The 125,974-nt window shown below is 34.6% G+C and overlaps 8 protein-coding genes, 1 long non-coding RNA gene and 3 pseudogenes across 18 annotated transcripts; 6 read left to right on the forward strand and 6 right to left on the reverse strand.

Moving 5' to 3' along the window:
* Window positions 1-452, forward strand: part of LOC140830246 (ADP,ATP carrier protein, mitochondrial-like) — a 571-nt pseudogene extending 119 nt beyond the window's left edge.
* Window positions 453-2,520: 2,068 nt separating this feature from the next.
* On the reverse strand, window positions 2,521-3,560 carry LOC140829834 (uncharacterized; annotated as a pseudogene).
* A 17,687-nt stretch (window positions 3,561-21,247) lies between these two features.
* LOC140831017 (E3 ubiquitin-protein ligase BIG BROTHER-like) lies at window positions 21,248-25,561 on the forward strand. Of its 4 annotated transcripts, none has more exons than XM_073194694.1 (9): window positions 21,256-21,415; window positions 21,877-21,970; window positions 22,187-22,342; window positions 22,860-23,097; window positions 23,978-24,012; window positions 24,125-24,169; window positions 24,247-24,374; window positions 25,186-25,294; window positions 25,372-25,561. In XM_073194694.1, coding segments are annotated over exons 1-9 (858 nt in total). In that variant the 5' UTR covers window positions 21,256-21,413; the 3' UTR covers window positions 25,423-25,561. The 4 variants fall into 4 exon arrangements, with proteins under 4 accessions (XP_073050796.1, XP_073050795.1, XP_073050797.1 ...); XM_073194696.1 differs by lacking the exon at window positions 21,256-21,415 and adding an exon at window positions 21,439-21,704; XM_073194697.1 differs by lacking the exon at window positions 21,256-21,415 and adding an exon at window positions 21,440-21,568.
* Window positions 25,562-34,833: 9,272 nt separating this feature from the next.
* On the reverse strand, window positions 34,834-39,188 carry LOC140831019 (sulfite reductase 1 [ferredoxin], chloroplastic-like). Its single transcript, XM_073194698.1, is given in 9 exon segments — window positions 34,834-35,319; window positions 35,645-35,803; window positions 35,898-36,014; window positions 36,132-36,266; window positions 36,647-36,844; window positions 36,979-37,275; window positions 37,358-37,654; window positions 37,656-38,141; window positions 38,891-39,188. Coding segments are annotated over 9 exon segments (2,064 nt in total). The 5' UTR covers window positions 39,062-39,188; the 3' UTR covers window positions 34,834-35,115.
* A 9,059-nt stretch (window positions 39,189-48,247) lies between these two features.
* LOC140831020 (dicarboxylate transporter 1, chloroplastic-like) lies at window positions 48,248-51,945 on the reverse strand. Its single transcript, XM_073194700.1, has 3 exons — window positions 50,619-51,945; window positions 49,032-49,253; window positions 48,248-48,740 (listed from the first exon to the last, which is right to left on the reverse strand). The coding sequence occupies exons 1-3, from the start codon at window positions 51,732-51,734 to the stop codon at window positions 48,378-48,380; spliced, it is 1,701 nt and encodes a 566-aa protein (XP_073050801.1). The 5' UTR covers window positions 51,735-51,945; the 3' UTR covers window positions 48,248-48,377.
* Window positions 51,946-54,164: 2,219 nt separating this feature from the next.
* On the forward strand, window positions 54,165-54,833 carry LOC140830247 (uncharacterized). Its single transcript, XM_073193528.1, has one exon. The coding sequence runs from the start codon at window positions 54,165-54,167 to the stop codon at window positions 54,831-54,833; it is 669 nt and encodes a 222-aa protein (XP_073049629.1).
* Window positions 54,834-57,043: 2,210 nt separating this feature from the next.
* On the forward strand, window positions 57,044-58,671 carry LOC140831021 (protein ANTAGONIST OF LIKE HETEROCHROMATIN PROTEIN 1-like). Its single transcript, XM_073194701.1, has 3 exons — window positions 57,044-57,709; window positions 57,801-58,026; window positions 58,146-58,671. Exons 1-3 carry the CDS (start codon window positions 57,188-57,190, stop codon window positions 58,487-58,489), a joined length of 1,092 nt encoding a protein of 363 aa, XP_073050802.1. The 5' UTR covers window positions 57,044-57,187; the 3' UTR covers window positions 58,490-58,671.
* Window positions 58,672-80,384: 21,713 nt separating this feature from the next.
* LOC140831023 (uncharacterized) lies at window positions 80,385-82,771 on the forward strand. Its single transcript, XR_012117761.1, has 4 exons — window positions 80,385-80,732; window positions 80,850-80,944; window positions 81,464-81,571; window positions 82,597-82,771. It is a non-coding gene; the product is annotated as an uncharacterized lncRNA (long non-coding RNA).
* On the reverse strand, window positions 82,610-90,154 carry LOC140831022 (ABC transporter G family member 15-like). Of its 3 annotated transcripts, XM_073194703.1 has the most exons (10): window positions 90,002-90,154; window positions 89,634-89,908; window positions 85,442-85,521; window positions 84,871-85,332; window positions 84,652-84,774; window positions 84,294-84,425; window positions 83,834-84,118; window positions 83,462-83,734; window positions 83,118-83,225; window positions 82,610-82,984 (listed from the first exon to the last, which is right to left on the reverse strand). In XM_073194703.1, exons 2-10 carry the CDS (start codon window positions 89,896-89,898, stop codon window positions 82,610-82,612), a joined length of 2,103 nt encoding a protein of 700 aa, XP_073050804.1. In that variant the 5' UTR covers window positions 89,899-89,908; window positions 90,002-90,154. The 3 variants fall into 3 exon arrangements, with proteins under 3 accessions (XP_073050804.1, XP_073050803.1, XP_073050805.1); XM_073194702.1 differs by having other exon boundaries at window positions 89,634-90,083; XM_073194704.1 differs by having other exon boundaries at window positions 82,747-82,992; window positions 89,634-90,084.
* A 1,585-nt stretch (window positions 90,155-91,739) lies between these two features.
* On the reverse strand, window positions 91,740-95,067 carry LOC140831024 (RNA-binding protein Y14A-like). Its single transcript, XM_073194705.1, has 4 exons — window positions 94,759-95,067; window positions 93,468-93,604; window positions 93,066-93,211; window positions 91,740-92,360 (listed from the first exon to the last, which is right to left on the reverse strand). Exons 1-4 carry the CDS (start codon window positions 95,027-95,029, stop codon window positions 92,315-92,317), a joined length of 600 nt encoding a protein of 199 aa, XP_073050806.1. The 5' UTR covers window positions 95,030-95,067; the 3' UTR covers window positions 91,740-92,314.
* A 6,468-nt stretch (window positions 95,068-101,535) lies between these two features.
* LOC140831025 (zinc finger CCCH domain-containing protein 53-like) lies at window positions 101,536-105,800 on the forward strand. Of its 5 annotated transcripts, none has more exons than XR_012117763.1 (10): window positions 101,536-102,768; window positions 103,136-103,318; window positions 103,413-103,592; window positions 103,678-103,769; window positions 103,849-104,112; window positions 104,237-104,387; window positions 104,538-104,600; window positions 104,691-104,741; window positions 104,829-104,890; window positions 105,446-105,800. XR_012117763.1 is itself a non-coding variant. In XM_073194708.1 (10 exons), the coding sequence occupies exons 1-9, from the start codon at window positions 101,807-101,809 to the stop codon at window positions 104,847-104,849; spliced, it is 1,953 nt and encodes a 650-aa protein (XP_073050809.1). In that variant the 5' UTR covers window positions 101,536-101,806; the 3' UTR covers window positions 104,850-104,890; window positions 105,446-105,800. The 5 variants fall into 5 exon arrangements, 3 of the variants coding, with proteins under 3 accessions (XP_073050809.1, XP_073050810.1, XP_073050807.1); XM_073194708.1 differs by having other exon boundaries at window positions 104,843-104,890; XR_012117762.1 differs by having other exon boundaries at window positions 101,537-102,768; window positions 104,538-104,741.
* Window positions 105,801-114,057: 8,257 nt separating this feature from the next.
* On the reverse strand, window positions 114,058-114,906 carry LOC140831026 (uncharacterized; annotated as a pseudogene).
* Window positions 114,907-125,974: the final 11,068 nt, after the last annotated feature.

Consider the following 125,974-nt stretch of genomic DNA (forward strand, 5'->3'; position numbering starts at 1 on the left):
CGTGGATTCAACATCTCATGTGCTGGTATTATTATGTATCGTGGTTTATAGTTCGGAAATTACGAACGAATACTTGATGTGATCAAAATCCGATTTTCTGCAACTTAACACAATAAGGATACATTTTCAACGCATTACATCAAGCACTTATTGGTGTGCCACATGAGACTAAGATTTATATGTTCACGATTAGAGGATAATTTCTTTGCTAACTTTGCCCTTGGTTGGCTCGTCACTAACTGTGCTGGTCTTGCCTCTTACCTGAATGACACCGTCCGTAGAAGAATGACGATGGCGTCTGGCGAAGCTGTGAAGTACTAGATCTCGATGGATGCATTTGGTCATATCCTCAAGAATGAAGGTGTCAAATCTTAGCCAACATCCTTGTTGGTTAGGACAAACTTCAAATGATCGTAGTTTTCGGTATGAAATATGGCTCTGGTGGAGGTTAAGTTCGTCTTCCTTAGAATTTTGGAAAGATAGATGTGTGATGAAAGTCTTTTTGTGAAATTTTAAAAGTGACAACTATTCATAAATCAGCAAATTGGTGTCCATGAACTATTGATAAATTGATTTTCATCTAATTTAAAAATCAAATTTACTATTAACCTAAATTATTTTTAAGTCTAATTATCATTATAAATTTAATTAGGTATATATTTTTATTTTAAAGATTATTTAATTTATTTTATTAATTATTTTTTAAAAAACTATTGTATGTATTTAAAAAAATTTATCATGATCAATATCAACTCAAATATACAACTAATTTTTTTTCATAAATACAAATATAATAAATAAATATTTGTCACAAGAGCCCTGAGTTATTGTCTTCGGATATATTTGGTATTGATTTGTTAGAATTCCGAAAAGTGTTAAACATGAAAGTTATAGATCATGAAAAATCTATTGGAAAAAAATCGTGGCGTGTGGATGGCGGTCGAAACACCAATCAGACGGAAAAATCTCACCCAATTTTTATTTACTTTATGTTGAAACGCTTTCCTGAATTTATGTATCAATACCAGATTTTGAAAACTAAAAATAGTTATTTTTGTTTCGGTCGTCCGAAAACAATATCTCTGGTCTCTAGTGATCGAGGTTTATTTATTATATTTTTATCAATGATGCAAAAAATTTATATATTTGAGTTGATAATTATTTATTTTGATATAACTTTTAAATAAATCAGTCAATAAAATAAATTAAATAATTTTTGAAATAAAAATGTATAGCTAATTGAACGTATTAATGGTAATTGGACTTATAGGTTAAGAATAAAATTGATTTATTAGCTTTTTCATGTACCAAATTGTCAAGTTATAAATATGTCATATACTAATTAAACTATTTACAATAATTCATATACCAATTTCCGATGAGTAGGTCTCTTGTGAGACGGTTTCACGAATCTTTATCTGTGAGACGGGTCAACCCTACCAATATTTACAATAAAATGGAATACTCTTAGCATAAAAAGCAATACTTTTTCATAGACTCAAATAATAGATCCGTCTCACAAAATACGACGCGTAAAACCGTCTCACACAGTTTTTGTCTTTTCCGAATTATCAACTATCCTTGCAACAAACTAAATTTTACTCTTGAAATTCAACTTCTAAAAAATCTGAATTCTGAAGGCACATTTTTTTTATTTCTGTTTTTAATTATGTTTTACAATAATAGCTCAACAAAACTCCACTTTTATTACTGAATGGAAGTTGAGAGTGAATTAGATAATTTTAACTAGAAGCTAACCTCGTTGAAAGGAAATAGTTTATGCTAGTAACAATAGAAAATTAGAGACGTGTAAAAAATTGTTAGTTCGTGTTTTGATAAATAGATTTCACTTGATAAATGGATTTGAAAAATGCACTTGAATATATAGCTCGAATAATAAAAATATCAATTTTAGTTCGTTAGGTATTGGTTTATGACATTTTTAGTCATATATGTTTCATAAAATCAATTATAATCCTGAAACTAGGTTTTTTTATTTATTTATTAATTTTAGTATTTTCACCAAAATCATGTAATATGGTTAATATTATTGTTAAAAATTATAATCACATTGTCAAATACACGTACATGCCTCGAGAATTTTTTTAACCGCGTACTTGCAAAAAATTAACAATAATATTGATAATTTAATCACGTGATTTTGAAAAAATTGACTAATTTATAATATAAAAAATACAAAAACAAAATCATAGTTACATGACTATAATTGATATAACGAAACTGTTGTGTGCAATAATTGTCCTTGTCAATCGAACCGTGGTGCTTGAGCTGCTGTACTGTTTAAAAGATTTGAGTTGCACTATTACCACTAACTATAACTTTTAATAAAGCGGCTAGCGCTCGGTTCTACATAAACGAAAGTTACTAATATGTCACACATCAATACATTAATAACTAAAATTGACATTTTGCAAATTTGAAATATATTGGTTTAGTAAACAAAGAAGTTTCAGAAAAATTACAAAATACAGTCTCTCATAAGAAACCAACGTTTCATCATTCATGTTAAATCAACCATAAACAACCCAATGGCGGAACAATTGGACTCCCGCAATTTGAATCCAGAATCCAAGTTACTCTACGTGCATTAAAAATGAATAAAAGTTCACTGGAATTCTCACCTCTTTCGGAAATAAGCAAAAATTTTGGTTTCGCGATCAATTTCTGGATTTCTTCGTGGATTTTGATGAATTCTTGGATTCTGAGTATTTCCTTTAGAGTTGGGCGTTTGGTTTGGCTTCGTGTTCAAATTACTTTAAGACTTTATCTTTGACATGTGCACCCTGGGAACCTCTTATCTTAGCTGCTCTCTTATCCTTCCTCTTTGGCTTGTGACTAGACCTTTCCCTCTTCGGTAGCCATCTTTCTGGATCCGGTGGAGGACCAGGTTTTGCAGGGTCGAACCCTTTTGGATACTTTGGGTTTCTCTTCCTTTTCTTCTTTGGTTTCTCCTTCTTCGATTCGTATGCTTCAGCAATGCCCAAAGTAGGACCGTTGCTCTCAACATGCTTCGCGCCGGAGGTTTTCTCCAAACTCTCAACATCAATTCCCGTCATATTATATAGCGTTTTCAGTAGCTTCTCACAAGCTTCTGCCTTCTCAATATCGATATGAGCAGTAGTTTGAATAAGCCCTATCAAGGCCTCGATGCTCCCATGTTTTTCACAACTAGTTCCTCGTAGAGACGAGCTGCCTCATCATTCTTTCCATGTCTGAGCTTAAATGAAGCAGCCTCTTGCACAATGATATCAAGTTTATTGTCTTCGGTCCTGGCATCTGACCACCACCGAATTGCAGCATCAAACACAACATCAGCACCATCGATATCTCCAGCTCGTTCTTTAAGAACGACAAGGGTCGCAACAGTTGCAGGTTTATGTTGAATATCAGGTATTTTCAGTTGAGAGTCGGCTGCTATTTGAGGATGGCCTGCAGCTGCAGCAATCTGTGCACGGGCCAGTAGGATGATGTTTGACTTATCTGGAAATGTACTTGGATCTGAGCTAGGTTTATAATACGATTGTGCAGTCGTAAACATATTACCTGATCCACTTTATTAGAGTGAAGTAGCCATCAGTACATCACTGAATTTTAAGAAAGTTTCTGAAGGATGTTGATGGACCTTAATCATTTTATGCAAAACAATGGAAAACAATATGAAAGATCATCCATAGAACACATGGAAAAGAATGGGAAACTCCTATTTCTGCGGGAGCATGAGAATAAAATGCCGAAGATCTAAACACAAGTAAACCCATCAACATGATATATATACCCGTATTATGCTATTACTTCTTTGATAATCAAACAGCCTTGTGCGTCAAATGATAAAATTTATGTATGTATTGCATTTCACTGTCAGTACTGAACTAAACTAAAAAAAGTTTGATGGAATTCATCTCAAGCCAAAGTCTCAAAAATATAATCCCACATTGATACTCAGTTCTACAGACTAATTTGAGAAACAAGCACACGCAAGTTCTTTAGATGATCTAGGTCACATTAATTATGTACAACAACAAGAAGATGGAAACAAGCTCTACCAACAGAACATGATTAAATTCTTTTTTGACATTGTTATATATTGTATGATTGAAAAAATATTTATCGTATATTTATATCATAAATTTTCGTAATTTAATATTTATTTTTTGAACATTTTTTATTTGATTTAGTAAATATACTTTATTTTTCTACAATTAGATTTTCAAATTTAAATCATATATATAAGAAAGATTTTATTATTATGTGTTTAAATTAAAATTTTAGTATTATTTTTTTGAATTTTATTTAAAAATAATTATAAAAAATTTAAAATCAGGTTATACTGGTTAATCAGGTTGATTCGAGTTGAGAGTTTTCGGATTGGCTCGAGATCAGGTTGGGTTCGAGTTGAACAATTTTTGAATAGTACTATTGCCTGACCCGACTTTACCCACCCAAATTGACACCCCTAAATAGGGCCGAATTCATGCCCCCAAAATATAAAATTTGAGTGTGTATATATATATATATATATATATATATATATAAACGTAATATACATGGATGTAACGATGGATTCAACAAAGCAATCATTCATTATGATATGGAGGTAACATCAGTAGTTAAAGAGCACACCAGCTGGAATTGTATTTTTCAGTTTTGATGTCACCATCTAAATTATTATTTTTAAAGAAAAATAAAAATATTAATTAAGATGGGAGGAAATCATTATTATATACTGGAAATTACATTAGATTAATTTTAAAAAGTTTTAGATGATTTATATGTAATAATTAAGTGCGAGTTTGTTGTATTATAGGCTTTTACCTATAAGACAGCAAGATTTTACCTTCGAGCTGATAGCAACAGCTGCTCAGCATCTTTATCTTTGTTTCTTTCTATCAATGAACAAGCAGCAGTATATGCCAGTTCAAAACTGCTGGTCTCTTTAACTTTGAGGGCCTGGACATCAGAAGCCTTCCCAGCAGAAACCAAGCCAGCAACAAAATTTATGTTTTCTTCTTTCCCTTTCAAGCACTCCAAAGCCTCGTTCAATTTATGTTTCCGATACAAACAGTGTGCCTAATAAGAAAACATCAGTGTCCATAAATATATAGACTGCTCTGGTAGAGAAATAACTGAAAGTTTGCAAATACCAACTTATGCTTGCTAGTCAAAAAGAGTGAATTCTTCTACTTGTGACATGATTATATAACAAAATAGAGAAAAAAACAGAACAAAAGAAATTGCAGTAAAGTAACAGTATTACTTTGCGTATAAAAAAGTGACTTATCTCCAACGGCAACACTCCTCAAGAAACTGAATATAGGTTTAAAATGTACTGGTCAAGTTTTAGACTTGTCAATCCACTTCCATAATATCAATACACGCAAGAGGTTATTTATACTTTCGAAGCTCATAAACAAGATAACTTCTGTCGGCGCCTCAACTTTTTTCTATTTGGATGCTTTCCCCCGCTCTTCAGGGATTTTATATTTTTATTCAAAGGTAACACTGGAAATACTTTTAAAGAAAAGTTCACAAAATCCTTCATTTACTAGAAACTTAATCATGACACACTAACAACCCAGTTCAACACTTGAAAATTTCATTACCATTTCACGTTCAAGACCGAGGTTAGTCGATACTGACGTTGTTTTACAACCACACAATTGAAAACAAGCAGTCTCGTAATAAAATATAAATCAATTTATTACTCATAATTAATCAGTAAACAGTTTTTATAACGTAAATTCTTAAAACAATAAAAATAAGTGGAAACGTGAATTGAAGATGTAGTCGACAAACATATGATATACAATCGACATTGTTCATATCAGGTTCAACAGTTTGTCCTATTAACTTTATATGGAATTTCCTCATTAATTAAAAGATAAAATGAGCTGTCTGTGAGGCCCATTTATATCAAATGTTCGAGATTGAACGTACAGGATTTAGCAGCATGTGTTCCCTGCTTTTTCTTGATCTACTCTACATTTCCTACAAAAAGTCTTTTTTATCATTCTTAGTTTTTAGGTCAAAACAATACATTTGCTTCTCTTCAAGAACATATACAATATGTTTACAACTTGTATATGATGTTGGTGTATCGTTTTCTCATGTTTAAGACGCAGTAAAAGTTTTAAATTTTTATTTTAATCATATAAAATAAGTTTGGACATTCGTGGGATTTTAATCATAACAATATGATGTTTATTAAAATTAACCTCAGAAGGTCCTTCAAGGTCTCATCTATCAAGTCCATGAAAAAATGACTTTAATCCTCTTCTAGATTGCACTAAAAAAATAGAAGAATATTTGCGTTGAGATGAAGAACAAAATTGGAGCTCAAAATCTCTAAAAATTAGGACCGAGGATTCAGCCACTTCAGGTTGAGAGAAAGGAGGGGAGATTTCGAAAATTTAAGGTTAAAGTGTGTCTAATAATAAGATCTTTTATCTTATTTATAGATAGGTGACCAACTTCGTGCAGACCACCTACAAGTTTGCTGGACCTAATATTTGTTCCTAAAATTAGGACTTGCACAATATAAGTTAGACTGAGTCTCATGTGAGACCGTCTCACGGATCTTAATCTGTGAGACAGGTCAACCCTACCCATATTCACAATAAAAAGTATTACTCTTAGCATAAAAAATAATATTTTTTCATGGATGACCCAAAAAAGAGATCCGTCTCACAACTACGACCCGTGAGATCGTCTCACACAAGTTTTTGTCTATAAGTTAATCAAACGTATATTAATACCAACTTTTGATTCATTTCATAATTTAATCGACGATCTGATATTACTGATTTGATTACTATAAATGGTTCGTTATTGTGAAATGTGGTTTAATTTCCACCCATTGAACACTTGCAAAGCGACACCCAATGTTGGAATACTTCTACATAAGTTAGATAGTTGTCTATCTAAACTGATTTTAGTAGTTGTACTCCTTATCTTTATATTCCAACAGTAGTATATACCTATAAACTCCTTTTATTGTGTTGATGGAACATGATAGCACATTCATATTGTAAGGATCGTGTATCGTATTATCGTAAATCCTATGTGATTATCGATAATTAATGAAATTGCCATGAGATTATGTACTTGATGTATATCATGACAATAGAATTGAGAAAATGAATATTGAATATGAATTGAGATTGTACAAACTCGAATTGAAAGGTCGGACGCCAATATAGTACAAAAATCAAATGTTTGTACAAAACATGTGGCGCCCGGGCGGTAGAAAATAACCGCCCGAGCGCCAAGGTATGTAAAGTTAGTGTTCGGGCAGAACACTCCGCGCCCGAGCGGTAACTTTTAACCGCCTGAGCGCGGTGTAAACATTTCTCGGGGACAGAATGTCTCGCGCTCGGGCGCGATAAATTCTACCGCCCGAGCGCGAGATCGGTGGGGGATAAGAATGAGAATTTTGTTTCATTCTTTCTTCATTTCCTTACCGAGGGTTCGAGAGGAAAAGAAAGGAATCGATTTCTTTCGTCCGATTCGACTTTGAAACGCTGTCTAAACGCGAAACAAATTATATATTTGTGATCGTCGCGTCGAGGGCTTCTGACTGAGGTAATTTTCTTCTAGTTCCAACAGCTTGAAATATCAAAGTGCTGGAATAGCATGTATTTGAAGTTGAATTTCTGTTATGTAGTAGAGTAACCGACAAGAAACTCATATTCGAAGTCGGAATTGAATTATAACATGATTATGATTTGATATGAATTTTTGAAGTTTCAAATGATATTTGAAACTCAAATTAATGATTTTGGAGTATGTTATTGATTGAAATGAATATGTTATTGATGTAGATAGATTATTATACTGCAATCTAAATACATCAACTGGAAACGAAGAATTGAGGTATGTTGCGACCGGGTAACATACGACAGGTATCTGTATTATATGATATATGATTGGATTTATTGGATTGGATTGGAATACGTGTCTATGTGCCTATTTGATGATTTGATGTGGCATACATGACATTGAGATTTGAGTATCGATGTACCAAATAAATGTTTTGTTAACACACATCATTTTATGCATACATCGATACATGACATGCACGTTGAGCTATGATCCTTGGATACCCTGATATGATTTGATTGGATTCCGGGGTTTGTGAACACAATCGCTATGCCGGTATTATATGACCCGTAAAGCATAGACAATTGTGGCCCCATATGATTGGATATGAGATGTGGGATTGATGGCGCTTCGTCGACGCTATCATATGTGTATTCTCATATCAGCCGGTGTGCCAGCTCGAGCATTGATTTGATTTGATAGCGATTCGATTGATCCTGACATGTGCTCAGTGGATGGGCATTTGGCCTGATACCTCCACAACATACATGCATTGCATACCATATATCATTGTTTAGATATCTGTGATATATATGATTGGTTGTTCCATACAGAGCTTTGCTCACCCCCAAGGGGGGCTGTTGTTGTCTTTGTGTGTGGACAATGGCAGGTACTCCAGGATATCAGGAGACCGGAGAGGGTACTTCTGGTGGGAGCCACAGCTTGGGCTGAGGTTTATGTTTATGTCTTGTTCCCAGTATATATGTATATGTATCTATATACCGGGGCATGTCCCGAGGGTATGAGTTGTTTGTATGTGATTGGTTTTGGTTATGTGTGGGCGCGTTTATGATTTGAATTTAGATACTATTGTTAGTATTTAAATATCAGAAGAGATATTTTGGGCTCATTGTAAAGAAATTTTAAACTCATTTTCCGCTGTGATTAATTAACCCTAATCAGATTGCATTGTAATAACGATTAGGAGCTAAGAGCCCCACACATATAGTCCTCTGAAAAATAATCTGACTTTTAAAAAAATTATTTTGATTCAACCATCTCATTTATAAACAAATAATTTTTTTATCATATCAAACTCTAGCAATCAAATTCAACTCTTAGAATTTGATTATCTCAACGAGAACAAAGAAATCGGTACTTGTTTGACCCTCATTCATTAAGGTATACAACCAATCATGTGTTCGCAACTCATTATGATTTAGGATAACATCATCCTTTATTCATGCTTACCCTAGTTAGTCATGTTCTATGTACCAATTGATTGATCATAAGAATGTCAGAACTCATTTTTTTATCGCACCTATCGAATCGTTGTAAGAACGTCTAATAACATCGCTCCATGATTTCCCAAGTATCATTAATTGTGCCTGCAAGTACCAGTACATTATGGTTGATGTATAGTACAGTCCCTTCATCTCATACATCTTGATCAAATCTGCAATCACTAGTCTATCAAGAGTTTCAAATGAATTTGATAATTATGTGATCTATATTTGAGTGATCATAGTGGTATTGCATATGCAACTAGGGAAGTAATTTACGCTAAAGCACATTGTATACTCTTGCTAGAGATTTCATGAACTACTAACTCATCATATCACAAAGTATATCCACGCACGTATGTGAGCGTTGAATCCCCGACTACAGTGCACGAGCTCCTACTTGTGTTACCACTACACTCAATCTCGTAACCTAATGACTTTCATGGAGGTGGAGTCAAATTGCAGCACTAACATGTAGAGCCTCAATATTGTATCGGATCTTATAGACTAATGATGTACAATCATAACCGCGGACTTATCTACTCGACAAACGATTACCATTTAGAAAGTTTGAGGGAGAGTTGTTCAGTAGACTCATCGTATGAGCATTCATCTGTATGTTTAACTATCTCTATGTCCCTAACAATGAAATGTGATACACAACATCACAAATTCTAGTGTTGAGCTCGAGCGACCTTTATCTTTCTTTTAGATAGATCAATCGGCTAGGAACGTATTTAGAATATACAATCACTACTACATCATATTTATTTTACTATAGTGTATTCAAGATCCTTGTATATGAAGCTTGCATGGCTATACATATAAAGTAAAATTCATATTTAAATAAAATGTTAAATATTATTAAAATAAATCTCATTTGCGACGTAAGTATCAATAAAACTCCAACCAAAAATTAGCTTGCAAGACACCTAATCTAACATTCTCTCACTTGCTCTATATGTAACTAACCATAAATCTCAATTACATTGCTTCGATGCTTCTCAAACAATCGTATTAGTAGAGGCTCGTAAGTGGATCAGTAAAGTTATCTCCAGAGTGACTTTCACAACTCATATGTCTAATCTTCCCACAATAAATGTGCCCAAGATCCTATGAGGGGATGTGGTCCTTACAACTGCCTATTTAATCAACCCCTACTCAGTCGTCCATTAAATTTATGAACACCAATGTCCATCTTAACTTCCTTATGCCCTCATATTCGTGCTTCCAGTAATCTTCCGCTTAAGACATTTGGGTGAATTGAATTTGTGCACATTCATAACCATTTTCAAAGTAAACTTGATTCTAGGGCGGTTAAATAAGTTTTTTGGGACAATCTTTTACTTAGAAAGGGTAACGATGCTATTGTCCTCGTACAAAAAATCATTTTTATCTCGTAATATGATCTTTGAGAATACTCCTGTTGGAATGGTTCGAGGCACCTACAATGTTGCTTCAAACACAATATTCTCAATGAGCTGCAATAGCTCATGTTCTAAAAATGTAAATACGATGAATTAGATCGAGTTTGGTTATAAATCAAGCGAAAAATACTCTAAATAATTCTTCGTTAAGAAAGCTAAAAAGTTTAAAACTTTGAACTTGTGTAAACTGATATAAGGGGGGATCATTTCTTACATATATCAGTTTAGTTATGGTGAGAACTGAACTGATAACAGCTCGAACTGATCAAATCAGTTTGAAAACAAATGTTAAACGGTTAAGTACACAAGATATGTTTATGGATGTTCGGAGACTTCAACTGCTCCTACGTCACCCCTTCTAACACCTCAGGTATGTTCCACTAGAAGACTTTGATTTATATAACACCTTGTACAAACACACTCAACTTAGGACTTACACCATTGCCTAACTGGACTCCTAGTTTATACTGAAGGCAGCACCTTCCAGCCAATACTTGTTTAACGTCTATGTGTCAAAGACTGCATACACAAGTTTAACGTCTTTGTGCAAGACTCACTTAGAGGTTCCTTTTATTGAATCATTATTGATTTGATAAAAAATATAACGACTCTTTTCTCCTCTCTAAAGATAAGTCGAGGGTTCCTCGGATTTCAGAGATATGATTCCTCTGTTGAATCATTATTTATTTGATAAAAAAATATTATGATTTCTATGTATTTCTTTCTGTGTTTCGTTCGTTGTTTGTTTTTATCTGTTTATGTGTGTGCTCCAAATTTTTGCATAGATGTTTATCGTTTGAATCAAACGGTGTGTGATAGATAAAGAATTTTTTTAATAGGTTGTTCAACGTTGGAATACTAAAAAAATAATAGTTCTAAATTCACAGTTGTTTTCATAATTTACCAAATACATTTGTATTGAAGTTTGTTTTCAAAATATGATGTATTGAGTTTGTATAGATGAATACAAGCATTTGTTTTGTATTGAGTTTTCTTTCAAATTTTCTCGAAAAAACATTTATAAATCTGTTTTTATATTGAAGTTTGTTTTTCAAACAGATTTTGATACATTTGTGTTGCAGTTTATTTTCAATTTTCTCGAAAGTTTGTTTGATATATTCTATAAACTCAATACATTTGTATTCATAATTTAAAAATCCAATTCCCCTCGTCTCTATGCCCAAGTCCCAACTCAATAAAATAGAATTTGAAATTTGTTGATTTTTTACTCTATTATTTATTTTATTTGTTTTTTTATGAAAACTGATTGAAATTTTTATTTTTGGATAATTAGTTTGTAAATCTAATAAATTCTTTGTTTAGAAAAATAAAAAGAAACACTCATGGAAAGTTATGTATATGTGAAAAGAATAATCATTGATTTTATTTTGTGTCGGAGACTTATTTGTTATTTGCTTCTTTTGATCAATATCTAATAAAATGTATATGTTTATTAGCTTCTTATCATTGTATCTTTTATATCTTATGCAAGTAATACTATCTATGAGAGATTCACAAGCAAAATACTATCTATTAATTTCTTGATTATATAAATATTGTTTGATAGGTAATTTTTTTTAGTGGATTGTGGATATGCAAATCGATGTCAATTCTTGGCTCTTTTTAGAGGTGTTCGTTATCATCTCCAAGAATTCTGTGGGGACCCGGACGCTAATCATTTCTTAATCATTATTGGGACAATTTAATCAATTATAATAAACATGGTCTAATTTTTTTTTTAAAATACAGTATTAAATGCAGCACGTAAGGGAATACATTTTAATATACATGTCAGTATTAAAGTACAAGTCTTGTACTATATACATTCATTCAAACTAAGGTTTAACAACTACATATCAAGTGTCCAAACCCTATCTCTAATCCAAGTCCGTAGTCTCCACTCTAATCACGATCTCTCTTCATCTTCTCGACCTCGATCCTGTCCCACCTGTTGCCATGCACACATACAAACACAACAACAGCCGGATAACTCCCGTGAGAAATACATCCCAGTATAAATCAACGAAACATGCAATCATATAAACAATGTAAAAGCATGTAACAGATATCAGTAACGTATCAAAATCTGAAAACATAATCAATATAAAATCGTCAATCAGACTCGTGACTCCACGTCTCAGACTAGACTCAGTCCTAGTCTAGGGATCCCGATTTCCAGACGTTGGCATTCCTATATCGAATTCAGTAATAGAAGAAACCCCAATTCTATTCAATCGATATAACCACACATCCGGTGTCTTGACTTATCCGTCACAGACTGTGGCACTATCGCCAAATCACTATCTTGTGAGAATGTGCAATGTGCCAGTGACGATTCCATCACTATCGGCACTTATGTCACAAGATCACTCGTCTAATACTCATATAATACATGCTTCTATAAATCAATGGAACAAACATATCAATTCAAATCAATGTAAATAATAATAATAAGTATGTGATTTAGGGAAACTCAAGTATATCCTACTTGAGTCGTTCTCCCAGTACCACATTGACTTATACCTTTCTTTTATTGTAGTTCTGACGCCGTTCCTGTCTGGAATTCAAAGTCTGTCAACACTGAATCTGGCAATGACAATATCAATAATATCATATCAATATACTTCTCAAATCAATACCAATCTGATCAATCTGGATTCAACTCAAAATCAATGGCATAACGGCATAATCTCGATATTCCCGTCAACACAACCTCAACAGATATTAATTACAATCCATAACCAATATCCAATACAATCTGTAATCAATCAACAATCCAATCTGTTCAATATCAATCGATATACTCTGAAAAATCATAACAATTCCATAATCAATATGTTTCTCAATCGGACTTCGATTCTACGATGTCTAACATGTCAAGAACCGCATATATGAATCATATTCGATTCTGACAATAGCATAATTTCAAATTTTAACAAAACGTAATAACACTTACGTTCAGTGGTAGCCTGCGTCGATAGAAGCACAGTACTGAAGTCGGATTGAAATTCTGACGGATGGATTTCTCGTAAATAACTAATCTCAGCTCAAAGACTTTAAGCTCCCCAGAGAGTTTCGATTTTTTCCTTTTTCTGAATGTTTCAAGCGAAGGTAATTTGTTATATATATATATACATATATATATATATATATATATTTATATATATATATATATATATATATATATATATATAAATATAAATATAATATATATATATATATATATATATATATATATATATATATATATATATATATATATATATATATCCTGCATGTTCAAGGCTAGGTGGCTTCACTTAAGTGCAGCACGTCTCGCGCATATGCGAGACCATTCTTAGCGCGTAACATGCACAGCGCCTCGAGCATATGCGCGCCCTCACTCGGTGCATATGCGCGAGGTCCTTAGTAATTTTTCCCACTCTCGGGTACCCTTGCGCACATGCGTGGATTCATGTCACGCATATGCGCTAGGTTCTCTGGAATTGGACTTGAACCATCGCCCAGCTCGCGCATATGCGCGCACCTCCTTCGCACATATGCACGAGGTTCTCTGCCCACTTCGCGCATATGCGCGCATCAGTGTCGCGCATATGCGCGAGGGGTACTGTTCCTCGCACACATTTCATGTATTTCCTTGTCTTTCCCGGTCCGATCCTTTCCGTCCATAATTACAGAAAATTATAAATCAATAATTGCAATTTATCAAATAAAATCCCGGGCATTACATTTCTTCCCCCCTAAGATACGATTTCGTCCCTGAAATCACAGGCAATCAATCATATCAATAAGAAGTATAACACAGAATACTGAATAGAAAACTTACATCAGTCAAAACAACTCTGGGAATCTCTGTCTCATGTCTGACTCAGTCTCCCAGGTGGCTTCTTCGACTCCGTGATGACTCCATTGAACTTTCACAAGCGAAATTGTCTTCGTTCTGAGTTGCTTTTCTTTCCGATCAAGAATCTGAATCGTCTTCTCGAAGTAGCCCAATGTCTCATCAAGCTCGGCCTCGTCTGGCTGCATAATGTGTGAAGCATCAGACAGATATTTCCTCAACAACGATACATGAAAAACATCATGTATTCCGGATAAAGAAGGCGGCAATGCGAGTTGATAGACACGATCTCCTATCTTCTCGAGAATCTCGTACGGCCCAATAAATCGTGGAGACAACTTCCCTTTCTTGCCAAATCTGACAACTCCTCGGAAAGGTGAAATCTTCCAGAACACTCGGTCTCCTGCCTCAAATACCAATAGTCTATGTCGGACATTGGCATATTTGGCATGTCTGTCTTGAGCTGCCTTCATTCTTTTCTATATCAGCTTCACTTTTTCAGTCATATATCTGATCATATCATGTCCAATCTCAGGAACCTCAGAGATATCATCCCAATAAAGAGGGGATTGATATTTCTTTCCGTACAACGCTTCGAATGGAGCCATTTCAATGCTCGTCTGATAGCTGTTGTTGTACGAGAGTCAATAAAAATCTACCAAATCCACAGAAATCTATCATTTAAAAAAACTCATTGAAAGTCATTAAATCTCTACATTGAATACACCCTATTTAGAGACGATTGCCGCCGACGTAAAGCACTAGTATACGGACAATTCGTCTTGCGGACAGAGGATACATCATTTCCTCGACTTACTGTTATTCGTTGATGCACGTTAATCAGAGTACCAACAATAATTTTCCTGAGTTTATAAGTCAATCTTTATTATTTTTAATGTTCGATATGAGACATTTGTTACATAAATATTTTCTGAGTTTATAAGTACGTAACTCTTTATTACTTTTAATGTTCAATACGAAACATTTTTTACATAAATCCTTTAGGACATGATTGATACGTTTGAATGATATAAGAAATGAATGGAACCAATTTCCGAATGGAATGAGAAATTTCATCTTCTCCTATGATTGATATCAAATGAAATGAGAAAAGAATGGAATAAAAAAAAATTATAATCAAATCATATTTTTATTTAAATATTAAAATACTAATAATTATAATAGTTATTTATTATTATTAGTATAAATTTATTATAATTTTTTATAAATTAAGATAAAAATTTTATAATTAAAAGATTAGAAATAAAAATGATAGAATATATGGATAAATATGTATACTAATAAATATTAAAAGTAAATAATAGGAAAATTTTATTTTTAAAATTAAATTAGAAAGTTTGGAGGATAGTTATTCTTATTCCAAATGAGAACCAAGCATGGAAATTTGAACGAAATTGAGAATGTCTATTTCATTCTCACATCATTCTCATGTATAAATCATACCCTTAGTTTTTTTTTATTAAAATAACCCTAGATCTTGTTTTTTCCATCAAATCATTAAATTTATTTCAATTTAGTTCTTATATATATTTTTAGCGGTTTTGAATGTTTTTAGGCCAACAAAAAGAAGATATTTGGTAAGCATAAAGAATATAACTTTTGGTGACAACTAAGTTCAACGGATTACAACTTCCTTTGGGTCCAACATCTCCTGAATTTTATTATATTCCTTGCTTCCACTAAATACAAGTTCAATGTAAAATATATATATTTAAAAAATTGGTTTAATTTGATTATATTCCATGGGTCCTATTTTCTTTCGTTTACGGTGTATAAAAAGAAGGCAAAAACTTGTGTGAGACGGTCTCATGGGTCGAATTTGTGAGACGGATCTTTGATTTGGGTCATCCATGAAAATGTATAATTTTTTATGCTAAGAGTATTACTTTTTATTGTGAATATGAATAAGGTTGACCCGTCTCACAGATTATTATCCGTGAGACGATCTCATATGAGACTCACTCTAAAAAGAAAGGATTAAGGGTTGCATATAATAATAATCCAAATAAAATAAATTAAAACATCTCACCCGAGACAACTGTAATTGAAGCTCGAGTAGGTCTCTTGTGATACGGTATTACGAATCTTTATCTGTGAGACGGGTCAACCCTACCGATATTCACAATAAAAAGTAATATTCTTAGCATAAAAAAATAATATTTTTTTTCATGGATGACACAAATAAGACATCCGTCTCACAAACTATGACCCGTGAGACAGCCTCACACAAGTTTTTGTCTCGAAACTCAACCTCGAGATGATCTCGAATTCAGCTGTTTGGAACTATCGACTGAAATCAGATCCGGTCGATATTCCAAAATACTATGCTTGAAGTGTCACAATAATATAAATAAGTGTTGCAGTCATAATCTTATTACGAATAATTGAATAATTTAACCTTATTTTCGATATGATGCATAAAATCAATCGACTGATGTTGTAAAAAAAAAATAATTCCTAGTCACAACATAATTGAATTAATTTAAACCACACAAAAATGAAAACTTATATTTCTGAAATATAAAATATTCAGTTTTATTTCTGGCTTATGATTATAATTTTTTTTTCTAGTACATCAATTAATTTAATTATATAAAAGAACTAGCTTTTTTTTAAGACAAAAGAATTAACTATTGGTGAAGACAGAGAAGAAGTAAAGCACAAGAAACCGAGCCACGCCTTTGGCCTTAACTTTTACCCAAAATAATTGTATGGGCCCGCCGGTCGCCCTCAGACCACTTTAACTTTTAACCAACCGATTGCTCCGGTTCCCAGTAAAAGGACCTCGGTGGACCCCACATGATCTACCCCTCTAAAAGCCACGTCAGCTCTTCAGCTGACCAAACATTTATTAGGTTACCAATGTTTTTTATTTTAAGGTTATCTTGATGGAGAATAAATTGGTGCTCTTTTAAAAAAAAAACCGAAAACACTTCCATTTGAAAAACTATTAAATATCTAAAAAAACTCATTTATTAATTTACAAATTAATAAATGAGTTAAAACTGCACAAAAAAAAAAGACTATTCTGATAAACTTACATTGATCACAATTCCAAATGCAAAATGTGTGTGTGTGTGTTTTTTTTTTTACCGAATTTTCCTTTTAAACTAAAAAAATTATATTTAATATTTTCGTGGAAATGAGTATAAGCATGCGGACTTTGGAAATTGATCCACGTATTAAAGAAGTAGAGTAGGTCTCTTGTGAAATGGTCTCACGAATATTTATCTATGGGATGGGTCAACTCTACCGATATTCACAATAAAAAGTAATACTCTTAGCATAAAAAGTAATATTTTTTCATGGATGACCCAATTAAGAGATATGTCTCCCCAATTACGAACTGTGAGACCTTCTAACACAAGTTTTTGCCAAAGAATTACGGAGTTCGCATTTCATGATGGGAATGAGATACTGACCCATTCATTAGATTTATTTTATGTTATATTTGAAGTAAATTTTTTTGTCGATAATGTGGTCTTATGTTAATATTCTTGGATCTTTAATATATATTTCAATTTTCATAAAAATGTGAATCACTCATATGATCTAATCAATTCATATTTCATGGTCTACTTTTGCCTAAGACTTAAATAAACTAACTTGCCCTCTTTCAGGAAATAAATATTAAGAAAAATTTAGCACTGCTGACCCCACGTAATACCTTAAAATATTCTTATAATTTACCTTATTTCAATTATGTGGTTAAAAATGTTATTTTACTTTCGAATAATGATTCAATATTATCTTTAAGACCGAATTTTTTTTAAATTTATTTCCAAAATACCTTTGTTCTATTAAAATAACAATATGGTCCTAAATGGTATCAAATCCAAGACTAAACAGTTCAGACATACAAAGTTCAATGTTTAAGACACGATATTTCTCCAATTTATAGATTGAAATATATGTTCGAGATTTATTATTTTCAAGTTGTATTCTAATATTTTGTAATTTTGAAACAAGAAAATCTAATTAATATTAGATATCAGGATCAAAAAAGAAGTGATTAGATTACTGAGGTTTCTTAACAAGATATAGACAATAGTATTGTCGATGTCATAATGAATTATAGAGGCATTTGAGGGAACACTTTGAAATAGATTATAACAAGTTGATAAGAGCATTGTATCTGATCTAATTATAGGTTGTTTACATGCTTATACTCAATTATGGTCTGTACAAAAAAACCTATCCTCCAGTGTATTGAGAACCACTGGCTTCTCAAAAAACGAGTTTTAGAAAACAAAGCTCTATACTTGGAGCAGTAGATTCAAGTACCCCTATCACGAGCGCCAAATCAAGAACATAAATGAGTCGACCCAAGTAAAAATTGAATATCCAGATCTTTATCTTGAACCTTCAAGTCAACCATCCACCTCGGAGATTGAAGATAAATAAATCAATCGTAAACCTCAAACATATAAGGAAAAATCTAAGGTTGGTAGTAATAAGTTTGTGGCTTTCCATTTCAGGTACATCAGTAGAACTGTGAGAAACTAAAAACGAGAATAAGAATTAACTCAGCTACAGCTCGGGTTGATAAAACAGGAATGTTTCCAAGGATATGGATGAAATCCAATGCTTATATTAAGGAAGTCAATACATGGTATGAGTTTGGAGCTTTGACCTCAGTCTATACCACAAAACACAGTTTTCAAAAAATATTAGCACTACTAAAATAGATTCAGAAAACAGTTCATGAAACATGAGCAAATAACGATTATTTGTCCAGAGAAGACACTCTAGAGCTATAATTTTCCAGTGCAACACCAGAACCAGCTGGAAAAGCTTCACACGAGGCTTTCTCATCAATCTTAGGAGGCCAAATGTGGTTTGTGAATATCCAAAAGTTCATCAAGTAAATGAAACACCCCTTATTGCTTTCACTTGCTGAAGATGACATCTCTACCATAAGAGCATGAAGGATATGAGTCTGTCTCAAATAGATGGAAAAACTCAAGTTTTTGTTTAAATTCTATCAGAATTAAGTTAACGAATTTTTCTTGTTAAATACAATGACATGAAAAACTATAAAATTCGCAAAAGAAATATTTGAAAAAACATAAATCTTCCATGAAATAGAAAGCTGTCGGGGAGCAACAAGACTCGTCAGAAATTTTGTATCATGGCTCACATTGGAAGATCGTCGGAAGAGATATGCACAAAGTACCCAAATAAAAAAAGAGCCAGAATTTGGGAAATGTTTTCGGCCAAGAACTAAACAGAAGTATCTTGAAGAAACATGACCAAATAGTGAGAGACCACACAAAAAACAATTTCCTTAGGAACCTCAAAAAAAATATTCTGTGACAGAAATAAAGAGACATGTGAGATGTAACTCACCATCACAAAAAGACACGTCCACTAATTAATGAAATAATGGACCACTAGCAAGTAGAAGATTAGACCACTCAACCGCCCGCTATAAAACTCACCGACATGCAAGCAATAATTCAAAAAGTTACATACAAGTATGAAGTTCAAATTTGAAATCCGAGGAAAACTTCTACAAATAATAAGGCATGCTCTCCAATTTTTTTATAAAATAAATCATTATAATATTTTCAGTTTATGTGTATTGTATTTCTAGATACAATAAATAGCTAAACAAATTATCTTCTCACCTATAGAAGATTACTATTGTAATAATATTTAGTATGTCTAAATAAAATTTATAAGCATTTTCCCCTTTCATGTAATTTTTTCGAAATAAATCCATTACACAGTTTGAGATAGAAAACGAAACAAGATCGTGCCAAGTGTTCCTGAAAGAATCTATGTCAGGAACCATCAGTTGCAAGTGTGTGACTAGATTGTGAGGAGTAGTCTTTAAAATCCAGGTGAATGTATTTGATCCTTCACATTAATTTTCATAAAATTCATTTTTTTTTAAAATCTAAAAATCCAGTAATTTGACACAAATATAAAAGTTAACGAACTCATAATCATTATAATTATAATAAAATAGAAAGATATAATTTTTGGGAAACAATACTGATATTTCACCCGTGATTATCAGAAAAAATGACGAGATTTATATATTAATCAATTTTAATTTTAAAAAAATATATTCCTCTAATCATTTTTATTTGTACGAGAAAAAATAATTATAAAATAAAGATGTAAATAGGGATGTAAACGAACCAAATCGTTTGTGAGCTATTCGAAGTTCGATTCGATAAAAGTTCATTTGAGCTCGTTTAATGAGGCTCGTTAAGATAAACAAACCAAACTCAAGTTTTACAGTATTCGGCTCGTTAGCTCGTGAACATGTTCGTTGTTAAGTTCATGAGTAATCATTTAGATAAAAAAAAATAATAGTTTTGATATTTGATTTATTGATTTTGCATATTATTTATGAAATATATAGAAAAATCAATTAAATTTATTTATTATAATAAATTTACAATTTTTAATAAGAATAATATATTTTTCTTTAAATATATAATTTATTTTTTAATTAATTTAATTAAAATTTAAATATATAATTCATATTTATTAAGCTTGTTTAAGCTAGATAAATGTTTGAATAAGTTCATGAGCCATGCATATATTCGTTAAATAAAGTTCGAGCTCGGCTTGATTATAAACAAACCAAGCTCAAACATTCAAAAGTACGGCTCGGCTCGGTTCGGCTCGGCTCGACTACATCACTAGGTGCAAACACAAAATTAGCTTTGAGAAATTACTCTAAAATCATTATTATTTTTTATACTCCAAATATATTTTCTCTAAATCCAGATACTTTCCGCATTTGCCAGAAATATACGCCTTCCGCAATTGTACCTAGTGCATTGAATGTTGTACGATATGTTTTCTTTATCCTCTCTCTGTCTATATCATTTGGCCGAATGCATAATGGGAAAGAGACCGGCGTGAACTCATTGCTCTCGTTTTCATGCGCTCTTCACACACTACACGCGTTGGAGAGATAATGAGACCGAAAAAGGGGTCTCTCTCTCGTTGATCATCCGAAGACTTTCATTCGTGAAACGATGAATGTCAGTTTTTTCATCCTTTCCTTTTTCCAAGTTCGATTTGTACATCTATTGCCGCATTGAAATCGGAGTTTTGGTTTGGTTTTTGGAGCCCGTGATTGTTTGGGTTGTTTCTTCTTCTTCTTTTTTTTGACGTGAATTGGACGTGGTATAATGGTATTGGTTTTGATTTGTGGGTTTCGTTGCCATTTTCGAGGGAGTTGAAGAAATCGTGAAATGAGCTTACTTTGATTCGTATTATTTATTTGGCTGCTGTATGTTTTGTATAAAAGCTAAGAAATAATTTATCGGGGTATGATTTAAGTGTTTACTATCATGATCTCGAGTATTACATATTTTTGGTGGATTTCTATTCGTTGAGGAAATATTTGTTCTTGTAATCTCGATTAAAATGATTTACGATTATTTTATTCAGTGCAAAAAAGAAAAAGGATTTATAATAACATTTGATGTTTTCATTGTAGGTATATCGGCAGTATTGTTTTTTCAGAAATCTTGTTATTTTCTTCATTTCAACCGATTTTCGTCCGTGCTAGAACTCTGACTAATCAATCGCAGGTAAAAAATGTGTTTATGCCCGGAGAAACTAAGTTCATTTAGCCGATGGAACGAATTATATACATGTGTTTTAGATAAATTAATTACAAAATTTGGATTTTTTTGGACATGGGCCCACGGGGTTCTTCCAGCTTGTGTTATTAGCTCTCAATGTTACAACCTTAAATGGATTTCTGTAAGGATTGAATGTTTGATCATTTCTTTTTCATTGGTCAGAACTATTTTTCGAAAATGAGCTGGAATACTCAGATGGATGTTTATTACCAAGATCATTCGATGCCCTACAATTCAATTGGAAGCTTTGTGGATTTTTTTGGAGGTCTTACTTATGACCATGTCAATTACATTTTTGCTGATGTTCCTTATGTACAGGTACTGTATCAGAAACATTTGATCCTTTTTTCTCATGGGATTTGCTTATTAAGATTTAAATATAGTTTCTTCATTGCTCATAGTGGTTGCGTATTTGGCGATCTTGTAATTAATAGATCCTAAGCTCAAGTTGTGTAGGAGGTGCTTGAGTGTCTTGATGCTTGTTCAAGATGGCTTGGTAGTGTGAAAGACCAAGTTGATGTAGAACTGTTAGCCGAAGATGATTTATAAACTATCCATTCTACTTAAAAATCAAGCTCCACCAAGTCAGTGAGAGTATTTTAACCAATATCATGTTGCTCATGCGATTAAATAGCGTTAACTTTGATGAGTTTTTATGTTGAGAAATGCATGGCCGAACTTTATTCTTTCTAATTTATATAACCGAGGTGTCTTTTGTCTCTCTTGCTATTGAGTTGGTCTGGGATATCAAACAAGTTCAATTCAAAATTTGAGTGAACCATGAATAACATGGATGTAGTGAAGGAATATATGTGACTGGCTGAATTATGTGCAGGAGAATGCTCACCCAGCAATGAATTCTAATCTATACAAATTTGCTGCATCTGAACCGGGGAATTTGTCATACTATGAATATGGGCACGGCTGTGTGGTTAATAATCACATCTCAGGAACTAACCAACATGAGGGACATTTGGAGAGTCCGTCAGTTCTGGCTGGTAATCAAGCTACTATTTCGCATGTACACCAGGCAGAAATTTCGAATACCGGTTCCCATGCTAGTCCTTTAGAGTGTGAGTTCTGGTCTATTTCCTTTCCCTTCTTGATTACAGGTATAGGGTGTATATTCTTCGGTTTGGGTGGTTTAGGTGTCATAAAATTCAAAACCATCAGTTCGATTTATGAACTTTCCCAAACCAAAATGCAAATACATGTAATCCGAACTGAAATTGCGAATTATTTTCTGTTCTTACCCAATTTTTTATTCTACTTTTTTCTTCACTTAGCTCACCGAAATTTGAAGTAATGAAATAATTTTAAAATTCTTCATTTCGTATAATAACTTGAAAAGATCAAGACATTGTCTGTTCATGTTTATATATGGTTTAACTTAACCCTAAGCATTAGATTAAAACCAAACCACAATATCTACATTGGACTGAAACCAAACGACAATTTCCAGAAACTGTTGGTTTCTATTAATTGTTTGTGTTCGTATTAGTATTGCAGTTTTTGGTGTAATTTTTTTTACATGCCTTATTGGTGTTAGCTTGTGAAAGGAAGTAATCAGTTAGTCCTTGAAAAGCTTGCTTCCTTCCGTTTGCATGACGACTCTTGTTTTACAGAAAGTTCCTTGCATTAGTCAGATGCACCTTTTTGGGTAATTTTATGCTATGTGGGTTTTCTTGTGCAATTTTTTTTTTTTAAAAAAAGAGAAACAATCGGTGCCCTTGTTTGTGATGTGAAAATAGGGTGAGAAAAGAAGATTGATGACTACACAATGAATGTACATTTTGCTAAAAAAATTGCATTTATTCATACAAACTGCTTTAATGGATGTAATATTTACTAATTGGAGTTTTACTTTAATGTTGTGTTCCTTTTGCAATTGAATCTCTCATTTCAATGAATGACAACCATCCTTTAACTAAAACTCTTTCTTTCTAATTATAGGTCCTCGGAATCCTCAGGCTGCTCGTGATTTGGAAGTAGGTGAATTTCCATTTCATAGTCAAAGCTTTTCAATTATCGTCATTCTATCAAAATTTTGAGATAGAAGAATATAAAAATGATTTGTTCTGCTTCTCTGCATGAATGAAGGTCGTTTGGCAAGACAACATTGATCCTGATAATATGACCTATGAGGTTTGAACATGCTGTCCATTACTCTGCTTCGATATGCTCTGGAAACATAAGTTTATGTGTTCGAATCCTTCTTACAGGAGTTACTTGAGCTAGGTGAAACAGTTGGAACTCGAAGTAGGGGTCTCTCCCAGGATCAAATTGCATTGCTTCCAACTTCAAAGTTCAAATGGACCTTTTTCTTTAGAAAGAAATTCTCAGGTGAAAGGTAAGAATGTAGGCTCTTAGTCCCAAGTATCTTCACCAAGTCAGTGTGAAAAAATATGTCAACTGTCTTTCTTAGTTACTTTTCACATAATACTAGATCATACTTCCACGTTCTCTCGATAACATATCCACCTAAACTGGCAAGCAAACCATGAAGGAAGGTGCATGTTTTTTGTTGACTCGGGAAATGTACTGGTTGATTGGGTGTATATTGTTCCTGTGCCATAGTCATTCCAATTTTTCCTGATTCATTCTATTTTTTCTACTTTGATGCTTGATTAGCTTATGCTAAAAGGTTGATAACAATATTTTTCTTCCATTGGTTATATATTTTTGAGTTGATACTGTCCACGATTAATCAAGTTGGATGCATGGGAAACTGCATTAGATTGTGAAAGTTCACAGGTCTAGTCAAAGAGTGTTTCCATCATTTTCTTGCAAAAGTTCAAATGTTTTCAGGCTAGATGATCGAAATCATGTGCTTTAGAGCTAACTATAGAACTGTCGCCATCTAACCCCATATGGTGTAATTGTTTCTGTTTTGAATAAGTAAGATTGAAGGAGGATGAATAAGTGCCACATTTTCTATTGTGTTAGTGATAGAAAGGATTACTTGCCAGTGATGACTATTGAATAAGAAGTCACAATGTTTAGAAAAAATTCTCGACATGTAGAAATAACCTCCCTGTCTTTAGTGCATACCTTTTACATCGGTGAATCAATACATTGACTCCTTTCAACATTAGTGTACAATTTATTTCGTATCTTTAATGTTGTTGAGTTGTATGTAATAGTTTTATTTGGTTACAAAGGTGCGTAATTTGCCAAATGGAGTACAAAAGAGGCGAAAAGCGAATCATCCTTCCTTGCAAACATCTCTACCATACTGTTTGTGGGAGCAGATGGCTTAGAATTAACAAAGTAAGCCTCCGCGCTTCCTTTCCTTTCCCAAATAGTTCCTCCAACCATAGTTTTACTAATAATCTCCGATACAACAGGCTTGTCCCATTTGTTACAAGGATGTGATTGCTGATGTTCCGAAGCACTAACATAGGCTCTTCTCTGCATAGGATGATTGCTTCATTTCATATTCTATTTTTGTGTGTGTGTTAATTGTTCAGGTTATAGCGTCTTACTACCAGTTTATGATTTTGTTTTAATCATTATTCACCTTTATTTGTCTGTCTATTTATGTTGGTTTTCGAATATTAAATTTCTTGGTATATAAGATCGATGATGCTAAGAGTTGATACAATTTGGTGGCAGTCTACTGCAACATGTTCTCCTCTTTTGACAAATCTTCAAGTATTTCTTTGCTGTAACCGTATATGTTATTGGTTCTAAAGGCAATGAAGCTAACTGTACTTTTAAGTTTACGTAAGAAATATGTATTGTTGTAAATAAATGTTTCAACTTCGATAGTTCGGGGTGCGACTTTAACATGATAGTAAAAAACGGATGGAATTAGGATTTTACAAATGACATTTGATATGCCATTTTCCATTTGAAGGATACAATTATCAAATCTCTATCTCTGCCGCTTTAAACCAAATAAAATAGTAACTCAATTGATGCGCACTCGAGAAAAGAAAAGGCCGTGCATGTCACTAGCATTAGAAAAACCCACTTTCAATACTTGAGTTAATAAAAAAAATTGAAATAACAAAATATTAAAGTAGATGTTCTATAGGCAAACTATAACTAGTTAATTTAACCGTCTAAAATAAGAATAAATGTCGTTCGAACTTGAAACTAGTATTTGTTATGTGTACCACGTTTTATTAGTAAGGATACTAAGATGTTCAATATATGTCCCTTAACTACTGAGAGTCGCACACATATTTGTCTATATGTTTTCTTTGAGATATCCAAGTTCAAATAGTTAAATTTGGTGATTGAACTTTGATGAGTATCCAAGTTTGGCTTGTAGAAGAAATAACCTAATTCATATTTAAAAGTTTTGTGGGTTAGCACGACTGCTAAATTTGTGAGAAGAGTACAGCTGTGAATTTTTTAAAGATGTTTCAAAATTGGCAACTGCCATATTTTGAGTCATTGGATAATTGACTATTGACTAGTTAACTTTGACCAAGTTGGCCTTGATTGAGTTGACTTTGATCGGCGATGATATTTGATCATCAATCCAGATTATGATGAAACCACGATAATGAGTTCTATGATTGAATTTTTTTGGAGTATCCTAACCAAACAATAACAAGTAGGAGTCATAGTTAGACAAATGTATTAGTAGAAGTTTTGATTGATAGGATTATATTATCATAATCAAACACAAACTAGTAGGGTACTTGTTAGGAAAATCAACTAACAAGAATCCTAATAGGACTCTAAAGATCCATGTATCTTTTCTAATAAGTCTAAATTTTAGACTACACACAAGTTGCAAGACAGCAAAGCAAACTCTCTCTCTCTCTCTCTCATAATACATTCAGCCACCCTTTTTCTACCTAGGATTCGGCCGAACACTTGGAAGACTACCACGCTGCCGCTGTGTCAACGCCGCCATCTTCTTGCTTAAATTTCAATTACATATAATATTTTTTCTTTCAGGCAGTGCTTTTGGCGCAACCCTTCCCATGAAGGTGCTGCCCAATGTGTTTCGGAAGCATACGACGCATTGGCTAGGGCTGCTCGAAACTCTCGGGCAATCCCTAGCACACGGGCCCAATTTTTTGACCCCAAGACAATTTTATAATTTTAATAACTTTTGAGCTAAATTGAAATTGTATGAAAATGTGACTAGTCTAACATTAAATTAATTTTTGATAAAAATTTTGGATATTTTCTTACAAAATAAATAATTAGAATGCTTTTTTAATTATTTATAGTAGAATGTGTTTTTTAAAAGAAATTTATTATGAACATATTAATTGAAAATTGAATAAAGGTGCTTATTTAATTTTAAATTTATTTTTAATATTGGCGGTTAGTGAAAATTCACAAGATACATGATTTGATGATAATATATAATATTATATGTTACAAAAAATGATCGAGAGTCATGATCAAAGTGCTATGTGTATGTTATAATATTGAAAGATGGTGTGCCCTACTACAATTGCTATATGCATTTACTTAGGCATTTGCATCTGTATTTATGATTCGTTCTCACCTCCATTGCATTTGTATATGTGCATTTACTTCGTATTCGAACTTAGATCCGTGTTTGGCTCGTATGGACCAAATAACTCTCGGTGATCAATGATCCTTAATTTATTATGATATATGATATTTATAGTAAATAAAGAGTATACGTGTTATTTTTATTACAATAAAAATTTGCATGAATCCGGAAAATACACATGACACAATTTTAAAATAAAAAATGATAAGACAAATTTCAAAAATAAAATCCCTCATTTTAATTATGATTCAAAATTTATTGCATCAAAGGAAAATTATATTGGGTTAAAATTTTTCTTATCTTCCATCGACGATGGTTGCAAGATGAAAACTACCAGCAGTCAGTGTCTGACTAATATTATTAGGGAGGTTTGAACGCCAAAAAGTTGTGGCTTCCACTTAAATATGTCATGTGAATTGGGTGGAACTCCCATGAATTCGTCTCCTATTGTTGGGAGAACTCATGGTGACCATCAACTGCTATTCGACATTGATGGACCAACTTGAAATGCGAAGATAAACAAAGTCATATCATTGTGTCCTTATCAAACGTGAGACAAACTACGCGGGGGTTTCATGGATTGCAATTGAGTTCTATCTTTTGGAAATTATGACTGACTGATATTATTCGAGATTATAATTTGTCAATTGACCTCCACATACTCACTAATGAAATATGATTTCCCGTATTCATCAGAGAATGGAGAAATAGTCAAAATAGCGGGAGATAAATTCATAATATTAAAGTCTATATTTTATATTTATAAAATATTTTAAATAACCATTATCGTTTAATTTGTTGCATTTCAATATATTCGCGATGTTGTCACTAATACACTTTTTTTTATACTCGATCAAAATAAAGTAACCGGACCTAACTATCAAGATTGACTAAGAAACTTAAAAATCGTTCTAAATGCGGAGAAGAGAGCAAATACAGTTATTAAAACACTCCAAAAGAGGCAGCTGTGAATGCTAATATTGAGGAACTAGTGAAGACCCGAGAATTTTATTATTATAATCTGAATGATTTATTGATAATTGATGTGATTATAGACGGAAAGGATCAGACCGGGAAAGACGAGAAAAGACGTGAATTATGCGCGAGGACAGTACCCCTCGCGCATATGCGCGACATGATGCACGCATATGTGCGAGATGGGCAGAGGACCTCACGCATATGCGCGAAGGGTTTGTGCGCATATGCGCGAGCGTGTGCAAGGAAAATATGCCAAGTCCAGAGAACCTCGCGCATATGCACGGAGGTGGTACGCGCATATGCTCGAGCTGTCGTGATGTTACGCGCCGAGGAGGGTCGCGCATATGCGCGAGACGTGCTGCCCAAAGAATGAGCCACGTTTCTCTACCATGCATGAGATATATATAATACATTCATTCTTCAGAATCAGCAGCAAGAAAAGGAATGAGAAAAGCTACGGAAAATCTTTACGCCTTTTCATATTTTAGATTTGTGATTGTGCAAGTTCCGCCCGTCAAATTTCGATCTGAATATAATTTTGTGTTCCTCGTGTTAGCGGCTTCACACGGATGTAAGTTTCTTATTTTTTTTGACATGATTTGAAAATATGCTATTGAAGGAATCATATATGATTCATATATGGTGTTCTTGCGATATTAAACATCATATAATCGAAACCGGATTGAAGAACATATACCATATGACATTGTTATGATTTTCAGAATGGATTTGATTGAGAGTTGATATCAGATTTGTATTGTTATCGAGTATGAGTTGTGGGAATTGATATCTGATTGATATTGTATTGCTGGGTATATTGATATTGTACAGTTCTGCCGTTGAAACAGAATTTGATTTAGTTCTGATTATATCCAGTATTGATTTGAGTTGTGTATTGATATTATACTCCTCGATATTATCATTTCCAGATTGAGTATTGACAGGCTTTGGATTCAAGACTTCGACTTCGTCAGATTTACAGAAAAAAAAGGTACAAATCAATGCTAATCGGGATATCGACTCGAGTCGAATTGGACTGGAGTTTCCCAAAAACCACATACCTTATTTTATTGCATTGATGTTTGCAATTCATGAGATTGATATGCTTAGTCTATTGAGTTATAGCATAGCGCGTATTGAATCATGGGCGGAGATGGCTAGTCTTTGGCGGATATGCCAAGACACTGGATGTTTGGTTTATATCAATGTTGCGTAGTAGCATATCGACTTCTATTGCGGAGATTCGATATATTATACTAATGTACAGGAACCGGGATCCCTAGATTAGGTATGAGTCGAGTCTGAGATGACGAGTCACTAGTTGATTTACAGATTTTTATCGATTCATGTCTTTCAGATTTTGATACATGTTATTGATATCTGTTTGATGCTTTTATATCTGTTATATGATTGCATGTATACATTGTTTATACTGGGATTATATTCTCACCGAAGTTATCCGACTGTTGTCGTGTTTGTATGTGTGCATGACAACAGGTGGGACAGGATCGGGATCAAGAAAAGGATGAGAGATTGCAGTTAGCGTGAAGATCCGGATCAGAAGTAGATTATGATTCAACACTTGATACATAGTAGTTGAACCCTAGTTTGATTGTAATATAATTGTACAAGACTTGTACTTTATGTTGATGTTTATATTAGACTGATTCCATTACGTTCCGCATTTGTCTTTAAAAAAAAATAAAAATTTAGACCATGTTATCATAATTGATTCAATTATTCTCAAATAGGATTAAGAAATGAATTAGCGTTCGGGTCTCCACAAGTTTGATAAATGATGGGACCATGTTGTGCAAGCAAAATGATATATGTGATGAATTCAATGTCAAATGAACTACAGAGATGGTTTGAGGAGGTTGTAAGTGTTGCTGACATATGTATGCAGCTAAAAGAGTTGTATTGTGGGGACCCGGACGCTAATCATGTTCTTAATCATCATTGGGACTAATTAAAAACAATTATAATACACAGGGTCTAAATTTTTTTTTTAAAAAATAATGCGGAATGTAGTGACATAAAACATATATACATCTCAGTGTATAAAAGTACTAGTCCGGTACCACATACATTTATTCAACTAAGGTTTAACGTCTAATGTCAAGTGTCCAAACCCTATCTCTAATCCAAGTCCGGAGCCTCCACTCTAATCACGATCTCTCCTCATTTCCTGGACCCTGAACCTGTCCCACCTGTTGTCAAGTACACATACAAACAAGACAACAGCCGGATAATTCCGGTGAGAATATAATCCCAGTATAAATCAACGAAGCATGCAATCATATGATAAACATAAAAGCATGGACATATAACAGCAATATATATCAAAAGCTGAAACATAATCAATATCAAACTGTCGACAATGCTCGTGACTCCACGACTCAGACTAGACTCAGTCCTAGCCTAGGGATCCCGGTTTCCAGACATTGGCATTCCATATCAACCAACAGTAATAGAAAAGACTCCAGTTCTATCCACGTCAATATAGTATCGATCACCAGTAATAGAAGAAGCTCTGTTTCTATCCAGATCGGTATAGTATCGATCACCAGTAATAGAAGAAACTCCGATTCTATCCACATCGATCAACAGTAATAGAAGAAGTTATAATTCTATCCACATCGATACAGTACCGATCACCAGTAATAGAAGGAGCTATAATTCTATCCACATCGATAGCCAATTATCCGGTGACAAACTATGGCACTACCGTCAATACACTATCTCATGACATCGTGCAATGTGCTCGTGGCGATCCCACCACTATTAGGCACTTCTGTCATAAGATTACTCGACTAATACCTGCTGTCTATATATCAAGAGAACAAGTAATCGGATACCTGCTATCTATATATCAAGAAAACAAGTATATCAATCAAATACATGCAAATATCAATGCAATAAAATAAAGTATGTGATTTAGGGAGACTCAAGTCTAAACCGACTCAAGTCGATCTCCCAATACACATTGACTTATACCTTTCGTTTGTAGTGTCGCTCTGGAATTCAAACTCTGTCAATCCCTCAATCTGGCAATGGCAATGTCAATGATAACATATATATCAATATACCGTTCAAATCGATACCAATCTGATCAATAATTCAAAATCAACGGTATAACCGCACAATCCCGATATCTCGGTCAGTATAACATCACCAGATAATAATTCCCTCAACTCATAATCAATACCAATATACTCTGAAATCATATCTCAGTCAATTAGCTTCAGAAAATCATAACAATTCCATAATCAGTCTGTTTCTTAATCTGACTTCGATTCTACGCTGTCTAACATGTCAAGAACAATATATATGACGTGTATTCAAATCCAACAACATCATAATTTCAAAACATGTCAAAACGTAGTAAAACTTACGTCCAGTTGTAGCCTACGTCGATAGGATTACATTACTGAAGTCAGATTTCAAATCGAACGGACGGATTGAAATATAAAGGCGTAAGGATTTTTCACTCTTCCCCCCAGAGCTTCTCTCGATTCTTTCTTTCCTTTCTTCTGAAAATGGACGAGTATATATATATATACACACATAGCATGCAGCAAGGCAAGTGGCTGAATGTGCGTACTGCACGTCTCGCGCATATGCGCGACCCATTGCGGCGCATATGCGCGAGACCTACTGGTCTGCGCAATGTTCTCCTCGGCAACTCGCGCATATGCGCGACTTAACTCGCGCATATGCGCGAGACCTACTGGAATTTTCTTCGCCCCATCGCACAGCTCACGCATATGCGCGCCCTCCTGTCGCGCATATGCGCGAGACCTTCTGTCCAATTCGTGCATGTGCGCGTCTCATGTCGCGTATGTGCGCCGATGGTACTGTTCTCGCACATACAATTTCACACGTTACCTCAAATCATGTCTCGGTTAATCCTTTCCTAATCATATCAAATTATAACTCAATAATTACAGATTATGAGGATTAAATTTACCGGGAATTACATGTATGGTGTGCTGATGCGTCCCTTGAGGCACGCGATAATCAAGGAGCTTATGACTACACGCATCTGAGACGGGTATCGGTCTATGAGCGTGTTGTAAAGATGATTGGGCTTATTGAAAAGCTACTGGGCAAGGATATGGTCATACCGAGCAAGTTGTCTAATGGCATGCTACTTTTGTCGCTCTTATCCTCATTTGACAATTTTGTGGTGAATTTCAAAATGAATAAGCTCGAGGCTAGCCTTGTGGAGTTGGCCAACATTCTTACGACTTATTAGAGCACCATAACGAAAGAAACATATTCTTCTAGTGGGATCCTTGTCTGGGACAAAGAAGGCACCAAAAATAAAGGAAGGAAGCGTTTTGGCCCTTCGAAGAAGAATAAGACTAACAAGAAACCTGCTCGGAAGACTACTCAAGGGCCTATAAAGAACGGTAAGTCAGAACATATTTGTTTCCACTTCAAAATGCTTGGACATTGTAAGTGCAACTGCACGAAATATCTAGCTCATAAGCGTTCTTGCAATGATATGTTCTATATTGAAGTAAATGTCTCAATCAACTCATCTTTTTGGGTATAGGATAACAGACGTGGATATCACCTTTGCAATGATTTGTAGTTGATGACAAGAAGAAAAAGGCTTAGGGAGGGAGATACATTCTTAAAGATGGGAAATGGAGCGAGAGTAACTGTCAAGGTTATTAGAGACATTTATTTAATTTTGAACAATGATTTTAAGTTATTTTTAAGAGATTTTTTTATATGTTCTTGATTTGGTTAAAAATATTATTTCCATTTTATACTTGATATATTTGGATATTACTGCTATTTTGCTAAAAATATTTACAATAATTACAATAATGAGTGTTTAATTAGAACCGACGAATTAAAAACGATCTTTAAAACTTAAAATTAAAAGATATTCCATTTAATAATATCCAAGTCCAAACAATTTCAAAAACATAGAAAAGAAACAATATAGTCTTTAAACAATCACTCACAACACATTAGAGTATGTCATATTTCTCAAATAAGGATGGACAACTAGTGGGACAAAGCATGTTTGACTTATCAAACATAAACTCTATTCCTACTTGTAAGTCATATCTGAAATGAAAGATGAACAAAGTATCTTTCCTAGGGAAAGTTTAATGTACACGTGATCTATTGGATTTTATCTATACAGATGTATGTGATACGCTAAGTTTTAGCACAAAATAAGGGTACTCCTACTTAATTACCTTTATTGATGACTGAATATATGTATTTGATGAAATACAAGTCTGAAAACTTTGAAATGTTCAAAAAATTCAGAGCTGAAGTAGAGAAACAATTTAAAAAAGTATCAAGGCATTTTTATCTGATCGATGTAGAGAATACTCGAGTACTGAATTCTAATACTATCTAAAAGAGAATGAAATTTTCTCACAGTAGACTCGTCCTACCACAAATAATCAAGCATGGTTTGATCTATGATGATATTCACTAAATTTCCACCATCATTTTGGGGATAAATGCTTGAAAATGATACAATGTTGAACAACATCCATACAAATGCTGCGAACAACCACTATATGAAACATGGATGGGAAAGCCTCCCAAATATTCTTATATAGTTTTTCAAGATTATAAACTTCGAAAATTTCAAATATTTAAAGAGGCAATAATCGAAAATTACTGAAATTCTGAATATTTAATCGAACATTCAAGTTCTCTAGCATTTATCACAAAAATCATGTTGCTGCTCTAAATCTCCAAGCAGCTGAATAGTTTTTATTCGATCATTTGAGAATATATTGTGTTGATTTTCATTCTCTATTTTTGTATATGTAAGATAAAAAAAGAGAGTTTAATCTTGTAACCATCAGAAATCAATTTATGAATTATTAATATCTTCCTACAACAAGAAGAGGAGTTTATTGAAACATTTCTTTCAAATTTTCATAAACAAATTTAGTTGATTGAAAATTAAGCTTTAACTGCTAACTCAACTAAATCACTTGAATTTGAAAAATATATAAAATTTTATAAGCTGTTATTCACCCCTCCAAATAAATACATAGCCGATCCAAACACAATATTTATAATTCTATTCATTAAAATATTTTATTCAACCTTCTTATTTTACTAACGTTTTACTCTTATTTCCCAACTTCACTTGTGCTAATGCTACATCTATTTTCTTACTTATTATAAATATTATATATTTTTAATATTTGGGTAATCTACGCCGTCAAAAATATTAGAGACATAATTAACTCTAATCATAATTAACTGTTATATTTAAATCATATATATTTAATTAATCTGTGCCGTCAAAAAATATAAGATATATATATATATATATATATATCCAATTAATGAAGGTTTCACGCACACGATGCATTAAACTTACCCAATTTCGAACACAAATCTTGAAAAAAAGAGCAAAGAAACCCCAAAAAATAATCCAAAAATCATATATTCAAGAAAACTGAGAGCAAAAATAAGGTTCAGATACAGGTTAAGAACTCATTGCTCGATACTGAATGGTGTTCAGTCCCCGGTGTTTGAGCTTGTTACCGACCAGTAACAGGTAAGGTTTTGTGCATCTGCATGAACCCTTGCACGAGTAGATTGAGTAGCATTTTGGATTGATTGTTCAATTAATATGCTTCTTGTGTGTAGATACGTAATGGCGTATGACTTCCATTGCCAACTCATGAGCATTCTTATCTTGCAGTCTTGCTAGAGCATCCATGGCTTCAAATGTCTCCTTGTCTGCAAAGAGTTTTAAGTTATGTCGCGATGTTGATAAGGGTATTCCTTCCCATTTATCCACCAGCTCCAAAAGCTTCTCCGTTCCCTGGTCAATAGTTCATTCAGATGCTTGAAATAGCAATCAATTCATATTTAATCAGACAATATCAACAGCAGAGCCAGAGGCTGGCTAGATAGTGTAGGGCACCACCCCCCAAAACAAAATTTCTCCTTAATACTTCCAAACTACTTGCATATTTTTATGTATTATATATATATATATATATAAAAAATATGATTTCATTCTCTAATTTTTTTCAATTTTTCAACACAATTTTCTTTCTCGGCCACGGTGCAATAAGGGATCAGCAGATTCTTCAAAATGTTTAGAGCTTATGCTGTTTCGTAACCTAGTATTTATCATGACTTACCATGCGAATTGTGAAGTCACCAAATGATTCTTTAGAGAGCCGCTTGCGTTTCCAGTGGTAAAATAGAGGTACAAAAACATCCTCAAGATTATGAAGCTTAACCTTATCCTTGAATGCTTTTGCTAATGAAGTTTGGTTTGGATTCCCACCGAGCCAAATCTGTACCATAGATGGAGCAGCAGCACTTGTTTATATGAACTAATTTCAATCCATTTAAGGAGTCCTAAAACAATGATTTGGTGACTTAGTTTACCTGGTAACTATTTGGACCGTCACCAACCAACCCGAGCTCAGCCATGTACGGTCTAGCACAACCATTGGGGCAACCTGTTATCCTTATTACCACGGATTCATTATACTTGAGACCAACCTGAAACAAGGATGTTTTTTGTTGACAAGCTTCAGATGACAACTACAATTGTAGCATGTTGTATTGGAGTTTCTGTATATTTCCAGTTTGGTATAAGTGGCAAATGTAAGATATTACCTTTTCAAAAACAGCACGAATTCTCTTCAAGATGTCAGGTATTCCTCGTTCAGCTTCTGTAATAGCCAAAGGACAAAGAGGAAAAGCAGGGCATGCCATCGCTGTCAAGTTGAGCGGATCTACAAACCTTGGTTGCTGTTCCAAAAAAAAAAGGTTTATACAGCCAAACTAAAAAAAATCAGATTTCTACAAAAGAATAGCAGCATAAACTTCAAAATAAAACCAATGCAAAAAATTAAAAATTCCAATAGAAAAACTTCCCACTCTCCTTGCTCCAGACCCAGATTTCTTTTAAATGAAATACTGACTTTCGTCGATCCTTGGGAACATACTAATACATTTGTGAAATCCGAATTACAATGTTCAAATCCAGATTGTGTGACTGAAGCTACTTCGCTCGAGCATTATGCAATTCCCAGAAATCGAGACAAGTAGCTGTCTTTTTGCCAAACACAGCAAGAATACTCTCAAAGGTTAAGAAAATTATAAAAGCTGAAATTCTGAATATTTTTTACCAGTAGACCACCCTGAGCAAGAGCTGTAGTGATAGGGCGCTTCCATGCTTGCCGGACATCACACAAGATAATATTTTGGTTAGGTGTGATACGCACGTTCAAATTATACTTCTCAATAATTTCCCTTAAAATCGTCTTCATTGTTCCCTTGATACGGCCATTATCCACATGAAGACCACAAAATAAACCACCATCTCCCTGCAAAACAAGCATTTGAACAATCAATTGCAGAAAAAGTCACATGATACACGGATTAAAAAATTGACATGATGCGGTAAAAAGATTAAAAAGTTTCACGTTAGAGCTTCGTCTCCTACTACTGTCAAGCCAACCTGCTCGTGCCAACCGAGATAGCTTTTAAATTCCCAATCGGGTAACTCATGGCAAGGTTTAAACTTCTTCCCATAGTATTGCTCGACCACACTTCTAAACTTTTCTATCCCCCACGAACTAAGCAAGTATTTCATTCTACTGTACTTTCGATCATCTCTCCTTCCATTTTCTCTTTGAGTGACAGCGATAGCCTTGACTGCATATAATATATCATCTTTCGGCACATAACCCAATGGTTCTGCTAATCGAGGGAAAGTAGATTCCAATCTATGTGTTCTTCCCATCCCACCACCAACCTGCAAATATACAACCACCGAGTCAGAAAATATCAACTACTACTAATTTTTTGGATAAAAAACGAAAAAGAAATATATTTACATATATGTTAAATCCCTGTGGCTCCCCATCAGCATCAGATACAACAACTACTCCAATATCGTTAGTAAAAAGATCCACCGAGTTGTCCGTGGGGACGGTGACTGCAATCTTGAACTTTCTTGGCATGAACTGTGTTCCATATATGGGCTCAGGTGAATTGGGAAAATTTGTACCATGGGAGTTATCATTTCGAGCCTTAACTACTTCAGGGGATTCAGCAGACATGAATTGTTCTCCATCCACCCACATATCATAATAAAACCCTGACTGTGGAGTTAAAAGTGCAGCAATATCTTCTAGCAGTTTTCTGTGCTAAAAGATAATCTTTTCGAAAAAATGGTGCTGCCGGGGCAAGGACATTTCTGTTGAGATCACCACAAGCACCAAGTGTCGAGCCCATGTTCTTAATGATTGTACTCATGACTATCTTGAGATCTTTTTTCAAAACACCATGGAGCTGAAACGTTTGCCGAGTTGTCAAACGAAGTGTTTGAATCCCAAACTGATCAGCTAGATCATCCATAACCAGATAGAGTTTGTTTGAAACTTTTCCACTAGGGTTCTTCGTACGAAGCATAAACGAATAAGACCTTGTGCCACGTTCATCTCGGTTATACTGTTGATAGCTACCATGGAACTTGATTATTTGTGTAGCAGCTTCATTAATATTTGGAGAATCAGTTAATAACTCCTCATTGAGAGGATATCTTATGAAGTTACTGTGCTCTTTGATGATTTCGACCTTACTGCGTTTAATCTCGACTGAAGCATCTGGTTTAAGAGGCTGCAAAGGAAGTAACAAATTATAATAAATGCATGCATATCAGTTTCAGCAGAAGTCAAATTGGTTAGATGGAAAGAAACAATGATCAGAAAAAAGCATAGGTAAGATAAGCGAAGTTGGATACACCACATCGAATAAAACTGAGTCCCAGCACAAATATAATCAATAAAATTTGAATTAAAATCATAATTTATAGAAATGTTAACTCTTGCAATACTGAAGCGAGATCATAACATATAAACTAAAACAGTATCTGGGAATTGGCTTGAAGCAAAAAATATAACCAATAAATTGCTCAATACATGAATCAAGATGATCATTTCATCAAATGCAGAGTAGAGTCTTGCGATAATGAAGAGAGATCATGATATAAGTTAAAACAGCATCTTGAAATTAGCTTGCATCGCAATATAGTCTATAAGTTGTTCAGTGAGTCAATCAAAATCATCATTCTTCAAATTCAAGAGCACATTACAACAATTTAATACATAGAAAACATTATCAAACGACCAATTGACCATACCACCATGACAACAGAAACCATATGATTTTTTTATGTAAAACATCTTCATGTTTATTGCAATACAGGCAATTACCAAATGCTGCACTCCATGCATGACCGAAACATCCACCCTCTCCCCCAACAAAAATATTTATAAAAAAAAAAAACAAAAACTTTATTCGTTAAACTAAAGAGGCATGACTTCCAATCCGTAGTGACAACTGAAAAGCGAAAATCGAATAGGTACCGTGGAAACAGCTTTGACGGCCACAATCGAAGGAGGGGATGATGCGCTAGAAACCTGACGGAATTTGGTAAGCAGAATCAAAGTGGATGCATTCTTCAAGCCACTGAAGTTTCTAGAAATCTGCAGCTTGGGATCCTTGGCTATTGCTGCCCCACCAAATGACGTCGCCATGCTGGGCTAGGGTTTCGATCGATGGCGAGATATTTTAACTTTTGGTCGAAATGAAATGACGACGAAGAACTGGAGGTGATGAGCTTCTCTACGGAATCTGCTTCCGTTGGCACTCCACGCGCTCCATCGACGCCTCTTCGGCACACGCCATCATTTATTTATTATTAATTAATTAACACATTCAATTTACGAATTCAATATTATTTATATAATCATTGATCAAAATATTTTTTTTGGAACAATTTAGAAAATCCCTCTAAATTTGAAAGAACTTCTTGAAAATTTTGAGGCACAAACTTGTGTGAGACGATCTCACGAGTCGTATTTGTAAGACGGATCTCTTATTTGAGTCACCAATGAAAAAATATTATTTTTTATGCTAAGTGTATTACTTTTTATTGTGAATATGGGTAGGATTGACCCGTCTCATAGATTATGGCTCGTGAGACGGTCTTACATGAGACTCACTCAAATTTTGAACTGCAAATTTCTCTTCTTAATTTTAAATTTCTCAAAATTTTCTATAAAAAAATTGAATAACTATGTCAATATCATGTATTATTTTTCTTTTTAATTTGATTTTATATTTCACTAGTTTAGTTTTGGGGAAAAAAATCTCATTAATTAAAAATTAGAAGGAAAAAAAAATTGAAGGTGTTCCAAAAAAATAAATGAGAATATTTGGTTAAGCACGGGAAAATAGTGCGCGTGACGTAGACGGCACAAGTCGTAGAGTCAAAAGAGAGAGTAAAAGGAGATATGGGAGAAAGCATCAAAGGCTTGGTGCAGTGAATCTGGACGTCAAATAGATAATGCTTGCTCAGTCAATTTTTATATCGGGAAATTGCCGTTCCGTCCCCTGCTGTCGAATTTTTTTGTGTTCAGTCCCTAAGTATTTTTTTAGTACCATATTTCCACATGAAGTGTACCATATTTTGTATGACATAGTACCACAATTTTGTGGGTAAGAAATGAATTCAAAGAAATATTTTGATTGGAGATTTTTCACCAACTTCGTCTTTTTATATTCAAAAATTTCCGAACTTGTTTTGTTTTGTTTTTAATATGTATTATTATTATTATTATTATTATTATATATATATATTATTATTTAATTTTATGAATAGTTCGATAATTCAAATTATATATGTCCAAAGTAATATTTATATTAGAATAGATACTTGAACGTGGACAGAACAACTCCAGGTTAGATCATAGAAATATTTCTTTTTGGAATTTTGGGAACCAATTTACAATTTTTTGATGCCAATTCCTAAACTTAGAAACAAAATTTAAACAATTAATTATAAAATGTATTTACATCAAATGTATACAAGATTTAGTTTCAATTTTAAATTTAAATAATTACAAAGTGAATGTTTATACTAAAAATAAGAAAACTGCTTCATTTTTTTTCCTAATTCATCTATAAAATTTAAGTAACAAACTTCCATTTATATTATTAAGTTGTGACTACAAGCTGTTCGATTCCGATTTCATCTTCCTAAATGTGTATCTCATATTGTATTTAGTTTGTTGTAAAAGGTGAGTAGATCGACTCGAGCCCCGTCAAAACTCGAGCCCGAGTATTTATGAGTCTGAGCTACTCCATATATTATTTAAAAAAATTAAAAATAATTTAAAAACAATTTGAAATCGAGTTTTTCGAACTCGATTATTCCATACATTATCAAATTTGTGAGTTTTCTCTTGAAATTTTCTAAGCTTTTCTTTGTACACACAAAAATTAAACTTATCAAAGATTTAATCTTTGTGGCGTGTGTCGATTGTTCTTAGATCGAATTGTCAAAAATGAGTTCATTGAAAATTCGTTTGATATCTGTTGTCTATCTTCATGAATATTTATTGCTAAGTTTTTCGTAGCTTAGAGGTTAATATTACAAATCTTTATTTGTTTCAAAAAGATCGAGACAACCCAACGTTCTTTATTTCATTGAATCGATGACGTAACTCCGTATTTGAGTGTGTTTGCTTTTCATGTTTAAAGAATCACATCATTTAGTATCAAAGCTTTTGGTTCCTTTTGATCCAAATAAATATCTCGTTTTTACTGTTAAATCTGCGTTAATCTTTCGTTGGTACACAATACAAGAGTTTACGACATTTTTACTGTTCATTAAATTTTAATCCCGAGAAATTTGTTCTTATATTTGTTGTGACTAAACTGTATTTAAACTCAGAGTAGGTCTGTTGTGAAACGGTCTCACGAATCTTTATCTATGAGACGGGTCAACCCTACCGATATTCACAATAAAAAGTAATATTCTTAGTATAATAAGTAATATTTTTTCATAGATGACCCAAATAAGATATCTGTCTCACAAAATATGACCCGTGAAACATTCTCACACAGATTTTTGCTTTAAACTCATACGAATGTATATTAAAAAAGTCACGTTAATTTTACGAAGAATCTCTTGACCAAATTTTATTTGGCACGAAAAAAGATTATTTGATAATTAACATTTTATCCACTATTTGAATATTCTTTCAACATTTTATATTCATCTTTAAAAACATTTTTTTTTAAAAAAAAAAAGAAGAAAGGGGGGAATGCAAAAAAATGACATCCTCCCTCACATGTATTTTTGATAATGATTGTCCTAAACTGAAACTGTTACCTTGCAATCCCTGAAAGGTCACAATAGATTAAACATAATCTAAACACATGCTCGAGTAAATTATAGAGATTATCCGATGTATTTAATAAACAAAATAAAAAATTATGAAACAAAATAATTATTTCATCCAATTTAAGTTACAAAGTTCACATCCAGATCATACATTAGGAAGATTTACAACAATCTCAAACTAGACGCCAAGCTCACAAAACATGACGCTTTACAAGTGAGAAAATACAACACAAGTTGTGAGTTTACAAGATGGTTTTGTCTTGATGGACTTGAATTGATCTTCTTTGGTCTATTGAGTACTGGGAACTGATCTTGTTCTCTGGTATGATATCATTTTTGAGATGGTGCACTGATTTCTGATCTTTCTTGTGCACGTTTACTGGTCTTGTTACACCACTTGTGCATGCATACTGCTCACCCAAAAAATTGTTTGGACGCTGTATGATTTAAATCCAACAATAGGGTGTTTATCGGTCGATCACTTTTAACGTCTAAATGCTTGGCTATAACTATTATGGATGTGATAGAATCCTACCAGGATTCTTACTAGTAGTTTTTAGTAAATAAGACACCTACTAATAAGTGTTTGAGTGGAATGTTCCGGCTCAACTGGTCAAAACTTCTAGTATGAGTTTTATCTAACTAGAACATTATATAGATTATGTAATCTTATCTAGATTATATAATCTTATTTAAATCAATTCTAGATAATGTAATCTTATCTAGTTATCATTTGATTAAGATATTCCAGTCTAATGAGTCAAAACTACTAGGCAAAAACTTGTGTGAGACGGTCTCACGGGTCGTATTTGTGAGACGGATCTTTTATTTGGATCACCCATGAAAAAGTATTACTTTTTATGCTAAGAGTATTACTTTTTATTGTGAATATGGGTAGGGTTGACCCGTCTCACGGATTATGATCCGTGAGACGGTCTCACATGAGACTCACTCAAACTACTACTAGTGTTTTGTCTGACTAGGACACCTAGTTACAGTTTTACTAGGATACTCCAAGTCTAATCCATCAAATAATCCATGATTTTGGTTTCATATAATCTCAATAGAGGAAGTTATCATTGATGTGACAAGGATACAAATCTCATTATATTTATGCAAAATCAAACTTTTCGAAAAACCGCTGAGTCAAAGTCAACATCCAAAAGTCAACTTTTCACTGACTTGATTTTGACAGCTATTAATTTTAGAACTCCTTCAAAAATTGCAGGCAGTTGCACTATCATCACAAATTTAGTCTTGATATCTCTCACAACTTCTAAATATAGAATTCACTTATAAACATATTTAGAAGCCATATGTTTAATCTCAATCAAACTTAGTCATCAAATTCAACTTCTTGACTTTGACTATCTTAGCGAGAATATAAAAATTAGGGATGTAAATGAATCAAACCAGTTTGCGAGCTATTTGAAGCTCGGCTCGATAAAAAGCTCGTTTGAGTTTGTTAATCATATCAACCAAGCCCAAGCTCGATTTTTGAGCTCAAAAATTTAATCAAACCAAGCTCAAGCCTAAGGATATTCGGCTCGTGAGCTCGCAAACATGTTCGATAATAGACTCGCGAGCTCGAGCTCGGCTCGTTTAGGTAGCTCGGCTCGTTTAGATGGCTCGCAAACATGATTTTGGAATGTTCAATAATATATTGATTTATGTTTTTTTAGCTCTTATTTGTGTCGTGTTGGTTATTTATGAATGAATTTACAATTTCATGTCTGATTTAAAATTAGTTTATAGATATATTTAAGTTTTAACAAGTTCGATGCAAACTCAAACTCGAGCTCAATTCTATACTTATCGAGCTCGAAAACGAGACGAGCTCAAACCAAGCTTGTCAAATATGCTAAACGAGCTATTAATGAATCAAGCTTGAGTCTGGCTTGATTAACATGCTAAACGAGCTTTTAACGAGCCAAGCTCGAGCTTTTCTCGAGCTCAGTAATTTAATACAAACCGAGCTCGAGCATGATAATAGAAGCTCGAATCGAGCTCGAGCTCGCACTCGAGCCTCAAAAAATTGTAAACAAACCAAGCTTAAGCCTGGTACTGTTTGCTTTGGTTTGGATCATTTACATCCCTAAATTAAAAATCAATACTTGTATGACTCTTAATAGTTCAGGAATATGGATGTAAACGAACCAAACCGTTTGTGAGCTATTCGAAGCTCGATTCGATAAAATCTCATTTAATAAAGCTCGTTAAGATAAACAAACCAAACTCAAGCTTTATAGTATTCGGCTCGTTAGTTCGTGAACATGTTCGTTGGTAAGTTTATGAGTAATCTTTTAGATGAAAAAATAATAATTTTGATATTTTATTTATTGATTTTACATATTATCTATGAAATATATAGAAAAATCTATTAAATTTATTTATTATAATAAATTTACAAATTTCAATAAAAATCATATATTTTTCTTTAAATAAATAATTTACTTTTTAATTAATTTAATGAAAATTTAAATATATAATTCATATTTATTAAGCTTGTTTAGGCTCGATAAATGCTTGAATAAGCTCGTAAGCCATGCATATATTCGTTAAATAAAGCTCGAGCTCGGCTCGATTATAAACGAATCAAGCTCAAACATTCAAGAGTTCGGCTCGGCTCGATTCGATTACATCCCTTTTCAGAAATAAAGCTAGTTGTAGATTCACAAGTGACGAACTGTGTCTTATAAAATACTACTACTTTATTATTTATGGAAAAATTTAATTTTTTTATTAAATAGTTTATTATAAATATAACTCATAAAATAAAATAATGGTCATCAATAATACTAAAATAAAGTTAATATTAAACTTCAACGTTTGAAAACCACAATCACAAAAATCCCAAGTTAAAACATCCACCATAATTTGAAAAATCCCACAACATACTGGTCACCAAAACCAGTTCAATAAAATCAAAGTAAATAGCTTTAAAGTGTGCATAATAAACTCTCGTAAACTACAAGGCCCTCGGGTTTACACTGTAATTGGCCCGAGCCTGTTCACAGGTCACCACCTCCAGTCTCCTCAACAACATCATCTGTATTGATCAAATCTAGTGAGTCTAATGACTCAACATGCATAAACCGTGAATAACAAGTAATACCTAATAAAAATCAATGTAATTTAAACATGACTCGTACATAGTCTAACATAAGCATAAATATGTATAACATGACTTTTCTTCATAAAAGTTTTCATAAAATCATATTTACATGCTCGTCATAATAATTGTAATCGTAAATCATTTTGCGTAGAATTTTGTTCAATGCAAGTGGCTCGTAACATAAATCGTTTGATCAAACTAACCACAGTACTGGGCCGTCAGAGATCACCACAGCCCTTGGACCGGATGTCCACTGTCTAGCATAAGATAATTCCTCCGAAGATGTTGGAGAGGTTCCCGGACACGTTCTCCAGCTTCCAAACTCGTAACATAATTTGGCCACAAGACAAATCACATACCTCAAAAATAATTATTTTTATATGTCATACAAACTTACGAACATCAAAAATCTCGTTGGATCATTCCCGAACATGCTGCCATAACATACTAAAATTTATACTCAAAATAGCCCCTAAGGTGTACTTGGACACATACGATTCCCGAATTGAATAGAACCACTTAGGACGTACCAATAGACTCGGGATTCGACCCATACATAAAACACATCCTAACCTACTGCCCAAGGCCCTAAACTAGTCCCGAACAATGCTCGAAACCCGTACCATGCACAACAAACCATAATAACACAAGTTGCCTGAAGAGTAACGGTACGGCACCTATGTGTCATGTATGATTTCTTATTGATTCCAAAACCAAGCGCGAACCTAGCCCTAGACTCGATCCTTAGACATAACTTAAGACTCTGGTCCAGCCAATTCCAGCCCATTCACACATGCACAGCCCCTAAAACAACCAAAACCATAACTCCCATGCTCGAGCCCTCATGCACGCACACGGCCTTCACGACTCCAGCATCTCTTCCATCCATCCAGTCCTTCACTGACCCATATCAGGCGTACCCCGGGACCATAAGACCCTGCCTAGACCCTAACCATGAGCCATGGTCCAGCCTACAACCAAAGCCGACACCACAAAAGCCGCGACCACCCTTATGCAGGCGATGATGCCTTCTTTGACTCCTACTGCACCAGCGGCCTTTCGGCCCATCTTGAACCATCTAATGACACCTAAACACATCCTTTAACATGACCATATGTAGCAGCAAACCATAAGATCGTACCAGCAAAGACGACGATAAAAAACTCAAGAAAATGAAGGAGTTCATGCATATTATATATCGAAACGAGTTTTAATAACGTTCTAGTATAAATAAAATCAAAGCGATGTGTTTTCATGCATAATTTGTATCAAACTACAATATATAACATGATCGATGAGTAAAAGAAATGTAAAAACGCACGAAATATCAAAAAATGAGCACAGGGTAGGACGGAGGCCGAACAAAGACAGTTTGCTGCATTTTATGGCTTGAAAAGAGACTAAATTTATCAAGGAATGTTGTGTGATGATTGCCCTATCTTGATGCTATGAGAAAATCGAAAAACCCAAGCCCTAGCCTTGAAGGATTTCTCGGCCAAGTGTGTGTAGTGTGTTTTAGTGTGTGTGTGTGTTGTGTGTGTAGCGTGGGTTTTGAATGAAGTTTGGGTGGGACTCTTACCTCTTATTTAAATAAAATAATAGCTAGGTAATTAGGTTAATTAATCAAAGTTTTTAAATTATTAATTAAGTCCTCCGACTTTTAAAAATTTCCAAATTATGAGTTTTACAAACTTTAAATTCTACTCATAATTAAATATTACTTAATTTTATTAATTAAGCCATACAAAATTATTAAAATATTATATTTCGAGTGGAAATATTTAAATATCTTATTTTCAAAACTTATCTCTATTTCACTCGATAAATTAAATTTAGCTCTTAATTACTAAAATTTATAAATCTTTTAAATCCCTCTTTCTTGATTTAAAATAAAAAATATATAACATTCAATTTTAACACCTCAAACCTCTCCGATCTCCTTTCGAATATTCGTTTGAAAATTTAAACTTAAGAAAACATTTTAAATTGCATAAATAAATATAATTACCTTTAAAATAATTTAACACATAGCATGCATTTACTAGATTATTAATTAAATATATATTAACAATTATACACGGGGTTTACGTGTATTGATTTTTGGGCACTACTTCACAACTCGTGTTATTTGAGATAATGTTTGTTCCTTATACATGCTTATCCTTGTTAGCCCCCCTTATATGTATCAACCCCTTGATCTGAAAAAACATCAGAACTCATTTTTTATTGCACTCATTGAATCATGATAAGAGTTCTAGTAGCATCGCCTCATGATTCCCAAGGTACCAGTGATAGTATCTGCAAGAACCAGTAGTTTATGTTTAGTGTACAATACGGTCCATCTGACTCATATATCTCGATCGAATTTGCAATCATTGGTTTATCAATGCTTGCATATGAATTCGATAACAATGTTATGCATATTTAAATAATCATAGTGACATCATATGTGGAACTAGGGAACTATTTTACCTTGAAACATATTCTTACTTTGACAATAGATTCTCGGCACTTTTAACTCACCAGATCATATATGATATGCACACTCGTAGGTGAGCATTGAATCCCAAACTACAATGAATCGGCTCCTACGTATGTCGAAAATACATCTAACATCGCCATCCGATGACCCTCACAGAGTCAGTAAACAAGTCAAAGTGCAATACTAATACGTAGAGTTTCTATGTTATCTCGAGTCGAACTGATGATGTACAACTATAACTACTTACTTATCCACACTCCATAAATGATAACCACTTCAAAAATTCAGTGGAGAATTGTTCAGTTACTCGTCATATGAGCACTCATCATGTATGATGGGACATTTCCATGTCCCTACAAATAAAACATGACATAACATATCAAATTTCAATCTCAAGCTTGAACAACATTTATCTTTATTTTAAGTGATTGAATCGACTAAAAACGAGTTTAAAATATACAGTAACTTTAAATGAGTTTCATGATCGACATAATTGTACGACATCATTGTACCATAGTATATTCAAAGTTTTCATCTATATAATTTGCATGTGTATAAAAATAAAACAAATGTCATAATATATTAAAACGTAAAATATTATTAAATAAAAAATCATTACATAAGAAACAATAAAGTTCAAAACACAAATTAATTTATTGAACACTTCTTCTAATATTTTGATCTTTGGTATTACAAATAGACAAAAACTACCTCTAATCTTACTTTCTAATTCCACGATAAAAAATGTACATTTCTAGTCATATTGACAATATAACAATTTATATAAACTTTTTACGATTAAATCAACTATTTTCTATATATTTCATATAAAATTCAAATCTTTCTCCTAAAATATATTTGTATTTGATTCGTAAAATAACCCATTATAGTTCAATTAGTCGAAATCTCGTATATTCAAATTACACATGATCCCGTCTAAACTTCTGAAATCTTTGCTTCAAAGAAAAAGGTTCAAACGGTGAATGTCACGAGGGAAACCAAAACTGTAACCAATCGAAACAGACAAAAATTATTGTACGAGAGAGTTCATCCAAAGAGCTGATTCTACCATAAGCCAATGAATTTCCACCATGCTCCGCCCACGCCGAGCCATATAACAAGATTCACAACGGAGATCAAGAATCCATAGCCCCACCATTTCGCGAGTGGCACATAGCCAGCTCCATAGAAGACGGGTGCTGATCCAATCCCGTAATGAGTAATGCCACCCATAAGATTTGAGAGGACAGAAAGGACAATGGCACCAAGATATGGCGGAGTACCCAATGCAGTTGCTACTGATAGAAATGCCGTAAACATGGCCCCAATGTGCGCAGCCCCGCTTGCAAAGAAATAGTGAGAATAGAAGTATAGGAGAATGAGAATACCGAACGATAGCTGCCATGAAAGGCCCAGGCCGCCAACAAACTGTAAATGAAGGAAAAAAATAGATAAGATACATCTTAGAAACAAATGAATAATATAAAGTAGAGGGCAAGAAGAAAAATAAATCTTAAACTAGGAGTTACATTAGGCCACTCATAAGAAAAGACAGAAAAAAAATCATAGCTTGTGTTAACAGTAAAATTAAAAATAATTAAACTTTACAAAAGCTCCATGCAAGGTTTTAAAATTGTGCTATACAGGTGGCCAAGTGGAATAGAAGGGCGATTGTTGCTCCCCATCTCTAATGTAAGATGTGGTGAAAAGTGAACAAACCTTAACTACGGTTTGGCTGAACCAGGAAATGAGTCCATATTTGTTTAGATATCCAGCCATTGCTATAAGTGCAGCAAACCACGTAAGGGTGTCCCAAGCAACTGATTCGGCCAGACACTCTTTCCATGTGACGACTCCGGTTATGAGGAGGACGGATAGTCCAAGAATTGCTGCAGTAACGGCATCTACATTCAGCTTGCTTCCAAAGACCCATAGTCCTACCTGATACATGGAAAATACGTAGTCATCAATTTGAATAAAATCAGGTAAATGAACGTCAGCAGTAATGTTGAGAATATTATTTTGGAATTGAAAAATGCCATCAAGATATAATTTTGTCCACATAATACTATCCACCGAAAAATGTGGAGGTATCGTCAAAGTCTGAAATCTGTAATGGGATGTGGCTTCGGAGGGAACCACATCCTGTTTCCTAAATTTTTGAGGCAATGTTGCTAATACAGACTCGGATATAGTTGTGAACAGATTAAGGTGAGGATAAGATAGCCGTGAAATGCAAGTGAATTGATGGATCAAGAAATGAGTAAATCAGACAATGAAATATCTTGATCTTAAGTAGCAGAAACTAAAATGGCTTCTAAAGTTAGAAATGAGTTTTTACTATCCAAATGCCAAATATTATCACGCGATTTTGAACAACAAGTATTGACCTTTTCGTTTCTCCAATTATTTTATCATTCTTCTGTATGCAGATATGGATTTGAGCCATTTAAATGCAATCATATAATTTATTTTAGTAAAAGTCAACCACAAAGGCACCACAACAATGTCTGCTTGAAAATTACGGGTGAAGTTCATTGCATAGAGTAAATATAATTAATTTGTTGAAAAGATCAGGATAAGAGACACGATTAAAGAAATGAAACATCAAATTTAACAGTGCCCCATAGCCATGGATAAAAGACAAACAATTCAAACAAGGGCCACATTTTGGATACTGTAAACAGAAAACAGCTTCGCATAAACAAGATTTACTCAGAAAAACTATAAAAACATTAAATGAATTTTGTGGCAACTAATGTGAGGGATCATAGAGGAAAGGGAAGTTTGAGAAAAAACATGTTATAACACGCTTATCTACTGAATGAAATTAATGATTAATTCAGTAACTTAAGAACATGGTAAGGAGTAAGCACTAGCACTATTCAAAAGATACAAGTCTTTCAGAGCTTTTACACCAAAAATTGAATCTTACCATATTTACTTTCCATCATGCAATAAACTCTAATGTTAAGAACAGACAATTGGTGAAAGCATATAAAGTTTCTCACGTTATCAAATATAATATGAAATTAGCTGAAAATATGCTAATGAAATCTTGGGTATTTTAATTTCCACATATTACTCTAACTCCCATTCAAAGAGCCAAAACCTTTGTAATTCTTGAATGACACTAAATAACACTCCCTAACAATTTACACATCCAATCAACAAAAGAGAGGTAAAACTTTCGCAGCCCAAATTCTAAATAACTAACCATGTAGACATAGTATTAGCAGCATAAATGAAACAAAAAGTAACTAAATGAAAATTTATAATCCAAGTTAGATTCTTAAGTTGCAATACCGTGAGTAGCAATGTTCCAGCCATGATTATCTCATTCTTAGTCATAGGCCCCATCTTCTCCAACCTCTCTTTAGCAAGCTTAGGCGCGTCAGGGCTACTCTTCACTGTAGGTGGATAGATCAAATACAAAACCATTGGCACCACAATCAACGAAACCAGTCCGGGCACTATAGCGGCTTTAGCCCAATCCATCCAACCAATGGACATATTAATAGTACTTGCTGTCAAGTTAGCAGCCAAAGGATTTGCGGCCATTGCTGTCAGAAACATAGATGACGAAATCACAGAAGTTTGGAAACATGTAAGCATTAGCCAAGATCCTAACTTGTTCTCAGTCCCATCACCAACATTACTACCACAAGCAACGCAAAGGGATTTCACCAAAGGCAAAAATATGCCACCGGCTCGAGCAGAGACCGAGGGAATAGCCGGGGCTAAAAGGGCTTCACTAAAAACTAAACTATAACCTAATCCTAAAGAAGAACTCCCAAACAAAGACACGAATTGGTAAGCAATCCTGTTACCCAATCCAGTCTTGATAAACCCGCGTGCAAAAAAGAAAGCCAATGCAATCAGCCAGGGAATGGGATCTCCGAAGGCTGAAAATGCAGCGGCAAAGGTAAGAGTTTTCGTCAGAACAGAAGCGCCGAGGCCCATTAAAGCTACGGCTCCCAAAGGCAGTGGCTGCGTTATGATACCAACTATAGTTGCCAAGAAAATGGAAAGCAATTGCCACGCGATTCTCGAAACCCCAGAAGGCGGCGGAAGGAACCAGATAATAACACCCGTAGCTATGGAAGCTATGAGTGGTTTAATGGCAGCACCCTGCCACGGTTGGGGAGCCGGCACTACCGGCACCGCGGAAGTGGAAGCGGACGGAGTTGAAACAATCGGATCACGTTTGATTAGGAATCTGGGATTTTTCTTAGCGAACTGGACGCGATCTTTCTGTCGAGGAAAACCACTAAGCGGGTTGCTCTTGGAATTGTCAGTGGAATTGGCGACAATTGATTTAAATCTAGTGGAGGGATAGACGGCTTTGGATTTTTGACATTTAGAGGAGGAGAGTGGGCGAAAGCAAAGGCTTAAGGATGTGGTGAGGGCCAAAGACGCCATCCTTTCACGGCGTTTAGCGGCAGCCTGGTGCTGGAGGTTGGAACTTCTTGCCTCCCTGCGTGTTCGTGATCAATTCTATGTTGGGGATAGGGGTGTGGGGTGGGGGTGTAAATGTGCAACAGAAGTGTTTTGAGCGTAAATCTGAACCGTCGGAATTGGATCGAATGGTGGGGAAACGGAATCGAAGTGGCCGGGTGGCAGTTGAACTAGTTTGTGCTCGAGAACTCCGCAAATAATTAGGACTAGGCAATTTGTGGGGAAATTAAGAGAACTAACAAGATTTTCGTGTATTAATTTTGTAGGTAAAAATTTGTGTGAAATGGTCGCACGGTTATATTTTGTGAGACGGATCTCTTATTTGGGTTATCTATGAAAAAGTATTACTTTCTATGCTAATGCCCCGTCTTGTGAATATCGGTAGATTTGCTTCGTCTCACAGATAAAGATTCGTGAGATCGTCTCACAATGAAAAGTAATACTCTTAGCATAAAAAGTAATATTTTTTTTATGAATGACTCAAATAAAAGATCCGTCTCACAAAATACGACTTTTGAGACCGTTTCATACAAGTTTTTGTCCTATTAATTTTCATTGTTATCAAACTAATATATGCTATAAAAACGTACGACTAATTTGTAAAAAAATTATTTTTAAAATTGTTTAATTTTTCGTGACATTATAATCACATCAATCAATAATAAGTCCAAGTGTTGTGAAGCTAATATCTTACAAAGCAAATAGTGTTATGTGGTAGAGAATGGAAGAATAATTTAAATTTCCTATTGATAAAGATTATTATAATATTACAGTACACGAAATACCCAAAACTGGTTAATAATCCTAATCACTTGAAACATGTAAGTCTCCATTTTGGACTTGTTCTCGAATGAAGTGGTGTTGGATAAATGAAGAGAAAAGGAAAGGAAAGGAAGAGTAGGGATGGCAATGGGTTGGGGCTGGGGTGGGGGCGGGTTTGTCATTACCATCCTCATCTCCGAATTCATCCCCACCCCCATCCACGCCCCGATCCCCGCTTTTTCAGGGTTCGGGGAATCCCCAAACCCGAAACTTCGGGGATCAACTTCTCATCTCCGTCCCCATAAGACGATGACGAATTCAGAGATTTTCTCAAACCAAAAGTTATTATTATCTATAATTATTAGAGATAATATTCATATTAATATCAATATCAATATTAATAATAATAAGATTATTAATATTTTAAAAAATAATATTATTATTATATTATTAATGTTAATAATATTATTATTTTATTATTGATATTATTTTCGGGGTGAGTTCGGGGATTTCGGGAATGGGGATAGTAATCTCATACCTCGCCCCTAAATACATCGGAGATTAAAAAAATCCCCATCCCCGAACCCAAACCCGAAAAAAAACGGGGATCCCCATCCCGTTTCGGGTTTTCCCCGCGGGGCCCCAAACCCGTGGGGAAAGTTGCCATCCCTAAGGAAGAGTGAGGAGTTGTAAAGTGAAGTGAGATGTCTTAAATGTGGCTTGTCCCACATTGAGAAAATAACCAAATGAAGTATCCCTAATAAGCTCCAATTTGAGATAAGGGTTTGGGCTCCAAGGGGTACTAAAAGTTTTTAGAAGGGGAAGACGCTAATAGGCTGTGTCTCGGTGAATTACACGCGCACGCTCGGCTCGGTTCGGCCTGGTGTTGTGCGGTCTTTGACCATATTAATCTTTTTGGATCAAATTTATTTGGAGAATAAATTTTTTCAGTCACTCTAGCCACAAGTTGATGCATTGGAAAGAGTTACGCGCGCGGGTGCACCACATCTCGCGCGGATGCGCGCCTATTGCTGAATTTCGGAGCCATCGACCAGAACAGGGCGCGCGGCTCGCGCGGCCGCCCGCGCTCTGCTGTGCGCGAACACAGAATAAGGCGCGCGGCTGCGCGCGCAAATAGAACGTGCGCTGCGCTGTTTCTGAAAACATGTGTGTCCCTTGGCAATCTTAGCATCTATTCTTTACGGCTTTTCCACCAAACAATGTGTTCTTTGACTAGAATTGTGACTCTTCAACGCATCCGATCTGGAAAGACGTGTTTCTTCTACGCATCAGATGATCATTTATAAATACTCCTCTCATCCATCATTCAAGGGTTCGAAATTTTCATGTCATCTAGTTGCATTTTATTCTCTTCCATACTTGAAAGTTCCTGCATAGTTTTGTTTGTTGATTTAGAGAATTTGAAGTGCTGCAAACTCTCGAATTGAAGTCGTTGTATCTTGGGGACGATTGTCTGCAACGTATAACACTTTATACGGGCAATTTCGTCTTGCGGAGAAAGGAAATTCCTTGCCCAGACTTGCTGTTAGTGTTGCTGTGTTTTGTTCCAGTTCAAGACATCCAGGGTAATCACAATCGCAAGACGAAAGTTTCGGTTTTATTATTCTAGATATGTCGACTACATCATTCGCTCCAGTTGCTGCTGCTCCCGCTCACGGCGAAAAGCCACCCAAATTTTTTGGTGCTGACTCCAAACGTTGGCATCAGAAAATGCTCTTCTATCTCACCACACTAAGCCTGTCTCGATTCTTCAAGGAGGACCCCCCTGTCATTTCTGCAGACGACACAGACACACAACGAAGATCTGCACTTGACGCTTGGAATCATAGTGACTTCATCTGCAGAAACTACATACTCAATGGACTTGATGATACAATTTACAGTGTCTATTGTTCCGTCAACACTGCCAAGGAACTTTGGGACTCTTTGGAGAAGAAATACAAAACAGAAGACGCGGGCATTAAGAAGTTTGTGGTTGGAAAATTCATAGACTTCAAAATGGTGGACGCAAAATCTGTAAAAAGCCAGGTACAAGAAATTCAAATTATTATTCATGACTTATTGGCAGAGGGGATGGATATCAATGAACCATTCCAAGTGGCGGCTATGATTGAGAAATTGCCACCTATGTGGAAAGATTTCAAGAACTACCTTAAGCACAAGCGCAAGGAGTTGAAACTTGAAGATCTGGTTGTGAGGCTTCGCATTGAGGAAGATAGCCGAACTTCTGAAGCCAAAACTCACAAAAGAGCGATGGAGGCCGAGGCTAAGTCAATCTAACAGAATCTAGCAACAGTCACAAGAGAAAGCGCCTTCTAAATGAGAAGAAACGAGGGCAGGATAAGAAGTTCAAAGGAACTTGCTACAACTGTGGCAAACCGAATCATATGGCCAATGACTGTCGTCTTCCAAAGAAAGACAACAAACAACAGAAACTAAAGCAAGCCAACATCATCCATGAAAGGCATGTACCAATAGATCTATCAGAACTTATTCTATCCGCATTTGTGTTTGAAACCAATTTGGTGGATAATCCAAGGGAATGGTAGATAGGTATCGGGTCCACTAGCCACATCTGTGCTGAAAAGGAAATGTTCTCATCCTACACTACTGTGAGTGATAGGAAATTGTTTATGGGAAACTCTACGACATCTGAGGTCGTAGGAATTGGCAAAGTGGTATTAAATATGACTTCCAGCAAAGAGATATCATTGAGGAATGTGCTGCATATGCGAGACATTCGAAAGATTTTGGTTTATGGATCCTTATTGAGCAAGGCCGGTTTTAAGCTTGTGTTTGAATCATACAAGTTTGTCCTGACTAAGAATGGTGTATTTATAGGCAAAGTGTACAAAGATAGTGGTCTCTTTAAAATGAATGTAATGAATGTTTCCCGCCATGAGACAAAGAATAAAGTTAAAAATTTTGTTTACTTGTTTGAAAGTTCTAATTTATGGCATGAAAGATTAAGACATGTTAACTTTAACACATTACAAAGACTTGCAAACTTAAATGTGCTACCGCCATTTAAAAGAAATCCACGAGATAAGTGTGAGATTTGTGTTGAAGCAAAGATGGCCAAAACTCCATTCCATTATGTGACAAGAAATACTAAACCACTTGAATTAATTCACATTGACGTATGTGATTCAAAACTTGTGCAAACTCGAGGTGAGAAAAAATATTTCATAACATTCATTGATGATTGCACAAGATATTGTTACGTCTATCTATTGAAAAGTAAAGATGAAGCTATAGAAGCTTTCAAAAATTATAAGAATGAGGTTGAGAATCAATTGAGTACAACAATCAAAATATTTCGAAGTGATAAAGGTGGAGAGTATGAAGCTCCATTTGAAGAATTTTGCACTAACTCTGGCATAATTCATCAAACTACGGCATCATACTCACCTCAATCAAATAGAGTTGCAGAACGTAAAAATAGTACTCTTAAGGAGATGATGAACATGTTGTTGATAAATTCTGGCTTACCTTAAAAACTATGGGGGGAAGCAATATTATCTGCAAACCACATTTTAAACAAAATACCACACAAAGGAAAAGATGAAACTCCATATGAATTATAGAAGGGTCGTAAACCATCTTACAAATGCCTAAAAAGTGTGGGGGTGTTTGGCTAAAGATGAAATACCCAAGTCAAAACAAGTTAAAATTGGATCCAAAACTATTGACTGCATTTTTATTGGATATGCATATAACAGTAGTACATATACGCTACGTTTGGTAGGTTTGATTATCGTAGGATTAGGGAAGGATTAAAATGTAATCAGTTGTTTGACTGGTTTTTTATTCAACCATTGATATCTTGCAGCCCGTGATTTAGTCACTGTAGCGGCGTGAAAAGAAGAGACACTAGTCTCAACTTTTTGGCAGTATAAACAATCCTGAAGTGAACAGGAGCACTTATTTGAGCGGTCCCTACCGAAAGTACCCTTTCCTCTCACCAACAAAAAAAGACCAAAGAATTGTATACACCCTTATCTCAACAACCAACAATACTGAACTCTTCTCCTCTCTCTTCAATGGCGTCCTCGCATTTTTTTTCAGGCTGCGAATCTGTTGAAGGGTGAAGTACATTTCTGTCTTCTGTAGCAGTTTTCTAAGCATCCGTGTGTGGAGGTAAATGTTGTATGGTTTTTTTGGGCGAAATACTTCATTCTCCCGCTTCTTTTTCGTGAAATGATTTTTATTGCTGCTGAATTTGCCTTTAATTTCTTTCGATCCGTGACCGTAAGGAAGCTTTTGCTATGCTACGGAAGTGATGTTGGGTTAGTTGTCAATTTCCCCCATAATTTTTGAAGCTACTTGTAGGGCATTTCGGTAGGAGACTGAAAAAAAGCATGTTGCTTTATTTTCGTAAGATTTCGTAAGTATGCTTTTTTTAATTAGAATTTAATTTTAAAATTTAAATTTTTAAACCAAAACTGTTTTTTGCACTTTTGTTCACTGGAACCAGGATAACGAATTTACGTATTGGGTATTTTGATTTTGGTTAACATCCATGTCCTCTAACCGGGTATCCATTATATCACATTTGTTAGTTTACAATGTTCCAGTCTTTTGTTAGTTAATCAGACTTAAATTTCCAGTTTTCTGTTGACTTTACTGATTACATGGAGCACGGTAGTAAACTTGTAATCCTTCTGCTGGTCTACCATATGTTCTGTCGATCTTTTGTGATGTTATGTCTCCTAATACGAGAGCATACACGAATTGTCTCAAATACCCGTCGTGTCCGTCGAAGAGAAGCTGCTTCGTACAGCATGATCGAAAGGGTCCATGCTCAATTGACCAATTTGCATAGGATTATTGAAGTTGGAGATATCCAATGTCTGACTAACTTAAGGATGCATCGTAGCGCATTCACAAGACTATGTTATTTGTTAACAAACGTAGGCGGGTTATCTGACTCAAGATACGTACGAGTCGAGGAGAAAGTGGCCATGTTCTTGTCTATATTGGCACATCATAAAAAGAATCGTGTAGCTGGGCATGATTACATACGTAGTGGACAGACAGTTAGTGCTCATTTTCATGATGTTCTTAAATCGTTGTTGAAGTTACATCCACTACTCCTTGTGAAGCCGTCTCCTGTCGATGATGATTGTAGCAGTGAAACATGGAGGTGTTTTAAGGTAATAGCTCATTTTCATTGTTACTTATCGACATATTGTTTCCTTAATCTTTCGTTCGATAATATAAAGGTTGTTTACACATTGCTTACAGGGTTGCCTCGGCGCATTGGATGGAACCCATGTCGGTGTACATGTACCTTGCAGAGAAAAAGCAAGATACAGAAATAGAAAAGTTACTATTGTTGTGAATGTGTTGGGTGTATGTGACCGCAATATGAATTTCATCTACGCTCTGACGGGCTGGGAGGGATCCGCGGCAGTTGCTCGAGTTTTAAGATATGCGCTAAGCAGGGATGATTCATTGAGAATGCCACGAGGTTTGATCTGAACTTCTGAACATTTGCTTTCTTCCTTCGTTATGTACCAATAATTGAAACAAATTACTCGCTTACAAAGATTGGTAAAACTCATAATTTTTTATGTTGATAAAACACAGGTTGTTATTATCTATGTGATAATGGATATGCAAATGTCGAGGGTTTCCTGACTCCGTATCGCCGTGTTAGGTATCATCGTGATGCTTGGGGCAATCGTGCTTGCGGGCCAGAAGATTACAAGGAGTTGTTCAATTGGAGACACTCTCAAGCTCGGAACGTAATTGAAAGAGCATTTGGTTTGTTGAAAAAAAGACGGGCCATCCTTCGAAGTCCTTCTATTTACCCCCCTAAAAGTTCAGAACCATATAATTTTGGCTTGCATTCTACTACACAATTTCATACGAGCTCAAATGGACGAAGATCCATTGGAAAATGTAGAAGAGTATGTTGGGAGCCCAGTTAATGACACACAAAATGATTACATCACCAGTTTGGAGTCTTCAGTTGGGTGGGATGCTTGGAGAGACGAGTTAGCAATGTCGATGTGGAACATGAACACTTAACTCGCTTGTATTTCATTTGAATTAGTTGATACTGTACTTTCAATTTCTTTGTATTGATTTCCACAATTTAATTTTCACAAGTTTGTGACATTATTTACAGTTGTGCATGCAATGTTTGCTTTTATACAAGTGTTCACTATCATTTTTGCCACTACAGTTTGCTTCAGTATTGCCATATGTCTCTACTTCATCACATACTATGACACAGTTGAATTACGTTGCTCATGTTTTTGTACACAGGAATATAAACAACTCAATCACCTCTACATGGATAGTGGAGCATCGTCTACGAGCGTTGTGGGTAGAAGCAACAAACAAGAGAAGACACGACGTAGTTGGAATGCTCGAGAAGAAGAAGTTCTAATCCAAGCACTAAAAGATGTCATAACGAAGGGATGGAGAAGTGAGAATGGATTTAAGGCTGGGTATTTAAATTTGTTGGAGAATGCAATGCAGGAAGCTATCCCCGAGAGTAGCTTACGTGGAAATCCACATATCAACTCGAAGATCCACGTGTGGAAGAAAACATATAGTGCTTTAGTTATGTTACTAAGCAAAAGTGGTGTGGGTTGGAATGATTCTAATAACACAGTCGATGTGACGTACGAAACATGGGAGGCACTCGTGAAGGTAATGTTTTGATTGTTTAGTTAATAATGATTACATTGTTGATTTGTCTTCTTTAATTCTTGTATTTGTCGTAGACCGACCCAACGTTACGTTCTATGAGATACAAGCAATGGACACATTACCATGACTGGTGTGAGATATTCGGAAATGATCGTGCTACTGGTGAGCGCGCAACCAATTGTCGGGTATGTGGTATTGTTCAAACGTAATATGTCTCATGTGTGAGAACATTTTGCTGTTGTAAGAAGTCGTATATGTAGTTGTACATTCTCACACATGTTGTGCAGTGCTGAAATTACCTATGTTGGTATGTGAAGAAATTGTGCTAACTTTTTATTATTCTAAACATTAACGCAATCGTGTCAACAATATAGAATGAAGGATATTCAATTGTTTAACGTGGATTGTGCGAGTATGACGTTAAGGAGAGAAAAATTAACAACAAGCTCCCAACAAAATTCAAAGAATTTGTAGGCTAATAACAATACTTCAGATTACTTGGCAACATTAATTTACAAAATGTTGATACGAAGTCTTATATTCCCCACTGTTGGAGCCTGTACTACCAACGTGCCTAATCTACTAACACGGCGTCAAAAGGGTTAGTACTACATAATGGATTCAAAAGAGTGGGGAAGTAATGAAATTTTTTCAGAACTATAACATGCTACCCACTTCAGTCAGTGGTGAGGTCAATTACGAGGATTTCCGTTCCGCCAGGGTCGGCCTTTTTCATCTTGCAATCTGCACTTGTGTTACAACGATGAACTTGGACTTTCTCGGTGTCATCTTCTGCTTCACATGCCTTTCGTCGCTCCATTGTTGGCTCACACAACTTCATTTTCTTCTTCTTCTTGGGCAAATCAGAGCCATGTACAAGCATTTTAACACCCTTGCAAGTAGCTTCACACTTTTCATTGTTATGATTCTTGTTGCTTTCATCGTCGGAACACAGATCAATCAGCGGTATAACGTATGGGCTTGTGACAGTATCTTCAGAACAAAGGTTATAAGAAATAGACATGCTTTCAAGAGTGTTCACGCATACAAACGATTTAGGATGGTATGTACATGCAAGCATCAGTTGCATGATTTATTTAAATAGAGACAATTAATGTACCATACACTTACCCAACTACTTGTAGTAATTACTAGTCTTTCCACATGTTCCCTCAAATGGTATAGAAACGTAGGTGAACTCCAAAGAAGATATGCAAATCACATATTAATAAAGGGTCCCAGGGTGGTAGTTATTAGACATAAATAACCTTGGGAAAAATGTACATTTAATAATAATGGTTACAAACCAACCATATTCGCAGTTGTTTGTCAAAGTCTACATGATGGTACACCTCTTGGCGCACACGAGATTTTATGTCAGATACTTTCACCACTAATCTGCCAAAAAAAAGTAACTTCAGTTATAATGATGAATTCTCTAATGTTCAGAACAATTAAGTACAAAGTTGTAGGATGTATTGCACACATTGAAGAAAATTAAACAAAGTTGTACTACACATACTTATGTATCCATACTAAAGGTAAAGGTCCTAATTTGAAGTCATCTTTTACTCCTCCCTTAGTTCCATTTGCTCCAACAACATAGCTATCTCTTCGGAGTTCTTCTCCATTCTCTTCGCTAGATTGTGATTTTCACGACTTAAATCTGATATAGCCTTCAGTAAATCACCATTCTTACAAGCCTTGCGATCATTGGCACCAGTATCATTCGTGCTTGAATTGGACATATTAGGCTGCGAGGATGAAGATTCAGCAGACGTTTTTCTGAGGAAAAAATTAAATGCTTCCTCGGCCTCTTTCCTACTCTCGTACCCTTTGAAACAAGCCCCCTTAAATCTATTTACTTTGGAGTTTGCTTCGGACCACTTGTCATACACACCAGCTTTTCTTCCAACAAAAACGACATAGTATTTAGGCTGCATTCAAAGATTTTCAGCACTAACCCGGGAACAAATTATCATAAGTAGGGTAAGCGACAAAGAAGAATATGAAAATTAAAAATAAAGGGTCTCATTTGCGAAGACGCAAATGAATATTATATGTAAAAATAATTTGTGGAAAAGAAGTGAATTAGAAGACATCACCATCTCTAAAAGATATATGTTTTACAAGTAGCTGGTATTCTTCACGGACGTCGGTATGAAATCCGGACAACACGGTCACAACCTTGCAAAATCCGACGAACAAACACAAACAATAGGATGCACAAGAAGGACTCTGTTATGGAAAAAAAGACCTCAAATCGTATGAGAACTGTAATTAGTGGAAAAAAAATAAATTTAGGTATGCACATAACATTTCAGCAGTTAGTCTGCAAGAAATTCACCTTTTCAATCGTCCTACGTCCACCAAACTTCTCGAAGCAACGATGATGAAATAAAAAATCGGAACGAGATTACCCCAGCGACAGAGGACGTAAGGGTTTGGATTGGGGGTGAGAAAGAAAGTCTCGTGGGTCTCAATTGCTCCCAACTTTTAAATATTTACATATTACTTTTAAATAAACAATAAATGCGTACACTGAAATTTATTTTTATTATCTAGATTTATGTTTTTTTTTAAACATCAGTGTTGTATATTTAAATATATAATTAGCTATCTAATTATTTTAAAAATACTTATTTAAATAGCAATGGGGGCATTTCGGTCATTACATTATAATTTACAAAAATAATCAATCAGTTTAAAAACACTCCAAACACCATATTATTTATCAAACTACATTATTAATCTATATATCTCATTTTTTAATCACTCTGATTACTAATCATTTATTTATCCAATCACTACTACCAAACATAGCCATAGGTTTTTGGTGCATAAGTCAACAATTCCTGATATTAATGAAGGAACAATTATGGAATCAAGGAATGCAATATTTTTTGAAACCAGCTTTCCTTGTAAGGAAAGAAAAGAAGGTTCTATTAAACGATCTTATTAATTTACTAATGATTATAAAGAAATAAATGAAAACCAAAACGTGGTAAGAGAGCAAGAATTGAAAAGTATTTTGGTCCTGACTTTATAACTTACATGTTAGATGATGAACCAAAAACTATTCAAGAAGCTCTATCCAATCCAGAAGCTCCTTTCTGGAAAGAAGCAATAAATGATGAAATAGATTCTATCACGCATAATCATAACAGGGAGTTGACTGATCTCCCTCCGGGTTGTAAGCCTTTAAAATGCAAGTGGATCCTTAAAAAGAAATACAAAGATGGTGGATCTATAGATAAATACAAAGCTCGAAGTAGCTAAAAGATTAAAACAAAAGGAAGGATATGACTTCTTTGACACATACTCTCGTGTCACTAGGATTACATCCATTTGTATTCTCATAGCCATTGCTGCCTTGCATAACCTTGAGATTCATCAAATGGATGTAAAAACAGCCTTATTGAATGGAGAATTAGGAGAAGAAATATATATGGAACAACCCAAGGGGTTTGTTACACCCGGACAAGAAAAGAAGGTGTGTAAACTTGTCAAGTCACTATACGGACTCAAACAAGTACCTAAGCAATGGCATGAAAAATTTGACACTACAATGAAGCCAAATGGTTTCAAAATCAAAAAATGTGACAAATGTGTCTACATTAAAGGTAATGCAAATGCTTATGTAATTGTTTGTCTTTATGTAGACAACATGTTGATTATGGGAAGTAATCATGAGTTGATTACAAATACCAAGAAAATGTTGAAAAAATATTTTGACATGAAAGACTTGGGGATATATGATATTATAATAGGGATTAAAGTCTCTAGACTACCTGATGGAATTATTTTATCACAAACCCACTATATTGAAAAGGTACTTGAAAGATTTAGTACCTTAAACAGCCGTCCTACTAGAACACCTATAGACTTAGGCGTTCACTTAGCAAAGAATCGAGGAGATCCAATCTCACAACTTGAATATGCAAGGATAATTGGTAGTCTAATGTTTTTGACTAACTGTACTCGTCCAGATCTTGCATATTCAGTTAACAAGTTAAGTAGTACGCAAAGTAATCCAAATAAGGATCATTGGAAAGCCTTAACAAGAGTGCTTGGATATTTGAAATATACATTAAACTATGGTTTGATATATTCAAAATATCCTTCAGTTTTAGAAGGATATTGTGATGCTAATTGGATATCTGACACAAAAGACTCTAAGTCCACTAGTGGATATGTATTCACAATAGGTAGAGGTGTGGTGTCATTGAAATCTTCTAAGCAAACATGTATAGCTCGATCCACTATGAAATATGAGTTTATTGCTTTAGACAAAGCTAGGGAATAAGCCGAATGGCTGAGAAACATCCTAGAAGATATTCCTTGTTGGAATAAGCCAGTGACTTCCATTAACATTCATTGTGATAGTCAATCGGCAATAGAAAGAGCACAAAGCAGTATGTACAATGGTAAGTCTCGAAACATTCGACGGAGACATAATACCATAAGACTATTGATCTCAAATGTGGTTATTTTTGTTGAATATATAAAATCAAACGAAAACCTAGTGGATCTGTTTACTAAAGGAATAAATAGAGATCAAATGTACAAACTGTTGAGAGGAATGTGCTTAAAGCCCACAAAATAAAATATTTATAGCGGTAACTCAGCCTTGTATATTGGAGATCCCATGATCTTGGTTCAATGAGAAAACTAAGTTATAAATATTAGTTTGAATACTTGGAATTAGTAGAGGCTCATTCCTACAAAATCCAAGTAGAAAAGATCTGCAACATGTGGTTAGGTTAAGTTTTCTTTTAATGATTCATATACTTAAGAGTTAGAGTGTAGCAGGATACTCTGGTTAGGAGATCACCTATATAAATGAGAAGCAATGACTGCTTCAATGAAAAACACTTATGAATCTAAGATATGGTCCAGAGCGGAAATGGACACAACATGATAACAAGAATATGTTAGAATTATTATTGTGTAAATACTATTGACTTGGTTTACATAAAACGTTGACTAGTTTAAGACATCATGTAACTACTCAACTAGTAAATCCTATAGTATATTATTAAGGAAGGTTCAAAGTCAAAAACTACCTATCCTAATGCAATAATAATTCACAAGAGCTTTCAAGTAAATATGCATACATGCATTAATTTCATTTATGTGGCGGATTGTTGGATAAATGAAGAGAAAAGAAGAGGAAGAGTGAGGAGTTGCAAAGGAAAGTGAGATATCTCAAATGTGGCTTGTCCCACATTGAGAAAATAACCAAATGAAGTCTCCCTGATAAGCTCCAAGTTGAGATAAAGGTTTGGGCCTCAAGGGGTACCAGAAGTTTTTAGAAGGGAGAAGATGCTAATAGGTTGTCTCTCAGTGAACACGCGCTCGCGCTCGGCCTGGCTCAGCCCGCCAGGCCCGATTCGGTGCAGTACGGTCTTTGACCAATATTAATCTTTTTGGAAAATAAATTTTTTCAGTCACTCGAGCCACAAATTGATGCACTTGGACAGAGCTACGCATGCGGGTGCGCCACATCCCGCGTAGATGCACGCCTGTTGCTGAATTTCGGAGCCATCGCCCAGAACAGGGCGCGTGGCCGTGCATCTTCTCGCGCAAGCGAGCGGTCCCTCCTGTAAACAAAACGTTGAGCGCGGCCGCGCGACAGTTGGCACTCTTAGCATCTGTTATTTGTTGCTTTTGCACCAAACAATGTGTTCCTTGACTAGAATTGTGACTCTTCAACGCATCCGGTCTGTAAAGACACGTCTCTTCTATGTATCCGATGATCATTTACAAATAGTCCTCTCATCCATCATTCAAGGGTTCGAAATTTTCATGCCATCAGTTTGCATTTTATTCTCTTCCATACTTGAAAGTTCCTGCATCGTTTTGTACCTTGATTTAGAGAATTTTAAGTACTGCAAACTCTCGAATTGAAGTCGTTGTATCTTAGGGGCAATTGCCTGCAATGTATAGCACTTTATACGGGCAATTTCGTCTTGCGGAGAAAGGAAATTTCTTTCCTCGGCTTGCTGTTAGTGTTGCTGGATTTTGATCCAGTTCAAGACATCCAGGGTAATCACAAGTGGAAAATCAATAGCGATATGCTTTGTTCAAGTAGTGGAACCCGGGTTGGAACATAGGTGAGTGGTGCCGACATTGTCACGATAGATAATCGGATATTGTGCAATCCAGAGACAAAGTTCTTTTAGAATCGAGCACACCTACTTGAGTTCGGTGACATTGGCAACAATTGATCTATATTCTGTCTCGGCTGATGATCGAGCAATGGTACATTGATTGTTGGAACTCCATGAAATGGGATTGTCAAGCAAATAAACCATATAAGCACTTGTGGATGAGTGATCATCTTTGTTACATGCCCAATCGGCATCAGAGAAATCATATACAGATAATGGAGAGTCATGATGGAGAAGAATTCCATGATCAGAACTTCCACAAAGATAACGTAGAAGACGTTTTACGGCTGCCCTATTATCAGTGGTCGGTCGATACATATACTAAGATTTTGATGGAAATATCGGGTCTAGTTAATGACGAGTATCGGATGCTACCTACAATGGTTTTGTATTCAGTAGGATCACTTAGAACAGAGCTAGAACGTAATATCGTTGAAGTGCTTAAGGCCAAAGGAGTAGTGACCAGTTTAGAGTTGGATCATTTTTGTACAGCCAAGAAGGTCCGAGATATACCGTTGTTGAGATAGTAGGATTCCATATTTATGTTGAACAACTTCCACACGAAGAAAGTAGTGAAGTGGCCAAAGATCCTTGAGAGAAATTCTCTAAGCAAGTAGAGACATGAAATTGCTTACAAGTGTATCATTGTCACCATTTATGATAAGTCATCTACATAAACAAGAAGATAGATAATATGACCATTAGAATTCAAGACAAAGAATGACATGTCTGCATAAGAGATTTCCAAAATCCAAAAGTTATATGAAATTGATGACGTTCTTGGTACCACGCACACAGAGCTTATTTAAGGCTATAGATAGTTTTAAAAAGCTTGCAAACATAAGCCCCAGACCTTGTGTTTTCACTCTAAAGATGGTGTGGTTGTTAAAGAGTTATGGGTGATGTGAGGTATCATGGGGAATGGAGAATCAAATCAGCCCCAGACCTTGTGTTTTCACATCGAGAATTATTAGCAGAGTTATGATGAAATCGATGAAAAGAATTGAATGGAATCACACTTAATAAACTTTACATGACGAGAGATGCAAATTTGAGAAGTGTAAGGGTCAAGGCATGGGTAAGAACTTTGGGGTGAGTGAGTATCTAATGAAGACGCGAGGTTTGGAGTGAGAATCCAGTTTGTGAGTGAAGTATAGTAGAAGTCATGGGTAGCACAAACATCCAAAAAATCCGAAATTTCCAATAATTGGGAACATGTGTAAAGAGATTTTCAAATGGAGAGAAAATATTGAGTGTTGGTATAGGTAAATGATTGATGAAATAAACAGCGGTGGAAAAGGCATAAGGCCAAAATCTCAATGGCACATATGCATGTGATTGAAGGGTAAGATTGGTTTCAACAATATGTTTGTTTCGTTATTCTGATTAGTTTTTATGCTCTGGTGTATAAGGCGGTGTGGTGAGATGAAGAGATACCATTTGCAGCTAGATAGTTGCCCAGATTGATATATTCGACAACGCTATCAAAATAAAATGTGAATTATTTTGTTTTTGAAGCGGTTTTTGACCAAGGCTTTAAATTAATAAAAACATCAACAAGTTCATATTTGCATTTGGAATAGGTCTCTTGTGCGAATCTTTATCTGTGAGACTGGTCAATCCTATCGATATTTACAATAAAAGTAATACTCTTAGCATAAAAAATAGTACTTTTTCATGGATGACCCAAATAAGATATTCGTCCCACAAAATACGACACGTGAGACCGTCTCACACAAATTTTTACCTTGTATTTGAGAGGATATAGCCATATGTTCTTGGTGAAATGATTAAAAAATATAAAATAATATTTAAACTCATAAGAAGATATAATAGGTGAAATCTATATGCAAGCAAAAATGATGTCTACTGGTTTATAAGAGAGAAGAGATGAAGTCGACTATTTTAAAATGTTTTAATAAGCCACAAATAAAGGTTTTAATTTTATGAATTTTTCGTGCTATTTTTACATATTCATCATCATCTAATGAAAACGGAAAATCATATTTCTTTATCGAAGGCGTTGAGCTCAATTAGCAAATTATAATCATTAGTAATATCAATCAATCACAATTCCAAAAGAGAGAGCTCAATTGAATCACATGCAACTCTCATATAATTTGTCTCACGCTTGATAAAGACCCAATAATATTACGTTTATCTTATGTGTCAAGTGGCCCATCAATATCGAATCGTAGTTGACAGTCTCCATGAGTTTCTCCAACAACATAAATCGAAGTCATGGGAGTTCCACCCAATTCATATCATGTAAGTCAATATAAGTCATAGTTTTCTGACATCCAAACTTCCTTAATAATAGGAATCAAACATTGATCGCGGGTAGCATTCATCGTTAAATTACCGTTGGAAGACAGGAAAAATTAAAACCATTTTTATTTTTCCTTTTATTGCTTGATATAATTTGAATCATATTCAAAATGAGGGATTTAATTTTAAAATTTGTCTTATCGTTTGATTTAGAAATTGTAACATGTTCTTTTAGTTTGTTTATTATAATAATAATGCATATACTTATTATTTATTATATATCACATATATCCTAATAATAAATAAAAGATGATCGATCACAGAAAACTACTCGATATATGTAAGCCAACATGGATATAAGTCGAATTCTTAGGTAAATGCAGGTATGAAAATTCAATTCATTACATAAATTTTCAATGTTTTACATGTCTTCATTCTTTAAATTAATGATCATCAAGTCAATCATCTTCTAATCATGATATCTCATTAATTCCTAATGATTTAGATTTGGATATCCATGACACATACTAGATATATCTTATGGGGTGAGAAGAGATCATAAAAGAGCATCACTTTAATAATATAAAATATTTAAAAACTCAAAATTGTACCCAGTCATCCCTATACACGACCTACAATATTTATATCCTTTAAGAATTATAATATACTCTTGACGATAACTGATTTTATTTTGCTCCTTATGTCTGCATATATATGTTTATGTCATGCATATCAAGTTATTTATCCAGATATATTCGTCATATAATTGAGAACGAAAGTGAAAAATATGATGTTGTAATGAAGTTACGGATTAATATTTGATTTTATATTTTGAATGTATTGATGCAACCCGGGTGAAAAGGAGCGATTCGGGTCGGGTACTCTGCCGGATTTGCTATCAAGATGTTGAAGGAAATATGAGTTGGACGTCTGAACTGAACTTCTTTCCTCCCTGAGCGAGTTGAGAGATCTGCGAACAAGAAAAGAATCACGTGAATGGGCGCCAGAGGGGTGTCTGTCGTGACCATCCGATGATTAAGTCAGTGAGGAACTCAAGCAAGAAATCAATGTAACCAAGTGATGGTTGTGAGATTGGTTTGGGAGAAAGATAGTAAATGCACATAAGCATTAATTATAGTAGGGCGGCTGGTTCCGCGGCTGGTTATACCCTATTATTCTGTCATGTCAAATCTCATACTAATCACATCTAGCCCATTTGATTTTGTCAACCATTTATTTTATTGTAAGAGATAAGTCGGCTGCACACTATGTCGGCGCAATAAATGCGGTGCTCATATCGAAGTGGTATGGGTAAAATGCTTCTCGGGATTTCTCACGAGGGCCCGGGCATACATCGTCCCGGGGAGATTATGTCTCGGGTGCTCCTATGGCCCGACCTCTTGACTGACTGGCTCCCCATGAATTTTTTCGAGTCGTACTCTCCTCGTCTCGGGCAATCTTATGATTCGAATGTCGATCCAGACCCGGGCACTATCCATGGATAGGTTCCATGACCCGGGACGTCCCGGGCACCATCCATGACACGGGACATCCCGGGGTATCATGACTCCCTCTTTAAATAGTCGGACTAGAGTCATACTCGTTGTCCCGATCAGTCTTATGTGCCCTGTCACGAGCAACAGGTTGCTATCTGATTTTCCCGAGACGATAAGATGACATCACCCTATCGATGCTGACTTAAGCTCTGGAAAAAGGTTGTCAGAATCTCTCGTATTCCGAGAAGATAAATCATCATGACGCCTCGAGCTCTGCGCCTGTCTTTTCAAATATCCCGTGTAATTTCCTAGGCCTATCTACTCCGTCCAATTCGTTTTAGATCAACGGTGTGGATCACCTCCCTCCCCTATATGTAGTAGTTCATCGATTTTTTCAAAAATCATTCATAAATTCAACTTGTAGCCAAACTCTTGCAAAAATTTTCCTCAAGCTTTCCGCCGTGACGATTCTAACTCCAGCGATCTCCGATCACCAGTTATCATCTTCCCACCTTGTAAGTTCCTTCTCCCTTACTGTTTTTACTTCTCTTTTTAGATCATGACGAATTCTACCTCCTATACTTCCGGTAAAAATATCAGGGGTCGGTCGGAGGATAACTCCCCGACCCCTTCTGAACATTCTGTTCACATCCCCGTAGGCATCCCCATCTCCCAATCCTGACCCCTTGTAAAACCAAAAACCATAGCTTCCTCTTCCCGACCCGCTAGTTCCTGGGGTAAAGAGAAGGACCAGGTAGCAGGGCCTATGTGGTTCTCTACTGTGACTTCTACCCTTCGCCCGGGTAGTCTAGAAGAGTAAGGTCTTTAGGTTCCATCCCCTCCACCTACAAAATCAAAATTCCTGGGCCAAACGACCACCCGGACACCCCTCCTCCTGGCTACCACACTTTTTTTTGTTGAACAACTTAAAAACGGTCTTCGATTCCCCATCCACCATTTCTTTGAAGAAGTTGCCCGGTTCTTTAGGCTCCCCATTAATCATCTTCACCCTAATGCTTTTAGGAGAATGGCAGCCACTTTTGTTTTGTTCCGCATGAAAGTCATTCCTATCAACTCTTCCATCTTCCATTATTTTTATTCTTTCTGGTTCAATGACGGGGTCTTTTCTTTTATGGCCCGAATGCATTACCGGTTCTTGACTGATATCTTTTCTTCTTTGAAGGGGTGGAAAACAATTGTTTTCTTTTTACAACTCCACACTCTCCCGACCTGTTCAACAGGCTTTCTGCCCGCGATGCCCCCTCAACCTAAACTCCCTTCCGACTTCAAACTCCTCCCTACTTTCACCCATGCCCGAGATGCTTTGGAGAAGCAATCCTACCTATCCTCAGTACTGATCGGAGGGGACAACTTAATTTATTATGGGATCGGGTCTCGTCTTGAAGACCCTATGGATCAGATAATAGATGAGTTTGACCAGGCTCGCAGGCTGGTAAAGTATCCTCCTTTGTCTTTTTAGTACATTTTGTATTAATCACCTAACTGTTTATCTCTGGTGCAGCCGAAGAAGATATGATCAAGGCGAGTCTTCTCAAAGACCTCCCTAGGAAGAAGACCGGGAAAAATTCTTGAAGTCCCGAGAGTTCAAGAAAATGGTGGCTGACAAGGCCTTTCCTTATTTTGACTTGGGCTTCAACAAATGCCTGGAGCAATTTCAGGAGGCAGGGCTTGTTCCTTCCGACCAAGAGGACTTCACTGACTTGGTCAAAGCTGCAGCCTCTCTCCCAGATGAAGAAGAGGAGGATAAGCAAATTAAACAAGAAGGGACACAAGATCCCTAGTAGACTAGGACTCTTCCATCCTGTATTTTTTATTTTTATTTATTTTTCATTCCATGGCTTCTGAGCACCTTGTAAATATTTTTCCGGTATTAATGAAGTATGTTCTGTCAACTTTCCTTGCATTTGAAAACTGCCTTAAAATATTTACACGTATTGCGGGTGACTTGAACTCTTTAATAATCTCGTGAATTTTAACCCACCTTCATCAAGTACATTCATAATCGGGGCATAAGCCCTTGGGTACAATAGATAATTGATTTTGATAAATAATCAGGGTGCAGGTCTTTTGGCCAGGGTACGGGTCCCTGGACTTAAGAGATTACCGAGGTGCGGGTCCTCGGACCAGGGTACGGGTCCCTGGACTTAAGAGATAACCAGGGTGCGGGTCCCCGGGCCAGGGTACGGGTCCCTGGACTTAAGAGATAACTTGGGTACGGATCCTCGGGCTAGGGTACGGGTCCCTGGACTTAAGATATAACCGGGGTGCGGGTCACCGAACTAGGGTACGGGTCCCTGGACTTAAGAGATAACCGGGGTACGGGTCCCTGTGCCATGGTACGGGTCCCTGAACTTTGTAGACATTTCCTTGAATAATTTCTTTATCAGATGTAGAAATAGTAGATACAAAAGCTTTAAACATAATATTTCTTCAAATGAAATGTATTCCACGGCCTCTTAAGAATGTGTCCCTGAGAATCTTCGAGATAATAAGCTGCCCCCGAGCTGGCTCTTCGAACTATTTTGAAGGGTCCTTCCCATCGTGCTTATAATTTCCCCACATCACCCATTGCTTTGACCTTTTTCATAACTAGGTCCTCAATCTGAAAATCTCATGATCGAACATGCTTTTTGTAGGATTTAATTACCCGACTGCGATAAGCTTCCATTTGAATGGCTGCCCGATCTCTCCTTTCTTCAAGTAGATCAAGTTCAATGGCTCGGGACTTATCATTGTTGTTCGAATAAGATTCTATCCGAGTAGAGGATTTCCCAATCTCCACAGGTATGACTGCTTCTCAACCATAGACTAGGATGTATGGAGTTTTCCGAGTAGATGTTCGTGGTGTAGTTTGATATGCCCATAATACACTCGGTAATTCCTCCACCCAATCTTTACCTTTCTTAGGAAGTCGGGCCTTTAATGCTTGAACAATGATTCTGTTGGTTACTTTTGTCTGGCCATTGGCTTTGGGGTAGGCCACTGATGTGAAAGATTGAATGATCTTCATTTCATTGACACCAAGACGTGATCTTCTTTCCCTGAAATTGCCTCCCATTATCTGAAATCAATTTTCTTGAGATGTCATATCTGCAAACAATATTATTCCAGAGAAATTTCATGACCTCTTCCTCAGTAATTTTGGCTAATGGCTCGGCCTCTACCTACTTGGACAAATAATCTACAGCCACAAGAAGGAATTTTTTCTGTGCTCAGGGTTATGGGGAAGGGGCCCACAATATCCAACCCCCATTGGTCAAAAGGGCATGATGTTGAGATTGGTTGCATGTTAGCAGTTGGGTGATGATGAAAATTTGAATGGTGTTGGCAACCCTTGCATTTTTGAAACACTCAGGCAGCATCTTAATTCATTTGGGACCACCAAAATCCGGCCAATATAGTTTTCCGAGACAGGGCAGTCCCATCGAGGTGTTCACCACAGCACCCTTTGTGTATTTCTCGGAGGACATACTCTGCCTCATTCTATGATAAGCACTTGAGCAAAGGGCTTTGATATGATCGCTTGTACAAAACATCATTTAAAAAGACGAACCTGGGTGCTTTTTTTTATTCTCGCAGCCCGGGCTCGATCTTCTGGGAGATCGCCATGGACTATATACTTGATAAGAGAGGTCATCCACGAATTCTCTCGAGCAGATGGTACTTCTTCATCAATGGAGAGTAATAACCGGGTAAAACAGAGCACTTCCCGGGTTCTTATATCTAACATGGAAGCAGCTAATTTTGCTAAGATATCAACTTCTTCTTTTTCCTCCCTAGGAATTTGTTCAATGCTCCAATCGGTAAAAGGGGAAGCCCGGGTTGTGATGAGTCTCAAATACTTGAGCATTTTTTCTTTCTTGGCCTCATATGTTCCCTTGATTTGCTGGGTGACCAATTGAGAGTCAGAATAAATAATGACCCAGGAAGCACCGACTTCCCGGGCAGCTTGCAACCCATCATTATTGGTGACCCTGGAGTCGATTCTCAGAGCCAGCTTGATATTTTCTCCTGATGGGGCAATCAGGACCACCCCCACTCCACATCCTGATAAATTCGATGCACCATCAATAAAAATTCTCCATACCTCTTCTTCTCCCGGTTGAATCATTTGTATTAAGAAGTATGTCAATGCTTGGGCCTTAATAGCAACTCGAGGTTTATATTCAATGTCATACTCCCCAAGCTCTATAGTCCATTTAACATTTCTTCCCAAGACTTCAGCGTGTGTCATGATCCTCCCGAGTGGAGAATTGGTGATGATCACAATGGGATGTGAGAGAAAATAAGGCCTCAACTTCCGGGCAGTCATCACCAGGGCCAGTGCTATTTTTCCCACTTCACTATATTTCAATTCCGCCCCTCGAAGGGTATGACTGACATAGTATACTGGCTTCTGGTCAGTTCCTTCTTCCCTGACAAGCACGGAACTAACGGCGAACTCAGTGGCGGATAAATAGATCCATAATTTTTCCCCGAGCTCGGGTTTTGCCAGAATAGACATTTCAGCCAAATGCTTCTTCAAGTCTTGAAAAGCTTGCTCACATTTGTGATCCCAGCCGAATTTTTGGGCTTTTCTTAAAACTTAGAAAAATGGATAACTTCTATGTAGCAGACCAAGAGATGAAGCGTGACAGGGCCGCGATCCTCCCGGTTAATTTTTGCACAACCCGGACAGATTGAGGGGAAGACATGTCCATTATTGCTTTGATTTGTTTTGGGGTTGACTTCGATTCCCCTATCAGTTACCAAGAAACCCAAGAATTTTCCACTCCTAACCCCGAATACACATTTGGCCGGGTTGAGCTTTATCTCATATTGTTTCCAAGTAGTGAAGGTCTCAGCCAGATCATCAATGAAGTAGGAGACTTTCCGGGTCTTGATCAAGATATCATCCACATATACTTCAATGTTTCTACCTATCTGCTTCTGAAAAACATGGTTCATCAAACGTTGGTATGTAGGCCTCAGCATTCTTCAATCCAAAGGGCATAACAACGTAGCAGAAAGTGCCCCCGGAAGTGATAAAACTGGCTTTATCTTGATCTTCAAGAGCCAAGAGGATTTGGTGGTATCCCTGATAAGCATCTAGAAAGCTTAATAACTCGGATCCGGAGGTTGAATCCACCATCTGATCAATCCGAGGGAGTGGATAACAGTCTTTGGGGCAGACTTTATTCAGGTCCCTGAAATCTACACACATTCTCCATAGCATCTCCGAGAGGAAGGTTGGTCTCCTTGACTTCCCCGACCCGTCCTCGTACTAGAAATTTAATTTTTTGGTGATAAGTGGAAGCCACAGCTCTCATCTCATTCATAGCTGGCCTCCCCAAGATGATGTTGTATGAGGACGGGGCATCCACCACTGTAAAGACTGTCATCACAGTTTTCCTCAAGTTCCCGGTTCCCAGGGTTAGTGGCAAGGTGATTTCCCCCTCAGGGTACACGGCATATCCAGCAAAACCAAACAGGGTAGTCTCAACCGCCTCTAACTGATATTCGTGCAAATCCATTTGGACCAATGCCTCTTTAAAGAATGACATTGACAGAGCTGCCATTGTCAACAAATACCCTTAATACATCATAATTAGCCACTCGGACTTGGATGACAAGAGCGTCATTGTGGGGTAGACTAACTCCCCTGGGGTCTTCTGGGCCAAAGCTGATAACTGGCTCGTTTCTCCCACTCCCATCAACCTCCAAGCACTCCCTTCTGGGTTTTTTTTTAAAAATATTATAAATTAATAAATTTATTGTAAAAATGTGGCAAATTGTAAAGTTTTGTAACACTAGTACAATCCGGGACTTACTGTCCCGGATTCATATTTTTTATTTTTTTTAAAAAAAAAAAGAAAGAAAGTGAGGGCACGGATTTTTAAAAAAATTAAAAGGGAGATCGGCGACGATTTGTGCAAAACCGTCGCCAATAAGCCGTCGTCATTGGCGACGGTTTAAACAATAACTGTCGCTATGGGCGACGGTTTAACCACAAACCGTCGCTAAAGCAAATCCGTAAGCCGTGTCTCCTTTAAGTAGAAATGCGGGTATTCTTTCCATCATCGTCGAAATTAATTTTTCCCCATATTCATTCTCGCAACTTATTTCTTTCATTCGATTTATATGTGCAAAATCCATCTTTTCTACTTCGATCATATATTAATATTATTTGTTGATTTTATCGTCCATTTCATTTGAATAGATACGAAGAGTTAATTTTTAATTTCGCTAATAATATTATAATTATATATTAAGAAGTAATTTTTTTGTGTAATTTTTTATAATACTTGTCATTTATTTCAGATATTAGCATCGTCCGTTGATATTATTACAAGTTTCGTATATAAACAATTTAATTTAATATAAGAATGAGTTAATATTAGTGTACTTAATATTAATGAAATTATAAAGTATTTTGTTACATTTTTAAAGTATATTGAGAATAAGTTTTAAATTTCACGTAATTTTAACCTCTGTAATTTATAATACAATTAATATTATAATTATACATATACTATACATAAAATTTCACGTAAATATAAAGTCTGTAATTTATATACATATTCTAATTCCAATAAAATAATTAATATTATATCAATTAAGTATAATTATTGTATTTTATATACATATTCTAATTTTAACCTCCGTAATTTATAATACAATTAAATAAAATTATTGTAATTGTTGTAAATATAATATTATATCAAGTAAATATAATTATTGTAATTAAATTAAGTATAGTTATTAAATATTGTAATTATTGTAGATATAATATTATATCGCGTAAATTAAATATAACTATTGTAATTATTGTAATTAATGTAGATATAATATTATATCGCGTAAATTAAATATAACTATTGTAATTATTGTAATTAATGTAGATATAATATTATATCACGTAAATATAGTTATTATAATTAAATTAATTATATTTATTATTATTCGAACAATTCTAAATTACAATATTATAATTCCAATAATACATTTAATATTATAACTATTGTTAACGGGCTTTTTTTAAAAAAAATTATAAATAAAAAAACTATAACATGTGAAGTTATTAATGTAATTACGAAATTGTGTATTAAAATTTTGTATTTATTAATAATTCTTGTTTATTACAGGTACCATATTTATTATTTTTTTAATATTCAAACTATTTTTTAGTATCACGATTAACATTAAAAATATATTATTTAACTAAATTATACTTAATCATATAATTTTAGTGAACAAAATTATAATTACATTTATAATATAAATAATACAAACAAAACATTAAAAAATTAATTAAATTATCTTCTCAGACGTAATTATACGAAACTTGTAATAATATCAACGGATGATGCTAATATCTGAAATAAATGACATGTATTATAAAAAAAAAATTACTTCTTAATATATAATTATAATATTATCAACGAAATTAAACATTACATCTTCGTATCTCTTCAAATGAAATTGACGATAAAATCAACAAAATAATATTAATATATGATCGAAGTAGAAAAGATGGATTTTGCACATATAAATCGGATGAAAGAAATAAGTTGCGAGAATGAATATGAGGAACATTAAACATTACATCTTCGTATCTCTTCAAATGAAATTGACGATAAAATCAACAAAATAATATTAATATATGATCAAAGTAGAAAAGATGGATTTTGCACATATAAATCGGATGAAAGAAATAAGTTGCGAGAATGAATATGAGGAACAATTATTTTCGACGATGATGGAAAGAATACCTGCATTTGTACTTAAAGGAAGAAAACCAGTGTTCTAAAAAGCGGTACGCGGTAGGCGGCGGTTACCTACCGCCTAGCGCCTAGGCGACTAGGCGGGGCCTAGGCGGTTTTTTTTAAGCTTAAATTCATTATGTGGTTCATGAGTATTATGTTAGTATATGAAATATATATTATTATAAAATCTAAAATTGTAATAATAAATATATATATTAATAAATTTTTATATATGAATCATCCACATCAGTTTACTACTTTACTACAATTGTTGTACAATGAAAATTAAATTTGTTCAACATTTTTTCCAACATAATATATTGATATTAAACCTAAACATCTAACTATTCTAGTTCATTTCCATATTTTTCCAATACTTCTTCTGTATCGGATTCAAACTCAAAATCCATGGCTTCTTCCTCCTCTTCATCCAACATAAATTCTTCTTCGTGAAGTTCCCTTACATCTTCAACATTTGTCTTAATATTTTAATTGTAAAATCGTCTAGGCGGATTTCGCGCCAGGTGGCGCCGATAATGGTGGCGCCTAGAAGTTTCGACTAGCCTAAAATCGGGGCAGTTTTGGACCTCTCAGCGCCTAGGCAGACCTAGGAGGGTATTTTTAGAACACTGAAGAAAACACACACGGCTTCTTAGAATCTGTGACAGGTTTTCACGGATTTGTCCTTAGCGACGGTTTTTGGTTAAAACGTCGCCAATCGCCCTTTTATTTTTTTAAAAAAATCCGTACCCCAACTTTCTTTTCCTTTTTTTAAAAAAATATAAAATAAAAAATATGAATCCGGGACAGTTAGTCCCGGATTGTACTAGTTTTATAAAACCTTACAATTTGTCATATTTTTACAATAAATTTATTGATTTATAATATTTTAAAAAAACCCTCACTTCTACTTCTTGCCTTCCTAGCTCGATTGGAATAGCCCATCTGTGGACCGTCCCGGAAATCATTTTTAATTACTCCTCGGCTCGGGGAAGGGTCCTTCCTCTCTGTTTGTCTACTCCATCTTCCCGGAACTCGCTTCCTCCTTTCTGCTTCCACTCGGAGTCTGTGACTTTGGGACTATGGCGGGCGCGAGAACAACAAGTGGATGTCTGACTATCTCGATAGAGAGTGCTGCAGTAGACGCTAAACTCCTTCCTATGTCTCATGGTATTGTGTGCCTCTTGCCAGGCGGGAAGCTGGTTTTGGCGCCCTTCATGGACTGGGAAGCGGGCTTGTTGACTGCATCTGAATCTCTCGATCCCGGGCAATTCTCAGAGGAACGTGAGAGAAGTGCCCTGGACCACTTTTCTTGTAAACTCTCTCCTCGGGCTTGACAACACGGTCTCCTCTGGTTCTTTTCAAGGCTTCTCTTTTTTGGTTCTCCGCATATTCCATATTGATGTATTTCTCAGCTCGGGACAAGAGATCCTCGAAGTTCCCGGGCAATTTCTTGGTCAGGGATCGGAAAAAATCTCCCTCCCACAATCCTTGCATAAAGGCTGTGACTTTCGTCTCTGGAGCACATGCGGGAACCTCCAGAGCTACTCAATTAAATCGCTTGATGTAAGCTCTCAGAGTTTCATCTCGACCCTGCCTTACTTCAAATAGACTGAAGGCAGTTTTCTTGTATTTCTTGCTGCTGCTGAATTGATGCAAGAATACCTTTTGAAAGTCTTCAAAACAATGAATGCTCTGCGGTGCCAGCCCTTCGAACAATCTTTGTGCAGAGTCGACCAGGGTAGTTAAAAACACTTTACACTTGATCTGGTCCCCATAGCAATGCAACATGGTCATATTTTCAAAGCGAACAAGATGCTCTTCAGGGTCAGAACTCCCGTCATACTCCTTGATTTTGGCTGATTTGAAGTGCCCGGGAAGTGGTTCCCGGACAATGACATCGGAGAATGGACAGCCCTTTACAACTTGAGCACTAATTTTAGAACCAACCTGCCCTTCTAGCACCTTCACCTTCTTCCTCAATTCTTCTAACTCCTCGGCCACAGTAAGAGATTTAAAACCCGCACTTGACTCCCTCTCCTCTTCCCTTCTCTCTTCCTCCTGCGGATGCTCGGGTTGCTGCTCGGGGTGACTGGAATGATGAGTAGTGGTCTTCTTTGTCATGGCTGTCCTTAACAGCATCAGCTACAATTTTGGTCAACTCCTCGGGAGTTAAATGGATGGTGGGCTGGGGACCATTAGGTGGGAGGCTACCTACACCAGAAAGACGAGTGTTGTTCTCTTCCTGGATCTGGGAAGCTTCTTAATTTGTTCTTTTGGTAGGAGCCATATCAACGCCTTAAAACTCAAATTTCCCACAGACGGCGACAATGATGCAACCAGGGTGAAAAGGAGCGAGTCGGGTCGGGTACTCTGCTGGATTTGCTATCAAGATGTTGAAGGAAATATGAGTTGGATGTCTGAACTGAACTTCTTTCCTCCCTGAGTGAGTTGAGAGATCTGCGAACAAGAAAATAATCACGTGAATGGGCGTCAGAGGGGTGTCCGGCGTGATCACTCTGATGCTTAAGTCAGTGAGGAACTCAAGCAAGAAACCAATGTAATCAAGTGATAGTTGTGAGATTGGTGTGGGAGAAGGATAGTAAATACACAATAAATGAGAGCATTCATTGTGTGAATAGAGAGTAAATGTAAAGAATAAACCTGGTATTTATAGTAGGAGATGCAATGATGACCTCGTTCTTTGTGTTGAGCATTAATTATAGTAGGGCGGCTGATTATACCCTATTGTTTTGTCATGTCAAATCTCATACTAGTCACATCTAGCCCATCTGATTTTGTCAACCATTTATTTTACTGTCAGAGATAGGTCGGCTGCACACACCTTACTATGTCGGCGCAATTAAATGCGGTGCTCATATCAAAGTGGTCTGGGTAAAATGCTTTTCGGGATTTCTCACGAGGGCTCGGGCATACATCGTCCCGGGGAGATTATGTCTCGGGTGCTCTTATGACCCGACCTCTTGACTGACTGGCTCTCCATGAATTTCTTTGAGTCGTACTCTCCTCGTCTCTGGCAATCTTATGATTCGGATGTCGACCCAGACCCGGGCACTATCCATGGATAGGCTCCATGGCGCGGGACATCCCGGGCACCATCCATGACCCGAGACATCCCGGGGTATCACGTATGTTGAGATGTAATAGATAAGAGACATCGGTCATGGTCTCTAGAATAATAACTTGCGTATTAGTAACAAATTTAATTAAAAAGCTGATATATAAGGCTACAACTTTTATTTTTTGAGTTTTGTCAAAATCTTTTTAAAATAAAGACACAAATGCTCTCAAATTATGTCGTATGTATTGTCGTTACTACATTGACATAGTTTAGTAGAATATGCATAACTTTCTTGTAAGATATTCGAATTGAGTGAGATCAAAACCAAATGAAAGCCCAGATACGGATTTAAAAATTTTATGTTGACCACTTTTATGAATTCAGGAAAAAAAAAAAAAAAAAGTCTCGGACAGAACAAAAGAGTGGACTGACGCTGAAGAGCAAGTGCACCAGTGCTCCAAGGCTTTCTTAATATACTGCGACAGAACATTGAGCAACCCCGCGCTAGAAAATAGGTGCACCCGCGCCCGACACCTTTGTATCACATTTTAACAAATTAAAATATGATGGTTTCAAATTTACTCCTCATTTCCTTCATTCCATGAACCAAAAACTGAGAGGAGAAATGAGGGTTCTTCATCCTTGAAGCTAAAAATCACCCCCATAAACAACTAGTTCTTCATCAAATTGAATGCATATCCTGGTTCTACACGGAAATTCCATAATAGGTATGTAAATAGTTGATAGAATTCTTCTCTCCTATGGTGTAGTTGAGAAGGTAGGATGAGTTTTGAAATTCATTTTCACAAATTAGGATATTGATCTAATTATTTTGGTTTTCACAGCCTAGAAGCAAGCAAATCAATTCCCATATCGTTCTTCAGCTGGGATTGTAAGATAAATCCTTCCCTTGCTGCTCACATGAGGCATATGATATATGGTGAGTTCTTTTCGAATCATAGTTCCTTTTAAATGCTTTAATAAAAAGAAATTTCATGTTTATTTATATATGTGTTCAATAATGTTGGAAATTAAATTTAAATATGATATATGTCATTTGAAAGGAATTATGAATATTTATCAAAATGATATCAAGAAATTTGAAAGGAACTTTGAAGGTTTTGCACATCATGTGTTTGAAAGAAAGTTTGAAACTTTTGAAGTTTTGGCATGATGGATTAGATGGAAAACCAGCTATATGATATGTTGGCAGACTAAAATGAATAATGAAATGAAAGAACATTGAACTATTGATGCCCTAAACCTAAATGAAGAGAATGTAAGGATGAGTAAGCTTGTGACGCATAATCATATTGTGATTTGTCAATGATCGCTTTTAAAACATACATTTTCATTTTAAAACATAAACCCACCTGCATGATCTTTGATTGAAAATGTGCAAAAATATTGGCTCAAAAATGGTTACAACTTCGCTCAAATTCGGACAACGTTTGGACAGAACTTCGACTCGATATTCTGGCAGCACTTTAGCTAGAAAATGATGCAAAACTTCGTCCCTCCCTTGGCAGCTGGTGCTCGAAAATATGAAGTTTTTGGAGCGATTGTGGTATGCTTTCCTCTTGTCTTTGAGCCACTCTTTGTAGGCAAAGAATAGGATTGAAGTGCTGTGTGTTCAAACTCTTTTAAATGTCATAATATCATCTTAATGTTGTTTCGGTTCATTCCTATTTAGCTGATTGTGTCCCTTGGGATTTTCGAATTTTTGTGTTTAATTGTGCCATAATTTTTCAAGACTTCACAAATAACATACTTGAAATAGATCATTGTAGGTATTTTATATTTATGGGGAAAAAAATTACAACAAAAAAGTGAATCATTTAAAGTTTGAAATTAAACAGTATTTCAATTTACTTGTATTATTAATCTAGCATCAATTTCAATTTTTATAGCAAAATAAGAAGGCTTGTTTTTCACATTTAAGAGTTGGGATTTTAACGATGATCTCCTCCCCTTTACATAACATACTTAACACACATTTATAATTTTTTAATTTTTAGTATTTTCAAATACTTTGCTGTTTAATGTTTATGAAATTTAAATTTGGGAATTTGAAAATCCCTCATGTTTTCAAATATCTTCATTTCATAACATCAAAAAAAAAAAATCCTTTAGATTCCTGATGCATGGGGTTGGGCCCCTCATATCTAAGGATATAGAGACACGAGTAGATAGGCGTAAATTTGTCCCTCTGGTATAAGGCGAAAGTATCACTTTCCGAGCTCGGGCCCACGTGATTGTATTATAGCAACTACTTTGTATTCGTCGTCTTATTACGAGCAGTCCATTATATTCTATTATAAACTCATTTTAAATTTTAAATATTTAGTGTCGTTTCAGTATAAGTCAAAAAAGTAAAAATAAAAATACAGAGCTATACTGCCCACAAATTCAAGAAAACGTCAGTCTGAAACAAAGTGTAACATAATTTTTCATCACAAATATGGCACAATTTTTACTATGACACCCTCTATTTCAAACCGTGTGTATGTCCGAGTATAATTGATGGCATTATTCTTTTAACCAAGAAAGAATCTCATAAAATGTACTGAGTTTCATTGATATATGTAACAGCAACTTACGCGGCTTATATGCATCGCTGATCCTGCGGTATAGGAGAGTTGAGATCCTCTTGAGACGACAGTGAACGAACGTTTTGATGCCGATTGGAAAGAACCCGTGGCTTCTTCTGAAACGAGAGCTGCCTACTCAAGTGATACCTGGTTCTCATGGTATAGAGCGAATGCAAAAGGGGGCCGACTCTTTCCTTGAACTTGAGAATGAGGAAGAACACGAACCTGTAAGCTACGATAAGGCCATATAGCGCAAATAAGTCCCACCATTTCGAATGGTCCAGCGATATTCCAAACATGTTTTGCAAGACATATTCGCCGGTTAGTTTTGGGTCACCGGGAAACAATGGGTCAAACACGAGTCCAAGCATGCCATTCTTCATTCCCCCCTGCATTTCTCACCGTGTTAGCGATTTTTTTTTTTCATTTATGAAGTATGAATTGCAACAGCTAGAGAATGTCCAAATTTTACGATCAAACGAACTCCTAGAGGAACTAGATTTTCAAAAATGTGGAAAATACCTGCAGGGACCATGCACCAAAGCCGATGAATGAAATTGGATAGCGCCAAATGACCTTGGGAAGATCTGGTAGCAAACGGAAGAATCCAGCGGTCATCATCATAATCCCCTGTACGAATACATGATAACGATAAAGTGAGGCAATACACTAAGAAGAGTTATATAGACTTTGGAAGCTTTTATATCAGGGACTGATCCGAGAAATCGGAAGAAAGGGATGAGATTAGGATGGAACTAGAGAAAGAGATGGGGTGACCCCATGAATTTTGAGGGTATAAAACTCGACGATCTCGAAATTACATGCAACCTATGGATCAGCCCCTGCTTTTACATGGGATTACTTACAAGAACTCCGGCTCCGGCTATGATCCCCATCAAGAAGTTGGGAACCAGAGAAGCTACGATCATCATTACGCTTTCTACCATGGCAATGCATCCAAAAATATTCATACAAAGGTAGGCATAAGAAGGAAATCCTGGCTTAAATTTCACCATATAGTTCGTGATCGTCCCAGTAATGGCAGAGACAGCAACCAAGAACGGAAATGAAGACAAGAAGTTCGACAATATAAACACAGCCACGCCATAATATCCGTTAAGCCTTTCTTTATAAAAGACCTGTTTGGTCAAGAAAAACAATAAAACTTGATGAATCTCTATATGTCCTTTCTTGAACTAGGTTATTTTTATGAAATCTTACACATGTTGTTATTAAACCTTCATTTCTTCAATGAATGATGGAAATCCTCCTATCGACATAAAGGTCATGAAACCTATGACGAATCCGCCACAAGCTCCCCTAGCCAAGATCGCGGTATAACTGGTTCCAACATCATAGAATAGGGTGCCGACACAAAGAGCAACAATGGTATATATGACGATTCGAGCCCAGTAATATCCGATGTCTCTATTCATGTTCAAGAATGATCTTTGTGTCAATGTTGAAAGCTGCTTCCACCATCTCGCTTGACTCCCTTTAACTGTTTTAATCTCAAGTCCCTCCTGTGATTTGTTACAATATTCTTCTAGCATTATCAATTTATATTGTATACTAAACTAGACAAAACAGAAGAAAACAAGCCATTCTTAGCTACATATCTGAGTGTCTTAAATTCTTCTGCCACGAAAAACAAATAAAATCCCCATCAAATCAGAGACTTCATTTCGAAAAACTTACAATTGCAGAGATTTCTTGAGTCCTCGATCTCGCCTTTCTTGAATACTCGGAGAACCTGTATTTCTCAACAAGCATTGATTTGATATCAGCAGTTTCCAAATTCATCAGAGGATCTGATGTTGTGTGTGTTTCCTGTCATGCAAGAGGTATAAGACAAATATTCCGAAGTATGGTCAGTATCATAACATTGCTCTTTAAATCCTTGTAACTTCATAAAATATGTTCCACAAGAATTTTTGAGATAGACTATAGCTTAAATTTTGTCCCACGTGATTGCATGTCCAACAGAAACTGGTAAAAAATCAACTAGCCAACTCAACCTAAGTAAACAACAAGACAGGTGGTACTGGATCCATACACGAAGTCTTTGTGAACCTTTCAGAGTAGCTGTCACGATATCAAAATCTGTGTTAATACATCGCAGGAAATGATCTGAAGGATTTCTCCTACTTGGACAGGGGAACCCTGATTCAGCAAAAAACTGAAAAGTAAAATAACATAACGAATATTATGATCAGATTAATTGAAAATAGTAAATGAATCATGGTATCTCAATACATTCATTCTATGATAATACCTTTACAGCCATTCTTGCTTCTCCAAAGAACACTATTTCTCCCCCTGACAACAAACATAGATCGTCAAACAAAGCGAACACTTCACTACTCGGTTGATGAACAGATGAGATCACCGTTCTCCCATCACGAGCAAGATTTTTAATGGCTTGGATTACAAAAAAAGCTGCTGCACTATCAAGTCCACTGGTAGGTTCATCAAGAAAGAGTAGACGGGGTCGAGTTAGAATTTCAAGGGCGATGCTCAATCTTTTCTTTTCTCCACCACTTATCCCTCGTAACTGCCAATTCCCAACCTGCCGATCCGCGCAATCTTGAAGCCCCATTTCCGTAATTGTTGCTTCAACTATCCCTTCAATGTCTTCATTAGTCATCGCGGCCGGGAGCCTTAGATGAGCTGAATATGTTAAAGTTTCTCTTGGTGTAAGAGTCCCTAACAAAACATCCTCTTGCGTGACATAAGCCTGGAAATAGTGTAAATTCATTGATCACTGATCATTGTAATGCAGAGATATCAGGAACAAAAGTTGCTAAAACTCATAATTTTATCCCATAGGGTATGAGGATACTTACAACACCACCATAATCCAGTCTTTGCTTCTTTCCGTTGAGAAGAATATTTCCTGTCATGACGATATTTCTTGACAATCTGCCTGTCATAAGCTCTGATCATATTAGTGAATGAAGAAATTATATCGAAACAAAAACAAAATTCTTCCCTACAAATGAATATGGGCTCGTTTCGCTATCGACGATGTTATTCTTGTATAGGCACACATTGGCAATTTTATCATTCTTGATGATGTTCTACAACATTTGATAAAGTTACAAAAAATGAAAAGTAATTTCCTCGCTATCAACATTACACAAACTATTGCGGAAGAGAAGAAAATGTATATTTCCTATCTGAAGAATATGTGTTTGAGTTCTTGTTACATAGTGTTTTTCATCTCGACCATAAACTAACTGTAAGCCCACTCTCCTAACTACTTTATATTGTAATATATTGTATTATGTAATACACCCCCCCCCCCCCCCCCCCCTTCAAGATGTACTGTATATATTCTTGACAGACATCTTGGAGAGTAAAGTGGAAAGAGTGGTAGACGGTAGAGGTTTGGTGAACATGTCCGCAAGTTGAAGATTTGATCTAATAGGGAGTAATTTGATCGCACCATCTGCTATTCTGTTCCGGACGAAATGACAGTCGATCTCGATATGCTTAGTGCGCTCATGGAAGATCGGATTGTGAGCAATGTGGATGGCCGACTGATTGTCACAAAATATAGTGGCTGGTGTAGGTGTGGCAACGTGGAAGTCACGGAGTAATTGATTGAGCCAAAGCACTTCACTTGTGGTGCTTGCTAAAGCACGATATTCGGCCTCTGTCGAGGACCTTGAAATAGTACTTTGCTTTTTAGCTTTCCATGAGATCAATGCATCACCGAGGAAGACACAATATCCAGTGGTGGATCATCATGTGTCCACATAGGAAGCCCAGTCAGCATCGGAAAAGGCCCTGAGCTGAAGTGAAGAAGATGCTGGAAAATAAATGCCTTGACCAGGAGCAGCCTTGAGATAACGCATCAAGTGATGGACAGCTTGCATATGCGGTGTGCGAGGCTTCGAAACAAATTTACTGAGTTTGTGGACGGCAAAAACAATGTCAGGTCGAGATAAGGTGAGATACAAAAGCTTTCCAATCAAACGACGATACTATGATATGTCTTCAAGGGGGTCACCATCATTGGAGTTCAGATGTAAACGAGGTTCCATCGATGTAATAACTGGTTCTGAATATGGTGTAATAATGCCGATGTGACAAAAAAATTCCTTGCTTGGAACATGCGATTTCCAGACCAAGGAAAAATTTTAGTGATCCTAAATCCTTAAGCTTGAATTGACTCTGAATAAAGGTCTTTAAGGATTGGATTATGTGAGCGGATGGCCCAGCGATGATAATATCATCGACATAGACAAGTAAGGCAACAAAGGAGGAACCTAGCCCTTTTGTGAATAAGGTATTGTCAGACTGAGATTGAGAGAATCCAAATTGAAGTAATGCTTGAGGAAATTTTGAGTACCATTGGCGAGAGGCTTGACGAAGTCCATAAATTGACTTATGAAGTTTACAAACAAGTTTAGGCAACTTAGGATGTTGAGAAACGCGTTTAGTATATCCAAGAGGCATATACATGTAAACTTCTTCCAAAATATCACCGTTGAGGAATGCGTTATTGACATCCAGTTGCGTAAAAAACCAATGCCTGCTGGCAGCAAGTGCGAGGAGAACTTTGATGGTGGTTAACTTGACAACTGGTGAGAATATCTCAAAGAAATCAATACCCTCTTGTTGAGTGTATCATTTAGCCACAAGACGTGCTTTGTGTCAATCGACAGAACCATTTGATGTATACTTGATCTTGTAGACCCAACGACAGCCTATGGAATGCTTCCCGGGGGGGTAAAGGGATCAATCTCCAAGTGTTGTTAGCCTCCATGGCATCAAGTTCAATTTTCATTGCATCCCGCCATTATGGAAAGTGGACAACTTGATGATAAAATTGGGGCTCGAATTGGGAAGAGACATTAAGCACCAGATTTCGATAGGGCTAAGATAGAGCATCATAAGAGACGTAAGCACTTAGTGGATAGGGACACTTGGAGATCAGTGGTGCTGAAGAATGCAGCAAGTTGCAATGATAATCACGGAGATATGATGGAGGATTTGTGACTCTGGATGAAGTTCGAGTCGTGGTAGTGGATTGGTCATTGCTGCTGGCCCTTTGTATTGGTTCAAAATCAATATCCTCTGTGCATGGAATCTCAGGACATGGTGAATCTAAATCCTTTGGCATTACCACAGTTGGGAAAGGATCAATGTTTGGGTGTGATTTGCCCAAATGGCATGGAAATGTAGACTCGTGAAAGATAACATCCCTGGAAATAAATACTTCTTGAGTGTCTATGCTAAGTAATTTGTATCCTTTTATGCCTGAGGGATATCCCAGAAAGATACATGGGCATGCTCGAGGAAATATCTTATCACGGTGAGCAGCCAACGTAGAAGCAAATGCAAGACACCTGAAGTTACGTAGAGTAGAGTAATCAAAGGGTATGTGATATAGAAGCTCATATGGAGCTTTATTTTTGGTTCTCGGTGATGGTACCCTATTGATCAAGAAGGTTGCAGTCAGAACACATTCACCCCAGAACTTCTTGGGTACCCGAGATTGGAAAAGAAGTGACCGAGCCACGTTGAGAAGGTGTTGATGTTTCCTTTCAACCACCGAGTTTTTTGAGGGGTTTGTACACATGAGTACTGACGTAAAATGCCTTTGGCTTGGCACAGCTCAGTGAATGTAAGTTCTTTGGTATTATCAGTGCGAAAGACTTTGATCCGTTTCTGAAATTGATTTTCAACCATGCTATAGAACCGGGTAACCACATGGACAGCATCTGACTTGTGACAGCTTTGATACCATGTTAAGATTGGAACTTGGACCTAACTCAACCCCAAAAGCTAGCTCAATGGGGGAGGATTGTCCAAGCCAATATATGCAACTCCCAGGTTATTTATCCTACCGATGTGGGACAATTAACACACCCCTCTCACGCTTAGGAATGAACATCTGGAGCGTGGAATTTACGAATGACCCAATTATGGGCAGAACGGGTGGCCTAATTATAGACAGTCCAACAACACATAACGGTGGAACCCGAGCTCTGATACCATATTGCGGAAGAGAAGAAAATGTATATTTCCTAACTGAAGAATATGCGTTTGAGTTCTTGTTACATAGTGTTTTTCATCTCAACCGTAAACTAACTGTAAACCTACTCTCCTAACTACTTTATATTGTAATATATTGTATTATCTAACACAACCCACTGTTTTTCAAAGTTCCAAATACCGCAAGCCCCTTTTTGTAGATCCATTGACAACAAAATTAAATATTAATCCGAAATGGAGAACGTTAAAGTAAAACAAACAATAATGAGCAATTCTGTGTAGATTGTATTAAAATTAGAACTCAGACCTAACTCAACCCCAAAAACTAGCTAGCTCAAGGAAGAGGATTATCCAAGACCATATATTTAATTCTTATGTATTTTATCCAACCGATGTGGCTCATCAAGCCCAAGAATAAAAGCGTGAATTTTATAAATGATCTACGGTGGAACCTACGCTCTGATACTATGTTAAAATTGAGACTTAGCTCTAACTCAATTCCAAAACTAGCTCAAGTAAAGATGATTATCCAAGTCTATATATACGACTCTCAAAAAATTTATCAAAGCGATGTGAGACTACTAACATATTGTCCCATTGAAGTCAGTAGATTTAGCGCTGAATTGTGGCCTACTTGAATTTGAGATGGCGAACATTATTGCACAATAACTCATTCATATCGTTGAGCCTGCTGTCCCCTCCAAACGAGTAAAAACCAACGTGTCATTTGCTTGTTATAAGGAGAGTCGTACTAGTAGCCTTTTTATCTTAAGCAAACATTAGGGCTGGGCAAATACCATGATCAACCCACACAAATTACTTAACCAAAAATTTTATAAGACATAAAATTTCTGGTTTCTTGAAAAAACAAAGACCAAATACAATACATCGAAGTTTGGTGTAGTTCTTTAGTTGGATATTGCTGAACATATATATATATATATATATATATATATATATATATATATATATATATATATATATAGACACACATTCTAATTCCTTTATTACGAATTCATTGAAAACAAATACCGGCTAAAGCATCAAGAAGGGTAGATTTGCCAGAACCCGAAGGACCCATAATGGCCATGATCCGACCAGGTTCTGCGAACCCGTTTAGCCCATGAAGCAGCTTCCTCGTCGGCCCCTGCCCAAAGTTGGGTAGCACCACCGTGAGCTCCTGCCACACCAAATAAGCTTCGCCGCCACTGCGCAGAAATCCCATCTCGACATCGCCGCCGGAAGCACCACCCAACACAGCATCCGCACCACCACCCGCCGCTTCTATCTCCATCATCAAGCCCAATCTACTCCAGTGCGTGAAAAAACAACTGTATTCACCAAAAAAGTAAAACTTTTGTCCCCTCACTTCATTTTCTTGGCTGAAATACAAAACCCACCTCCGTATTTATATAAGAGATGAATGGTTGTTCGGGGTATTGACAATTTGTGCGTGAAATTTCCTGCATTCATTTGAATGCATGGCTTACTTAATTTCGATATTATAAAAGAGAGAAATTATATGACGAAATTGAGGGAAGGGGTCAAGAAATTCAATGCATGGGGTCCCAATTATATGGTTCGCAGTTGGATTGAACCATAATCAAGATTGAAACCCCAAAAAAATTGAAATCTTTGTACAAACCTACAAAGACAGCAGCATGTCTACGTCCATTTTCTGTTTTCACGTCCACGCTTTCGTTTCTCACTCAATATCATAGTAACTTCTTTATTGTACTCATTTTAGTATAATTGTTTTGTTGGGGGCTAAATCAATAAATATATATATATATATATATATATATATATATATATATGTGTGTGTGTGTGTGTGTGTGTGTGTGAATAATTGAGAATTTTAATACTGATAAATATTTCTTTTTATAGCATATTATTTTTTCGGGAACTTTTTAAATATGACGAAAACTTTGTTATTAGACAATCAATCGAGTGTTTTTTAGAAGCTGATTATTTCTGATTTTTGGGTTTTCAGTTTTATTTATATATAAAAATAAAAATAAATACAATTTTTTACATTAATCAAAACGTCAAAACTGATTCAACATGTTTTAATTAAAACACTCAAAAAAGCTTAAATTATTTAATATCTTAAGTTACAATTTTTGTATCAAACTCACCTTAAGTAAAAAGATCATAAAACAAAAATATTTATCTGTTAAGTAAATATTCTCAAAAATAATTTTTAGTAATACATTATGAAAATGACAATTAACAAAATGACACATAAATGGTGTGATTTGGATTGAAAACCGAACGGGAACTTTAATTTTTTTTTTATAAAGACATCAATTTTAAAGCAATTTGAGCTGTCGCATTCAATGGTGCAACTCCCTAAGATTACTGACACTATTAGGAGTTGATAACTAGTTGGGCAACAGGTGTTCATACGAAACACAATTACAATTAAATTATTAGTTGTATAATTAATTGTTGATGCAAAACAAATTAATTTTCTTTAAGAGGGAAGACAACTTTCTTTGACACCTCATAAATTCGAATAGATATATTATGAGATGATCTCACGAAATTTTAGTTGTAAAACATGTCAATCATGCTCATATTTAGACAATAAAATGTAATATATTTAGCGTTAAAAAAAAATTTGATTAACGATCCAAATAAAACATCCATATCATAAAGTTGACTTGTGAGACGATCTCACGTGAATTTTTATGCATAAATCCCAACCTTGGCTCTGCCTAAATATATCGGCAGTTGGGATCCTAAATTATGAGTTACTTTAAATCATGTCAATATTCGAATTTTGCTTTTATGATTCAAAATATAAATATATATATGTGAAAATTAAGATTGCATTCGAATGAAAATATTGAAAAAAAATATATAACTCGTTATAGAAATGGCAGCACCAATTTACGATTTCTCCGACAAGAATGATATCGTTCCGCATCATTTAAATTTCAAATTATATCAATAATTTGATGTATTTAAAACATGTTATAATTAAAACTACATTTATAGGAAATAAATTTGAAATTATTTTATTAAAATTATCTAAATAAGTACAGATATATTATTTCAAGGACTATATCCAAGCACATGCTAACAATATTATTCAAATGATTTTTCAAATATAACACAGTAAAGAACCAGAAATGAACAAGAAACAAAAAACAACATAATCTAAACACTTCTACGGACCAAAATTCAATATTTATATGTATATATTGAGATTGAAAAAATAAAAATTAAAACTGATTTCTACAAGACTTTTTAGGACACTTATACCGAATGCAAGAACATTTAGCCGGCTGGATATTCTCCGTGTCAGTGGTAGCCTGGTAGGTACCATAAGATTTTGCACGACCCTTATACCAAGGGCGGCAAAAGCGATTTAACCCAATTGGAATAAAACATCACATCCCTGCATCACCGTCGTCGAACAGGGGAAAGGATGATGAAGCCAAGTCGCATTATCGTAATGGTAGAACTATATGGAGATGAGGTCTGCATAAAACTTTACTAGAGAATGTTTTAGTTACACATTAAGAGAAACTTGTGGATGAAGATCATGGCTCTCCGGTATTCGTCAAGGGGAAATAAAAGAAAGTATTATTGTAGGAATAACAATCATATATAATAGTCATCTATTAGCATCAAACCCATAACATCAGTCGTCTCTTGACTCGAACCGAAAAAACAAAAGCACGCTATGCCAAGTCATGTGAACATCAAAACCTTCTCCTAGGACTTCTGGAGCGGTGAGCTCGAGGTGATCTGAAAAAGATACGGTTAATATGGTGACTTCAAATATGTAGGAGTGAATGTTTCAACAAGAAAATAGCGATCAAAGTTGGTGCAATTTTTTGTTCTGAAGCTTCTAAATCAGAGGGTGCTCTTTCTACAGTGAACTTTCAACTATTGTTGCTACAAAGCAAGCCAGAAGACTAAACCAGAATGCAAATAATGGCATATCTATACTTTCACAAGGTGCACACGAAGTAGGTTAGATGGCCCAAGGAAAATCTCGCGCAGGATCATTTCCATGCAAATAGTGTTGATAGCATACATCAAGAGTTGTTAATTTACAAGTAGAACTTTCAAAGCATTGATCCGGCAAACTTATGGAAAAGAATAAGACAATTTTCAGGTAAGTGATCGGAATAGTTAATACTAGGGTTAACACTTAGCAGTTTAAGGTCCTTGATTTTTCTAATCCTTTCCAGTCTTCTTTCATTATTTTCCAACATTGATAGGTCTTTTGTCCTACAGAATGGGTCCCCATCCAGGCTGTATTCCATAAGGAACATCAAAAAACAATATTTCCCTCATTAAATAGCTCAAAAACTGTCTAACAGTGACTGAACACTCCAGTCAGATTACCTACAACAATGTGCATTATTTTGACATGAATTAGAGTTTGAACATTGACAACGCCAACATCGACCATTACAAATTCACAGTAACTTTTTGAAATTTTACCTCCTTCGCAAATTCCTCCTCCTGAATGGGCCTTTGCTGAAAGCCCAATCAACATTTATGGGCTGTGTCAGAAGTTCAGTTCCATCCATATCTGTAATAGCTCTCTGAGCCTCATCAAACTTCTCGTATTCAATAAGTGCATAACCCTGCAAAATAATGAGCATATTTGGTTAGCTAACAGAAAGCACCTAAAAGAAAGATTCATCATGCAGAGAAACAAAATGGACCATATTATTTGGTACGGACAAGCTCAAGAAAACATCTTGATAGTATTAAAAGTTCCAGATACTATAAGAATCCATTTCATCAAAGTATACAGATCAGTTACTAGAAATAATTCAGCTGTATGAGTGTATGACAATACACTAACTAAGCTTTCAACAAAATTACAACTCATCATACCTTGACAAACCCAGTGCGTCGATCAAGATTCAAGTGTAAATTCTTAATCTCGCCAAAATCACCAAAAGCATTTTGTAAATCATCCTCTTGCGCCTCTTCATGAACTCCAGTAACAAGAACAATCCATCCTTCAATTGCTGGACAAGTACAACAACATTAGAACATAAGCCAAGTCTTTGATATAGTACACCAATAATAGTTTTAAAATTAGTAATACAATACAATAGTGAAAGTATACTGTTGAGGTGACAGTAGTAGGAAACATTTACATCAGGAAGGGAGGCAATAAATTAACCCACTTTCAATATTTAATGCTATTAATTTTCAATTTAAGAATTTCATCTCTCAAAAGCCAACCATATTCTTCAGTACTTGCAAATATCACCTATTCTTAGCAAATCGCTCCTGAAAACTGATTGAAAAATAAGTCCACTCTCTCAGCGTCCATATCTCAGATTAATTCAGTTGAAGAAACAATTCTTTAACCAATATAAAAAGGGTAAAAAAGAGCTAATAGGTATAGGCAAAAAGTTTGATACAACTTCACCAAAACAACAAAAGCTTAAGAAACAATGATTTGGACCTGTTTTCTTAATTCTATTAACCCTCCATTAAGTACCCACCTATAAATGAAAAACCTGAAACTCTTCCTATTTATGCACTTTACAATTCACTGGTTTGGATAAAAGAGAAAATATAGAATACAGATTACATAAAAGAATCAACATATACATTACGGCTGCGTTTGGATTGATGCATTTATAATCGATAAATTTCAAATATATATTTGTTGATTAGTGAAAGAAGACCATAATCTTCAAATTCTCTCGTAACATATTTTTATAGCATTTTATATTAATTAGAATGTATTTCAAGTTCACCAAATAATATTATCATTTGAATCCATTATACTTTATCTTACTAGTATACAAATAAATTTAATATTTCATCGTAAACAATAAAACAAAAAAATTATAATCATGAACTTTAAATCCATCTCCACAAACACAACCTACAGGAAAATCATAAAATAGCACCCAAAAACGAAAATAAATAAATATGCTGCTCAGATATTTACTGGGCTCACTCATATCAAAGTTCCTACGGAGTTTAAGACAGCTAAACCTAGAGAGAATATGCCCCTCAAAACCCCACGAATATAAACTAAATCAATTCGACCATACAAAAACAAGGTGGCTCGTCAGCAGGATAAATTAAACAAAGGAAAAAACAAGATGGAGGGAAAAAAAGGAAATGATATCTAAAAACGAGTAGAATCAGATATTCTGACATCGTTCGGGGCCAGGACCGCCGTCGGAGTCGATGGAGTCGAAGCGGGCAGACATTCGGGCATTTCGGTCAGCCTCAGCAGCAGCCTCGTCGCGGAAGCCGCGACCCTTAGTCTTCTTGGGAGCTGAAGATGAGCCTCCGCCGGTGATGGCGGACTTCAGCCGCGGGATTGAGGCTGCTCCACGGGTCGGAGAACCTTCCCCCATATCTTCATCCATGAGATCGTCATCCTCTGGCTCGAAATCCACCGCCTCCGCTTCGATGTTCGCCATCGAAATGTGCACTATTAGGGATTTGAATTTGATTTAGGTTTACTGTATATGAATTTTTATTTTTTTCTCGTGCACCGACGGACGTGTAAGTATTTGTATAGTATTTTTTATAATTTATTTAATTTATATTTAAATAAAAATCGAAATATAATTATAAAAATGTGCATTGTGTAATCAAAATATAATTATAAAAATGTGCATTGTATAATCAAAATATAATTATAAAATGAGTAAATCTTTAAGGAGATGGTTTCGCGAATTTTTATCTGTGAGATAGGTTAACCCTATTGATATATACAATAAAAAGTAATATTTTTAATATAAAAAGTAATATTTTTTCATAGATGACCCAAATAAGACATCTATCTCACAAAATACGACCCATGAAACCGTCTCACACAAGTTTTTGTCTCATAAAAAATAGTGACACTACAATTTTAATATATAAATAAAAAAAAGAATAAAAAATAGAGTAAGATTTAAACATATAACTTAGCGACTAATAAAACAATGTCTTGTCAACTGAATTTTATGTAACTTGCCTTAAATTTTTAATATTGTATTAATATATATAATTATTAAAACAAACCATGACATCAAAAATTAGTTATTTTAAATGTCTCAAACTTAATAACATAATATAGATAGTATTCATCTATAATTGTTGCCTCTATAAAGTTGGGCCGGGCCATCCAGAATTTTGAATGAGTTTATTGGGCCATATTAAACTGATTATCTCTTCAAATTTGGGCTTTTCGAAAACGTATATGGGCTTTAGATATAAGCGAAACTTTTTTATTTTTTTAAAAAAATTTTATCATGGAACATATAAGACCCACTGCACAAAATTTTGGATGAATTTGAAGGAGAATTTATTGGATGGAGACATGACTGCACTGTCCATAAAAAATACATTTTATGTTTATTTTTTTTACATTATTTGATTTAGAAAATAGGACTTGTCTATTTTTGTATGAGGTAGAAACTGACATCCGCTACTCTTCGATGAACATTAGGTAAACTCTCGTTGTTCTTTCCTTTTTCATTTGGTCTCTAGTTTGCATGTAAAAAAATATTCAACTTACATCGTTACATTATAAGTTAGACATTCCAAAATATGTCAAACGAGTGATGCTATTTGCATTCTTATTTTATGGCTTGTGTTTGTATATATTTCACTTTATGTTTTAATTGCTCTACGAGTAGAGACAATTATTACGTCAAAAAAATCTCTCTCTCAATAATAGCACTCATATTGCAATCAATGAAAATATAACTCGTGATATCGGCTCTGATACAAATTGTAGGATCGAGCGCGCGCCGTTTTACCAAAAGTTACAGTTGATGGTAACGTAACTAACATAATCTTTTAAACTATATAACAGCTCAGTCACCATATTTCAATTGTTCTGTCAAATGTAATCAATTATATTGCATATCAACCATTGAGAAACGTTTTTCTTATTGGAATTGCATCATAAAGAAAAATTTAGAATATGATTATCATTTAGTTTGTACAGATTTAAATCTAGCCATGGTTTTAAATAGACTACGTGGACGGCATGTGGACCCCAAATATATATAGGGGCATAGGCATATTAATCTCAAGTGGGTCAAAGTTTGACTCGTACGTCAAATCGATTGGACAGTATCTTTTGGCCCAATTATCACTCGATATTCGGCCCAATGTAACACTTATTTTGTGAAAATTATGGCTAAAAAGATTTAATCAAACTATTATGTCTGTGAAAATTGATTTAATTTAAATAACATCAAATTTGGGACTTTTTAAATTCAATAAAATCTTAAAAAATCTAAAATAAATACACCCTTCTAAGATAAAGTAGTTAATTTTGGTCCTTCGTTTTTAATGTTTGACAGATACTCAAATTACAACTAAAACAACTCATGACCAATGTAATCGAATTTTTTATTATCTGCATATATTTGATCCAAAACATAATATCAAACATTTACAATTGAGTTACACGCTACCACACATCACATATATTTAGGTATAGTTTGGTACACTGGATAAAAGATGGATTGATAAATAATCTTCATTATCTCAAGTTTGGTATCTTTTTAGAAAGCTCGTGATAATATCATAAGTCCATGATAAATAATTTTATACATCGATAAAATATCTCTTTTATGATATGTGATAATTTTAATTTAATGATAAAAAATACCACAAATGAATTAATTCTCTTCAATATATAAAAAATCTGAACTCTATCAAATATTTTTATTTATTTTTATATATTATCAAAATAATGGTGTTTTGAACTCGAGATAATTATATAAATGATTTTTATATATATTTAAAGTTTTCTATTATAAAAAGCCATTGTGTTTAGACCTTAATATAAAATTAAAATAAAAAACAATATTTTTATTTATTTTTATATATTATATAAATGAACTCGAGATAATTATATAAATTGTTTTTATAAATCTCAATAAAATAAATTATTAGTATCACTCGATTAACCTTAAAAATTGACGTTTGACTTGACTTACAAAATCAATTGCTCCATTATCATATTTATATAATATATAAAATTAAGTAAAAATAAATAAATCATGCAAGTACTGTCGGCACATGAACGGATAATAAATATGAACTCAATCAATAATTTTGAAATTATAAAATTTATTATGATAAGTTTATCATTACAATCTAATATATAAAATTAATCACTCTTATTAAAATCATATCAAACTTATTTATTCTTAACTTATCCTTATATTATATATCACATGTTTATCTTATCGTGTGTACCAAACTATGCCTTGGAGTATACTTTATAGATACTAGTAAAAAATTCACATTCGTTGCATGTACAATTATTATTTTTTAATTTGATCAAATAATACTAAACAATTAACACGAAATTATTTTCAATTTAGAAGAGTGGTTCGATTTAAAAAAGAAGTTTTGTTCAGATTTTTTTATATGTAAAATATGGAGTGACTTGATGATATTTTTAGTGAGGTAAAGAGGGTAATTATGAAATTAAATATTTTGATGTCATCTAAGGTAATTAATATGATGACCACATTTTAATATAATAATATAAATAATAAATATTTTCATAAAAAAAATGAATATTTTTGTTATTTACCATTTTTATTATAACATAATAACACACAATAGTTATCATTTGTCCAATTTGTAAAATTTCGAATTAATGTAATAGCTTGTAAAATATGTTAGTTAGGTAAATCATACTAAACAAATCATATGTGACAAACTCGCCCGAGAAGCTGTTGGTAGAGAGATTCGAACTTCTGATCATTAATCAAACGTCATTTACTTCATTGACTCAGACACCCTTTGGGTAGACTTGTCAAACGGGTCGGCCGGTCAAAAACCGGACACCTGATGGTTTGGCAGCGGGTCGGCCCGACTCCTGGAAGGTCGATAACCCATCTCAACCCAAGATGGGCACTGGGTTACTGGGTTAGGCGTGCCAACCAGCGTGTCACCTAATTTTTCATAAAAAAATAAAAATTTATTAATTTTTTTTAATAATTTTAATAAAAAAATAATATAATTGATTTCATATTTATACATATATTAGCAAAAATAATTAAGTAGCGGACTTATTATTTTATAATATTGCAATATATTTTCTTTCATTAAATTTTCGATGTGACATAATGCATGTTACTTTTCAATGCTTGAGATTGTAAGGTAATATGCATTCTCACATCGAAATTTTAGTTAAAAAAATAGCAATTCAAATGCTATAAAATAAGAAGTATATCCCTAAAATTATCAATATATATATATATATATATATATATATATATATATATATATATATATATCAACACACGCCCTAGTCTTGTGACCAATGCGGGCTGGCCCGCGGAGGCCCGAATTTTAATTGGTTGGGAAATCCTAACTCAACCCATTAAATTTGGCTGGGGTGATGAGCCCAACCCACATTTATGGCCACCTTGGTAATTTCTTGTTACATACTATGATTGGACGGTTGTGAAACATCGTCCCTCATAAAATGTAAGAGTAGGTCTCTTGTCACAAATCTTTATCTGTGAGATGGATTAACTTTACCGATATTCACAATAAAAAGTAATATTGTTAGCATAAAAAGTAATATTTTTCATTGATAACTCAATTAAGAGATCTGTCTCACAAAATACGACTCGTGAGACCGTCTTACACAAGTTTTGTCAAAATGTAAAAGTTAAAGTTCATTTTTTTATCAGTCTCAAATATATAGTTAAGTTTTCATATTTATGAGTATTTTCTATGTTTTTTTTTTATCAATACACCTTTATAATTAAACATATAAACTAATTCCAACAATTTTTTTAATAAATATTAAGATATTCATTGAATAATACTAAACTGAAAAATTTTATTCTAAAATTTATTTTTTCAATACCTTTTTAAATACCAGTAAAAACACATTATCTTAAACAAATGGGATGGATGAAGTAATTTTTATTATTATTTAATTAAAATTATTTTTATGAGTGGCCCATTGACTCTTTGTAGTTTGACTAGGATAATTTTACCAAAAATACCTATAAATTGTCTAGATATCATGCTTACTAAATAATCCAACAAGACCAATTGATTAATGCCACAACTAGGATGGCTAAAACATTTGGTGGATTAAAATTGCTATTTAAAGAAGATTTGACCCCACAATTAATTAATTTGTCCAAATATATTAAGACAAAACCCCATCCACATTTTCAAAGATAGAAAGAAACATAGACACACATGTAGACGGAAAACGAGACGTTTTCGTATCCTACAGAATACAGATACATATAAAAGTGAACATTTATTAATATATACGAGATCTTTTGATTTTTCCGTTGACTTGACATATATTAAATATACATCTTTAGATACATAGTTGAGGTAGTGTACGCCCTAAAGTTAGCTTGCTATTGGATGAGGAAACACCTCTTAGGTCAATTTGTTTGTCTGGATAATCTCGTAGAAATATGTAAAAATTTAACTTTTAATGAAACGAAATGTGAGCCTTGGTTTTAGGTCAATTCTATCTTTGGTTAGGCTTCAAAAACTAATAAATTAATTTGTAAATATGATAAAAATTGGATGAAAATAAACAAATGACAATAGAATTAACTTTGTTTGAAAATGTATATAATTTTACAATTACGATTTTGGGTTGAAAATCACTAATAATCTTTTGTTGATAATAAAACTTATTATTGTGTTGCTAATATATTTCATTAAGTGTGTAGCCGGTAAATAACAATTTAGAAGATTTGAGAAACTGAAACTTGAATTCATCTCGATTGAATATATGACACAACTGATTTTTTTGAGCATGTCGTATCATTCGGTGATCTAAATGACTAGCTTTCAAAACAGTTGAACAACCAACTCAAAATACTATAAATCATACTTAGCGCGGATTCAAATGTTATTGAGGAGAGTTATTGGTCATAAGATCAAACTAGATTGAATTGAAGTTACCACCACTTTGACAAAGCAAGTTCTGATTTTTTGGTTATGACTCCAAGTCCGGTTATCAAAATGAAGTGATTTAGTATGCTTCTCAAAAACAAAACAAAGATCTACAAATAATCTTCCAAATTCGAAAAGATGATTGAATTATCAATTAATTAAATTAAAGAAGATGAAAAGACGAAGGATGATCAGACAAAGACCCCTAAAAAATACATCAACATGTACTTAATGGTCAAAAATAAATATTTGAGCTCGAATTTAACTCAAAGCTCAAAAATATAATTTTTTTCTCGAATTCTATTTCATCTTGAAGTATTCAAACATATTCGCGAATTAATAAAAAATTAAAGCTCAAAATATATTCATTTAATATATACTTATATTATATTTATTCATAAAATATTAAATTTCGCGAACAACAACACACACAACTTTGTCTAATTAATTGTGGTCGGCTATATGTATCATCCTATGTCATTGCGTTTTATCTTATATTATATCTAATCTATATTTATTGTCTTAATCGTTATTATTAAAGTTTATTTTTTGTTCACTATTCGTCTATTAATATAAGTACTAGTCGCGGTCTCGCATCTCCTAATTAAAGCCTCTATTGATTCACTTTTGTGCATGCCCATATAATCTCAGACGTATCGTACTCAATTTTTCTTCAATAGATGCAACCCTAATTTTTCCTCTAATATACTTTTTCTCAACTATTACATTATTGTACGTCCGTTCATCTATCTCGTCTCCACGACTCTAATATTTTGTTTAATTTCTTGTTTTACTTTTTATTTAACATTCGGATTTATATAACATAACAGACTCTATATTTTTATATCCAAGTTTTTTTTTAAACAAATGTCCAAAATATTTATCATCCTTAAGATAAAAAAATAAAAATATATGTAAAATGTCAAAAAATAATTATCGAATGTAATTAATATGTACAATGATTAGCCAAATATAAGCACCAATTCATCGTGGCTTACCTTTTACAGCATAGGACTCATATTTGCCACCCTCATTCCTAATAATTTCCCAAATTTAACACACACGCCCCTCCCTCTCGCTCCACTCTCACTCTCGGTTTCCTCGGTCCCTGAAAAGCTTCTTTAATTCTGCGCAAACTGCTTAAAACCCTACTCTTCGCTTCCATTTCTTACTTCTGAGGAGAGAGGGGGCACTGCAAAAGGTCCAAGAAAAGCTCTTTCTTCGGTGGAGTTCCCGCTGGATTCTACAACTGTGACAGTGGAAAGACACAGTTATAGTAGAGAAAACAAGCCGCCATGGATGCATCTGAGGCCACAAAGATAGTGATGTCGAGGATTCAGACTTTGGATCCGGAAAACGCTTCAAGAATCATGGGGGTTATACTGATACAAGACCAAGGTGAGAAGGAGATGATAAGATTAGCGTTTGGTTCTGAAGCGGTTTTGTCAACTTACGTTAACAAAGCGAAAGCTGTTCTGGGGATTCCTTCGAGTAGCCCGAGTGTGAACCCTTCAGCCCCTCTGTCAATTTCTGTTGGGTCGAACTGCCCATTTCCCCAAACTTCACCTAGAATCTTGGTGCCAAACAATGGATTTCATTTGAGCAGTCCTTCTTCTCCCGCTGGGACTTTCCCAAGAAGCAGCCCGAGGCCTATTTCTTATGCTGCTGTTGTGAATGGCTCGAATGCTGGCGCTACTAGTGCTAATAATGGTTCGCGTTCGCCAAGTTTGCATTTTTATGGAGGAAAGGACTTTAATGATGAGACTCTGAGTGGTGGAACTGGTGGGGTGCACAACCAACTTCAAGATCAGCTTTTGTTTGTTGATGAACCTCTGGTGGATCCGATAATGAGTCCTAGCGGAAGGAGTGATTCACTGATTTACCCATATGGTGAGGATGTCAGCAGCGTTCCTTCGCCTCACTCTAACCCATTCCACAGGAGGAGTTGCTCTGTGAATGATGCTTCATTTCTTGCAAATCTCGAGGAAGGAGGTGGTGGAAGTGGATTTGGGTGGAGACCTTGCATGTACTTCGCGAGGGGGTTTTGCAAGAACGGTACTACTTGCAAGTTCTTGCACAGTGATATTGGTAGTGGTGAAACAATTGAAGTAGGGTCTCCAGGCCAGAGCGTTTCAGGTTTCGACGAGTTATTGAGAATTAAGGCTCTTCAGCAGCAGAAATTTGCTCTAATGGCTTCTGGAGGTCACTACCCTTTTGCTTACAACAAGGGCGTGAACTTTCTGAATGAGAACCAGAGGTAAAATTCTTGGATTTCTCTTTTCTCTACTTTTTATGAACCTTGACTAGTTTCTTATTTATTATATGTGCTCGTGAATCTTGAGAAGCTGCTATGTTCTGATGCACATTATACACATCCTGGTTTCCAAATTGTATGTTGTTATGGTAATACTTTATTTCTACTGCTTATTTTAATTTGTATCTTACCTTGAGATCTTGTTACGAGATACATCTGTGTGAAACTTCTGTTGTCTCGTAGATTTGGAATTGTATTCTCAAATAGCTTATGTTGGTAGTTGAAATGTGCCTGTTGGGACGATGCCTTGAGGTTTTTGGTTTGAACTAGTTTAACATAATTTCTCATATTCAACATTCATACTCGATAGATCGGCTGCTACTGCATTGATGATGGGAGATGAATTCCAGAAATTTAATAGGTTTCGGCTTGAGAGGAACGATTTTGCACCAATGGGTCTGGGCGCTGGTTCAAGTTCGAACTCTCGACAGATTTACTTGACATTTCCAGCTGATAGCACGTTTAAGGAGGAGGATGTTTCGAACTACTTTAGGTGGGTGATTTCTTTTGCTTTTGTTTAATACTTTGATTCGTAAGTATCCTTCTAGGGTCTGTTGTATTGATGCTTTGATCTTCTTGATTTGAAGTATGTTGGGACCAGTGCAAGATGTTAGGATTCCGTATCAGCAGAAGCGAATGTTTGGATTTGTTACATTTGTCTACCCAGAGACTGTGAAGCTCATTTTGGCAAAAGGGAATCCTCATTTCGTTTGTGATTCTCGTGTGCTTGTCAAACCGTACAAAGAAAAGGGAAAAATTTCGGACAAGTACTCTTTTCTCTCAATCTTCTCGTTGTGATGATTCCCAATGCTGACCCAGTATTGAAGTTCCATTGTTTACTGACAATTGTAGGAACAAACATCAACACATGGAGATAGGGGAATATGCATCTTGTTTGAGCCCAACTGAGCTTGACTCTAGAGAACACTTCGACGTCCCATTTGGTATGCGCAATAGTTTCTTGTTATCCTGAAAAAGCGAGTAATGTTTTTACATGATTTTTCTTTTGTTTTTTTCCTGCAGGACCTAGGATGTTACTAAATTCCCAAGAGACCATGCTCAGGAGAAAATTGGAGCAGGAGACAGAATTACAGCATGCTGTGGAACTCCAAGGAAGAAGGATGATGAATTTACAACTAATGGACCTAAAAAATCAGCAGCATGGACACCGTTTTGTGCCAAGCCTTCCTTCCGGTCTCCCGATTTCCTCTCCCAGACAGTCTCAGATGCTGATAAATCATAATCTTAGTGTTTCTTCTAATGCCTGTAATCAGGATGTTTCAAGAGGTTAGCTATGTAAATCCATACTTTACATTATGTGTTTATTTGCGCATGTTAAGAAATGGATGACTTAAGCTTCACTTTTTATTGTTTTGCCAAATAATAGATGGTCATTTTGTATTTCTTGCAGAGTTTGTTAGTGGCCAAGGAGCTGCTAAATTTCATACTGTAACAGATGATTTCAATTTGGTGGAAGAGACTGAATCTTTATCTAACAACACTGCTGATAGTGTCAATAAGAAAGAACATACAAAATCCGATCATTCTGATCCCTCTGAAAGGTATGACTAGTTTATTTCAATGAAACGTGGGATTATCCTGCTGAAATACTCAAACTGTCTTTTTTATAAATCAAAACCATTAAAATTTCTGCCTGTAATCTTTATTTTTTTACACTAGCTAGTTCTAAGTTTTGTTTATTGCGAAAACAGCTTGGGCTACTCTCTTCCCGATAACCTTTTTGCTTCTCCTACAAAATTCGCTGCTGAAAATCAGTCCGCTTTCTTCCCTGCTTTCAATGAGGCTGATGATAACATACATGTTACAAATACATCTTCTAACATTCCCCCGTTGCTCCCCAATAGTTCTCCCCTCACCATGGCTCCTCTCAAGCCATGTTACTTTCAAATGCCTAGGTACTTTTCGCCTTTAACTCATTTTCTTTGGCTCCGTAGCTTCACCATTTAATGAATTTAACTTCAAAAGACTGACTGAACCCTCAGCCATTAAAATGTAGGTGTTAGAGCTGATCAGGGCATTCACAAGCAGGATTTACCTTAGCTTGGTAAGACCACTTATCTTAAGAACATTTATTTTCTGCTCTTAACCGGTGCTACTTCTAATACAGGGGATAAATGTACCACATATCTTATAGCAAGATATGGGACGGATAACCAATCAATATATCTAACAATGTAGAGTACATTCACATAAAGCTGCAAAGAGATGTTGCACAAAATGTAACAAAAAGTTTGATTAGCGCATGATATATGACTGTATCAATGCTTCAGATGCATATTGCCCTTTAGTAGGACGTATACCACCGGAAACGCCGGAGGCGGTCACTCCTCATACATGAATTAAATTTGAAATTTTATATGTAGTAGTTTAAAAGTTCTAATCTCAATCCCTTGTTGCATCAAATCGCCCCTTCTCAGCCCGAATTACCCTGCTCTCCCGTTTTCCCTGGTTTGCCCCTACTGTTTATCTATCATACATCTCGCTTGTGACCTTCACGCTGTACAATATAACACCATTTTTCCAATCAACTTGACTGAAGATTACTAGTTGTACAGTTTCTTGTTTCTTGATATTTGCCTTTTCGTATTTATTGATGCAGAAAGTTTGAGTAACTTATACGAGGAAGTTAAAAATGTCCTCTACATGTATAGCCAAAATCCATAGCCTCAACAGAAGAAAAAAAAGATTCGTGAAAAGATTTCCTCAAGATTATTGTCATCATCAAATTATGCAATACCATATACTACTTGACATCAATATATAATGCAGGAGTAAAAGACAGATGAACTGATTTATGAGAGTGGGGTATGTCTTTGTTAATTTATCTGTACCCACCCTTCTCTGTAGTAGTGTGGATGTGGACCACATACAGCTCTTGGCATATAACAATCAAAAGCAAGTAGTGAGTACAACTCTTACTTACCATCGTAGAATGGAAATTTTACCTCCATCTACCTGTTTTTACCTTCTCTATTATGTATATTTATCTTTGGCTCATTTTGCTTGCAACTGAGTTATTACCTACTGGAGTGTCGCATGGTTTTAACCACCAACCAACATTTGGTTTACACACTTTAATTCAATTTATAATACGAATATGGAAACACGTCCTCCAGTTTGATTAACGGCGGAGTCGCTGCGCTGTGTCGTTCAAGATGGAAACTCCATTCTAAAATGCTACACTGGAGAATTGCAAAGCTTATCAGCGTGCACAAATTGTTTATGGAGTCGATGTGGGGGGTGATATTATATCACAACTACACCTAACACTAATATCCTTAGAAGCACTTGAATCACATGTGTTTAATTGTCAATTAGAAATCATTGCCTGAACTATTAAGTAACTTTTCATAACCAAGAAAGCAATGCTTTTGGATGAAAAAGAAGAAAGATGAGTTATGATATGCATGATTAAGGAAATCAGTGTGTGTGAATCCCAGTTGGGTTAAAAGAGTTAAAACCCAAGGGTAACAACTCAGGCTGATCCACCACTCCAAAAGGGGCATATATTTTGATACAGCAAGTGGAGCCTGCCTAAAAGCAAGATTTCCTGTCACTCTTTTTTAGTTCCTCATTGCCCCTCATGCTCCTCCATGTAGCTTTTCATTATATCATCTCTTTGAATCATCATTTATAGCTTCTCCCCAAGCTTGGCTTAATCACGATTCTAAAACCAACAGTTTCGATAAGTCCTCGGTTTTTATTATGTTTTGAAATTAACCCGTGAAACGATTTCGGTTTTGGAGAGAATGTAATAGTCTTGGTTTAAGGTCCTATCGTCATTCATCATTTTATTTATAGAAAAGATGAATGGTGTGCTTTAAAATACATTACATTAAGCCATATATGTTTGTTTCAATTCTTTTTGATATATTATTGAATCATAGGTAGAAAGTAGAGAAAAGTCATTAACTCAAATAGAAAAAGAAAAAAAGGCAAAAAATAAAATAAAAAAATAAAAAATAGACAAGGGTATTGTTTGATGGTATCATTAAAGGTTAACTTTAAGGGACTCTTTTGTCTCATTTTGCGGTTTCTTTAAAGAAGGAAGGGCCACACTCACATGGGGTGCTGACACCCATTTCTATTGGTCTTTAGGGTCACTTCTTTCACTTTCAGATTAGGGTTTTCTGATATTTTCCCCCTCCAGTATCCGAATTGGGGACAATTTAGTTCAGATTAATCCAGTACGGATTTGGATCTAGGTTTAAATGTTAAATCAATCAATTTTAATGAGATGGAATCACCGGCAAGCCAAAGACTTGGTGGGGAGACGACGGGGTAGGGGACAGGTCGAATTGCGGTGAAATTCTAATATTTGAAAAATTATATACTTTGGTATGATGAAATGTAGTAAGGTAGAAATGAAATGAACGGATGAAATGAAGATGTAAATGAAATGATAGATCCATTCGATTATTATGATTGGAATCTGAAAAAATGTAAAGGAGTGAACAATAGGGGTGCAAACGAACCGAATCGGACCGAATAATGCTAAAAATTTCAGGCTCGAGTTCGGCTCGAATCTAGTGTGTTCGAGTTCGAGCTCGATTCGAAGTTCGAAATTTTCAGATATTTGGGCTCGAGCTCGGCTCGAAATGAAGTTCGAGTTCGAGTTCGGCTCGAAATATTCGAATATATTCGTGAACTATTCGAATTATTGCTCGAATATTAAGGTTTGAAAGCTCGAAAATACTCGAAATGTATATATATTTATTATATAATTATATTATATTAATAAAATATTAAGGCTCGCGAACTATTCGCGAACTATCGAACAAAATAATATGGGCTCGAGTTCGGCTCGAAAAAAAGTTCGAACATGTTCGAGTTCGGCTCGAGTTCGATAAGTTCGAATACGAATCGAATATTTATCGAGCAAGCTCGAAAAGCTCGCGAACATATTCGATTCGTTTGCACCCCTAGTGAACAACACCAAAAATTATATATATATATATATATATATATATATATATATATATATATATATATATATATATATATACTCGATTAAGTTAGAATAAATCGGGTCGACGCAAAACCTTAGACCGGATACAGTAGCAGGCCATAAGGTATGACCGGCCGGTGGTGCATAAGGATGTTATGCTTGTTGGGATTTTGAATCAAATTTAGAGTTTGAATAAAAATTATGTCTTCTGAATGTGAAAATATCTTTTGGCTCTCCACATTCTTAAGTTAGTTGTGGCTCATTATTGTGGAAGTGTCTTTTGACTTTCCACATTCTTGAGATAATTGAAGAGTTTTGGCTCTTCTTATTCTTGAACTAATGGAAAGATTAATTGAGTTAATTAATCTTGCATGACTCTTAGTGTGCATTTTGAGGCTTATAAATAGTGAGTTTATTTCCTCATTTCAAACATATGAAAATCTTATCTCTATCAAGAATTCTCTTGCATTTCATATTGTTAGCTTTTCATTTGGCCTCCGTTAAATTTTTGTGATAAAGCGAAGACACGTTTTTAGTTCGCCGTAGTTGTGCCTCGTGCTAAGTCACTGCTGGTTGTTCCGTTGTATCCTGAGAATTAGACGTCCAAGACGATCCTCGAAGCATATACAGGAGAGGACGAATCTGTTTTAAGGACACTGTACTTTGTACAAGCCTCGATTTGGTTTACTTTAAGCTTTGCTTTACTGTATTTTTATTCATCATTTAATTCACTGGTTTTTTCAAAAGTTTACTGTACTTTATCGTTCGACATATTGTGCAACAATACTTAACTTGGGATCCAACATGCTCTTTTATCAAATAAAAAAAATTCCATTTTCCCTCATCTTTCTTTGGCAGAGCTACGGGCATTTCCACTGCACGATGTTCGTTTTTCTAATTATGAAGCATGACTAATTGAAGAGTTAGCCTAGAAAAGAGAGGTAATTTTTTAAAACTTAAATCGGCCTAAAAAATGGATTAAGAGAAAATCCAAGTGGACATGAATAATTTTATTTTAAAAACATTTCACATAATCAAAATTTAATGTATGTAACATGAATAATTGGATAATTGGTATATTTCAAAATAAAAAAAATGGGTCCTAGTTCATGGTTTAATCTTATTCCTTGTCTCAATTAACACATTTATTTTTCTACACATTTTGTAAGGCATAAATAAAAACGTCAATTTTTTTTTTTTTTAGAATAGATATTTTACTAACCTTTAGTTAATCTTTAAAAGAAAAAATTATGTACTAGTTGTGGAAGAATAGATTAACATGGAATAATAAAGTCAATCAAGTTCTGGATGATTAACAACCACTTAATCGAACTTAACTTTACTAAAGAAATTGATAGGTGCGAACAAAGATCAAAGAGCTTAATATCGAAAAAATGATTGTCGAAATCAACTGATCAAGAACCTTTACTCAAGGCAACATCTGACCTCGCTCAACTGAATTAGACAGGCTCGTCAGAAGACATTCTCTGAAAACTATCATTTTACTCTATCAAGTATCATGACCAAGTTGATTTATCAGATAAAGTTTTTCGTGCAGTATCTGATTACCTGTAAATGTCATAATTATGCAAGCACTACACAGATTGTACGATTTTCAGAAATGACACACTTAAAATATTTTATTAAATCAACGAAAATCATTTGTGCGTTGTGTTTTCATTATGAAATTCTGGTAATTTGACAGTAAGAAGTCTTGTCTATCATTTTGTGTTAAGTTTGTGAAATACAAAAAAATTTCATTTAGACAATGGTAAATCTTGTTGAAGTGAGCAGTTGTAATTATCAAAGTCTTTTAGTGAAATCATTCTATGAGGAAGAATGAGTGACACATGATTTATACAAGTCTCCAAACATCCAGAGACAAACCTGTGCAATTTACGTTTCAGTCACTCTGATGTTAGCTTTCATTTCTTAGCCTAACTGTTTCATACCCAATCCATTTATCGCGTTCAAACCGTGTCAGTGAGTTTTATTCGATGCAATACACAACTACTAGCTTATTGATATCCAATTGATGATAATTTCATTATAAGGGAATAATATATGTTTTAGGTTATGATGTCTAGGATAAGAGAGTAGACAATCCTTATACCCCATACCACTGTAGAGGTACGTAATTGCTTACCTAGATATTCAGCTGAATATGTATGCTTATATTTTGCATTTTACTTGTCATATGATTTACAATGCCTGTTTTTGTCATGATATTATGAGCCATTTTTATATCATTTCGATCATGTATAATTGAGATGTCCAGTTTAGTAGCCCTCTCTTGTGAACAAATCGGGCACTAATTGGCTGAGCATGAGTTTCCAGTTTGATCCATGATCACCAATCATGGTACATACATGAACATATATGTTTGTATATTCATACATCACATATTCGACGATTTTTTGTTCACACCATCGTTTTCATCTTGGACAACCTATTCCATATGGCAAGTATCAGGTTGGAGACAGGCCAAGAGGAGCTGATGGGAGCTTTTAGATCTCGGTGCCTACGGGGAGTTATTTCAAGAGTTTGGTTATTGTTGTTATTTGGGTTTTCAGGACAGAAACAGATTCAATATCATTGTATACGCTTATTCGGGTTATCTCCGCAAGTGTTGCGGAGGATATTACAATCATACTTTATATGAATTTTACTTCTTTGCGCATCTGACGATTTATCTCTGATTATGATTATTATTTTATTATTGCATCCTATAATTGTTTAATGTAGGAGTTTCGGATAAGGGCCCTACATCCTGTTTGGGACGAGTATAAGCATGAAAAATGAGTCTAGGACCCAACTCGTACTCAACGTCTCAACCCGTTACGATTTTATTACTAATATATATATATATATATATATATGTGTGTGTGTGTGTGTGTGTGTGTGTGTGTGTGTGTGTGTGTGTGAATATCAATGATGTATCCATGTGTTCTTATATGTATATGATACTCACGGAAATTTAGGATCCGATTCCAGCAAGTGTCACTAGTTTAGACGTATGTTTCGATATTGTCCTGAGCTTGAAATCACGTATAAGACCGTTAGAAGGGCCAGGAGGGTGTCCCGGCGTAGTCCCTCCGACACTCAAGTCAGAGACTGATGATACAAGGGGAGCAGCTAAGGATGTTGCTGAAAAATAATATATTGAATGAATGAATTGGACACTCAAACCTGATATTTATAGGAGAATATATGTGTCTGTCATGGGCCTTCTACCTTGGCTAGGGATGGGCCGAGGCCCATGATCTGGTGTGGGCTCAATTTGAATGGGCTCATCCGTGAGGTATCAGTATATATGTATGATTATCAATGATGTATATGGTGTTCTTATATTTGTAAAGTACAAACAATGAAAATGATATGTATATTTTTAATTGTGATTTTATAATAATATGATAAACCATATAATTTAATAAAATTTATCTCATCTTTATGTTTGGTTTTAGATAAATATTAAGCGTAAATATATATCAGCATGTTCTATTATATTTGATGATTAAAAAGAAGCTCAAGAAAATGTTTTTAATTAATTAATTTTATTGAGTTATTTTTCAATGAGAGCCTTGATTTGAAATATATATTTTTTTTATTGTGATTGTGTTAATTAAAATTAGATATGTCAAAATATCTTATAAATATAAATTTTTTTTATGGGTATGATTGGTTTCACAGATCAAACCCATTAAACTTCGGATATGAGTCGGGTCGGAGTCCTGGGATGTGTATTCATTCTATATTTTTAAAGACTTTTTTAAATGATGGATTTTTATTGACTTTTATAGAATCTCATGGAATTGTAAAACAAATTTTATAGATTCTTATAGATTTTTTTCCAAGATTTTTGTAAATTTTTTTATATAATTATGTGAATTTTGTAATTTATAATTGGCTATGGTATCTCTCCAATTAGCATTTTCTCTTCGTTGTTCTTGAGTATTAAATAATTGATCAAAGTTGTCACCTTCATAAACTTGTGTCGATGAAGGCAATTGAGCTTCGTTATATGGTTCGATTTGAAATTCAACAAATCGACACGTCTTTCGAAAAAAATTTTGCAAACCTGCACAAGCCAATACAAGTTCTATTTGGGCCGTATATGGATATGAATGAGTAATCTTGAATATTTTGAACATTGATTTAAATATACAAATGTCCACTCAATATAATTCCTCAAAAAAACACGACGAAGATTCAACTCTTTAGCATCTTTAAAAGAACGACCTTGACATGTGAATTTTGAAGATGATAACGTACACTTCGAAAATGATCCAATAATTGACATCGATTTGGATATCAACCATCCACTAAAAAATATTTCCCTATCAAATCATATTTGCAGAGTTAATTAACTAATGAATAATATACATAATCTTTGAAAACTACAAAAATATAATTAGTCATGTAATATATAAACAATATATCAAATAAAAAAAATAAACAAAACAATTATTTGTACTTAAAAATAAATAATAAGTATGTTAAAATATATGTAATTAGGGTAACTTTATAAAATTTTAATATATTTAATATATGATAGTTATTCTTATATATGTGTTTTGATAAACTTTAGAAAATTATATATGAATCACACACACATATATATATATATATATATATATATATATATATATATATATATATATATATAAATATATATTCTCATTCAAGTTCGTGAAAATTATCATATGTAAGAATTTTGAGTTATAATCAAAATTAAGATATAGACTATGTAAAATTATAGAAAATAATTAAACATAAAATGCTATATAATAATTAATAAAAAAGTAAATTTTAATTATTAAAAATTATTATTATTTTTAATTTATAGGGCAATAAAATATTATAGTTTTTTATTATGTTGTGAAATACTTTTTAAATAAATATAATTTTAAAATTTTAGATCAAAAATAAAATGAACGATATTAATAAATTTGATATTAAACTATTGTTAGAAATAAAAAAAACGTTTTTAAAAATACAAATAAAAAGAAAAATAAATAGATTAGAAAAGAATGAAAACTTTAGTGTTTGTATTAGGGGTGTCAAAATGCGATGCGATCCGTCAACTCGACACGACCCAACACGAAAAAAATCAGGTTCGGGTTGGGATTGGATTCGGGTTGGGTGGATTCGGGTTAGTGCCATGTTAGGCGGGTTTCGGGTTGGGTCGAGTTGGGTCACGGGTTGACGCGAACTTTTTTTTTGAAAATATTACCTATATTTTTATATATTGTATGTTTGAACAAAATTTATTGTATATTTATATCATAAATTTTCATCATTTAATATTTATTTTGCATATTTTTATTTTTTAACAATTTTTTATTTGATTTAGTAAATATACTTTTAATTTTCTACGATTTTTTTTCTGAATTTTTATATATTAATTTTTTTAAAAAAAAATTAAAAAGAAATTAATAAAATTCGGGTTAGACGGGTTGAGTCGGGTTATACGGGTTCGTGTTCGGGTTGGTGGTTTTCGGGTTGTTTCGGGTTCGGGTTGGGTTCAGGTTGAAAAAAAAATAAAAAAAATTACGCGGGTTGACCTGAAACCCGACCCAACCCACCCGATTGACACCCCTAGTTTGTATTGAGTATGTGAGATTGAGAAATTTCTCAATTAAATGTATATAAAAATCTTTAGGTTGAATTAAAGAATTTTTTTGACATTTTATTGTTGTATGACTGTATCTTAGGCTATAATTCTTGTACTTAATAGAATTTCATAGAGCCAATAAAAGTCTATTGACATTTTGAATACCTATAAACTTTCGTAGACTTTTTAAAAGTCAAATTTGAATACCTTAGGACTTTTTAAAATTTTACAAAAATTTGCATTAAATCATAATTGGCTGTCGTTCGTCATTTGATACGAAAATTTCAAATTTGAAACTACGAGCATCTAAATTCGTTATTATGGAGCCTTGAAAGAACGATATTTTGAGTAAAAAAGAAGCACTTACATTTGGTCCGTTTGATTTGATTGTAAACGTAGGTTGTCTTGAAATCTCATACTCTAGGAACCAAAGTTGATCAAACAACGATACAAACAACTTTCGAGGATTAAAATTTCTAACTAAAATGAGTGGTTTTATCATTAATTTAAATCTAATTAATTATTAACACTAAAAGTACTGATATTTTTAAAAAAAAAAAAAAAAAATTTTACGGCTGCTGGCCGGACCCAGGAAAAGGATCGTACCGGGTATTTTTCAACTTTTTGATTAGAAAACTTTTGACTTCGATTATGGCTCTAAGCTACAGCTTTACAGAAGTTTACACGCTGACAAAATTTTAATCTTATACAATATAAATATCAAAACTAAACAAACAATAAGAATCAACAAGAGCACAGATTTGTACTCTTTCAATGATAGAGTTCTTAGTAACTTTGATTTTGTGACTTAAGCTTCACTCTCGAAATCCACACACCAAAATCAGTAAGCTCAATACTGGTTGCCACCAAAATCCTCATTCTAGGGCAGAAACAAAAACATTACTTGTTTTCCATCAACTTTTCTGTTTCCTGCTGCTCAAGACATCATCAGGAACCACTTTGAGAAGCTTGCGCTGCTTGGACTTGGCAATCTTTTTCAGAGTACTAGGATTTGTGATCTTCTGAAGCCTAGTCCCTGATTTCAAAATATTTTCCTACTTCTTCTTCTCCCTCTCCTCGCACCTCTTCCGCTTCTGTCGTATCTCCTCTTTCAGCTCATTCATCCTCTCTCTGTAAGCTTTCTTTATCTCCTTTTCCTTCATTCTCTGCTCCGCAGTGGTACCTTTCCTTCTCACATGAACCCGGGACGCCCGATGAGTTTGAACCTCCTTCCACTTCCTTCCCGACAACTTCCCTGCAATCTCTCCGTCCTAGGTAGGTCTCCCAAATGAAGACGGCATGTTGGGGTCAGAGGAGGAAGGAACAGCTTGCTTCTTCGATGGTGGCGGATTTCCATGGTCTAAGTCCATGTCCGCCTCATCCAAAGATGAATGCAGAAGGTGTAACTTTTCCGCTTCGTGTTGGGATCTCTTGCGCTTTAAGGTTTTACCGCCAAACCCCTCGTCCAGGCATCGAAAATCAATAGTGCAAGCCATTACTGTTAATTCAACCACACTCAAATTGTAACATTTTAAAATATAGTATTACATATATGCAAGATTTAAGTTCTTATGGTTCAATTAATATTTAAAATTTAAAATAAGATCAATGAAACATTACTCTAAAGCAATAGAAAAACGAATTAGTTTACTTAATAGAAATTATTAATGATAAATCAAAGTATTCTTGAAAAATCACTAAACAATTTGCACTTAAAAGTGTAATGTCGAATCAGAGTTATCAAAGCTATTAAGTATTATCTAAATATCTTACTCAATTATATAGAATGCAAGTGTAAAACTTACTTTCTAGGATCGTAAAATAACTGAAAATGTAAACTTCAAGTAAACTGACATAATTAAAGTATAAAACATCAATTTAACATGGTTTTCAAAATATATAACTTAATTCTATTTAAAACTAGATTAAAATCCAATAACAGAAATTTAGATTCAAAGCATAGCAATGAAAAATGAACGTTAAGTTCAACAAAACTTTATAAATAATTTTTTGACACCCCAATAGTTATTTCCTAGAAATTATAATCCTACAGCCCAAAACAGAGGTAGAAATTAGGATTCTCAATGGTTCCTCACAAGCGTGAATGGTAGTTAACCCTAAAAAAGATCAATCTTTCGATTTCCTATGTTATTCTTGCAATAAAATCCCTAAAATGTGATTTGAGAGCTTGGTTCAAAGACAGCAGCAAGAAACAAAGATTGGAGCCATGGGTAAGGGGCTTTTTTTTTTATTCAAAACTGAATATACCTAATTTTTTTCCATCTAAACCGAACCACCCAATTTTTTTGTTACCATCCAACAAACAAACAGAGGTGATTTAAAATCAGTCATTTCAGTCGGTGACCAAATTAACCAATTTTTAATGGAAAAAACAGTAAATCAGGAACTACATTTACTGGTTTTTCTAGAGCTTGATAATACTTATTCTAGCACATCCTGCAGCTTTCTACATAGATTCATTTCAGGAGAAATAAATACGCTTGAACCCTAAATAATGGACTTTGACATACACCGGCTATACGCATCATCACAGTCCTTCACATAAATTTACAAAACAAGGAAAAACTTCCAATTTCTTCTCAACACTCGCACAAACTGCGAAATAAAAAAAAAAAAAAATCAAGACCACAGAAAATTCATCTCAGGCTTAAAACTAGTGACTACAATAAAAAAGGATAATCAATAGAAACCAGAAAATCCATTTACACGTCAATAACAGATTACAATTTTATGGTAGCTGACAATAGGATTCGGGAAGCGGAACCCCGAAGGAGGATGGAAAGATGAAAAAATGAGAAAGCATTAACATAGGACAAACTTTGAAGAGTTCAACTTTCGTAAGTGATTTCTCACCCGTAGTCTTCCGGCTCTGCTACGGCGGAGGCTATCGAGGTCAACTTCCGCCGACGTTGCCATAACGTCAATCGACGTAGATTGGACGAAGATAGGGCCTATGCAACGGTTTAAGGGAGGAGATTTAAGATTTTCTCGTACGGCCAACAAAAATAAGCCCAATAGATAAATTTTATTTTATTTAAAACTTGAGATTTTTTCAATATGAAATTCATATCTAATCTAACTATTATCTACTGAGATTTGAACTCAAGATTATATGAGTTTTGAAATTAAATTTGTAAGACCGGTGTTTACCGCTTTACCAAAAGCTATAAATGGTGATAATGGTGTAACTCAAATATTTTAAATCGCACATCAGCTCAAGCACCACGGTTCGATCGTCCTACCAAGCAGAGACAATTATTGAACCTAACAATCTCCCTCCTAATAATTGCACTCCTTGCAATAAATGAGAATCGAACCCATGATCTTGGTTCTGATACCAATTGTAGGACCGAGTGCTTACTGGCTTTACCAAAAGCTATAGCTGATAGTAATGGTGCAACTCAAATCTTTTAAACCACACAGCAGCTCAAGCACCACCGTTCGATCGCTCTATCAAGCAGGGACAATTATTACACCCAAAAAACTGATTTTTTATAGGTCGAATTCGAGCAACTTTAATCGATTTAACTAATTTTTTGAAATAAAAAATAAAAAAACCAAATTTCAAATTGCGTTGAAGGAATAATTGTCTCTGATGAGATAACGATCAAAACATTGTTTTTACACCGCTATACGATGTAAAATATTGTAGTTGTATTATTATCATAAGTTATAATTTTTGGTTAAAAAAAGTGATCAGTGCTACAATCATTATCCAAATTAATGTCAATTGTTAGATTCTCATGGATAGCAAAAATGTGCAATTATTGGCCGGATAATTTTCGGGTGCAATAATTGTACAACATCTCTTACCTCTTACTTTAAATAAATAATAATAGAATTTTTTTTATTTATAAAGATCAAACCATACCAAAACATGAATCCATATTTAAAAAAACAGAGTTTGCGGTACAAATCAATAAATCGTCAATCATAAAAATATATGTCAATCATACGCAATCCAACGTCTAAACTTTTAAAAACGAAACATGAATATCTCTTTAAAATAATCTTCAAACTCTTAATCAAAACTTTAATTATCATAATATTGCGGAAACCGTAAGGTCTTCGGGAGTGTACAGTCATGCCCAATCCACTCAAGTGTTCGAGCCTCCCACAACATCATCATAGCTTGCGACCATTCAAATATAGGGAGTCTAACTACTCAACACGTCCGAACCATACATAACGAGTAATATATATACATGCATATGCATCCTTAAAAAAACACTTTTAATAAAATAAGCTGACATAAAACTCGTAAACACATGAACATTTTGTAACTCATTTAAGCACATAGTATCATAAAGTATTTTCTCATCATAAATTCTCTGAGTCGCAGTCAATTCACATCCTTCCAAATATTTGTCATTTATTTTTATTTATAACATATCATATCCTAACCCTTTAGACACACTCCTAGGAGCCTATTGGACCACTCACGCACCACCTCTCGCGCACAGCCCACCATGCGCCGTCTTTCTTTCTTTCTTTCTCCAAACTGCACGACCTCAACCACAAACCGAGCCCTCAATGCCTCTCTATCACTCTACCCTTGTTTCCAGCCACGCTAGGACTCTCTTGGACCATGACTCAACCCAATGTACGGCCTTGATCACGGCTAGACAGCCCGCACACAACCTCCCCTCACAAGTGCCAAAACTGAATCCAACACATGCAATACACCCTAACTAATGCTCGATGCTTTCCTCTCTCGTTCCAGCCCTTTTTTTAACCTACATGGGACTCCATTTAGGACTTCTAAACATTATCTCCCTTTCCCTTAATGACATCAAGTCCCTATGAATCATAACGCGACTCAAACTTGCATCGAAAACTTTGAAACTTTAAAATAAAATTTTCAAAATGTTAATAAAACTTGATCATCATGTTTTTCATTCAAAATTTCATAAACATGAATGATGCAAAAATAAAGGACTAGAATGTGCCTTTGTATTTAAAACGCTCGAAATACGAATATCGAAGTAGTGGAACGTCGGTGACAAACAAAAGATGATTTTTACCCTTTTTTCTTGACAAAAACCCACTGAAAACCCACTTTGAGATGCAAGGGCGTCGGGTGATCGTTGCTGGAAGGAATAACGGGGAAGAAAATCGAAGAACGAAGGAGAAAAAATTCAAAACTTCCCTTACAAGCAAAGAACAGTTCGGCCGCTGCATCCTTTTCACGTAATTTTTGTGTGTGTGTGAGTGTGCGCGCGCACTATGGCTTAATTATTTTTTAGAAAAAAAGACTTTCCAAATATTTAATTAATGAGCTTAATTAATCATAATTTTTAATTAATTAATTAGCCCCATTAAGATTAATGAAATTACTAGACCTCAATTTAAAAAGATTTAAAAACACCTATTTTTCGAAAAAATTCCCATATAAAATACTTAATTTTCTTGTTCCCACTAATTACTTTAAATTTAACCTTAAAAAATGCTAATATTTTTTTGAATTATTTAAAATAAACTTTTTCTTAACTAAAAATAAAAATTTAGCTTTTAAATCTTTAACACATCAATCGTCTCCGGTCCTCCATCTCCGGCCTCGATATTTGCTTGAAAATCTTAAATTATGAAATCAAAGAAAAATTACACAATTAATCATTTAGTTAATCAAAATATATCATTCATGCATCCAAAATCATTTAATTAAAATAATTTAACAATTTATTAATTTTCATGTATGCAGTTTACGTAACAGGATTTTTGGACGTTACAAATTTTCTCTGGAAAAATTTGAGTATATACTTGAGCTATCAAATTATAAGTTAAAAAATGTGCTAACCGGTCATTTTTTTTAAATAATGAATTTAATATTAATATTCTTAATAAAATAAATCTCATTATTTGATTATATTGACATTTACATTACTAAAAAAATGAGTACGTACTTGAGCTATCAAATTATAAATTAAAAAATGTTATTAAAAAATTCTTAACACACACACATACCTGTTTTTTTATTAAACATAAGTGGGGATGAATAAATTTTTTTTTCAAAAATATTATATCTTTTTAAATTGTTTCCCACCCACCAATAACGGTATATAATCTTTACTAAAAAAAATTTCTTCTTAAATAATCTATACTTTAATTTAATTATTTTTAATACTCCTACTTTAATTTTGAAAATAATAGAAACAAACTTTATTTAACTTAAATACAAATATAAACCTCAATATGTATATATATATTCTCACAAATTCACACAACGCAATAAAATAAAATTGAAGTAGAAAAATAATACGTTTAGGCATTGTTTGATATAGGGGTGGGTACGGTACGGTATACCGTACCGAACTACGGTACCGTATACCGTACCGAAAATATCGGTATGAAATTTTTTCATACCGATACCGATACCGAAAATTCGGTATACCGCATGTGCGGTATACCGAATTTTCGGTATGAAAAAAACTCATACCGGTACCGTACCGACACCGAAAATTTTGTCGGTATACCGAAAAAATGTCGGTATACCGAAAATACCGACATTTTTTCGGTATACCTATTTTCGGTATACCGACATTTTTTTGGTATACCGAACTTAAATTTAAAAAAAAATAATAATAAAAAATTATTTTCGGTATTTCGGTATTTACCGAAATACCGAAAAAAAAATTATTTCATACCGATACCGATACCGGAAATTTCGGTACGGTATCATACCGTACCGAAATTTTCGGTATACCGATTTTTTCGATAAGTTCGGTATTTTTTTCGGCACGGTTTTTCGGTATTTCGGTATTTCGGTATTTTTTCCCACCCCTAGTTTGATACACTTGATAACTAAATGATTAATAAGTTATTATCTTTCATCTCATGTTTGGTTCATTTTTTAACAGCCCATAAAAATTGGATGAGCTCATAATTAATAAATGAAGTGCCCCAATCTAACCACCACCTTATGTATTACGACTCATAATCAACTCAAGTGTACCTGGATTCCTATTTTTTGGGCCCTTGATCGCTAAGTGTTTAGTGTTGGTTTTATATATAGTCTCTGAAGAAATCCCGACTATAAAATTTATTTTCGCGATTACATAATTTCATAAATTATAATCGAACATATGAATATAAATTACTGATAAATTTAAACAAAATTATTTACTACAAAACTAACCTCTTGTAGATTTTCTCTTCTTTGTGGGGTGTATTCAATTCAGAGTTTTGATGAATTTTAATGACTTTTTTAAATGATAGACTTTTATGGATTTGATAAATTTTTATTGACTTTTATGGAATCTCACAGATTTATAAACAGATTTATGTGGATTTATGTAGACTTTTTTGCAAGATTTTTATAGATTTTTGTAGATTTTTTTTTATAGAATTTTATAAATTTTGTACTTAACTATAACATTTGATTTTTTTATTAATTTCTTTGAACCAATAATTAATTGACATATATAACATATTCAATTTGAAATTATTTTTAATATTTATATTAAATAAATTTAATTATTTAAAAGTTAAATCATTTAACCTTACATGTATATATATGTGGGTTTATATGCATGTTTGTAAATTTTTTAAAATACATCAATTGATTAACATGTAATCTTATTTTTAAATTGATAATATAAATGTAAAAATAATATTATTTATTATTGTGTGAATATAATTTTGTATAAAAATATCATAGCTTACATATTAATTAAAAATACGAAAAGGAATTAAAAAATCATTGTTGTTACGAAACTATTCAATTATTAAGAATTAAACAACATTTTTTAGATCGTCTTTTATTATTATTGAATATTACATTAATTTGTATAAATCATAAATTAAAAATCATAAAATCAATTCTATAATTCAAAATTTCCCCGTGTTATTAAAAAAAAAAATTATTAAATGAACAATCAGCCAAAAAATGAAAAATTTGTAAAAAAAAAAGATGAAAATATATATAGAGATACACTTCGAAAATTTGAGAGAGTAATAGAAATAGATGAGAGGAGAAAAGATAAGAAGATATGTGATGTGAAGCGACAGAGAGAGAGTTAGAAGTTTTAAAAATCCATTCAAATCTTTGGGGTGAACCAAATACAATTTTTTACAATTTGTAGTTGTACCTTAGACTTTAATGTTTGTATGTCAATGAATTCCATGGAGTTATTAAAAGTCCATGGAAAATTTGAATACATGTAAACTTTTATAGAGTTTATAAAAGTCAATGTTGAATACCACTTGACTTTTTAAAACTCCATGAAAGTCTATTTTGAATACCACAAGACTTCTATAGAGTATGCAAAAGTCTTGATTGAATACCTCTAGATTTTTAAAATCTACAAAAGTCATTAAAAATCAATAAATTTCCCACGTTGAATACACCCCCTTTGTAAATCTAATATACGTAGAAACAACAACCTTCTAATACGATCCTTCCTATCGACGGGAGTGTGTGGGCACTCAAAAACGAAAATTCTAGAAATCAATTTTTTTTTTTTTTATTTTGTTATCTACTTTATTTTCAACTCATGAAAAAGTAGAGAAAAAGTTGTTTTAAAAGATCACCTAAGATCCTATTTATGGATTATTTCACCCTACCCCTACAGGCAGTGCCTGTAGGGGTACATCCAAGGGCCAGAATTTTTTCTGGCCCAATTTTTTATTTTTTTTAAATTTTTTTATTCCCCATGATATGAATCTCAACCCTTGATCTTGGGTGTGGGCACTGCCCCCACAGCCAGGATCGAACCTTCCCCTATTTATATTAATTCAAAACCTAGAGTCCAAATCTAATTGCATTGGGACTCCAAGAATCGACCATATCATCAGGATAGTGCCAAGATTTGATTTGGTTTGAATATATATTTTATGCCTTTTAAAACTATTTTTAAAAGTCATAAGATTTCTAAATTCTTATCAAAATAAATTAGAATTTCATTCTAACTTATTTATATGTTAAATAATATCTAAATTTTATTCACAATAAATTAAAGATATTAAATAAGATTTCTAGTATCTTATCAAAATAAATTAGAATCTTATTCTATTTAGATATAATATCTAAATTTATTCACAATAAATCAAAGATATTAAATAGGATTTCTAGGATTTTATCAAAATAAATTAGAATCTTATTCTAACTTATTTTCAGATGGCAAATAATATCTAAATTTTATTCACAATAAATTAAAGATATTCTCAACATCTTTTGAATATTATATAATAATCCAAATCTATAATTATCTAATAATTATAATTTAATATAATTAATATATCATAATTAATTATATTTATCTCCAAGTATTTGAAGTAATGGAAACAATTTTCCATGTGATTTCTAAATTACATCTCTAGCTCGTCATTAATTTGGAAGGCGTATCGGGGACCATGTACCTATAATTAGAAGCTCCAATAAATTGGATAACTAATTAAACTCTTTAATTAATTTATCTAATTTATTAATTACTCCACTAAAATTATAGAATTGCACTCTTCTTCATTATGAAATATTTTACTCTACAAAATCTAGTAGTCCATTTATATAATCATTACATATGAATTAATCTTCCATAGACAACTCATAACTGAAGCTAGGAATTTTTCGTTTACCTCTTCAATTACTTCTTATCCTCATTTACCATTAATTCGCTAGTGAGTGGTTCAATTTATAACTTGATTATAAATTAGTTGGACCCATCACTCAGTTCTAAAATTAACAAATGAGGGAATCGTCTTTCTACTTCTCGTAAGAAGGAATGGATTCCATGTCTGTGAATTCATATTCCCAACCGTTCATTTCAAATATAAATCTAAGATGCAAGTATTAAGAATGAGCAATCGCAAACATTAAACAAGCAAATTAAGAATCATATTGAAATGAACAGGAGTTTATAATCACTTCAGGATTAAGATTTGTCAATATATGATCATCTTTATGACTTAATTTGAATTTCATAGTAACAACATAATTTATTATGAAATGACTAATTAAATCGGTCCAAGTCGTATATAATCACATTATATATAAATGCCCCCATCTAGATGTCCCAACATCGACGATCCAGATAGGATTATCACATTCATAATGTTCATGAGCTGCATTATTGATGCTTTAATTAAAGATCCATACTTTAATTAATTCATCACCGACTTAATTTAAGTTTATTATCCATAATTTTAATCCTCTTGTATATATAACTCTCATATACACTAAAATTATGATTACATCCAATAAACTAGAGATTTTGCTACGATATTCATGACAATAACATTTTCATGCAAACATGTTCAATCATAAATGTCGCTTTCATTAATAAAAATAAAAAATAAAAAATCTTATTTCAATTCTTTAAGGGCACTATCCTCAACAATCTTTCACTTGCATATCTCTCAGTCCTAAATTTAGCACATGCCTTTCAAACACTTTTTTAGGCAGTGTCTTGGTGAATGGATCGGCGATGGTGTCAGCAGACACAATTTTGAGAATAGAAGCGTCACCTCTTTGCACTATCTCTCGGATCAAGTGGTACTTCCTTTCTATATGCTTCGATCTCTCGGGGCTACGAGGTTCCTTCGAATTAGCCACTGCACCACTGTTGTCACACCACAAAGTGAGCGTATTATTCACATTTGGAACAAATTCCAAATCAGATAGGAATTTCTTAAGCCATACAACCTCTTTAGCAGCTTCGGAAGCATCTATGTGTTCGGCCTCCATGGTCGAGTCGGCTGTACTAGATTGCTTGATGCTTCTTCATACAATGGCACCGCCACCAAGAGTAAACACTGATCCAGACGTCGATTTTTGAGTACCTCTATCAGATTGAAAATCAGAATCAATGTAACCGTCTATTTTAAGGTCTCCACCCGAATAGACAAGCATATAATTTCTCGTTCTCCGAAGATACTTGAGAATGTTCTTAACCACTATCCAATGATCCAAACCAGGATTTGACTGAAAACGGCTGACTATCCTCACGGCATAACATATGTCCGACCTAGTGCACATCATTGCGTACATAAGGCTGCCTACTGCAGAGGCATAGGGAACATGTCTCATATCCTCAACTTCTTCCGGTGTCTTAGGACACTGATCCTTAGAGAGGACGATTCCATGTCGGGTTGGCAGATAACCATTCTTTGAATCTTGCATCCTATAACGCAACATCATCTTATCAATATAAGTAGCTTGAGACAATGCCAACAACTTGTTCTTACGATCTCGAGAATTCCAAGAACATAGTTTGTTTCTCCAAAATCTTATGGCTTTGATCAAAGTGTTGATGAGCCTTGTGTATACAAACACATCAAAGACGGAAAAGTGGTATTCATAGTGCTTTACGTAGATGACATTCTGCTTATTGGGAATAATGTAGAAAAATTGTCTACAATAAAAAAATGGCAGCGAAGACAATTATTGCACCCAATAATCTCTCTCCCAATAATTGCACTCTTTGCAATAAATGGGAATCGAACCCGTGTCCGGTTGAAAAGATTTGAGTTACACCATTACCACTACCTATAACTTTGGGTAAAGCAGTAATCACCCGGTCCAACAAATGGTATCAGAGCCATTGTTTTTCATATGAATATAAATGAATTTAAATTTTATGATAGTGAGATTTACTGTTAAAATTTTTACACATAAATTTGGTTTGATTGTTTGATTAGAACTATCGTAATTTTTTGTTAAATTAAAAAAAATCAAAACTAAAATTTTAAAAATGGATCGTAGCCTACGTAAGGATGGAAAGAAGGTTTTCTTTTGGGCTAGGTTATTGCTTGACCCAATTAATTTAATGGTTGGGCCGAAAAAAAAAATAAAAAAAAGGAGTTTGGACGAGTTGTGAATTGGGCCGTTTATTTTAATCTGGCCCAGTTCAGAACAGGGTCAGTCCAATTTTTTTCCCACCCAGTTCAATTTCTTCAAAATATATATTGTCTTTATGGGTTTTGTTTTTGTAGACCTAATTATATTTTGTTAAATTATATTTTGTTATGTTCAGCCCAATTTATCTTTGATTCATAAAAAAAATTTGTTTTGCGTAAAATATTGATTTTGCTATTAGTTGATTTATAAAATTAATTTGAAATTGAATAAAAGTGTTTTATTGGATTTGTTAATTTTATTGTTCAATTAAAAATGCAATTAGAAGGACATGATTGAATATAATGAATTTTAGTAATATCTCACTCTTATTTTTATTTGTCGCATATCTTGTTTTAAATAAGATTAAATTGTTGTTATGTTTATTATGTGATAATCTGCATATATTTATATTAGAGGTCGATAAATTAATCTGACACAATGTTTAAATTTAATTTACATGTCATACATCATGTTTAAATTGGATTTTTAAATATTATGATATTCATTTTGTTGCACATATCATTTAAGAGAGACCGACCAATAAGAATAGACTTTTAATAATTAAATAATAAGATGCTTTAATTAAATAACTGGAAGTTTGAGAAAATTTAATTATTATATAATAATGAGTGAGAGAAGGATATATGACAATAAATCCTACGGCCTCCATTATTGACAAAAGCAACGTGAGGTTTAAAATGGCGCCTAGTTA

Source organism: Primulina eburnea, chromosome 4 (genome assembly GCF_022965805.1).
Source record: "Primulina eburnea isolate SZY01 chromosome 4, ASM2296580v1, whole genome shotgun sequence".
Lineage (NCBI taxonomy): Eukaryota > Viridiplantae > Streptophyta > Magnoliopsida > Lamiales > Gesneriaceae > Primulina > Primulina eburnea.

What these genes read in the sequence shown, in the direction of transcription:
- LOC140831021 (XM_073194701.1), top strand. Translation starts at nt 57,188, where the DNA reads ATGGAGCACGGTAGTAAACTTGTAATCCTTCTGCTGGTCTACCATATG. An exon ending in AAACATGGAGGTGTTTTAAG is followed by an intron (nt 57,710 to 57,800) that starts GTAATAGCTCAT and finishes CATTGCTTACAG; the next exon opens with GGTTGCCTCGGCGCATTGGA. An exon ending in TTCATTGAGAATGCCACGAG is followed by an intron (nt 58,027 to 58,145) that starts GTTTGATCTGAA and finishes GATAAAACACAG; the next exon opens with GTTGTTATTATCTATGTGAT.
- LOC140831017 (XM_073194694.1), top strand. An exon ending in CCATGCTAGTCCTTTAGAGT is followed by an intron (nt 23,098 to 23,977) that starts GTGAGTTCTGGT and finishes TTCTAATTATAG; the next exon opens with GTCCTCGGAATCCTCAGGCT. An exon ending in GATGGCTTAGAATTAACAAA is followed by an intron (nt 25,295 to 25,371) that starts GTAAGCCTCCGC and finishes CCGATACAACAG; the next exon opens with GCTTGTCCCATTTGTTACAA.
- LOC140831022 (XM_073194703.1), bottom strand. Translation starts at nt 89,898, where the DNA reads ATGATGGAGATAGAAGCGGCGGGTGGTGGTGCGGATGCTGTGTTGGGT. An exon ending in GACTGGATTATGGTGGTGTT is followed by an intron (nt 85,333 to 85,441) that starts GTAAGTATCCTC and finishes CACTATTTCCAG; the next exon opens with GCTTATGTCACGCAAGAGGA. An exon ending in AAGCAAGAATGGCTGTAAAG is followed by an intron (nt 84,775 to 84,870) that starts GTATTATCATAG and finishes TTTACTTTTCAG; the next exon opens with TTTTTTGCTGAATCAGGGTT.
- LOC140831020 (XM_073194700.1), bottom strand. Translation starts at nt 51,734, where the DNA reads ATGGCGTCTTTGGCCCTCACCACATCCTTAAGCCTTTGCTTTCGCCCA. An exon ending in CTGGAACATTGCTACTCACG is followed by an intron (nt 49,254 to 50,618) that starts GTATTGCAACTT and finishes TCCATGTATCAG; the next exon opens with GTAGGACTATGGGTCTTTGG. An exon ending in TCAGCCAAACCGTAGTTAAG is followed by an intron (nt 48,741 to 49,031) that starts GTTTGTTCACTT and finishes CTTCATTTACAG; the next exon opens with TTTGTTGGCGGCCTGGGCCT.
- LOC140831025 (XM_073194706.1), top strand. Translation starts at nt 101,807, where the DNA reads ATGGATGCATCTGAGGCCACAAAGATAGTGATGTCGAGGATTCAGACT. An exon ending in TTTCTGAATGAGAACCAGAG is followed by an intron (nt 102,769 to 103,135) that starts GTAAAATTCTTG and finishes CATACTCGATAG; the next exon opens with ATCGGCTGCTACTGCATTGA. An exon ending in TAATCAGGATGTTTCAAGAG is followed by an intron (nt 104,113 to 104,236) that starts GTTAGCTATGTA and finishes TATTTCTTGCAG; the next exon opens with AGTTTGTTAGTGGCCAAGGA.
- LOC140830247 (XM_073193528.1), top strand. Translation starts at nt 54,165, where the DNA reads ATGTCGACTACATCATTCGCTCCAGTTGCTGCTGCTCCCGCTCACGGC.
- LOC140831024 (XM_073194705.1), bottom strand. Translation starts at nt 95,029, where the DNA reads ATGGCGAACATCGAAGCGGAGGCGGTGGATTTCGAGCCAGAGGATGAC. An exon ending in CGGTCCTGGCCCCGAACGAT is followed by an intron (nt 93,605 to 94,758) that starts GTCAGAATATCT and finishes GTACTTGTCCAG; the next exon opens with CAATTGAAGGATGGATTGTT. An exon ending in GACGCACTGGGTTTGTCAAG is followed by an intron (nt 93,212 to 93,467) that starts GTATGATGAGTT and finishes ATTATTTTGCAG; the next exon opens with GGTTATGCACTTATTGAATA.